The sequence below is a fragment of the Lutra lutra genome, chromosome 12 (genome assembly GCF_902655055.1).
Source record: "Lutra lutra chromosome 12, mLutLut1.2, whole genome shotgun sequence".
In the NCBI taxonomy this organism is placed as follows: Eukaryota; Metazoa; Chordata; class Mammalia; order Carnivora; family Mustelidae; genus Lutra; species Lutra lutra.
The window spans coordinates 84056035-84197400 of NC_062289.1; the positions used below are offsets into that span (position 1 = coordinate 84056035).

The 141366-nt window shown below is 47.0% G+C and overlaps 6 protein-coding genes across 21 annotated transcripts; 2 read left to right on the forward strand and 4 right to left on the reverse strand.

Annotated features, from left to right (window-relative positions):
• Positions 1 to 221: 221 nt before the first annotated feature.
• HIP1R (huntingtin interacting protein 1 related) lies at positions 222 to 26855 on the reverse strand. 3 transcript variants are annotated; one of them, XM_047698081.1, is made up of 32 exons: positions 26656 to 26853; positions 13576 to 13639; positions 12895 to 13037; positions 12609 to 12665; positions 11507 to 11587; positions 11046 to 11122; positions 10744 to 10805; positions 8814 to 8954; positions 8107 to 8164; positions 7935 to 8010; positions 7640 to 7780; positions 7478 to 7539; positions 7331 to 7403; positions 7064 to 7247; positions 6891 to 6979; positions 6686 to 6802; positions 6498 to 6599; positions 6084 to 6278; positions 5070 to 5217; positions 4841 to 4927; positions 4386 to 4493; positions 4135 to 4271; positions 3805 to 3915; positions 3393 to 3451; positions 3141 to 3171; positions 2995 to 3057; positions 2532 to 2632; positions 2306 to 2411; positions 2064 to 2187; positions 1926 to 1987; positions 1628 to 1834; positions 222 to 1369 (listed from the first exon to the last, which is right to left on the reverse strand). In XM_047698081.1, the coding sequence occupies exons 1-32, from the start codon at positions 26746 to 26748 to the stop codon at positions 1322 to 1324; spliced, it is 3207 nt and encodes a 1068-aa protein (XP_047554037.1). In that variant the 5' UTR covers positions 26749 to 26853; the 3' UTR covers positions 222 to 1321. The 3 variants fall into 3 exon arrangements, 2 of the variants coding, with proteins under 2 accessions (XP_047554037.1, XP_047554038.1); XR_007121968.1 differs by lacking the exons at positions 222 to 1369; positions 1628 to 1834 and having other exon boundaries at positions 1970 to 1987; positions 2518 to 2632; positions 26656 to 26854; XM_047698082.1 differs by lacking the exons at positions 222 to 1369; positions 1628 to 1834; positions 1926 to 1987; ... (8 more) ...; positions 4386 to 4493; positions 4841 to 4927 and having other exon boundaries at positions 5076 to 6032; positions 26656 to 26855.
• A 1319-nt stretch (positions 26856 to 28174) lies between these two features.
• Positions 28175 to 29486, reverse strand: PFKFB1 (6-phosphofructo-2-kinase/fructose-2,6-biphosphatase 1). The gene has a single exon (XM_047698099.1). The coding sequence runs from the start codon at positions 29484 to 29486 to the stop codon at positions 28542 to 28544; it is 945 nt and encodes a 314-aa protein (XP_047554055.1). The 3' UTR covers positions 28175 to 28541.
• On the reverse strand, positions 28175 to 74700 carry CCDC62 (coiled-coil domain containing 62). 13 transcript variants are annotated; one of them, XM_047698084.1, is made up of 13 exons: positions 74403 to 74622; positions 71125 to 71383; positions 67966 to 68132; positions 65881 to 65982; positions 63623 to 63794; positions 60300 to 60401; positions 54861 to 54949; positions 54415 to 54530; positions 51882 to 52604; positions 49139 to 49295; positions 45379 to 45504; positions 33941 to 34034; positions 28175 to 31603 (listed from the first exon to the last, which is right to left on the reverse strand). In XM_047698084.1, exons 1-12 carry the CDS (start codon positions 74436 to 74438, stop codon positions 33981 to 33983), a joined length of 2103 nt encoding a protein of 700 aa, XP_047554040.1. In that variant the 5' UTR covers positions 74439 to 74622; the 3' UTR covers positions 28175 to 31603; positions 33941 to 33980. The 13 variants fall into 13 exon arrangements, with proteins under 13 accessions (XP_047554040.1, XP_047554041.1, XP_047554039.1 ...); XM_047698085.1 differs by lacking the exon at positions 28175 to 31603 and adding an exon at positions 32367 to 32736 and having other exon boundaries at positions 54861 to 54946; XM_047698083.1 differs by lacking the exon at positions 28175 to 31603 and adding an exon at positions 32367 to 32736.
• A 3237-nt stretch (positions 74701 to 77937) lies between these two features.
• DENR (density regulated re-initiation and release factor) lies at positions 77938 to 93174 on the reverse strand. Of its 2 annotated transcripts, none has more exons than XM_047697761.1 (8): positions 93046 to 93174; positions 92059 to 92173; positions 86716 to 86735; positions 85723 to 85807; positions 83558 to 83641; positions 81132 to 81248; positions 79640 to 79779; positions 77938 to 79539 (listed from the first exon to the last, which is right to left on the reverse strand). In XM_047697761.1, exons 2-8 carry the CDS (start codon positions 92162 to 92164, stop codon positions 79495 to 79497), a joined length of 597 nt encoding a protein of 198 aa, XP_047553717.1. In that variant the 5' UTR covers positions 92165 to 92173; positions 93046 to 93174; the 3' UTR covers positions 77938 to 79494. The 2 variants fall into 2 exon arrangements, with proteins under 2 accessions (XP_047553717.1, XP_047553716.1); XM_047697760.1 differs by having other exon boundaries at positions 93002 to 93153.
• Positions 93175 to 112311: 19137 nt separating this feature from the next.
• HCAR1 (hydroxycarboxylic acid receptor 1) lies at positions 112312 to 116203 on the forward strand. Its single transcript, XM_047698273.1, has one exon. The coding sequence runs from the start codon at positions 113106 to 113108 to the stop codon at positions 114117 to 114119; it is 1014 nt and encodes a 337-aa protein (XP_047554229.1). The 5' UTR covers positions 112312 to 113105; the 3' UTR covers positions 114120 to 116203.
• Positions 116204 to 116336: 133 nt separating this feature from the next.
• On the forward strand, positions 116337 to 127926 carry HCAR2 (hydroxycarboxylic acid receptor 2). The gene is given in 4 exon segments (XM_047698272.1): positions 116337 to 116674; positions 125815 to 126975; positions 126978 to 127042; positions 127045 to 127926. Coding segments are annotated over 3 exon segments (1314 nt in total). The 5' UTR covers positions 116337 to 116674; positions 125815 to 125957; the 3' UTR covers positions 127276 to 127926.
• Positions 127927 to 141366: the final 13440 nt, after the last annotated feature.

Consider the following 141366-nt stretch of genomic DNA (forward strand, 5'->3'; position numbering starts at 1 on the left):
CAACGACTCACCACACCGGCGTCCGTCCCGGGACCTCAAGTCCCAAACCTCCCAGGACACAGGCCAGGGCACTTCTTGGCAGAACCAGAAGCAGCTCTTCCGTGGTTCCAAGCGCTCTGTCCCCTGCAGAAGCTAAGTGGTCTCCCAACCCGTGTCACACATTCAGGCTCCAGAGAAATGAACAGCCCAGGCGTGGCGGCCCCTCACCGGAGGGTGGTGGCAATGGTCCACGTGCGTTTTATTGCCCATCTGACTCTTCCAACAAGGAAATACTAAAGGCACGCAGAAAAGCTGGACCTTGTGCCCCCCTCCAGAACATGGCTGGGATTGGACCGCTGGGAGGCAGGGGGGACAGGGAAGCTTCTGGGGCCCACGGTGCTGGTCCTTTTCTCTCAAGGCCTCCCTGGAGTCAGGGTGGGGGCTCAAAGAACACACGTTCTTACAAATCCTCCAAGTGGGACTGCCACTAGCCCGGCTGGGAGCAGGGGGTGGAGGGTGGGGAGGCTTCCTAGGGGCACAAGGTGCCTCTGGCTTAGAGAATGGCCTGCAGGCGTCCTAGTTCCCAGACTTTGGTGTCTGAGCTGGGGAGGCCTTCAGGAGGGCGGGCTAGACTGAGGAGGGTAGAGGTGAGGAGGGGGTAGGTGATGGGCAACCCGCAGAACAGGGCCTCTAGGGCAGAAGAAGGGGCATGAAAACCAGGAACAGGATGGTCACCACAAGTGGGAGAAGAGATTCCGGGAGTGACAGCAGCACAGCACCTGTGCCGGGCTGCACTGCCCGGCCTGCCACCCCCGATAAGGGCCATCCTCTGTCTCTGTCCCCGATGCCTCACAGGGAGGCACCCCGAACCAGGGCTGCTTTGTCCGAGACCACCCCGGGCACGTCTGCAAGGACTCCGTGCCCCAGGAAGGCCACAGATAGGGGACATCTTGCCCAGGCCCCGGCAGCCAACAGGGATTTGTTATTCATTAGTAACCTCAGACCTGAAGTTCAAAAGGCAGGGGAGGTCCTGCCCAGACTCATGAAGGAAAGCTCTAACTCCGAAAATTACAAATGTTCCATATATTTCCTGAAGGCCCGTGGCTCAGGCCTGCTCGGTTCCGGCTGGTCCCACGAGTGCCCGCTGCAGGAAGACTCACGTCCCGGAGAACTGCCGTGATCTCTGATCCTGTGGGTTCAGCCAGGGCTGGGGGCCTCGGGGACATTGAACTTGGCCATGGGGCAGGGGGCTGCACCCCTTGGAGGCTCCTGAGCCGATTCGGGGCGGCCACACAAGGCCCAGGTCTGCCCGCTAGCCTCCCCACAGGGATCCTTCCGGAGTCTAGTAGTTTACGAGCTGAGCCGGGTAGACGCCGTCCTTTTTGTCGAGCTGCGGGAGTCAGAGGTGAGGGGCTCAGTGGACGTGGCCAGGCCCCCACACACCCTGCCTCCCCTTTGCCCCCTGCGTCTGTCCCTTGAACCAGCCTCCCAGCCTCCCTCTTCCCCTTGCCACCATCCTCCCCATGTTACTGGCTCCTCCCAGTCAGAGGTTCCCAACTTCCCCAAGGCCCTGTGCCCTGCAGACTGGGGAGCAGAGACAGAGACCACAGCCCAGGACCCTGCCCTGCCCGGGCGCTGACGTCGGCACCTGGTGGTCCTGCCGGGGGGCCACGCTGGGCTTCTGAGCCAGGGGTGGCTTCTTGGAGGCCCCGCTGCGGGGGGCAGCACTGGGTCGGCCGGGATCCTGGTCGCTGGGCGTCCCCACGGCACCAGCCAACACGTAGTGCTGCTTCCGCAGCTCCCCCAGCCGCACACGCTCGGCCTCCAGTGTCTTCTCCAGCTCCAGGACGCGGACCTGCAGCCCCGCAAGCCCGCTCAGGATGGCCTCACGGCCTGTGCCACCCGCGTGCCCAGAGCTCAGCCCCCGAATAGGAGCAGACACTCACCTGGGACTCCATCTCCTGCTTCTTAAGCTTGATGAGGGACAGGCCAGAGAAGTCCATGGTGTCTGTGGTCAGAGCGGGGCAGGGGTGAGTATCTGTGCGCCTGCCCCCACCCCAGCTACTACCAGGGCCCACACGCACCTCTCTCTTCGATCTGCTCCTGGCCGGACTTGCTGGAGGCCACCACGTTGGCGGCCATCTCGTTGACGGCGCGGGAGCACTCCTGGAGGCGGCCCAGGTGGGGGCTGTGCTTGTCTGCCTTCACCTGGGGGAGTGGGGGGCAGGTCATGCTCAGGCCCCCGCACAGAGGCTTTCTGGCACACGGGGACACGTTGGCCACAGCCCAGACCAGAGGCGAGAGGCCGCCACGCACTGCGCCTCACCTTGGAAGCTGCCACGAGCTGGGCCGTGCTGGCCGCGATCTCGTGGGAGCAGACGATGAGCTCTTCGTACTTGCCCGTGTGGAGCACCACCCTGTCCGCCGACTCCCTGTGGACAGAGCCGGGCAGGCCTGGGTCTCCGACCCTGCAGCCACCGGGCCACCGCCACACTCCCTCCCCAGACCCTGAGCACCACACGCCCTGCTGCCCCCCACCTGGGGTGACATACACCAGCTGCGTGGCTCCCCAGCCCACGGCCTTGGAGGCGGAGATGAGGCCTTCCGTCCACCTAGAGTTCTTGGCATAAAACTCCTGCTGCGTGGCTGCCCCCTAGTGGCAACAGGAAGGCAGGGCCGAGGGACCAGTCAGCGATGTCACAGGTGGCCACAGATCCCCACGGCCGCTCTGCCTTCACCTCCACAAGAGGACGTCCAGGGGCCATGGGGGGGGGGGTGTGGGGTTGTGAATCGGGGGCACACTGTGTGCATTCTTGGGGGGGGGGTTCATCACTGCACAGGTCCAGGAGCTCTTGCCCAAAGGAGCCCAGAGATCCCCTGAAGCCAAGAGGGTTGTGGCCTGGGATGAAGAGGGCTCGGAAGTCATGGCCCTTTCAGGAATCTGGCCTGACAGGGAAGGACCCCACCTGGCCCATCCAGGGGTGCACGGGCAGACCAGAGGGGGACCTCACTCACCCGGCCACTCTCCACAATTTCCTTCTGCAGGCTGGTGGATGTCGTCACCAAGAGCCGGATGGCCTGCCAAGACCAGAACACAGCTCATGGCCGGGCTGACTTTCCCAGGCACACGGTCCAGCCTGGGGTCCCGGCCGGCCACTCACCTTCATCAGGTCTGTGCAGGAATTGAGGATCCTGAGAGGAACAAATGCGGGCAGAGAAGAATCTGCAGTGCGGCCCCAGGAGTCGGCCCTCTGCTGAACGACTACCGGGCCCCGACACGGGTGCTCAGCCCTGGGGGGCTCCCCTGGCAGGGGGATGTGCCTGCTTGTTCCCAGGCCTTTCTAGAGAGCTGGGCAGGCTGGACAGCACAGCCGGGAACCTGGGGGGCTGTGGGGGGCATGAGCAGGGCTCACCTTTCATTCACCTCCAGCTTCACCCCAGAGCTGGCGTGGCGGGCCTGGTTCATCATGTCCTACACCAGTGACAGAGCTGTGAGCACGCTGGGAAGAGGGCAGTGCGGGAGGAAGGGGGATGCCGCGCTGGACAAGCCAACCCCCTCATCCCCACCCCCTGCCAAAAAGCCACTGAGCCGGGGAGGCCGCAGGGAGACAGGGCAAGGGGTACAAGGGTGGGGGTGGGGGGCAGGGTACGGATTGAGGCAGAAAAGTGGGGTGACCTCCCCACCCTCCCAGCTGTGAGTGCAGACACCATCTGCCCCTTGCAGAGAGGCGAGGGGCGCGGAGGTGGGCAGAGCCTGCGTTCAGCCCAGCCCAGCCCCCAAGGCTCCTGCAGGACCCAGAGGAGCCCCTGCACCCCAGGCGTCACCTCAATCCTCCGCACAGCATCTTCGATGGCCGTGGATGTGGCCGCCATCTCCTTGTCCACCATGGCCCCAAGCTCCTCCTGACACACATCCAGGCTCTTGGGCTTCAGCTCCTGAGGAAGAGAGCGCGGAGTCGTCAAGGGGGCAGGCCCCGTGGAGGAGTCCGAGAGAGGCTGGGGCAGCAGCGGGCTGGGAGGCGGGGACGCTGTCCGTGCCCGGTGTCCCCCAGCTGCCGGCTCTGCATACGAGCACCCGTTCAGCCCAAACTAAAGGGAAGTGCGGGGAAATCGGGGACCCCAGCCCAGGCCCAGGCCCATGGCTGCAGCCCTCACCTGGCCCAGCTGCAGGATGCCCTGCAGGGGGCGTCGCACCAGGCTCGGCTGGGCCTGGTGCAGAGTCTGCTGCTCCTGCAGCTGCCCCAGGAGCTCCAGAGCGCGGGCCCCACACTCCCTGCACGTGTCCACCAGGCCTGCGGAGAGAGGTCCGTCAGGGCCCGCACTGGGGAGCCCTGGTAGCAGCCCCTGCGCTGGGTCTGATGCCAGGACCCTCGGGAAGGCCCCCACGTCCCGGGGGGCCCACTTACGGTCTGCAGGGTCAGTAGGGGCCAGGTGGGAGGTGGCACTGCCGTTGACAATGGTGTCCGCAGCCAGGTAGGAAAACTGGGTCAGGGCTGCCACCAGCACAGAGGCGTCTGGGGGAGGAGAGACAAAACGCTAATGCCACCGCCGTGGAGCCAAGCTGGGACTGGACCCCATGGCAGGCTGCTTGGGTCTTCGGCCCCAAAGCCCAGCAGGCGCCAGGGCCCCCAGTTTATGGATGTGACAAGGCAGGCTCGGAGGGACCAAAGTCAAACAGCTAGACAGCAGCCACAGCCGAGTGACCCCAGGCCAGCAGAGCGGGCAGGACGGGCTCCTGGTGGGCGTGGTGGGGGCACGGCTCTGGAAAACTCCCCAGTGGCAGGGGGCAGCTGCGGCCAGCAGAATGGGCACCCCGGGCCAGCAGCCTCTGCCCACCTCTGTCCTCTACCACCACGCTTACCTGACCTGGAAACCAGGTACTGGGCATGGCCCTTCTCTAGGGCGCTCACGGCGTCCAGGGCGGCCTGGGCCCTGCTCACCAGGTAGTCTGCAAGCAGAGGAGAAGCGATGAGGGGCAGAGCCTGCCTGGGGCCCCCCACTGCCCTGCTGCTCTGCTTCTCGCCTCTCAGGGTCGCTGAGCATCCTTCCAGGCAAGGAAGGCGGCCCCAAGGGCAGCCCCGCGGCCCCACCTGGCGAGCTGGTGCAGCGCAGGTGCAGAGGGTCGTCCAGCTTGGCCACGGCGTCCTGCAGGATCCGCTCGGCCTCGGCCGCAGTGCCCCGCAGCACCGCGAACTGCTCGTCCAGGAGCCTCCGCTGCAGCTCCTGCTCCTGACTTTCCTGGAGCCAGAGGGGGGGCCGCTCAGAGCCCCTGCTGCAGGGTGTGCGCCGCGCAGCAGGCAGGGTGCAGGCGGACAGCCCTGGGGAGGGAGGCCTGCGGAGAGCCAACGCTCGGCCCAGTGCTGGGGCAGCTCCTGCGGGAGCCGGACGGACAGCTCAGCAGTAGATGGACAGACGCACCAATTAAAAAAGAGGCAAAGGGTCTGAACAAACCATTCTTCCAAGATACACAAAAGGCAACGAACACACCAAAGATATTCAGTTACTGAGCCTTAGGGACAGCGCTAGGGCCACCAAAGTGAAGACCAGAGCAGCGCGTGCTGCGAGGGACGCAGGGAAATGGAAAACCGCACGTTCCCGGCGGGAAGGGAACAGTACAGCCGCTTTCGTGCCTGGTGACGTCACCGACAGCCAAAGAGCAGAAACAAGCCAGATACTCAATGGATGGACAGACAGCATGCGGTCTGTCCCCGGGGTGGATGTTACTGCGCCACGACTCTCGGGGGAACCTGGCAAACAGCCGCGCAGGAGACGGCTCAGCGCAAGGGACCGGCCCCACTGTGGGGGCGCATCTATGCATGAGGTCTGGGATGGGTCATTCTGGAGACAGAGCAGGGCAGCTCGCACCCGGGCAGGGCTGGCGCAGGCGGGTGGGGACTAACTGCTTCCAGCAAGAATTTCCTTGTGGAGCAGTCAGAGCGTTCTGCAAGGACAGGTGGACCCCCGGACCCGCAGACCAGCGCCCTCCCCTGCTGGAGGAGCGGGACAGGAGCCAGCGGAGGGGCCTCAGCCCCACAGTTCAGGGGCGCCGTTACCTTGTCCGCCAGCGGAGGGGCCTCAGCCCCACAGTTCAGGGGCGCCGTTACCTTGTCCGCCAGCTGTCCCTGCAGCTGAGCCTTCTCCTGCGCGCTGCGCTGCTGCTCCCGGCTCAGCGCCGCCTCCTTCTCGCGCGCCAGGCCCTGGGCCGCCTGCAGGTCCGCGTCCCGCTGCCGCACCGCGCTGCTCAGCGCCGCCTTCTCCGCGCTCAGCGCGTCCAGCCTCGAGCTCAGCTCCGACCCGCTCTGCGAGCACCGGCACGTGGGCGGGGCTCGCGGGGCTCCCCTGCCCCGCGTCCCCACGACGGCTCTCCCAGGCGGAGAACTCCTGTGTGCCCCCGGGGCTGGGTCAGAGCTGCACCCCACGACTGCCAAGGGCCCCGTTCATGGGAAGGAGGACCCTAACCCTGCCTTACCGGCTCCCGCCAGTTCCCCCCACCACCACCCCGCCCCCGGCAGCCATACCTGCTCCGTGCGGGTCAGTGCCTCCTGCGCGCGCACCAGCTCTCTGGCCTTGGCCTCCAGCTCCTCCTTGACCTTCTCCAGCAGGTCACTCTGCTCCTCCAGCTGGGACAGGACAGCGGGTCACGGGGGGCAGGGGGCCGCGTGGGGGTGATGGGGGGCGGGGGGCGCCTGCTCACACACACGCACACCTTCATCTCTGACTCCCGTTTCACTTGCTCCATCTGGAAAGCCAGCTGCTCCTTCACCCGTGCCACCTCCTCCTGGCTCTGCTGCGTCACCGTCAGCTGCTTGGCCGTGTCCGCGTTCTGCAGGGGCAGGGGACAGACGCCTGCTCGGGCACCGCTGGAGGCCGCACGTAGTCTTGTGACCCGCCCCGCCCACGCCCCCACCGACCTTCCTGAGCAGCTCGGCGTGCGTGCCGATGAGCTCGCTGTGCTTCTCCTTGAGCTTGTGGTAGCGCGCCTCGATGGTGCTGGCCTTCTCTGCAGGGGACACGAGAGGCTGTGGTCCCCGCCCACGCCCCCGTCCCCCGCCGGCCGCCCCCCAGCCCAGCGCCGCTCACGCACTCTCGGCCTCCTCGCGCAGGCCCTGGTTGCGCTCGCCTTCCCGCTGGGCGGCCCGCAGCTGGGCCAGCTCGTGGCGGAGCTGCTCGTTGTCCACCAGCGCCTTCTGCTTCTGCTTCCGCTGCTCCTCCAGCTCGGCCTCCAGCGCGTTCACCTGGCCCTTCAGCTGCGAGACGTAGCGCTGGGCCTGCACAGCAGAGGGCCGGCCTCGTGGGGGCGCTGCCGGCGGGGGGCAGGGAAGGGGGGGCACACCGCCAGCCGCGCCCTCACCTCCAGCTTGATCTTCTCCAGCTCCCCGCGGAGCATCTCCACCTCCCTCTTCAGGCTCTCAATCTGCACGTCCCTGGGGACAAACGGCCTTCAAGCTCAGCCCTGACCCCGCCAGGCCCCCACCGCAGGCAGCGCCAGGGCCCTCACCGATCGTCCTTCAAGGAGCCATTGGGGGGTCCAAACGTCTGGTCGAAGAGGTCAGCCACCACCTGCCACACAAACACGGTGACGCACTGCCAGCCCCCGAGGCCCGCCAGGCCAGGGGAGGCGAGGGCAGGGGCAGAGGGCTTTAGACAGAGGGGGCCTCACCGCAGGCTCCCCAGCCGGGGGCCCCGTGCTGATCTCGATGAGATTCTCCGGCTCCTCGTCCTCGGGGGCCTCCTCGGGGATCACCACCACCGGCTTGATGTGCTCAGCTAGGGCCGAGGCCCGCAGGAAATTGGGTGGTCCCTGGTGTGTGTGGGGGGTGATGTGCGGGAGCTGCTCAAGGCCCCGCAAGAAGCCCCCTGGTTGTCCCCAGAGCCCACGGGGCCCCACCAGGTATCCGGGGTCCTCCGAGCGCCCAGGGAGGAAGCAAGGCTGCAGCCTGGGGGAGCGCGGGTACCTCGGGCAGCCGCGGGATCTGGATGAGCCGCTTGAAGTAGAGCATGTCCGAGGCTCTGCGGAAGAAGTTTCTGAGGCTGCGAGGCAGAGGAAGGGAGGTCACGGTGGAGCCAGGCCTGGCTGGGCAGCCCCGGCTCCCAAGGCCCCAGAGCCTCCCCCTACTCGGGCTGTACCTGTGAAACTGCTCGTGGAACCGGTCCCTGTGGCCTTGCAGGGTGTCAGCCGGGAGACCTGAGGGCAGTGATGTTTGACGGGACTTCCCCTCGGCCCCCTGCTCCCATGCCCACCCTGTTCCGCCACCTTCTAGAACCCAGCAGAGAGGAACGTGAACTCTGACAGAGGCAAGGGGCGCGTGAGCGTCGGCATCCTGACCGGGCTGGCCGGCGGGCGTGCCGCGGGGTCGCTTCAGGACTCGAGCCTGGGCGGAGACCGCGCTGAGAGCTCACACCCCCGGGGCCAGGGGTGCTGAGTGGGATGTGGGGACTGAGACCGCCTCGGAGGGTCCACCAGGGCCAAGCCCCTGTGAACACGAAGCGGGAGACACGGGCCCCCTTGGGCCTGCCACGCCAGCCCGCAGAGGACGTGCAGCACCACTCGCGGCCGCCCCTGCGGAGACGCGCGCCCCTCTCCGCGCTAAATCCTTGTGCTGGAAAACAGCGATTTCCTGTCACAGCTGTGCTGTTCTGTTCACGGATAATGAATGTATTATTGCTACACTTAATTAGTAAATATGTCTAACACGTCTCGATTTTCATATCTGCTGCAATAAACGCCCGCTGCCTAAGCTGCCTGAGCGCAGCCCTGTGTGCCCCTGGCTGAACCCGGGGGGCGGGGGAGGCTCCCGGTCGGCTGAGGGGGGGGCAGGGCGGGGGGGACTCACAGGCGTGCAGCTTGAACAGGAGCTTCACGGTGTAGTGGTAGAGGTGGCTGCAGTCCTGGATGACCTGGATGAGGGGCGCCAGGCGGCACTGGCCCGAGGACATCTGGGACACAGCAATGGCCGTGTTGAGCTGCCGGAACACTGCCAACAGAGGTGGAGGGAGGAGCGTGCGCGTGGGGAGCCGTGCAGATGCAGGGATGGCCACGGTGAGAACGGCGGCAGAGTGCGGGCCACACGCCATCGTCTCCGGGCATCGTCAGAACCACCCGGGGGGCCGGCAGCCCGGGTCCCTGCCACGCCAGTCCTGGCTGGGCAGGACGGCTCTGCCCGGGGTCCTTGGACACCAAAACGGTCTCCACTGCTAGTATGGGAGCCCCTGGTGCTGTGGCCGCCCCGGAGGGAGCCCCAGAGCCCCCACTGCCTAGGGCGACAGCAGCTTTGAGCAAACAGAACACAGCGTGGCTGGCATGTCCCCGACAGCGCCGACATAGTGTGTCCCTAGCCAAGGGGCTTGGGTGACAGGGGGACTCAGGTGATCGTGTGCCCATGGGCCTCAAGGTCAGGGAAAGGAGGCGGCTGAAGGCTGTACGGCCAAGTGCCTCCTCTTAACGGCAGTCAAGAGAGAGGTCAGTTCCGCAAACCCCAAGTGACCCCAAAACCTCACTTGCACCCAGGGTCAGTCTCCCCTGTCCCGGGACAATCAAGCCTTTCATTGCATCAGCCAAGTGGGAGGGAAAGGGACAAACATGAAGCTGCCCCCACCGCACTCGGTCTCTTCGCCAGAGCCCGGAGAGAAACAACAATGGAGAGACCGCACGCCAGGGAGGCCCACACACGACACAGACACCAGGACTCTTCCAGAATGCTGGGCCCCAAGCTCTGGGGTCCTCTGCCCACCTGGCCTAGAGTGGGACCACTTGCAAACCTCCGCAGTGACACGAGAAAGCCCGGGAGGGAAGGGAGGACAAAGATCCAGCGAAGGACAGACCTTCTCCTTCCTAAACCTTCGTGTGTCAAGTCACATACACGTTCCCGTAAAAACCGAGACACACGTGAAATACCATTTCGGGTTCGTATAAGGACAAAGCCATCCATTTCTCCACTGAGGGGCATTCGGGATGGTTCCGTTAAAACGGCATGGTGGGGAACGCCCTGGCACCCTTTCCTGGGGGAGACGCCGGCCGGTGGACTACTAGGGGTACCCCTTTCCTTGGAGCTTCCTCAAGACGTCAGTGTCCCCCGGGGTGGGGCACCTGCCTGGGGGTTTTCTCTACCTTCCCTCGTGGGGATGGCTGTGAGAGGCATGGCCCATCTCTGCCGCTCACGGGCTGGCAGCCATGCTCCCCGGCAGGACCTGGGCTCCCCTGGGTGCAGCTCTGAGCCCAGACCCATCTCTAAGTCCCGATTTTCCCTTAAAAAGGCATGTGCTCCTCCTTCTCCTACAAAGAGCCCTGAGTCACCCAACAGGCCACCCTGACGCTGCCGCCCAGAACAACTGCGTCTGCGGCCCTGAGAGGGGGAGCCCTCGGAGGTTTCCTGTCCGGCGGCGGCCGTGTCCCTGGGCTGGGAAGTCCGACATGACTCACAGCCCTTTTATAGCAGGAAACAGGCAAGATGACCCAAAGCAGCTCTCTCCTGGGTGGGTTCTGCAGATGCCAGAGGCCGGGGGAAGGGGGAGCCCGGTTCAGGAACTGGAAGCCACACTGTGACGTGACCCAGACACACCCTGGGGCCTCGCACCCTGCAGGGGCACTGACTGCCTCTCCCTGTGTCCTGGGGGCTCCTGGGGGTACCCCGTTACGCACTCCTGGCAGGGGCACGGACAGCCTGGGGCGTGGCTAGTTGGCGGGGCTCAGTTCTCATCCGGCTGTGGGCCCTGAGCAAGCACACTGGACCTGGGCGGGCTGGGCGTGCCCCTCGCCTGGCGTACCTGATTCAGAAAGCCGCAGCTCGCAGTCCATATAGTCAAACATCTCCACAGTGAGCTGGAAGCTACAAAGGGGAAAGTGGGGGCCTGAACGGAGGGGCTGGGGACTCGCCCCATGAAACTCGCCCCCCCAGGTGGGAGGAGGGAGCACAGTTCACCCACACACCTCTGCAGGGACAGCCATCCCTCAGCCCAGGACACCCGATTCCAAGGAAACCCCAGGCCTCTGGTTCAGCCTCAGAGCTCCGAGGCTCGGGACCCCGGCCCCAGCTGCCCACTGCGGAGCACCCACCCATGGGACTCACATGTTGTTAACGTCAGTCCCAGCTGTCTTCTCCAGCACCTCGTCTGTCACCTCCAGGCCTGCAGGAAACTGGGGGTGCTACCAAGAGGACACCCCCACTCAGGTGAGGCCCAGGCAGAGCCCAGCCCAGAGCTGGTTCTGGCTTCCGAGGACAGGAGGCCGGAGAGGTCCCCATCTGCCCTGGGCACTGGCTGAGGGGGGCCGTGGGTGACTGGGGAGACCAGGAAGGGAAGCAGGGGCCGTCCAGCCAGGGCAGGAGACTGTCCAGAGCCCAGGGCAAGGCTGATACCTCCAGCATCGGCGGGAAATGCCCCAAGGTGTGCGGACTCTCGCGGCACCCCGGGCACCCCATGTTTCTCCTCAGGTCAAGACCGGGACGTAAGGGATCCTGCTTCCAGGGACATCTCAGAGATCAAAGCCCAGGGTCCCCCGCTCCAGCCCCACAACTCCCGAGGAAACTACCTTGAGGTGGAAGGAGATTTTGGTCAGCAGGAGTTTGGTGTAAACATTCACCAGCTGCCCGTAGCGGTCATGCAAATGTCCCTACGGAGGGAGGAAGCCAGGGTGAGGCCCTGTTGCCCCCAGAATGTGCCCACAAATCCTACAGGACCTGGACATGCTTTGGGGCAAGCGAGAATGTGGAGGTGGGAGGGGAAAGGGAGCCGGCTTGGTGTCCTTCCTTCACCCACCGCACAGACGGGACATGCCCGCGCGGGTATGGCCCGCCCCGCCGAAGGACCTCCACCGACCCTCCTCTTTGTCTCCAGCTCTTTAATTTTTTAGAAATCTTACTCCTAGTCCTTCTTGCCAAAGAAACTCTCGTTGAGGAGGGCTCTCTGTCCAGGGCAGCAGGCCAGCTCTGAGCTGGGACACTTCATTAAAATGCTGGTGGCGGTCAGGGAGGCCCATTCTGCCGGGGCCATGCACATATCCTCCCGGCTGCCTCCCCGTCACCTCCCACACCGTGTTCCCTGTGTTCACACCGGCTGGGCCCATGTCTGTAAACAGTACCACAGACACTGTTTTCTTTACCTCAAGGGACATCATGGAACATGGCCATTCACACCCTGTCCCGATTCCCTGAGGGTCTGGGAGTGGATCTTAGGGTGTGAGCTCCTGGGCTCTCAGTTACTGTGAGGACTCTCCTGGGGGTTTTTCTGAACCCAGTTCCCAATCCTGAGACTCTAACACAGCCAGTCTTGGTGGGGGACAAGGAGTCTGCACCCCACCCCCCACGCTGGCCGTAACCGCCAGTCAGACACTCAGACTTGGGCGTCGCCACATTTCCCAGCTCCGGGGGGGCCGCAGGGCTGGTGAGTGTGTGCGGCAGGAGGGCCCGGCAGGTAGGCGAGGCTCCCCCTATGACATTTCCCTCTCACACGGTCGCCCCAGGGGCACCGTAACTGCCGCTCAAGGGACAGGAAGGAAGGGACGCCCATCTGCGGGGAGCGTCCATTTGCTTGGCCCCACGTGCAGGGGACGGAACCCCAAGCAGGACGGAGGCCGGACTCTCCGGACGGTGCCCCAGGGAAGGTGCTCAGGCCCCGTTCGCTCCCCCACCTACCCACAGATCGCCGATCTCCCGAACGTTGCTCCGATGGCGCTGGCAGTCTTGTAGCACCTGCGGCACGAGGGAGGAGGAGGCCAGTCCTGCACGGGCGGGGTCCCGACAGAGGCACCCCCCAACCCCATGCTAGCTGGCCCTCCGAGAGCGGGGAAGGACGGGCCTTCAAAGGGACACTGCACTGCCTCCCTGGAGTGCCGGCCTGTTCAGGCAGCAGCAGATGGAGGGCCCAGAAGACCTGACCCCTGCACCCCACCGCCCTGGGACCAGCGGACTGGCTACTCACATTCGGGTGTCCGTCTCGGAGCACCTTGTGGAGGACGTGGCAGAACTTCCAGCTGAGGATGGAGCTACTGGGGAGTGGCAGACCAATGGCGTAGGACCAGAAGGTGAAGGCCCCCTTCTCATGGTGAGTGCCCAGAATGATGCCTACCAGGGTTAAGGTCAAGTGCAGGAGGCAGAGACTCAAGTGTGGGGAAGGCTGGGGGGTGCCCAGCGAGCGCAGCTCGGTGATGCAGGGGGAAGGCTGGGAGGGTGCCCAGCGAGCGCAGCTCAGTGATGCAGGGGGGAGGCTAGCCCCTCACCACAGCCACTCAGCAGCTTCTCCCCACATCTGTCTCTTTGCGTGTCTGCCAGAGTTCACCGAAAGCTATGGTTTTCTGCCAAGGTCAAGAAAATGGGCAAGGTCAAGCCTCAGGAATTTAACCAGGCCCTACAGCCCACGATAAATGGTGTTTCCCAGATGGGATTCAGAATGTGCAGGAAGCAGAGCAAGTCTGGTCCAGGCCTGTCTCCACGAGAGCACACCAGACAAAGCTCTGGGGGCCGGCCACCGGCAGCACCCCCTGCCCCCAACTCACTTCCCACCAAGTCCAGAGACCATGCAGGGTGGGCCCACGTCTGCCTCACACTGTCCGCCCCTCCCCCGGCCAGAGGGACAACGGCCGCTGGAGGCAGGGAAGGATACGCCGGGCATGCTTCTCCTTCACGGGGGCCTCCTGGGTGTTGATGGCTTTGCTGATGCTGATGGCCTGGGAGGGGACAGAGGAGGCAGAGGTCAGAGACCCACCAGGACAACTTCCCCAGAAGGCACATAGGACAGATTCTTCGGCCAGTGGAAGGCAGAGGAAATGGCCATTCTCTCAACCTAAGGTAACCAGAGCTCAGAAGACTTATTTTTGTGAACTTATGTATTTACTGAGAAAGAATGAGTATGAGCAGGGGGAGGGGCAGAGGGAGAGGGAGAAGCAGGCTCCCCGCTGAGCAGGGAGCACACACTCGATCCCAGGACCCCTGGATCATGACCTGAGCTGAAGGTGGACATTTAACCGACTGAGCCACCCAGGCGCCCCGGAAGACTTTTCTTTCACTTGTTATGTGTAGCTCAAAGGGAGCCAAGAGCTGGTGCCAAAAAGCCATTAGGAGCCTCCAGGGGGCTGGGAAGCAAGGACAGAAGCCAGCTGGTAGCCACAGGAGGCTCACTCTGGGAGGGCACCTGCGTGTTTAGCTCCTCCCAGAAGGTGAGCGCCCCCCCCACCCCTTGCGGCCCCAGGGCAGCATCCAGTCAGCCTCCACCCGGTCCCTCCGAGCCCTTAGGACACTCCATGAAGACAGGTGTCAGACTCCCACCCCCCACATTACTGGGGGGCAAGGCCACATAACCACCCCATGGAGAACCAGGCCAAACCCAAGTCCTGGGGCCCGTCTGCCACACAGGCCACCTCCCTCCTGGGTGAGGACTCAGCACGCGCCCTGAAGCAGACAGCGACGGAAGCCCGACTGGGGGTGGCGGGAAGCGGGGGCATCCACTACCATACTTACAGGCCCCACCTGGCCCTGAGCAAGCAGCCAACTCATTCCCAGCAGAGGTCCTCACCCACCTCCACCTGCCGGGTCCCGTCTCCTCCCCCTCAGCTAAATGGCTTCCTGAATGGGGCTGCTCCCTTGCCAAAGGTCCCCGGCGCCCACTGCCCTCTCTGGCTCTACTCACCCAGGAACCAGAGCCGGCCCTGGGCTGACCCGAGGCTGTGTTTTTATTTTTTTATTTTTATTTTATTTCTCCACCTGTGGGCAAGCGGATAAGCCTCTGGGCACCTGCCTGGCATGGGGCGGGGACACGAGCCTGTGTGGATGGAGGGGAGCTGCCCAGGCCACTGGTGGAAGGGAGAGTAGGTTCTTGGCAAAGGCAGACGCAACTCTAGCCCAGCCGGCACTCCCATCCCCCATGGGTCCTATCACTGGGGCCCACCCCAGCCTGCCCCCCTGGCCATGCTAGGACCTGCGACAGGCTGAGCAAGGGTCAGGGGTGCCGTGTGCGCCCACCCTGCAGCCCAGGACCCCAGCCTACAGGTCAGGGCCTGGTCAACAGCACGCATGTGTATGGTGGCCCCACTGGGGCAGGAGTGGGGAGGGGGCAGGGCAGAGGGAGCCCCAAGGAGCAGCCCTGATGCTCTCTTCTTAGCCTGGAAGCCGCCATACAATCTGCCCCCAGCACCTACACAGTGTAACTGCCCATCCTGGTGAGGAGGCAATGTCACTCACGAACAGGTCTACCATGAGCTGACCTTGGGGCTACTTGGCAAGGCTAGGAGACTTCCTCTGTCAGGAAGAAAGCAACCCTACAGGAGTGAAAGCAGTCCTCTCTGAGCAGACATGCGGCTTCGGAACCCCGCACAGCGCCCCCTCCCCTCCGCCCCCACTCGAGCCCACAGTAGCCCCATCGCAGGGATACAGGAGTACAGGGGCTGCAGCAGACCCCACAGCGGGCCCCCTGGGGGCCACTCCTGCCATACCATCCCACAGTCCACAGAGAACCTCAGACAGGCTCTGGCTTCTTTATTCCCGAAGGCTCAGCAAGCCAGACCCCGGAGGCTCCCTTGGCCATGTTTGCCAACCCTCCACCAGCACAGCCTCCCTGAGCAGCCGCGGGAGAGGGGTGGAGCCCAGACCTCACTTGTCCCCGCCCCCTGTAATAACCACGCCCCTCGCGGGCAGAGCTCATCCCCAACAGCAGTGATGACAGCGATGATCCCCAACTGTCATTTCCTGGGTGACTACCCCGTGCCAGGCACAGGCAACACGCCCCCAGCAGCAGCCCTAGGAAGTGGCCACAAGTCCACTCTCCTGATGAGAAAACCGAGGTACAGAGAGGTTAGGTGTCCTGTCCTAGCAGCTCCTAAGGGCTAAGCCAGGTCTGGCAGACTGCTGTCATTAGCAAGTCTGCCGTCAGCGCCCCAGGCAACTCCCTTCCCTGCAGGCACAGAGCTGGGAGGGGCAGGCAGAGGGGGCCAGGCCTCCCCTCAGCCAGCAGCCGGAAAGAACGCTCTCTGGGGGTATGTAACTCCATCCCCCAGCTGCCCTGACACCTGAGCTGGCTCTTCTGATGACTGCCACCTGGTCCAGCCTGATCCGGAAGATTCCGGGCGAGAGAAGGGCCCAAGCTACCCATGCAGAACAGGATGGGGAGGCTCATGCGGTGTCTTCTGCCTGAGTCCTGCAGCGGACCCCAGCAAGGGGGTTCAGTATTTACTGCTCTGCCTCCTGGAGGCCCCCCTTCCTCCCCCGGGGCCTTGCCGCTGGAGAGCAGACGCACAGACACACCCTAAAGGAATGGGCTGGCTAGGGCCCAGCAAGGGAGGGAGGGGAGTGGCGGGGAAGGCGCCTTTTCCTCTGAGCAGGGAGGAGGCCGAGAGGAGAGCGCAGGAAGGAGGCCACAAGCAGCCCTGGCAGCAGGAGCCAAGAGTGTGTGGCCGAGCTGAAGGTGGGGTGCCTGGGTGAGGCCATCCGCCCCCAGCCTTCCCTACAGGTCACTAAACACAGCCTCTACTTCATCGCTGGTCCAAAGGCAGAGAAGCACCGGCCCCCTCCCCGCCACCCCCTCCGGGTCTCTGCTCCTCGGCCCCCTCCCTGCTACCACCCTAGAGCAGTCTCCCCTGATTAAAACTTCTCCGTGGACTTGGCAACTTGGCAACCCCTGTTCTGTCATCCACCCTACCCCCAAGGTCAACGACGTGGGGGAAGGGCCCTGGTGACTCTGGTCGTTGCTGTACCCCGCAGCCCCTAAATGGTGCCTGGCACATGGAGGGCGGGCTCCGGGGCCCCAGTGAGATGTGGGGACTTGGGTCTGTGGCAGGGTCTGAGCAGCAGCTCCTCCCTCCCCGGGCTGCCTGCTCCCCGTGCTGGCTGCAGGAACAGGGTCCCCCCTGGGGCGGGAACACGGCCCCGTTGTGTGCAGGGCAGCAGATGTGTGGGTCGGGAAGCCTCACAAGGAGGCACAGTGTTCACACACAGGGCGTCTGTGCACACTCCACAGGGCCCTGCTCTTCCTACCAGGCTCGGCAGCCAAGCCTCGTCCCAGGAGGGGATGTCAGGCCCCGGGGACGCCCTAGCTTGTCCTGAGGGGGCTGCAGGAGTGGGGAGAGCGTCAGTGTTCTTCTCTTTGGTGCTGGGATGAACCAATGCTGGGCGACTGTGACACAGCTCGGCACGGAGAGTGGACAGTCTTGAGGCGGCTCTGATAGTCAGCAACACGGATTGGGTCCACACAGCATGGTGCCCTTACAACAGGCTGACAGGTGGCTGGCAGGGGCAGGGGCATTACTGAAGGATAAAGGGGAGTCAGAGGGGAGCCCAGTACGACCATCAGGGTGCTTTCCAGCCTGCCGGACTGAAAAAAGGCTTCTTTCTGCCCTGGGACAGCTCCCCAGGCCAGAACTACCCCAGCAGCTCTGACAACAGCCCATTAATCCCTCCCCGCTGGCAGGCTCAGTCGCTAGGGAGAGCGGCAGCTCTCAGTAGAATGGACTGATGACGGGCCTGTGTGTCTGGGTAGAAAACCCAGAGCTGGAGAGAAGGGTCCTGGGTGGGAGGAAGGACAGGTGGCGACCAGTTTGGGACTCCTGGGGAAGAGGGGAGGCAGTTCCCACTGGACCTTCCCATGGTCAGGATGGGGGGGCAACTCCTCCCGCTGCAGGAAAACAGGACAAGAACAACAATGGGGAGTGCCAGGGCAGCTGTGAGACCCCAGAAATGCCCAGGGGGACTTCGGTGTGAGCTGGAGGGTCTGCAGAGACGGGTCTCTTACGTGGCGAGCGTGAGACAGTAAACCGCTTCACGGCCTTTGGGCCACTGCGGCCCCTTCTGCACTGGAGAAAGCCGACAAGGCCATGCCCCAGGCAGCCACCTCCCGACCTCCAAGAGTCTGTACTTTGTTTCACTGGGGGGGGGGGGGGGGGGCGGATGGGGAGCGGCCTGACTTTCTGAAGGACAGAGGTGGGAAAGGCGCTGGGGTTGGCCAGAGGCCAAGGGATTGAAGGCTCCAGCAGGGTCTGGAGACACCATCCGAATTGGAGGCACGGGGAAGCTTCGAGCCACAACCGCGGCAAACGGGGCTCCATAACCTGATCATAAAAGGATTTCTATCAAGTTCAGCCACGGGTCAAGCCGCACGTCAAGCACTCCATCACTACTGCTCATTTAATCTCTGAAGTCTCCCTAGGGGGAGGCAGATGAGGAAATGGAGGCTCAGGGAAGGTAATCACTCGCCCAAGGTCATAATGATGAAACGCTGACCAAGGCCTTGCTCCCTCAGACACCGATCTAAGTGCTTTGCATATTGACTCGACCCTCCCCCAAGCACGAGGACAGGGAAGCTGCCCTGCGCAGGACGCCATCCTCTCTGCCACCCCTGGGGCCCGGAGGAGGGAGGCTGGGTCATCCTCCTTTGCCCTGCCACAGGAACCCATCAGCCCCTTGGCCGCCCCCGCTCCGGGAGGACCTGGCCCGGCTCCAGGTCAGGAAGCACATTGCGGGTCAGGGATTCGTTCCGACCTCAGGTAAGAACAGCACAGGGGCAGCGAGGCAAAGCTCATGGGCCTCAGCATGGCTCCCCACTCCCCCGAACAAGGGCATCCAACTCTGGACTGACCTTCATCTCCACTTACCCTGGCTCTCTCCCAGGGCAGCTTCTGTCCTGCAGCCAGGAAAAGTGAAGCATGAGGAGACCATCCAAGGACCAGGCTGGCCAGAGCCACCAATGGCACCGTCCCCGGAGGAGCAACTGGCAGGGACACACACCTGGAGGCATCCCAGCAGGTGCCGATGTGGGCTAGAGGAGGCCCATAGGGCAGCCGGGCCCAGCTAGATCCACAGAAGGTGGTACCCAAGAGGCTGGGTGCCCCGTGCGGACTGCAGGAGCAGGGCCTCAGGGCGTAGGCCTGGTCAGCGAAGCCGGACGACCAAGTCTGGAAGTTGCCATTGGCAGCTGCTCACTGCAACACAGTGCCTGCCCTGGCGGCCATGGGCCTTCACAGAGAGCAAAGGGGGCCCTGGGAAGTTTGGGAAGAGCCCCATAGTCAGGCAGGGCAGGGGGGAGGAGGACAGAGAGGACAGAGCGAGAGTATGGGCATCTCATGGAGTCACTGGTTCTCAGCCCAATGCTCACCAACACCTGGTATATGGTTCTGGAAACCCACAGCCCTTGGCAAGGAGCTAAGTGAGCTGCTGTCCTCTGGGATACCAGACATTTGAAAAACCCCTCTGTTAGGAGTCCCTGCACCGGGGCACAAGGACAGGTCTTCTCACCCATCCCCCATCAGCGAGGTTATAGCACACACGCCAGCCTGCGGACACCAGGAGCCTCGTCCCGGATCACGGGCGGCCTCTGCTGCAGAAACTTCCCCCTTCCAGACAGAGGCTTCCTCGTGTGGGAAGCAGGAATGAAAAACCCTGGGTCCTCCAGAACGCAAACATGAACGCCGCGTGTCCACAATACCTCGCTGGGTTCCAGCCACATGTTCCTCCCTTTCCTTCCTCACAGGGCAAGTCAGGTCCCACCTCCAGGCACATCTCCCATCACCCAGCTCTGAACTGAAATGTTCCCTCCCGGAGGGTCTTCCCACCGGCCCAGGAGGGCGGAGAGCATCCTCTGTTCACTCCCAGGACGTTTAGGATCCAAAACCATCTGTTTGCCACTTACTCTCGGCTTCTACATTTGACCCCCAAACAGATGTGCACAGTACAAGGGACCCTATGAGTCTTCTGCTCCCCGCTGCGTCTCCAGTCCCCAAACCGTGCCTGGCAGTCAATAAATCTTTATTGGATGAGTCAGAGTGAACACTTGAATGAACAAAAGCTCTTTCACACATACGTTCTGGTTAAATTCAAGGCCGTGAGTGTCTTTTTTTCCAGCTAATAATTTAACCACTAGTTACCTAGTAAAAGCAACTATAAAACATTTTTTTATTCTGAAAATCCTGAAGTGAATCAGACTTAAGCTTCCTTGTGCCGTTATCAGGACACTTAACAGAGGCACCCAACGGGGACAAAAACGTCCTTCAAAGAGCCGAGGCACAGCGACGGGCAGCGTTTCCAAAGCGATGTGTGAAGGACAGAGAGACCTCGCTCAAAAGCGGCTGCCATCTCGCCAGCCCCTGCTGGAAGCAAACACAGGATTTCTGAAGCTGAGGAGGCGCTGGGATGCGGTCACATGCAAAGCGGGGAGGTGCCCTGCAGCTCCCGGATTCCGCAGACGGGAAGTCAGCGGAGCAGGGCTGGTCCTACCCCAATTCCTTCCACAGCCGTCTCTCCCCATACGTGTGCCCCAGTCCACACTCAGCCTGGGCTCCGCCACCATCCTGTTTATGAAACTGGGGGGACTGGTCGACGCCTACACCCCGTCCAGTGGCAGGGCAGGCGGGAGCCAGGGAAGGATCCTGCCTTTCCCCGGGATGCAGCTAACGCGTGGCAGCCGGACCCAAAGCCACTTCTCCCCGGGCCTCTGCAGGTGACACACGGAGACAAAGATGACGCACCCCCGAGTCCCGCCTCCACAGGCTGCTTCTGGACAGACAGGGAGCCAGCCGGGCCCTGTTGATATCACTCCACAAACCTGTCTGTCCCACAAGTCAGGGGCTGAGTCACCCCCGGGGCAGGCGGACCTACTGTGATTATTTCAAAAAGAGAAACAAACCAATCCTGCCTGGCCTGAACTTCTGTTCATGAGCTCAGTCTTCTCTGCAGTGGGTGCTGGGTGGGGGGGGGGTCTCCCAGGCCTCACCAGGTGGCTGTGTCCAAGGAGGGAGAGCCGCGAGCCCTAAGGCATCCACAAAGTGTGTCCCCTGAGCCATGTGCTCCGAGGGGCTAGGGCACCAGAAGGACCAACAAGATCCTGCCTGAGGATCTTGGGGTTCAGGGAGTAGGACTTCGGGACTCAGAGCGAGAAGCAATGCCATCCTTCCCCATGCGCAAGCGCACAGCTGGCCACATCTAATGGGCCAGCTGCCGTGTACGGGGGGGAAGGGGATGATGGCTTCACAAACGAGGTGATACCTGAGTCCACCTGGAAGTCAAGTGGAGGGGAAGGGCATCGCCAACAGTGAGGCCCGGCTGGCAGAGGCATCTCTACTCTTCGGGCCAAGTGTCTCAGGTTAGCAGACTGGGTTTTCCTGAGCCTCGGCCAACAGGCCTAGACTCCAGAGTTTCCACCGCGAGCTGTGGGAAGGAGCAAATGAGCTCCCAGTTGGGTTCCATTCACAACTGGACCCGCCTGGGGCTGGCTGGGACGCTGGGCTGGGGACAAGAAGTGACCTGCTGGCTTCCCCCCAACCTCCCTAGGGTGTCCCTGGAAGCAGGGGCCTGCAGCCCTGGAGAAGGGGGAGTGCTTGGAGAGCATGAGCTCCTGTGGGCTCCTCCTCCCAGGAAGGGGCTGTCCCCCCACTTTCCTGCTTCTCTCCCCGACCGCCCTCACTTCCCCTTTACAGACAGCTAAACTAGGCACACAGGGACAGAATCCAACAGGGACAGGATTTCGATTTCTTTCTGTCCAACCTGCTTTTCCGTACACAAGGCAACAGCTAACGACATCCAGTGTTTCCTCCGCACTAGGCAGTCCCGCAAAACCTCACAGCCCCTCCCCGGGAGTCTGGCTCTGACCTCCTCCGCCACAGCACCCCTGGCCCCCTCACCCCTCTCTCATTTCCTTCACGGAGATGGAAACTCCTGGAGAGGACAAGAGTGGTCTCTACCTTCCTGTGGCACAGCCCAAAGCACCAGACCAGCCATGCAACCAACGACCCTCAGGAACGTGCCGGGGCACAAGCGTACACAAAGGATGGGAAGGGCAGGACTGGCAGCCCCAGCCCCACCCGGGCCGACCGGCCACCTGACACCCAGAGAGCAGAGGAAGATTCTGGGGGATTCTGGTGGCTTGGGGAGTTAGGAAGTCAGCCACCTGCTTAGGCATCACCAAATGAAGGGCGTCTGGTGCCCTGGCAGGAAACGGCGGTGACCACGGTGGAAAGGGCACAGCTCACCACCCAGGATCCACCCCAGGTGACTCGGGCCTTGGGTCACCTCTGTTCTTCAGCCAACCGGTCTGTGCCAGGTACCATGACTGAATGTGGGGACCTCATGCCCTCCCACACAACCATGGGGGGACCCAGTGGGGTTGGGGGGTGGGGAGTGCTCTCTGCCCACCACATGGTTTCAGTCTCTTCCCAAACTCGGAGGCCAGGGGAAATTTTTTTCGGTAAACATTTACAGGAGGCCCAGAAAGGGTCGGTGACTTGGGGAGTGTTAGAACACCACGGCATTTATAGGGAATAATGAAGACACAAAGGTGGGCGTAGGTAAACCTGGTCAGAGGAGACTGTGGACGGGGTGACGGACACCCGCGGGACAGCAAGTCAGGGCAGAAGGGTCAGCACATCACATATGGGAGTCGGAAGGAATACTGCATTTGGGGGAATGGTTCTCAAACCCAAACTCAAGGTCCCAAACACACGTTTGTGTCCTGTGGGGCGCCTTCAAGGAGACTCCCTGGTTAGGGGACTCAAACAACAAAACAAAAAACCACTGCCTGGGGCTTATCTAGGCCCAATCACTCCTAATCTCCAGCACCTTCACTCGGACATGGACACGTTCAAGACACCCCCAGGTGATTCTACCACCAGGCGGGCCACGGGGCTCCGTGCACCTGACGCGTGAGCCCAGACAGATGTACGCTGTTAAACACATGACACATGGAAGACTCAAGAGGAAAAAAAACGTAGAAGATCCCATGCCTAATTTTTGCAGCGATTACATACTGAAAGGGTTAGAATTTGGGAACGCTGGGGTCAGCAAAATACACGGTTAGGATGACCCCCACCTGTGTCTGCGTGTTTGCCCTGTGGCTACAGGGAAATCTCAAATTACACATGAGCCGTGTGTTCCGCTTCTACGGGTCAGTGTCGCTCTAACGTGAGCCAGCGCTGACAAGTCCTGGACGTCAAAAAACATTACTCTTCAGAAGATTTCGATTCCCCGGAGGGTGCTGAAGGGATGTGTCATGGACCGGGAAAATGGGCCCTATGAACTGTTTTCGACCTGCTCTGCCCTCCTCACCCCTGCACAGGGGGGTCCTCCTCAATGGAAAACCCCTAACACCTGGGTAGTCTCGCCTCTCTAATGAGCGCCCGCCCACTGGGCTTGGCTCCCCGAGCATCATCGAGCATCACAGCCCCCTCTCTGTCCTGGCCTGAAAAAAAAAAAAGCTTTCGGGTTCGGTGTCTCTATCTTGCAGAGGAAACCGAGCCAGAGAAGCACAAATACTCCTAGATAAGGAAAAAGCAAGTCTGACATTCAGCATTTCCACGACTCCTATCTGCCGAGTCCTCATCTGTGATATGCCTCAAAGATGCTGTCTGCTCTAGTTGAAGTTCTGGGAAGAGCTCTCAGATGGTAAAGCTTGTGGGGGGTGGGGGAGAAGGGAGAGCGACGGCTGGCTACCGGCAGAGCACAGAGCACCGGACCGTGCGTTTTGTAGTCTGGGTGTATCAGCCACCTGGGACCGCTGCAACAGCTCGCCCCAAACCGAGCACCTCCAGCCAACACACACTGCGATCATCTTACGGTTCGGAGATCAGAAGTCCAAGACCGGTCTTCCGGAGGTGCCAGCAGTACGTCATGTCCTTCTAGAGGCTCCACGGACAACTCCATTCCTTGCCTTCTCCACCATCTACGAGACGTCCACCTTCTTTGCTGAAGGGCCCCTTTTCCCACCTCAAAGCCAGTTCCTCCTTGCAGACCACTCCTCTGATCTCACCACAGGTTAAAGGCCCTAGGAATACACTGGGCCCACCTGACAAACCCAGGAGAATCGGCCTATTTTAAGGTCAGCTGATTGGCATTTTCTTACCGAGTATGATAAAGTATTCACAGGTTCCAGGAATTAGGATGGGGCCATTTTTGAGGGCCCGCCTGTCACCCAGTGTTTCTCTGTACCTCAGAACAGCCATTGGGGGCAGGTGGAATGAATCTGTTTTTACAGGTGAGGAAACAGACTCAGGAGTTAAGCAACTTGCCCAAGGGCACAGGCTAGCAGCACTCAGGTCCACCTGCCTGTAAGCCATTCCCATGACACACCATCTTTTTTTTAACGGTATGGCTAGTTTGGGGTTCAAAATGCAAATATAATGTATTCCACAGCATTCTGTACTCAGAATGTTACAACAATAAAAAGTCAACACTATTGTGTCATCTCCATTTTGAAAAGGGGTTTTATCACCAAAAGGACCAAAGTCGTGGGGAAGAACAGACCAACTTTCCAGAGGCCCCCTCTGGGATTACACAAACACACCATGCAACCATCCCAAGGACCGGTTACACAAAGGAAGCGTGACTGCTCTCCCTTAGCACTCCTGATGGGGTAGGGAACGGACCTTTGCAAAAATGGGGTGTGGCCTGCCGAGAAAACTAATGTGGAAGTATTCCCCCCCCAACTCCCCCAGCTCTGGATCCAGGAGCCCAAGGAGAAAGGTGAGGCTGAATGATGCCAAGGACAAGTTCTAAAGCAAGCCAAAGTGCACCGCCCGCAACACAGGGCACGGTAGTCAACGTGAAGACAGAAGCAGTGTAATCCGAAGGGAAGATGGGTCCGAGAATTGGATGTGCTATTTTCTGTAAGTAGCAGCCTCAGCTCTCTGGGTCCTTTCCACCAATGGGACCTCACTGACAACTCACTAGATATTTCTGGGAGCGAGCTAATTAAATATTAACGATGTACAAAATCTTTATCCTCCATCCCTCAGTAAGTCATTCTGAAGACAAGCAAATCTAGAGGCTGAACCCAAACCCCATCTATCCAGAAAAAAGGCGGCGGGGGCGGTTAGGGATGGTAAATCCTATGAGATTCACCTGTTACAAAGTTATTCATTATCAAGTAACCCTCTGAGCCCTGTAGAAAAACCCAACTAGAAAAACAAAAAGAAAAAAAAAAAAAAAAAAAAACCCACACCCGTTTACCAAACCAACCACTAAAATGTATGGATCTAGATCAGAGATACTTTGTCTTTCATATTAAAGGTCGCCCTTGATTTATAATAGAAGAGTAAGATTAGTGAAACGGGCCCTTTAAATTTCATCTCTATGTATCAATCAGACCTCTTTATACCTCCTCAAAAGCGGGGGGGGGGGGGGGGACACACACACACACACACACACACACACATCTAAAAACAGTGAATAAAGCTCTGACAACACCCAGATTCTCTCTTCCAACTAAATTTTCCTCTCCATCCTTACACAATCTCCTGCCACAATTAATTATGTATTAATGCCTTTAAATTAAATGCCACATTTGTTTTGATGATGGGCTATCCAAGCTGAAAATAGGCCAGATGAGGAGGATCACGAGGACAAATTAATAATTTTCAGGTGGGTCGGTTCCAACCCTTGGCTTTCATAAAGCCCCAGTGTTCCAAAATTTCATTATCGTTTTCACTGCTAATGGTAAGCACAAAGGTTAGGAGGTCCCCTTGAGTTTTCCTTATTTCAAAATGAAAGCTGTTGTAGATAACTCAGTTTGAAAGCAACCGCGGAAGTCCCTGCTATGGGCAGGGACAGGTGGGAAGGAACTTGCTACAGCAAGCCGCCACAAATGTCACCACCATTCGGCTTCAGACAGGAGGGGTCCTTTCGGCTTCCTTTATTTCTAAAGTAAAATTGTTCTGCTATTTCGGTCTTGGGTGACCTACTCTGGCAAACAACCAAGCGCGCTCTCCCCTCCCCCCAGGCAGACGAACACCTTAATAGTTGTAAAATAAAAAGGAACAGAAAACTAGAGGCAGAGCGGCGACTGCGATCTGTGTTCTCGGCAGGAACACATGCACCAACACACACCCGCGCCATTGCTGAATTTTCAAAATAACCTTCCCAGGATAGGCGCGTGGGAAGCGCAGGAAGGGAGCCCGAGGAAGTTTCTGTCTGTCAGGCGCCCGTGCTTAATAAGGGGGTGTGAACCTATTTATACGTGGGCCAGCGCTCAGGCAAACAAGTCTGGCTACATAGGTGAAACTTTTCGCCCGGCGTATAATAAGATATTGTGCGGCCCTGGAAAACAGCTCCGGCGAAGAGGAAACTGGGAGTTTCCTTCAAGGAAACGCTCTGCTTCCCCGAGGTGGGAGCGTCTTTCGCAGGGCCTGGAAGGTGGTGGCAGGAGCCTGGCTGCTGGGGCCGGGGAGGGACGGCGCGGCCGGGACAGAGGAATCCAGGCAGGCCCCGCCGGGAGGCGCACCTAGGCCCGGGCACACCTGACCCCACCTGGCTCATCGCTGCATCCTCCCCCGCCCCGCACCTGGGTCGCCCGCCACCTCGCTCCCGGGCCACCTCTGTCCCCTCCGCCTAGGTCGCCCGCCACCTCGCCCCCTCCCGGCGACCTCAGCCCCCTCCTCCTGGGTCGCCTTCCACCTCGGCCTCCCGGCCACCTTCGCTCCCCCTCCACCTCGCTCCCGGGTCACCTCGGTCCCCTCCACCTGGGTCGCCCATTGCCTCGTTCCCAAGCCACCCGCCTCCCCCCACACCCCGGCACCCCGCCACCTCAGTCCCCCGGCGGCCTCTCGGTCCCGTCACCGCGCGCGCGCTTCCGGTTCACCTGCGCGCGGGGCGGCTCGGGGGGCGGCGGCCCGGGCGCAAGGTGGCCGGTGGCGGCCGGAGCCCGGGAGCTGAGGAGGCGCGCAGCCGGCCAGGCCCCGAGGGGCGCCCCCCACCCGCCCGCGGCCCCGCCGCTCGCCTGGGTCTTGTCGAACTGCTCGCGCTCGGCCTCCAGGCTATGGCCGGGCCTGCGGCTCAGCACCCGCGCCGGCACGCTCTTGATGCTGTTCATCTTGCCGCCGCCGCTCGCGCTCCCGGCCCGGCTCCGCGCGACTGAGCGTCACGGCTGCCCGCCCCAGCCTAGGCACCGCGAGGCCGCCGCACGGCGCCCGGCCGCCCCGCCCCTGCGCGCGGGGGCGGGGGAGAACCTCCCCCTCGCCCGCCCCGCCCCCGCCCCGCCCCCGCCCCTCGCCGGGCGGAGCCCCGGCCGAGGTCCCCAGCCCCTCCACACCTCTGCCTACCTCCCTGGGCCAAGTCTCTTGCCCACCTCCACACCCCGGACGCACGAAGTCCTTTCTACACCAGAGGAGGATCTGGAGAAAACTTGGCCTCAATGAATCTGAACAATAGAATCACAACTAGACTTTTTTTTTTTTCCTTTTTAGTCTTAGTTTATGTGTGAAAATGCATACAAGTAAGCCGTCCCCTTTGCGCATCTCTAACCTAACAGCAGCTCTCTTCCACGCGGGGCCGTGGGATGAATCTTCGCAGGCTGCAGGCTCCGCATGCGGACACCTTGCCAGAGCCGAGGCACTGCGAGGGGAAAGAGGACAGGCAGGGCCCGGACAACCTGCAGACAGAGCTGAACACAACACAGGGCTGGGCCGTCAAAGCGTATCGTTAACAACGCCGCAGGAGGTCGTGGGAGTCTTTAAAAAACATTGTTATTATTGGTTTCTTTTTTAAATTATCCGTCACAAGACTGAAGTAAAAGAAAAGAATACATAATGTTTTATATATTTTTTTTATATTTATAAATATATATTTTAATATAATATATATTTATATACATATCTATATAATCACAGTTCTCCCAAATGTATGCTATCAAATAATTTTTTTTGCTGTCCTCAGTTTTTCTCTCAAAATATAGGTGTGAAATTGCCCAATACATGTACTAAAGACCCCCCTTGAAGAGGAAGTGTGATGCCTGAAGATGGTCTCCCCTTCTGTAACTTCATGGATTAATCTCGTCTTGCCCCCAGATGGACACTGGATACTTGAAAAGCTGTATCTGACCAGGTTCTTTTGACTCTACCAAAAAGAAATTAACCATGCTATATCTAATTCCAATCCCCGAAAGATCTCTCTACCAGAATAACAATGGCTAATGTTTATCGATTGCTTATTATTTGCCAGACACTGAGCTAAGTCCTTCATATATACTGTTTCATTTTTAATCCCCAGCTCCCCGGTCAAGAGCTGTGGCTTGGTGGCTCCAGACCAGCTGTTTCTCAGACTCTTTTTCCATATTGAACAAAACCAAGTTATCCCATGAACTTCATACTTAACACAGCACCTTCTTTCAAACCAGGCAACGACCTCTCTGGGTTGAGAACATCTGCCCCGGTGACTTAACATTAGCAACCAACTACCTCTCTCTCTCTTTTTTTTTTTTTTTTTTTATAGGCAGCAAGAAAAGTCTTTATTGATAAGGGTTTGGTAATTAAGAAAGGAAAAGTTTTATTCAGAACTACACAGCTCCTTGGTTGTAGCTAGAAATCAAGACCTGTAGGCCAAGTCCAGGGTCTTAAGGTAAGAGATGTGCAAGGATAGCAGCTCTTAAAGATGGGAGATAGAGCTAAGGCACTTTGACTTCTTGGAAAAGGCTCAGTAGTGGGCAGGGACAGTGTCCAGAGCTTCCTCAGGTTCTCGGGTGATGTCCACATTCTCAGGTTTCTCCCGATGTGTGTTTACGGCTTCCACGTTCAGGTAGATGGACTCCACTTCGCAGCCATAAGCCACAGGTGTGAGTTTAAGCACTGTGTGCAAAGGACACTTGAGATATGGCAGCTCATCTGAACTCTAATCCAGGAAGTAGGCCAGGAGGCACCGCATGACAGCCTGATGACAGATCACCAGTACATTTTCCTGCCGTTCTAACTCCATTATAACTGGCTCCAGACGCTGAACCAGATCCTCATAGGACTCTCCCTTGGGATAGCGGTAGCGATATTTATCTTGGTCCCGTAGTGCAAATTCTTCAGGGTAGTGTTCCTGGATTTCTTCATAGGTCATCTCCTCACAGACACCCTGCTTGCCCCGAGCTGAGAGGCCAGAGTCACCTCCGATGCGGCCTCTGAGGTTGAGTTCACTCTCTCCGTGACGGCATAGGTAGATGGATCGGGGTGTGACGTGGATGTTCATGAGATAGTAGACTGTGCGGCTCTGGATGTGGTCCTGTACTCGGTTCACCATGTATCTTGTGCCCACATCGAAGATCTTGATGTAGGATAGGTGGCTGTCCAGTTCATCATCCAAGGGTTGGTAGTTGACCTCATAGCATTCAAGTCTCTTTAGAAAGTCTTCCAGAACCTTTTCCCGGTCACAGTCTATGTAATCAGGGCTGCCAAGTTTTACTTGCCTGATGTTTTCTGCAATGATGCCAGGGTCATTACAGATGGACTCAATGAAAAAGACCTTGTAACCATGTTCTTTAGCAAACTGCAGAATTAGTGACCGTCGTTCTCTGGTTGTGTTGGTGGCATCAAAAACTGCAACATGACCTTCCTCATGGCTGAGATAGTCATGGACATCCTTCAGGGCTGCCAGGGCACACTGCTTCCTGATATGTAAGGCCTCCATGTTGTCTGGAAGAAAAAATTCGTAGTTCTTGTAGCTCACTGCCTCTCGTCGGTACTGGCCTAAATTAAACACTTTAGTTGGTGTTCCTATCCAGTTGAGATATCTTGTGAGCTTCGTGGAGATATAGGTCTTTCCTCGAGCTGGTAAACCCACCATGATCACCATTGTGGGGGAATTGGTAAACTGGGGTATTGATGCGGTATTAGAACGGGGAAGCCGGCTACAGAGACAGAGCCGAGGAGTGACTCTCAGCTCGGGGTTGCCTTGAACCGGTCGCAGGCTCGGTCAGCTCGGAGCGCGGCCGGAGGCCAGGGTGGCGGGAGTCATTGGGCGCTGTTCTCTGAGGGCGCACTGAGGAGTGGGGCCCCAGGCTCCCCAACTACCTCTCTTTTTAACAATAGTTGATTATTGGGGTCCGAGAGCACTTGGCTAAAATATCTCTAGTGACTTAGAACGCATCTGCTTGTATGGAAGCTTTTGAGCCCCTGGAGGCAAGGACCACACCATCTTACTCCGTTTTATGATCTCCGTGCCTAGCAGAGTGCCTGGCACATTAGCAATGTTCAATAAATGTGTGAAATGCAAGGTTGAAAAAGTGAGTAAATAACCTGCTGTAATTTAGTACACTTCAACACATGGCCTAGTTTTATAAAACGAGCAGCCGGGACACGAGGATGTAAGCTTCCCCACTCTGAATTTGTCCAGGTTCATTGCTGGTACCACCTCCAGGCAGGAGACCCAGTTCTAGCACTGGCTCGGTCACTGGTGGGCTGAGATTCTCCATATCATCAGAATCAGGGTGCCATTTTGGTCTATCTCCAGGGCTGTTTCATGCTTCCCAAAGGCTATTACAAAGGCAGAGGATTTGGGTTATGAACACCTCATTTAAAGGAAAACCCAAGAAAGATGAACAGTATTTACGTCATTGGGTTAACTAGATGATGGAGCTGCCATGCCCACACTGCCTCGCTGACGTGTATCACTGGCCCCAACCTCTCTGTCCAGCTTCATCTTGCGCCATCCTCATCCATCAGGTCTGAAAATGTATCATGCTGCTTTCCACCTCAGGGCCTTTGCGAATGCTGTTACCATTCTGAGGAATGCTCTTCCTCTTCCTGTTTGCTGGTTAGCATCTACTTATCTTTCAGCTTTTAGTTCAGGGAAGCCTTCCCTGAAGCCTCCGCCTTTGACCTATGCCCCTGATGTATGTTGTCACAGTAGCTCCGAGCTTTATTTCATAGCACTTAACCAGTTTTTCATGACCTATTTGTGATTATTTAATTAAGGTCTGTCTCCTTCACTGTAAACAAGGATTCAGTCTGCTTTGCTCACTGTTGTGTCTCCAGTGGCCAGCAAAGCAGTACTTACTGTGGGCTCAAATTATTTTTGTTAGATGTCCTAAGTGTGCACTTGGCTGAGAACCCAGAAATCATCCTTTATGGGACTGACTGAAGTGCCCTCCTCATCTGATAAACTCCTCTCAAAGACCACTCTGGTTCTTAACCTACCTTGTCTGCTGTGGTCCTGATTAATGTGTCTGGTTTCTTCATCTGAACCAACTTTACCCCACAAAGCTTCTGAATACCAGGCTTTTCTACTACAACTTTTAAGGTAAAACTGTTGTCAGTGTTTACATATGGATTCAGAATTTCTTTCTTTGGGGGTATTTCTGTTTCTCTTTAGAAGATCTGTCTACAGATTCTGAAAGCACCCTTACACCAGTCTCTTCCGATGGCTGAGATAATTTCTGGTGGGGGAGTTACAGTACCATTCTTAAGACAGAAGAATGCCGATGACAAAATATAGCAGCTCAGTTTTATCTCACAACTCTTTCAGACAGACTGAGGGCTGACTCTTCCTAACAGAAACTGCTCACATATTTAAGTAACTTTCGGATGAGACAGATAAGCTGCTAATAATATTAAGATTCCCCAGTTTTTAGTTACATGTGCTATAATTCAAAATAACATGGTGGGGTGAGATGGGTACTTAGATACAATAATCCTATGAGCTCAAATACATTTACCCACAAAATAATTTTTGACCTTTTCATTCTTTGGTTTCCTGAAATTTTCCTACTTATTAGCATCTCATCAGTGTTCTACTTCTCTTTTCCCTGGGCAAGCTGGCATGCAGCCACGAACCCAGCATAAAGAGAAGGAGAAATTTTCATATTTTGTATCTCAGACTGGAAATGAGCCTCTCCGGGGACATTTTAGGTTTCCAACAGCTCAGAATCAACTGCACCTTTCTCAGACTTCCTCTGCCCAAACCGGCCGTGCCTGAGGGAGAAAGCAAGCATTTATAAAGAACACAGCCAAACCTCACCCAATTTCCCTTTTCAGCACCCTAATTAAAAAGGCTAAATGGGGTGGCTCCTCCACTCTCTTGAAAATCATCTCTGAAGTACCACTGAAACCTTTCAACAAAGGGGCATTTATACAGCACAACAGAACCTTGATATCTGCAATGCTTAGGAAAAAAAATACATTTCCATTCCCGAGGAAATTAACTCGCCAGGTTTGGTTTCAGTGACTAACCTTCCTTATTTTGCTCCTGTATAATAAAAAGAAACCCCAGAAAATTCTTCTTTATTATTAAAAATATTTTTTATTGAATGAAGCTGATCAATTCTCTTACAAGGGACAGAAATGCACTCAGTATATTCTTTAAAAAATTAAATTATAAGTTAAAAGGGAAGTGTTTTAGTCTCTAATGATAAAAAAAAAAATGCATATAAAACCTGATCTTCCAACAAGCTTTTGTTTGTGTAAGTAGATGGGATCTACTACAGACCCAGATGAGATGGGGCTCTGTTCAGCTTTGGGACAGAAGGACCTCAATTGTCAGTAACTGAGGAGATACGTTCCAGTTAAAAATATTTTGTATCACATATCATTTTATGTCTATTCTACACAGCAAAATCCAGGGGTAAAGCCACCAGTGAAGAGAATACTACTTCTCATAGATTTGCAGCTGACTCTGATGAGCTGTTGGTTATAATTTAAATGTATGCACAGGTTTTTTTTTAAAAGCAGATAGTTAAAACAGCATTTTACATGCAGGGGTTCTCTATTTGATGTCCACACTTTTAAAGAGCTTCTCTGGTATTTAACGTAGTCTGCATCTTTACAGAGAAGTCCTTTTCTCTCTGAGCAGAATTCCAAGTTTGTATATAGAGAATACACAGTAAGGTCTAATTTCTTACACATTAAAAAAAAAAAATGTCCTCAACATGAAAACAGTCAACTTGAAAGCAAACAAAATATAGATGTTAAAAAATTAGCTTTCAGTTTCTGCTTCCCTTTGGTATTAAATGTTGCTTACAAAGGACTACAATCCCCTTTTTGTTTTCAAGGTTAAGTATTAGGTATTGATGTCTGCTTCCTGCCTTCCAAAGATGAAAAATCGGCTTCTGCAGGAAGGAAACACAGAGTTAATAAAATCAAGTCAAACAGAGCATTGGGTAGTGTGCTCCAAGTTCTGAATCTCTATGAAATGAATTATACATCCAGATTTTTATCTACATAAGGTCATGTAAAATACCATAAATATGAAAACTTCTCAGCAAAGAGAGGAAAAGCCCAGGAGAGGAAGAGGGCTATCTACACTTCATGCTTTCACAGTGTTCTTGAGATGTTCTCTGCTTACAATGAAAGCATCTGAAATGATTACACTTTTTAACTTACCAAACTGGATTTTGAAGAAATTTTACATTTGAAATGCAGGTTTGATAGAAGGAAACACATTATCAAGAAAGTGCTTACTACATCAATGAACCTTTCTTTTTTAAGTTTTTATTTTTAAGTAATGCCTACACCCAACGCGGGGCTCAAACTCACAACCCGGGGACCAAGTGTCCCATGCTCCATGGACTGAGCTAGCCAGGCACCCCAGTCAATGAACCTTTTTATAAAACCTGAAACCCCATGAAAACACTTCTTTTCAGACAGCCAACTGAAATGCTTAAATGTTCATTTTAAGAGAGAAGCAGGAGGGAGTGGCATGGAGAGGGAAAGAGAGAGGTAGGTTCCACACCCAGCGTGGATCTCACCACCCTGAGATCATGACCTGAGCCGAAATCAAGAGTTGGATGCTTAACCAACTGAGCCACCCAAGCACCCCTGAAATGTTAATTTAGATTCTGATTTTGAAAGCTGTCTATAGCTGTGCCTGGGTGGCTCAGGTGGTTAAGCATCTGTCTTTGGCTCAGGTGGTGATCCCAGAGTCCTGGGATGGAGCCGTCAGGCTCCCTGCTCAGTGGGGAGCCTATTTCTCCCTCTCCCTCCGCTGCTCTCCCTGCTTGTGCTCTCTCTGGCCTGCTCTCTGTCAAAGAACTAAATAAAATATTTAAAAAAATTTAAAAAGCTGCCTGTATTTACTTCCTTGTGTCTAAAATTCTGGGCACTGAGATCAAGAACTTTTTGATTTGCATTTCTCATACAAATAACTGACACTTTACTGATTAAATTTAGAAGGTATGTATAAATAGGTCAAACAAGAGAAAGGATTACAGATCAAACAAATGCATGGCCTTGACTCTACATTATCAATGTTCCCAAGTTACTTGTTAAATATTAAGGGAGATAGAAGGGGAGATACACACAAAGGTGACTTACCTACGACCACAATGAACAGTCAAGTTGACTTTTGTGTTCTTCAATTACTAAGAAAGGTATTTTTCTGAGCTGACTCTTCTGCGACTTCTAAGTTCTATAATACAACTTCAAAATTAGTACCCAGGAGAGAAAAACTGGACAGTACTTAAGACAATACACAAATATAGCAGAAATGCCTTTAGAACACCTTAAGGAATTAATGAAATACAAAGAAGTCATTTTATACAGCTACCATCTATCCAGCAAAGAGGTACTGATTTCCTATTCGTGTGTGGGGCCCTTTTGGGTCTAACTGCCTAGTGGTGAGGTTGTGTTTGCTTTTCCATGTATGCTAAGCCTTCAGCTACGGCAATCAGCTAATGCCCAAATATAACTGACTCTTTGTCAGCCTTAATATGGACTATGTCGTGAGCCCTTGAAAGAGACAGTGGTCACCAACAGGAATGAACAACTCTAAGTACCCCTGTTAATTAAAGTACCTACTAAAGGCTTGGTTAGCATTGCTAGTTGTTTCAGGAGAGATGTTTTTAAAAAGCAGCAGCAAAAAAAGGAAAGAGGAGGAAGATACCTGGAAAGACATGGGTAGACGCAGGTGGTAAACTTTCGCACCTGGTAAGCCCCCCTTCTCAGCCCCTTTCTCCTCCCCATGGGGCCTGCATTTGAGCTAGGCTAGGGTTATTCTCTGGGCTTTCACTCATGCCGCTTCCTCTCTGCTCAAACAGCCTTCTTATGTATTTTATAACCTGATGTATTTTATTCATTTAGAAACATTATTCTAATGGGAGAAGATATTTGCAAATGACCTAGTGGATAAAGGGCTAGAATCCAGAATCTTTAAGGAACTCAACAAAATCAATATCCCCAAAATAAGTAATCCAGCTAAGAAATGGGCAGAACACATGAACAGATTTTTCTCCAAAGAAGACATCCAAATGGCCAACAGACACATGGAAAAATGCTCAGCATCACTCATCATCAGGAAAATACAAATCACAACCATGGTATCACCTCACCCCTGTCAGAGTGGCTAAAATTAACCACTCAGGAAACAACAGGTGTTGGTGAGGATGTAGAGAAAGGGGAGCCTTTTGCACTGTTGACTGGAATGCAAACTGGTGCAGCCACTCCGGAGAACAGTATGGCAATTCCTCTAAAGTTAAAAATGGAGCTCCCCTACAACCCAGCAATTGCATTAGTAGGTATTTATCCAAAGGACAGAAAAATGCTGACTCAAAGGGTTCCATGCAACTGATGTTTATGGCAGCACTATCAATGACAGCCCAATTATGGAAAGAGCCCAAATGTCCACTGACTGATGAACGGATAAAGAAGATGTGGTGTATACAGACAACGGAATGTGACTCAGCCATCAGAAAGAATGAAATCTTGCCATTTGCAACAACATAGATGGAACTAGAGTGTATTATGCTGAGCGAACTAAGAGAAAGACAAATACCATATGGTTTCACTCAAATCTGGAATTTAAGAAACAAAATAGATGAACATAGGGGAAGGGGAGGAAAATTAAAATAAGATAAAAACAGAGAGGGAGACAACCATAAGAGACTCTTAACTAGAGAGAACTGAGGGTTGCCAGAGGGGAGGTGGGGGGGGGTAGGCTGAATGGGTGATGGGTGTGGAGGAGGACACGCTGGGATGCGTACTGGGTGTTATGTGTAAGTGAAGAATCACTAAATTCTAGTCCTGAAACCAATACTACACTACATGTTAACTAACTTGGATTAAAAAAAAAATACATATCAAAACAAATAAACATCATTCTAAAGGGGATCTATAGGGTTTATCAGCCTGTGATTAAAAAAAAAAAAAAGGCTAAGAGCCCTAAGAGCCCTGGCAGACAACACCAACAGTTTCAAACCAGCCATGAAGGGTGTCCAGTCCCATGTACTTGTCAAAAGTCCAAATTCAGATTCCAGTGGAATCTCTCCCTCTCCCCACCTCTCAGGTAAGTAGAAAGCCTGCTGTAGGGAAGGTGATGTGGTCAGCTGTGCAATGTTTTATTCCGTCTTTCCTTTTTTCCTCTTTTTAAATTATCGGGGGCTCTTGTTAAATAGCTAATACGCTGACATAAAATAAACAAACATATATTCTTCTCCCCATCCCCTTTGTACATGTGAAGAATACCATAGAGACCCTTCAATATCTCGCTTCTATTCGCTTATGAATAAATCCCAGGAGTATTTCCACGTCCCAGGTCTTCCTCATTCCGGTTAACGGCTCTGTAATGTTCCATTGTGGACGTACCATCATGACTCCCTCAACTCCTTTTTGCTGGACACCTGATTGCTTCCGAACTTTCGCTACTACAAAGCAATCCTGCAACGAAGAACTTGTACCCAGGCCACATTATACACATGTGGGTATACTTGTAGGAGAGAGTCCCAGAGTGATATTGCTGTGTCAAAGGATCAATTTTTAGGAAACAGTGCTAAGTTCCCCACTAGAAGGTCTGGATCACTTTTTGTACCTCCAGCGATGTCTAAGAATGTGCTGCAGAAAAAGGTTTTGAAATAAGACCCTTGTTTTCAGCACCAGATGGCAAAAGAGGGTGAGGCACACAGGCCTCTCAGAACCTTATCCTGCTTCCCTATCGCAAAAATTAAGGATCTTTAACAAATTATTTGCTTTTTCCTGTAACTAGCTACACCCAACTCACAGGACCAGAGGGAGGGAGCTGTAAAATATGTCGCCAAGTAGATTTCTTTGTTTTGTTTTTTTAAAGATTTTATTTATTTGAGAGACAGAGAATGTGTGAGCAGGGGGAGGGGCAGAAGGAGGAGGAGAAGTAAACTCCTCACCAGGCAGGGAGCCTGACGCAGGGTTCTATCCCAGGACCCTGGGATCATGACCTCAGGCAACGGCAGAGAGACACTTAACCAACTGAGCCGCCCAGACACTTTTAAATTTCTGTTAATTGAATTGTTTTTGCAACATTTCCAGAATTACTTAATAATCTTCTGGAAGGGGCGCCTGGGTGGCTCAGTGGGTTAAAGCCTCTGCCTTTGGCTCAGGTCATGATCCCAGGGTCCTGGGATGGAGCACCGCGTCGGGCTCTCTGCTCGGCAGGGAGCCTGCTTCCCCCTCTCTCTGCCTGCCTCTCTGCCTACTTGTGATCTGTCAAATAAATAAATAAAATCTTTAAAAAATAATAATAATCTTCTGGAAAATGTGTTCCATCTGCAGCCAATATTTTTTCCAACTAATTCCACATGATTATCTGATTCCGGTTGCAGGGATGTTAAGTAAGAGATTTCATCACTCTTCCTCACCCCTAAGATGAAAGGTTGAGATTGTGTACCTCTTCTGGGTCTTTCTAGCTCAAAAATTCTCTTAAACCAAGTTTTCATCAACATCAACAGCTTGAGCATGTTTTCAGTCTAGAGCTAAGGTTACTGTTTTGTCTTTTTCCTGTTCTTCCTGTTCACGTCCATCACAGGTGTTTCCTGGGCAATCTCTGGACCAGGTACAGTGTGTGCTACAACTAGGGGGGCCAGGGTGGGGAAGAGGGGCTCCTGAAGGGGCTCACAGAGGAGAGGGAGACAGGCATGTAACCTACCACGCACTGTGACCCGCATGCTCACGGAGACACACATGCAGAAACACACAGCCGTGCCGTGAAGACCAAAGTGAAGAAGATCTCAGATTTTATCTCAGATAGGAATTTAACATAAAATCCCACAGAAGAAGGTAAGAGCCTGAGGCCATGAGAATGAACAGGAGTCTGTCCAGTAGATCATGCTGAAGGACGGTCAGTTCTGCTGGAACACGTGTTTTGAAAATATCAAGTTGTTCTGACACAGCCAATGTATTACGGAACTATTTGGGCATAATTTGAAGTTTACCTTTATTTATGTGCAACTTCGTCCATGAGAAACACTAGGTAACCCATACCCAGCTGGACCGAGCCACGGCACGCAGGAATACGTACATCCACCCGCACCCCTCAAACATCCGCTGGCCCCCTCGGCTTCCCAGGTGTGCTATAAGCCGCCCCCATTCACATCGGCGTCCGGTTACCTTCCCGCCACTTCCCAGTGAATCACGAGTTGCCACTTCCCGGACACCTAAAGTGCCATCTTTACTGCAATATTTATGTATTTCTTAACCACCTAGCAGGTATAAAAACTCCTACCATTTTGATTACATTCCTATCCTTTAAAAAAAAAAAATGTATCACTGGCGAAGTGTTTGAGTGTTACGCTCCTAATCCCATTTTTCCTGTAAGCCTGTGAGGTTTTTATTACAAAATTTTGCATTGTGTGGTCATATTTAGGAATCCGTAAGTTGTATTACAGAGGTAATGTGGTTATCAAAATAAGAAACAAGGCTGTGATATAATAATATGCACTTTTTAAAAAGTTTAAGTAATCTCTATACCCCATGAGGGGCTCAAACTCACAACCCCAAGATCAAGAGTCACACACTCCACAGACTAAGCCAACCAAGTGCCCTTTGCACTCTCCCCCTACCTTTTTAAAAAAAAATATTTTATTTGTTTATTTGAAAGAGAGAGAGAGAGAGAGAGAGAGAGAGAGAACACGAGCAGGGAGGAGAAGGAGAAGCAGGCTCCCCGCTGAGCAGGGACCCAGGCGCCGGACTTGATCTCGAGACCCTGGGATCATGACCCCAGCCAAAGGCAGACAGATGCTTAACTGACTGAGCCACCCAGGCACTCCATACTTTTTTCTTCTTTTTTTAAAAGAGATTTTATTTATTTCTTTGCAAGACAGAGACAGAGAGAGTGAGCATGAGCTGGGGGGGGCGGCAGAAGGAGAAGCAGGCTCCCCCGCCAAGCAGGGAGCCTGACACAGGGCTCGATCCCAGGATCCTGAGATCATGACTTGAGTTGAAGGCAGATGCTTAACCAACTGAGCCACCCAGGCGTCCCTGTACTCTTCTTTATTAAAGCATTAAATAATAAGATCTAGCAACAGGTCTACTATTCTATAATTCTGAGGTCGTGGTAAGTTCTAAAGGGTATTTCAAGATATCTGCAATAACTATAATGTGATATGAAACCATGTGTGATCTCTACTGGGGACAAAGTCATAGGTTTTACATACTCCTGTGGCTTGTTTTCTATATTTATAATTAAAGGAAATGCTAAATTTCAACTAGAGATTAATTTAAATAAGCTTATGTGTGATTTCTATTCCCATCAAAGTTTATGGATCCCCTGAATTCTATTCAATAAACTGATTAAAAATCTCAGCCCAACAAATCCATAGAGAAAAAAAGTAGATTAATAGTCGCCAGGGGCTAGGGGAGAGGGAATGGGGAGTGACTGCTAATAGGTACAGGGTTTCTTCTGGGATGATGAAAATGTTCTAAAATTGGATTAGGGTGACAGTTACACAATTCTGTAAATATACTAAAACCACTGGATTGTATATTTCACATGGAAGAACATTACATTATGTATATTATATCTCAATAAAGCTGTTTAAAAAAAAAACCCTTATGAATACTGAAAAACACTTTCTTTCCCAAAGTAAGTAAATTGCTTCACTAATGCTTTTTGTCAAAAGAAAATCTTTCCAGAAAACACCACAAAGTCCATCAGGGCTTCCACTTTGAAAAGCTCACATGGCATAAGTGGCATATTTACTTCAAAAGTCACTATTTTGGGGGCCCAAATTATTCTTTGAGGTAATCTTTGAAACTACATTGAAGGTCATGGCCATGAGTGTGTTGATTCTAGAATGGTTAATGTTCTTGGGGAGCCTGGCTGCCTCAGTTGGAGTGTGCAACTCTTGATCTCAAGAGTTGTGAGTTCGAGCCCTACATTGGGTGTAGAGATAAAATAAAATAAAATAAAATAAAATAAAATAAAATAAAATAAATTAAAAACAAAATCTTCAAAAAAATAATAAAACGATTAATGTTCTAGTTTCATATCTGTGTCACATGGAAACAGCTCCATGGAACTCTGAATCTAATAAAATACCAGTATGATAGAAAGCTAAGCAAGCAATGCCACCAGAGAGCATTTCATTGAACAAGACAAGGATGTCCACTCTCAGCACTGATATGCAGGTCTTAGCCAGAGCAATAAGGTAAGAAAAAGACATAACCTAAAGATTATAAAAAGAAATTATTTACAAATGACATGACTGTCTATGTAGAAAATGCTAAGAATCTACAGAAAACCTAATAGAATAGGTGAATTTAGTTAAAAACAATTTACAAAAGTCAACTGCAGTCCTCTATACCATCAACAGACAAGGAGAGAGTGAAATTTAAAATATCATGTATAATAGAATCAATAAACAAAATAATAGGAAGAAAAGTAACAAAAGATATACAAGACCCCCATGAACGCTACAAAATATGATTAAGAGAAATGAAGGAAGACCTAAATAAACGGAGATATAAGCTGTCCACAAATGTCAATTCTTGGGCACCTGGGCGGCTCAGTCGTTAAGTGTCTGCCTTTGGCTAAGGTCATGATCTCAGGGTCCTGGGATCGAGTCCCGCATTGGGCTCCCTGCTCACTGGGGAGTCTGCTTCTCCCTCTGCCACTCCCCTGCTTGTGCTCTCTCCCTCTTAAATAAATAAAATCTTTAAAATAATGTCAATTCTTCCCAAAGTTATCTATAAATTCAATGAAATCAGAAAATCAGAGTGTATTTTTGTAAAAAATTGACAAGCTGGCTCTAAAACGGCTACGGAACCGCAAAAGAACTAGGATAGACAAAGCAATTTTGCAAAAAAGAACAAAGTAGATCATGCATACTACTTGATTTCAGGACTTTTTTTTTTTTCAGATTGTTAGCTAATTTTTTAAAAAGATTTTTATTTATTTATTTGAGATAGAATGAGAGAAAGAGCACAAGCATGGGGAGCAGCAGCCAGAGGGAGAAGCAGGCTCCCTGCCAAGCAGGGAGCAGGATGTGGGGCTCGATCCCAGGACTCCAAGATCATGACCTGAGCCAAAGGCAGATGCTCAACTGACTGAGCCACTGAGGCACCCCTGATTTCAGGACTTTCTACAGAGTTTATATAATCAATACACTGTGGTCTAAGGAAAACAACCAGATCAATAGGACTGATCAGAGAGTCCAAAAATAGACCCTTGCACATACAGGCAACTGATTTTCAACAAAGTTGTCAAAAGTAATTCAACAAAAACAGGACAGTCTTTTTTTTTTTTTTTTAAGATTTTATTTATTTATTTGACAGACAGAGATCACAAGTAGGCAGAGAGGCAGACAGATAGAGAGAGAGGTGGAAGCAGGCTCCCTGCAGAGCACAGAGCCCGATGTGGGGCTCGATCCCAGGACACCGGGACCATGACCTGAGCCGAAGGCAGAGGCTTTAACCCACTGAGCCACCCAGGTGCCCCCAGGACAGTCTTTTCAACAAATGGTGCTGGAACTGGATATCGATGGGAAGCAAAATGAGCCTGATCCTTACTTCATATCATCTGCAAAAATTAAACTGATATGAGCCAAAAACCTAACAGAACTTTAAAACTTTCAGGAGGAGAAAATATTTACACCCTTGGGGTAGATTCCTCAGGATACAAAGAGCACCATCTGAAAAAAAATTGATAACTGGACTTCATCAAGATTTTGCCTTTCTGGAGCACCTGGGTGGCTCAGTGGGTTAAAGCCTCTGCCTTCGGCTCAGGTCATGATTCCAGGGTCCTGGGATCGAGCCCCGCATCGGGCTCTCGGCTCAGCGGGGAGCCTGCTTCCCCCTCTCTCTCTGCCTGCCTCTCTGCCTACTTGTGATCTCTGTCTGTCAAATAAATAAATAAAATCTTTAAAAAAAAAGATTTTGCCTTTCTGCTCTTCAAAAGACACTTAAGAAAATAAAAAGGCAAACCACAAACTGGGAGAAAATATTCACAATATATCTGACAAAAGACAAAGGCCTGTGTGCAGACTATGTTAAGAACTCTTATAATTCAGTAACAGAGGAAGCAATTCCAATTTAAAATGGGCAGGAGGCTTGAACAGACGCCTCACAAGAGAAGATATGTGAAGAGCCAATAAGCACGTGAAAAGATGCACATCATCCGATTATCAGGAAAATTCAAGTGAAGGGGCAACCAAATGTCACCTCCCATTTACTAAGACGGCTAAAATCAAGCGGACCAACAAAAGCAAGTGCTGACGAGGACGCAGAGCCCCTGGGACGCGCATACACTGCTGGTAGGGAGGGGAAGCGTCCAAACTACCTCGAAAACCAATGTGGCAGTTCATTAAAAAGTTAAACATACGATTGTCCTGTAACTAGTGATTCTACTTCTAGGTATTTGCCTCAGAGCAATAAAAACTTATGTACGTTAGAAAGGACTCATATAGGGCACCAGGGTGGCTCAATCAGTGAAGCGTCTGCCTTCGGTTCAGGTCATGATCCCAGAGTCCTGGGATTGATCCCCGTCAGGCTCCTTGCTCAGTGGGAATCTGCTCCTCCCTCTCCCTCTGTCCCTCCCTCCCCCCCAAGAGCGCCCCCCCAAGAGCGCGGGTACTCTCTCTCTCTCTCAAATAAATAAAATCTTAAAAAAAAAAAAAAAAAAAAGACTTATATAAAAACATTCATAGCAACTTTATTTGTAATAGTCCCAAACTGGAAACAACCCAAATGTCCCATCAACAGGTGAAGAGACAAACCATGGTCTAGTCATACAACGGAACACTAATCAGCAATAAAAAGGAGTGAAGCACCAACACTTAAGACAAGGACACACTCAATTCTACTAAAGAAGCTAGACAAAGAGCATATATTGTATGAGTGCATTTATATTACGTTCTAGAATAGGCAAAACTATTCTCTCATGATAAAAATCAGATTGTTTGTTTCCTGGGGTAGGTATAAGGAAGGGCTTCATTCCAAAAATCATGGAGGAACTTTCCTGGGGTGACAGAAATGTTCTATGTCTTGACTGGGATATTGGTTATGTGAGCATGTATACATTTGCCTAAACTCACTGAACTAGTGATCTGTATGGTTTTTTCTTTCTTTCCTTCCTTTTTTCTTTCTCTCTCTCCAAGAGGGAAAGAGAGAACTCAAGCTGGGAGGAGGGACTCCCCACTGAGCAGGGAGCCAGATGCGGGGCTCAATCCCAGGACCCTGAGATCATGACCTGAACTGAAGGCAGACGCTTACCTGAGCCACCCAGGCACCCCACAGACTAGTTTCCATTAAAGAATGAGCATATACACATTAAAGTCTACAAACAGTTGATTTTAAAAGAAGCATTCCAGGGGCACCTGGGTGGCTCAGTGGGTTAAAGCCTCTGCCTTCGGCTCAGGTCATGATCCCAGGGTCCTGGGATCGAGCTCCACATCAGGCTCTCTGCTCAGCAGGGAGCCTGCTTCCCCCTCTCTCTCTCTGCCTGCCTCTCTGCCTACGAATGATCTCTGTCAAATAAATGAATGAATGAATGAATGAATGAATGAATGAATGAATGAATAAAGCATTCCAGGTTCTTACAGACCTTTTTTTACTGTAGTTTTTTAGTCAGGGATACAAAAAAGTTCAATTTGATGGCTTTCAAGTTATCTTTATGCACACAGCACACCCAACTAATATACCTGGTCTCTTAAATTTAAAGCATCAATTCCAAGCTCTTTCTTTACAGTTTAGGAAAACGGAGCCCAGGTATCCTGATTTCAAGTTCAACGTTATTTTCCTATTTACGTTAAGGCTATAAAATCCACAAAGCAACTTATACCCCTGCTATTGAAATGTTACTGTGCTTAGAAAAACCAATCAAAATTAACATGTAAAACACTCCCTGAAGGACTGACAGATTTAGAATGACTATTTTGCAATTCCTAGTGAAATAATAGATCTAGAGATACCTGGGTGGCTCAGTTGGTTAAGAATCTGCCTTCAGCTTAGGTGATGATCTCAGGCTCCTGGAACCAAGCCCCGTATCTGGCTCCCTGCTCAACGGGGAGCCTGCTTCTCCCTCTCCCCCTGCCCCTCCTCCCTGCTCTTGCTCTATCTCAAATAAATAAAAATCTTTTAAAAATTAAAAAAATAAATAAATAAAAGAAATAATATATCTAAGTAATAATAATATAAGAATGCTAAAATCATTATGTGAACTTTATGATAATTTTAGTTCAGGCTGACAAATTTTTGATCAAGCTTTACATCCACAAGTCACACAACCAGGTATTAGGCGCCTCCTGACATGAAGGAACCGGCAGCAGGTTCCTGATCCCAAGTCTAATCAAGTCACTAGATCTAAACACCAGCTCCTAGGAGTCATGCAGGATAGAGGAATGTGTTAAATAACAGTGAGGACAGTCACCAAGACCCAGAATGTGGGAAATTCTACAGGACAAATGACCCAATGTTTCTTCCACAAATAAATGGCATTAAAAAATGAAGAAGGAGGGGCGCCTGGTTGGCTCAGTGGGTTAAGCGTCTGCCTTCAGCTCAGGTCATGATCCCACGGTCCTGGGATCGAGCCCCGCATCAGGCTCCCTGCTCAGCGATGAACCTGCTTTTCCCTCTCCCTCTACCTGCTGCTCTAATTGTGCTATCTCTCTGTCAAATAAATAAATAAAATCTTAAAAAAAATTAAAATTAAAAAATTAAAAATAAAATAAAAAATGAAGAAGGAGAAGAAGAGGAAGAAGTAAGAAGAAAGATGGGGAAGGACCTGTCAGTGATTAAAAGAGACTTTATTATTTCTTTCGAGTTTATTTTTTTTTTACTAATCTCTACATCCAATGTGGGGCTCAAACTCATAACCCTGAGATCAAGAGTTATATGCTCTCTGATTGAGCCAGCCAGGTGCTCCTTAAGAGATACTTTATTGGGCACCTGGGTGGCTCAGTGGGTTAAAGCCTCTGCCTTCGGCTCAGGTCATGATCTCAGGGTCCTGGGATCGAGCCCCGAATCAGGCTCTCTGCTCAGCGGGGAGCCTGCTTCCCCTCTCTCTCTGCCTTTCTCTCTGCCTCCTTTTGATCTCTGTCAAATAATTAAATAAAATCTTAAAAAAAAAAAAAGAGAGATACTTTTTTTAAAAAATATTTTATTTATTTATTTGAGAGAGAGACTGAGAGAGCAAAGGCGGGGGTAGGGGTAGGGCAGAGGAGAGGGAGAAGCAGGCTCCCCAGCAGATGCTCAACCAACTGAGCCACTAGGTGCCCCGTAATATTCTACTTCCGTATTTGACATTTTCTATAGTAAAATGTATACTTTTTATAGCCCCAAGAATTCGTATTTATGTGCCCAGGCGATCAGAAAGAGGAAGTCTGAGTGCAGTGACATTTGAGTGTGATTCTGCACTCATCTTTGAAACCAGCGTGCTACCTCTCTGCGTCAGAGACACAAAGGAACTTTTCCTTTATGGGAAGGATGGGATCCTGACCCGTGAGGTACACCGATGAGTACTCAGTGGAATATTGAGATACATAAATGGGGTCAAAAGAAAAATAAGCACATACGTTTCTGGCACTGCTGCTGAGATTCTCGGAGCTGATGGGGAGCAGAGTACTCAGCTCCAGGTCCGTAACCATCTGGCGAGACTCTGCCAGCAAACGCTGAAGCTTGCTTGTGGGCGAAAAGTCATCCTGGGTATACAACACAACATAAGCATTCAAGGAATCAGGAAGCATTTTTATTTATTTATTTATTTTTTTTTAAGATTTTATTTATTTATTTGACAGACAGAGATCACAAGTAGGCAGAGAGAGAGAGGTGGAGGCAGGCTCCCCGCGGAGCAGAGAGCCCGATGTGGGGCTCGATCCCAGGACACTGGGATCATGACCTGAGCTGAAGGCAGAGGCTCAACCCACTGAGCCACCCAGGCGCCCCTCAGGAAGCATTTTTAAATGTTTATGGCTATAAGCACAATGTTATAAACACAAATGTTAACTCCCCATAAATACTTCTCTGATTTTAGGCATTACATGTCAAAGCAGGACATTAAGTACTAGAACAGCCAAATTCCATTTATTTCTTAGAACCTACTTAGCTAGGGGCACGTGGGTGGCTCAGTCGGTTAACCATGTGACTCTTGGTTTTGGCTCAGGTCCTGATCTCAGGGTCATGAGATGGAGCCCCAGGTCTGGCTCTCCACTCAGTGTGGAGTCTGCTTCAGTCTCTCTCTCCCTCTCTCAGTTGAGTGGACTCTCTTTCTAACAAATACATCTTAAAAAAAAAAAAAAAAAGGACCTACTTGGCTAAATAATTTGACTTCAACAGAACTTACAACTAATTAAGTAATATCTATGTGATGAAAAGAATTGCAGGCTAGGGCACCCGGCTGCCTCAGTAGGTAGACCATTTGACTCTTGATCTTGGGGTTGTGAGTTTGAGCTCCACACTGGGTGTAAAGATTAAAGATAAAAATCTTAAAAAAAAAAAAAAAAAAAGAATCCTAGGCATTATTTAGCTCTCTTAAATAAATTTTCTTTTTTTTTAAGATTTTGTTTATTTATTTGACAGACAGAGATCATAAGTAGGCAGAGAGGCAGGCAGAGAGAGAGGAGGAAGCAGGTTCCCCGCTGAGCAGAGAGCCCGATGTGGGGCTCGATCCCAGGACCCAGGACCTGAGCCGAAGGCAGAGGCTTTAACCCACAGAGCCACCCAGGTGCCCCCTTACATCAATTTTCTAAAGCCATAATTAGCTTGCTAATTCGTGTTAGCCAAAATACTGGCAAAATGTAGCTCTGACACTAAAAGCTTGTAAGCTTTTTAAAATAAGTGGGTATGTGCCTTAGTTTGTTCTTGTTTAATTTTCAACTTTGGTATATGAAGTTTTAGCATGACAACCACACTCCAAGATACCTAGACTAATTTTTTCACTAAGGAAAGTTGATTCTGGGCGCCTGGGTGGCTCAGTCGGTTAAACATCTGCCTTCGGCTCGGGTCACGATTTTGGAGTCTGGGATCAAGCCCTGTGTCGGGCTCCCTGCTCAGCGGGGAATCTGCTTCCCCCTCACCCTCTGCTCCTTCTCTTTCTCACTCACTCTCTCTCAAATAAATAAATAAAATCTTAAAAAAAAAAAACTTGAACGTTAACTCTAGGGGTTCCTGGGTAGCTCAGTCAGTTAAGCATCTGACTCTTGATCTTGGCTCAGGTTTTGATTTGGGAGTTGTGAGTTTAAGCCCCACATCAGGCTTCACGCTGGGTGTGGAGCCTACTTAAAAAAAAAAAAAAAAAAAGTTAATTCTAATTTTCCAGGAACAAAGATGATCACTACTGACCTGGCTCTAGACGATACCTGTGGGCGCACACGTGTATACACACACACCTAAACATATATGTATATATGGACAATGTAAGCATGAGATGTCAAATACTGCTTCAGAAAAATAGGTACAAACATTGAAAAAAGGGTCTCATGAGAGCTAAAAAAGATAGTAGCAAATATCTGAACCCATACCCACAATGAAAGGGATTCTATTCACCAAAGCCTATGCTCCTTTGGAATTCTGGCCTCTGAGTCCCTCCTCTCATTCCCAGGCAACACTGATCTGTTTTCTGTCACCAGAGACTAGTTTGCATTTTCTGGAATTTTATATAAACGCATTCATCCTTTCGTCTGTCTGGCATCTTTCACTCAGCATAATTATCTTGAAGTTCACCCATGTTATGCACGCATAAGTAGTTTATTCTTTTTTGTTCCTGAGAAGTACTCCATCGCATGGATACACCACAGTTTGTCTCTTTAACTAATGATGTGTATTTGGGTTGTTTCTGTTTTTGTTTTTTAAGATTTTATTTATTTATTTGACAGAGAAAGATAGAGCACAAGCAGGGAAAGTGGGAGAGGGAGGAGAAGGCTTCCCGCTGAGCAGAGAGCACGATGTGGGGCTCAATCCCAGGACCCTGGGATCATGACCTGAGCTAAAGACAAAAGCTTTAACCCACTGAACCACTCAGGTGCCCCCATTTTATTTTATTTTTAAAGATTTTACTTATTTGACAGAGAGAGCATAAGCAGGGGGAAAAGCAGAGGGAGAGGGAGAGGCGGGCTCCTCAGTGAACAGGGAGGCTGACAATTCGGGACTCGATCCCAGGACCCTGAGATCATGATGTGAGTCTGAGGCAGACGCTTAACCAACTGAGCCACCCAGGCGCCCTTATTTTAATTTATTTATTTGAGAGAGAGCACACACGTGAGTGTTCAAGAGCAGGGGGAGGGCAGAAGGAAGGAATCTCAAGCAGACTCCCCGCTGAGTGTGGGGCTCAGCCCCAGGACACCAAGATCATGATCTGAGCCAAAATCAAGAGCTGGAGGCTTAATCAAACAAGCCACCCAGGTGCCCCCATCTGTGTACATTTTAAACACAAAACAACATTATGTAATGCTTAAATATGTTTTGACATAGGAAAAGTGTAAGAACAAGCATAAATGCAACTTTAGGATGATGATTAACTGGTGGGGGAAGGGGGCAGGGGACTCACACTTTATCTACATTTCTCAAACAAGAAAAATTAAGCAAATATGGCAAAATATAAACATGTTAAATCTGAATGTAGGTGCATATTGCTTGTTATAGCCTTCCTTTTTTGTTATGTTTAAAATATATGTGTGTGGGATGCCTAGGTGGCTCAGTGGGTTAAGCCTCTGCCTTTGGCTCAAGTGATGATCCCAGGGTCCTGGAATTGAGCCCTACATTGGGCTCCCTGCTCAGTGGGAGCCTGCTTCCCCCCTGCCTGCCACTCCCCCTGTTTGTTCTCTTTCTCTCTCTGAAACTAATCTTAAAAATATATATATAACATAAAGTACAATAAAATATATGTGTGTATATATGTATCTACCAATCACCTGGATGGCCTGAGGGACATTTTAACTAGACTTGTAATCTATAGGATAATATTTTAAGGGAACTCTGACTTTGGTTAAATGATATCATTAAAATTCCATAATTAAAAAACAACAACAACAAAACTGAAAAATGACCAAAATTAAGCACACTAAAAAGCAGTACTACAGAAGAATTAAAAGTCTGTTGAGGAGGAGTTTTGCTTAAATAAGCCGGGTAATTTTTTTTTTTTAAGATTTTATTTGACAGAGAGAGATATCAGAAGTAGGCAGAGAGAGAGGGGGAAGCAGGCTCCCCGCCAAGCAGAGAGTCCGATGCAGGGCTTGATCCCAGGACCCTGAGATCATGACCTGAGCCGAAGGCAGAGGCTTAACCCACTGAGCCACCCAGGTGCCCCGTAAGCTGGGTATTTCTAAGCAAAATACAAACCTTGTCACTGGATGATGGTGCCTCTTTGTTGAATAACAAAATCTTAGGTGAGTTCTTTGTGTCTGAAGAGGGCTCTGTCTCTATCAATTTCTCATCCTCTCTAGGGGCAGATTTTGAAGAACCCGAACAGTGGGAATGCTGGATGGCAATTAGCTCACTATGAATAATAAAACCAAACAGAAGCAGACATCTTAATATCAGACATATATCACCAATACTCTTTTACTTAAAAGTATCAAGAGGGTAAAAAAAAAAAAGTTTTTTTTCTTTTTAATGAAGAAGCTCAAGTCTGAGTAGAACATTATAGATTTGAATAGAACACTTAAGTAGAATGGTATACATTAATGCATACGCTGTGCAGTAAGAATTAAATCAGAGTTCTTTTTTAAATTTTTAATTTTTTAATATTTTTTTAAAGATTTTTTAAATCTATTTGACATACAGAGAGAGATCACAAGTAGGTAGAGAGGCAGGCAGAGAGAGAGGGGGAAGCAGGCTCCCCATTGAGCAGAGAGCCCGATGCGGGGCTTGATCCCAGGACCCTGAGATCATGACGTAAGCCGAAGGCAGAGGCTTTAACCTACTAAGCCACCCAGGCGCCCCATAAATCAGAATTCTTAGTTGAAAGGTTAACAACAGAACAGAGAATTTCCCTCCCCCTTCCCAAAACAAGAAAACAAAAAAGAAGGTTCAAGGCACAGGAGGCATCTAAAAGGGAGGAAAAAAAATTAACATAGATTAAACTTTTTTTTCTTTTTTTTTTTTTTTTTAAGATTTTATTTAGTTATTTGATGGACAGAGATCTCAAGTAGGGGGAGAGGCAGGCAGAAAGAGAGAGAAGAGGAAGCAGGCTCCCCGTCGAGCAGAGAGCCCCATACGGGGCTCGATCCCAGGACCCTGGGATCATGACCTGAGCCAAAGGCAGAGGCTTTAACCCACTGAGCCATTCAGGTGCCCCAACATAGGTTAAACTTGTAAAAATTGGGGGTTTTTGGTTTGTGAAGTTGATTTTTATTAATGCTTTGAAAAAGTCCTTTTGTCAAAGTAGAACAGCACTGTCAGCTACTAATTCTCCGTGGGTCCTCAATAGTAGAGAACAGACACACGCAGCCAAGCTTCTAGGTGTGTTCTTCAAAGGTGGGCTCAGAGCGCAGTGACCTGTGAAAGCTGTTCTGGAACAGACCAGGAGCACTGGAGCCGCTTCCTCCCATGTTCCCTGCAACCGAAGGAGAACAGGCTGCCACCGCTTCTCCCTCTACAGCTAAACCCCTATCTGTCCAACAGAATGGTGGTCTGATAATAGAGCAGGTACACAGTAAGTTCTTATAATCTAAGGAAAACTAGGAAAACACAATTATCTTTTCTATTTAATCACGTATTTGTCATGTGAGGTCCTGGCATGTGCCTTTGCCGGCGGCACAGGTGGCTTGGACTATTTCAAGCCAGGGAGGTCCACAGGGTCTTGAAACAAAACTCCAAATTTAAATTTGAATTTGTTTCACATGTTACATTTAATATATGTCCACTAGTCTTTTAAATCTACCATAAACTGTTCCCTTACTATATGTGTGTTCAGTAGTGAACAATGTGCAGGTGTGCCCTATTCCTATTCCAATTGTTTAAAGAAAATCTTTACAAAACAAATATGAACAGATAACATTTAGTGGGACGGAGCGCCTGGGTGGCTCGGTGGGTTAAGCCTCTGCCTTCGGCTCAGGTCATGATCCCAGGGTCCTGGGATCAAGAAGCCCCGCATCAGGCTCTCTGCTCAGCAGGGAGCCTGCTTCCCTCTCTCTCTGCCTGCCTCTCTGCCTACTTGTGATCTCTGTCTGTCAAATAAAAACAAAAAAACATTTAGTGGGACTTTTTTTTTAACTTCACAACTGACAGAATAACTATCTGTATGATTTTTAAATGACTCAGGCTTCTCAAAGGGCCAAAGAAAAATCCAAACGATGAAAATATCAGGAAGAAATTTTCATCATCAAGTCCTAGGACAGTCGGTGTGAGATTAAAATAGGTTCTCGATATAGCAACTTTGTCCTTTCTGTAATTGAAGATCGAAGAGCTAGGTTTTATTTAAAAATAGCAGACATTATTACGGTGCCCTCCACCACAAGATTCAGCAATTCTAACAGTAAGACGAGTTCGAATAACACAGCCTACGCTAATAGCTAATCCATTTTCTTCTCTTAAAAAAAACTACTTTTACCAACTTGTTACATACAAATATTCTTTTTCTTGCATGATTTTAAAAAATAATAAAATTTGGGAAACTTAAAGGGAACAGGAAGGCAAAAGCAGTCGGACATTTAACTGTGCAGTTGGGGGGGTGCTGGGGAGGCTGTGGGCAAAGTTCTTATCTGGGGTCTAGGGACTGTGATCTCTGCACAGAAAGCTTATCAATTCACACTGGATCCAGGGCTGAGGAATGCCCCAGAGCAGCATTCTACTCTGTAAAGTAACCCTGCTGTTAGTTTTTTTTTTAAAACAACATATTTACCCAACTCATAACAACCAGCTTTGTTTTCAAACAAAACCTCTGCCTCAGAAGCTGTTCTAGGTACAAACTCTTCACAGTGGAAAACTCAACAGCCTTGGTGCTGATGAAGACAGTAACGGGTCCCTCCTACACGACTTGTGTCTGCAAACGCTGCTCTCCGTTGAGCAGTGAGCAGGCAGCCCGACTGGAGCCCCTTCTACGGCCCAGCAGTGGCGGTGCCCAGTACAAAACATCACTAACCTCGTGGCGGAGTTGTACTTCCTCCCACCGGCACTTTCCGAACAAGTACACACAGATTTGTGGCGAACGATCCTTTGCACTTTAGAAGGCTTGAAAATGCTCATCCACTCCATGTCAGACATGGGGCCTGGGGCTTCAACGATGAAGTTACTCGGGTGGCAGCACCTGGATTCATACATGTCACTCTCCCCCAGACAAGTCTCATTTTTATGGCAACAGGAGACTCCAGACCTTTCTATGTCATCTTGACTTTCAACATCCGGCTTTTCTGGTTGTCTGGAACCGGAGCAGCTGGCCAGGCCCAGGTACACGTTGACATCATGCCACTGTCTCTCATCAGATGACGTGGATGTGTCGGAGAGTTGTTTCTCTTCATTCTGAATCCCGATCCCATTACCTTTTGGTGACTTGGCGTGGATCTTGAACAATCTACTTTGGTTTTCCGGTTCGATCTGCATTTTTCCTCCCAGAGACCAAGACTTTTGCTTCTCCAGTAAGTCTTTTGTAAACAGAGATGAGATAGCAAATATACTTTTTTCCCCAAACGAAGGATTACCCTGTCGCTTCTTCTCTTTGCACACATCACAGGGGCTCCTGTCTGACCGATTTTGCGGGAACGTGGTCTCAAATTTTGCATCTTTAACCAATGACCTCTGATTTTTCTCCCTCTTGATGTCGACTTTTGGGCGGTGATTCTCAAGGTCTGACAAACACATGTCTCTGCTATGGTGGCGTTAACAAAAAAACGGAAGTTGTAAGACACACTTGATACTGTCACTCCAGATACTTCACCCAAACCTCATTCACTGAGCTAAATCCTATTAAGACCCATTTGTCTGAAATGAAAACAGAAGGGAGAACGTGGATTCTTTCTGCAGAGCCTGATTTCAGCCCAGCTTCCAGAAGTCTCTCCGACCACAAGCCCACACGCTCACTTTGCCCTCCCTGTCCTTAACTCCCACCACGCTTACTGTCCACACCATGGTCCTTGTATTACTGTATCATCTACTTAATCACACAGTGAACTTCCTATCATAACTACATCGTTCACTAACTTTCATGCATATGTCCTGCCTTTTGAACAGACTACTAGGTTTCTTAATATGTAGAGCCATTTTAATCCTCCTGGCACTTTAGGATAGGCTTTCACAAACATTAAGTGTTCTGTAAATACTTGTCGATTGATCTGTTCCCTTCATAATTCTATTAGTTTCACAGAAAAAGAGGTAAAGCCAGGACTGAAAGGGGACAGAGATTCAAGGGACAGAGACACAGTGGAAAGTGCCAATTATGTCTACCATACAGCACTCACGACCATCCCAGTTACCTGCTAGATATTTACATGGCGACATACTGAAAACTGGTTTAAAGTAAGAATGACAGGTGTGCATAAAACAAAAATTAAGAAAAAAAAAATTAAGAATATATACAAACGTGATAAACCTTTTCATAAACTGTCTTCATGTCCCATGTATTCTGTATTCAGGCATTCAAATCTGGAGAGTTCTGAGCCCACGAAAACTCAACCCCCACCTCCTGAAAGGGCATAGGTCATTTTACACTCTTAAAGAACAACCTCGATTGCCTAGCCCAAGGGCCTCTCAGGGGCAACAAAGTATATAGTATGGTAGGGGCTTTTGCCTGTGAGGGCGCTCTGGGTCTGTGTGGTATGTTCCCGCAGCAGCAGCAGCCAAGGCACAAAGCTAGAGTGTCAACACCCCCCACAGCCAAAGGCCTGGAAAGAAAAGGAGGCCCGGCACAGCGGTCACATTGCCTGCCTTCCAACAGCTCTTACAACTACCACCAGGCAAAGGAGCTGCGGGCAGCCGGCCTTCGTGGTTACATGGTCACACCTAGTGGCCGGGAACTTCCCTAATTCCTGCTCCCATTCAGGACTTCTTGTCATACTTCTGCTTGGAAAAGTAGACTAAATTTAACTGTGGGACAGTTATACGCCTATTAAATTAAACCACACCTCATATATTTATATTTTAACTTTACAGAAACCAATTGAGTTCACACACCGCTTATTATAAGCAAGAAAAGGTGTCTCCTATTAATAAGGAAAACAGGAAAATCCAGCTAAAAGCAGAGATCGCCCTCGGCTAGCTGAACTCCTACAGTTATTTACACCATTTGTCGGTGCTCTCTCTTTTAGGCAAGGACCATGGCCTCTGTATCTTTATTTTCCCCACTCCCAGCTCAGTGAGTGCTCAACACTAAACTCGGAGTCCTCACGAAGGAGTAAGTGAGTCACCTCTGGTTTCTGCTTGAGCTAAAGCCTGTACACAACAGACATACAAATAAGGCTAATGCATTTCCTTTATCAAGAGGCTAAAATCAGGATCAGGCCTAAAATTCTAAGATCAGGTCTCATTACAACCCGGAATCATAATGACAATTACTAGCTCACATGTGTGGATTTCCTACCATATAAGGAATGATAGTAGATACCTGCCCATAGTAAGTACTTAATAGATTGAATGATAAAATAAAATACAAGATCATACTAATAGCATCTCGCTAAGATTACCTGGACTCCAGAACCTTTGATTCCTCCATCTTTGAGTCATATATCTGTATTAATTCCTGAGAATTTTCCACATTAAAATTAAGAAACTGCAGATCACTCTGTTGTTTTACATAAATCTGCCGTAGATATTGATAAATCAATAAGACGTGACAACAAAACTATATTGAGCCAACATTCAAATGCTAAAACAGATCAGTGATAGAGAAATATGCTAAATATGTTTGCTTTTATTTTTCCTATGTTAGCATTCAGATTTGTTAGTGTCACTAGTTTCCAAACCTTTCATTTCCAAAAGCAAGACCCTATCAGCTATGCTAAATATGACACACCTTTAACGTAGTTAGGGTCCCAAAAGCATGACAAACAAAAACTGACACGTACTTTTCCTTATTTGTTTGTTTATAAAAGCTTCCCAAATAGTAAGAACAGTGTAATTGGGGACGTACCTGTCTCAGATTATGGAGTTCTGCGTTTGTGCGCTCTTGCTTTGACTTTGCAATATCAAGTAACTCATCTTTCCTTTTTTCTCTCTCTGCTATTTAAGAACAAATATTATTAAAATATTTTTCATCAGCCATATCAACACAAACCTCTTCACTTCCAAAAATTTAATGTTCCAGTAACTTGTTTTCCCCTTGTTCCTCAAGTTAAAATTTGCAAAATGCGTGGCTGGGAAGAGCTTTAATCTGTGATTCTGGCTAGATATTTCACCAAATTTGAAAATTTTCACAATATAATTAATGCTGAGTGACAAAAGGATTCAGAATTGTATCAAATGTATGTTTTGTATACATAAACACACAAGAAAAGTCTGAGAGCAAATACACCTAAGTATTTAAAGAAGCTTTTTTTGGATGGGAGGATTAATGACAATTATTTTCCTCTCTTTTTTTAAGGGGGCCATGATAAAATACATATTATTTTAATTTTTTTCACATTACATGAGTAACTTATGAATGCATTTTGATTGTAAAACCCAAATAACATACTACCTCTAACAACAGAAAAAAATGAACATTACAAGGGACAAAAAACCAAAATCATGATTTCTACCAGTATGCAAGCCAGTTGATATAATCTCATAATCAGGCCCTTCCTATATATGTCACTGACCAAAGACCAAAGACAATTGTGTCTATAAAGTGCCCGCACAGCAGATAAATTTGTCCAGCACTCCTTTAAAGACTTCCTATTTCTTGAAAACGCTTCACCTGATAGGTAAGATTCTGAGTTCTCTTGAATACACAGTTATACACTCAATTTTTCTCAGTGCAAAGAGAATTTAAAAAAAAAAAATCCTCATTATTGGGGCGCTTGAGTGGCTCAGTTGTTAAGCAGAGGCTCAGGTCATGATCCCAGGGATCCAGCCACGCATCGGGCTGCCTGCTTGGTGGGAAGCCTGCTTCTCCCTCTCCCTCTGCCCCTGCTTGTGTTCCCTCTCTTGCTGTGTCTCTCTCGGTAATTTTTTTTTTTTTTAATCTTCATTCTTTTACCAAGACCATCAACACTTTGCTGAAACACGGACACTCCACTAACTACAGCTAGGGCACGAGAAAGCTATATTCTAAAAACAATTTCAGAACTTGGTAAATGAGGGATGCCTGGGTGCCTCAGTCAGTTAAGCGTCTGCCTTCGGCTTAGGTCCTGATCCTGGAGTCCTGGGATCAAGCTTTTTCTCCCTCTCCCTCTGCTGTCCCCCTGCCTGTGCTCTCTTGCTATCTCTTTATCAAATATTTTAAATAAATAAAATCTTAAAAAATAACCCTCTACATGAATAAATTTTAAGTAAATCTGATTCAATTATAAATAAAAATTTATAACTTAAATCTATGGTTCTTTCATAAAACTCTTTACATGTCCTTTTTCTCATGGATGAAAAAGCATAAACATTTTTATTATCACTTCACATCTGGACATCGCATAAAACCTTTAAGGACAAAGGCAAGCACTTTGCAACTCCACTAGACTGCTGTTCTGTTGGCCTGGTCAGGGAACCAGGCAGAGGAAACTGATGGGGTCTGTGCACAGCACCTCCTCTCCCCAGCGTGGTTCATGCTCAGCCCTTCCGATGGGGGTCTGTAGTATCACCCCACTTTCAAAGGTAATCCTTGTGCACAAAATCGAAAATGTGAAGAGAAGCCCGGTGAAAACCCTGTGGCCAGGTTTAAACTACTCCATCTTTTCTATTCAATTCTGAATTTATTTCTTGGCATTACGTGAGTCAATGCCATAATGAAAGCACATAAATGTAACGGATTTGCATTAGTTATGCAGAGCTGCATTTAGTTTACGAATTCAATCATAAGCACAAAGAAAAAAATTTTAAAAAGGAATCACAGCTACTTTAATAGTAGAAGCAATGCCCACAAGGCATCTGTGACTCTCTCCTGGTCTCGGTTCTACTTCCCTCTTGTACTAACAGCACTGTGACACGCTGGGTGTAATTCCTAGTGTTTAGAGATACTTGTTTTGAATATAGTATGGCCCCTAAACAAAAGCCAACTACTTTATTTGGAGCTCAAGGATAATTTTATTTATTTATTAAAGATTTTATTTTTAAGTAATCTCTACACCCAATGTGGGGTTCAAACTCATGACTCTGAGATCAAGGGTTGTATGCTCCAACCACCAAGCCAGTCAGGCACCCCTCAAGGGTAATTTTATTTATTTATTTATTTATTTATTTATTTATTTATTTATTTATTTATTTAAAGATTTCATTTATCCATTTATCAGAGAGAGAGAGAAAGCACAAGCAGGGGTAGTAGCAGGCAAAGGGAGAAGCAGGCTCCCCGCTGAGCAGGAAGCCCGACGTGGGACTCGATCCACGAACCCTCGGACCATGATCTGAGCCGAAGGCAGATGCTTAACCATCTGAGCCACCCAGGCGCAGCTCAATTTTAAACATATCTGAGTTTTGCCTTAATCTGACTTTAGAATAATCTATTACTGCATAAGAGGCAACTCCACTATAAATATAAATGTTTTCCTAGATGAAATACTTTTCTGCATGTCTGGGTTTAGCTGAGAGATCCAAGTGGAGTGGGGCTGCCTATTTTCACAAAGCGGTCACAGAAAACAAAGAGGTATTGTACACCCGGGATGGATGTCTGAGCAAGCAGCCTGAATAAGACAGCGCAGGGGAAAGGGGCCTGTAAGTCTGCAGCTGCCACATTCCGGCCAAGGCTCTACTTTTACTGCCTGGGAGAACGGAGGCAATCACTCGATCCCATGCGGCCTCACTTACAGGACTGTCAGGGCCCCAGAAATGTGAACTGGTTTTCTCGCTTTATTTGCAAACTTCTTATAAGCAGTTATGTACAAACAGATGAAACATGTCTCTAAGCTTATTTACATGAAGAGCTTCATCTTCAATGAGAGGGGGAAAAAGTTTTGAACATAACAGAAAAGTGTATTTTTAAGACATCTTCCAGCTTCAAATAAAATACGCACTATTTTAGCCGGAGCACCTGACAGCATATTATCATGTTAAGCCTTCTAAAATTATTTTTAGGCTTGGGATGCCTGGGTGGCTCGGTCAGTTAAGCATCTGCTTTGGGTTCAGGCCATGATCCCAGGGTCCCAGGACAGGGTCCCACATCAGGCTCCTTGCTCAGCAGGGAGTCTGCTTCTCCCTCTGCCTGCCGTTGTTCTTGCTTGTGCTCTTTCTCTCTTCTCTCTCTCATACACAAATAAATAAGTAAAATCTTAAAAAAAAAAAATTATTTTTTAGGTTTAATTCACTTTTATAATTTAAACATACGAAAATTGTTTTGAGACGGTGGCATGAATAGAAAAAGTATTTAAGAAATCAGCTTGGGGGGGGCGCCTGGGTGGCTCAGTGGGTTAAGTGTTCAAATCTTGGTTTCTTGAAGATTCTCTCCCTCTGCCCCTCCCCTGATTGATGTGCTTGCTTGCTCTAATAAATAATAATAAATCTTTAAACAAAAAAGAAGTCAGGGGCGCCTGGGTGGCTCAGTGGGTTAAAGCCTCTGCCTTCGGCTCGGGTCGTGGTCTCAAGGGTCCTGGGATTGAGCCCCGCATCGGGCTCTCTGCTTGGCGGGGAGCCTGCTTCCCCCTCTCTCTCTGCCTGCCTCTCAGCCTACTTGTGATCTCTCTCTCTGTGTCAAATAAATAAAATCTAAAAAAAAAAAGGAATCAGCTTAGGAAATGATAAAAATCATTATTTCACAAAATGGATTTTTTTTAAAAGATTTTATTTCTTTGAGGGGTACCTGGGTGACTCAGTTCTTAAGTGTCTGCCTTCAGCTCAGGTCATGATCCCTGGATCCTGGAACAGAGCCCCGCATCGGGCGCCCTGCTCAACGGGAAGCCTGCTTCTCCCTCTCCCACTCCCCCTGCTTGTGTTCCCTCTCTTGCTGTGTATCTCTCTCTGTCAAATAAATAAATGAAATCTTTTTTTAAAAAAAGATTTTATTTATTTGACAGGGAGAGGGAGAAGCAGCCTCCCTGCTGAGCAGGGAGCCTGATGAGAAGTTCAATCCCAGAACCCTGGCAGACACTTAACCGACTGAGCCCCACAAAATGGATTTTCTGTGAGCCTACGAGTTTCTTTTTTTTTTTTTTTTAAGATTTTATTTATTTATTTGACAGAAATCACAAGTAGGCAGAGAAGCAGGCAGAGAGAGAGGGGGGGAAGCAGGCTCCCCGCTGAGCAGAGAGCCCGATGTGGGGCTTGATCCCAGGACCCTGGGATCATGACCTGAGCCGAAGGCAGAGGCTTTAACCCACTGAGCCACCCAGGCGCCCCAGCCTACGAGTTTCTTAGCAACTAACAGAGTCCCTGGCACACAAAAGTTGATCCAAAGATTTTTTGTAAATCAACTGTTAAACTATAAATATACATATATATCTTTATATATATTTAAATATGTGTTTTTAGCAATAGAGTAACTTTGAGAGAGCATTCTAGAAATAACAGAAATAGTGACCCCTAATGGTAGAAAACTGCATTTTCCCCCAACCTTATCATATGACATGAAAATTAAGAATTCTATTTTATGTGAAAAAATGTTAATAATGCATTTTGCCCTTTAGCTTATAGAAATGCACTCTCCTCCTAGAAGGAAGGACATTGAGGGTATATATAACTAGACCCCCAAAGTATCAATTTAATTAATTCTGTTTGGAACTTCACCTCCAAATCTACGATTTTCCTCATGCTAAATACAAAGCCTAATAAAATTTGGCTAGCGGGGACAGAGATAAGATCTATAAATCAGTGATTCTCAACTGGGAGCAGACAGGGAGAGGTCTGAACTAGCAGAAACTAGTGGGGTGTGTAAGGGACAGTATGGGAAAATGTGGATGGGGAGAAAGAATGCAATTTTTATGTTTATCTGGAAGGGGCCCAAGGCAAACTATTGATAAATTTGCTATTTTTAATCATGAAAAAATTCATCCTTAACATTACTACTTCAGGTTCATGCTGATATAACAAAACACATCTGCATTTCTCCAACTGTAATCACAGGTGATCTCTTTGCAAAACTGAAAATTGTTGAATTCCCAATTTTTACCTAGTATTTGCAAAAGTACAAACATCCTTCCTTCTTCAAATCAGAAGATCCTTTCTTAATGGATTTTTAAGCACACATACTATGTTTTCAGTGAGAAGTGTAGTCACGCACTCACGCTAGAAGAGAGGGAAGGTAGCTCCTCGTTTTATATAAGAGGAAACAGGGTTAACTGGGAGGCATGATAACAACTTTAATATTCCCTGCCTGGTCCCGCCTGGTCCCTCCAAGTGTATTTAAAAAGTTACTATTTTGAGAGAAGTGTAATTCCTTTATAGTTGTGCCACAGAACGTTTAGGCTACAATCATAGAACTATTCAGTCACTTAAATAAATGATCTAGTTTTACCAGTAAAAACCAATTCATCATGCAGGCAACTTTTCTCTTGCTTGAGGCGAATGATCTCTTCCCGTTGTTCATTATTTTCTGTTGTCTTTTCATTTAGATCCTCTTCACAAATAGAAAAAAACAAAAGTCCTTTAATAAATACTACTTGCTAGAAGAATATAAACTGTGAGGACCTCTCATGCCCTTGGCACCCCAATGTGAAGTCCCTTTGGAGCTGTAGCCGACATATGTCTCGTATCCAAACCTTGCAGCATCCCTGGCAATGACCTTGTCAGGCTTCCCTATCCCTGACTGGTCTCTCTGCTCAAACCATGCCTCTCCTGTTACCGCCTATTGCCCACAGAGCAATCACGGTTTTGTTTTTTTTTTTTTTTTGAAGTAAACTCAACCCCCAATGTGGAGCTCAAACTCACAACCCTAAGATCAAGAGTCACGTGTTCTTCCAACTCAGCCAGCCAGGCGCCCCAGGGCAATCTTTCCAAAAGTAAAAAATCTGTGGGATGTCTGGGAGGCTCAGTCTTAAGTCAAGCGGCTACTTTCAGCTCAGGTCATGATCCCAGGGTACTGGGATCAAACCCTGCATCGGGCTCCTTGCTCAGCAGGGAGCCTGCTTCTCCTGCCTGCTGCTCCCCCTGCTTATCCTGACAAATAAATTAAAAAATCTTAAAAAGGGGCGCCTGGGTGGCTCAGTGGGTTAAGCCGCTGCCTTCGGCTCAGGTCATGATCCCAGGTCCTGGGTTCGAGCCCCACATCGGGCTTTCTGCTCAGCAGGGAGCCTGCTTCCTCCTCTCTCTCTGCCTGCCTCTCTGCTTACTTGTGATTTCTCTCTGTCAAATAAATAAATAAAATCTTAAAAAAAAAAAAATCTTAAAAAAAAAAATGCAAAAGATCTCCTCATGTCACTTCTCTCCTAAAAACCCTTCTAACACTCTTAGGATGAAATCCAAATTACCCCTAAGCCCCCAATGGCCTGGTTTGGCCTGTCACTCTACCCCTTCTTTTGTTTTGTTCCTTGAACATGGCCCAACCTCAAAACCCACCCAGGGCTTTTGCATTTGCTGTTCCTTCTGCCTGGAAGGCTCTGGGCACAGATATTCACATGGCTAGTTCTTCCCGCCCTCCAAGCTTCTGCTCAAATGTTCTCCTCAAAGTCACCTTCCAGTCCACCCAAACTGAGTTGATTGTCCTCACTCTCTAGTTCACTGTCCATTACCTGGTTGTCCTTTAAAGAGATGACAGAGTCTGTCCCTGCTGTCAAGAGGTGTATAGTGTGATTATGGTTTTAGATGAAGCTACAAACATAGACAAAACGTATAATTTGCCACAAGTCAGGGCATCATAAGATTTTATGGTCTTCTAAATTGACCATAATAAACTTTGGCAATTTCAATAGCAACTTGCTGGCTCAGGGTGTAGGAGTGCTGAAAATCCCGACTGCATCCTGGTCATGTCTGTGCAACGACCTCCCTCACGCCCACGTGGCCTGAACAGAATTGGGGAAGGCTTATTCTGATCTTCCCCGCAGTGCACAGATGGCACCACTTTAGATAACCACCCTCTGACCTCACCACAAAGCCCCCCCCCCCAGTTCTATAAAAGCTGTGGATTAAGGTCTGGACTTGGCGGAGAGTAGCACCAGGATCATGGTCTGTCCAGTCCCCCCATCAGTAAGTTACCCTGAATAAAACTCCATGTAAACAGCACAGAGTGGCCTCCTTTGCTTTTCAGTCTCAAAGTGCCTTCTCGGTCTGCAGGGTCCTTAACTGTTCCCCACCCCAACCTTCTAACAATGAGGCGCCCCACTGTGGTCAGAGGTGAGAGCAACTTCCACCAAAACATGACTTTGTCGTTCTAAGGTTGCTTGTCGCACAGTAGGAATCTGTCTCTGCGTCTCACACGATGACCACTGACTCTGCCCTGGGTGGGGAAAGGCCAGAGAAAAGTCGACCTACCTCCATGCCCTCCGCAGGCAAGTGTAAGCTCTTACTGCACCCCCTATATCCACGTTCACATCAACAGAACTAACCTATGTGGTAAACCCAGCCTCCCCTTCTTTATAAAATTTCAAATAACATTACGTAGAAGGAAATGAATCATGGAGTTACTCTGAGAACAAAAATAGAAAAGGAAAATGCAAAAGGAATTTTCAAAAATAGAACATGTGCCAAAAACCTCCCTGGCAGGCTGTGTTAGTGGCGGTCCCTCATCCGTCCCTGCATTCCTCCCAGAGGGACAGGTATTTCTCCACTGCCTGACTTGGGGTTTAGCCACATGATGCTTTAGCCAACAGAGGGAGGGTATGTTGGGTCCTTGCATGTTTCTGCTTCTCTTTTTTTTTTAATCTATTTATCCATCCATCCATCCATCCATCTAATTTTAAGTAAGCCCCACATTCAAGGTTGGGCTCCAACTCAACGATCCCGAGATCCAGAGCTGCCCTGCTCTCCCACCTGAGCCAGCAGGTGCCCCTGCTTCTCCTTGTAAGTTTCTGCCTTTTGGGGGGCGCCTGGGTGGCTCAGGCAGTAAAGCGTCTGCCTTCGGCTCAGGTCACGATCCCAGGGTCTGGGATCAAGCCGGGCGTTGGGCTCCCTGCTCAGTGAAGAGTCGGCTTCTCCCTCTCCCTGTAGGTCCCCCTGCTGGGCTCAATCTCTCTCTCAAATGAATAAAATCTTTTTTAAAAAGATTAAAAAAAGGGGTGCCTGGGTGACTCAGTGGGTTAAGCCTCTGCCTTCGGCTCGGGTCGTGATCCCAGGGTCCTTGGATGGAGCCCTGCACCTGGCTCTCTGCTCAGCGAAGCCTGCTTCCCTTCTTCTCTCTCTGCCTGCCTCTCTGCCTCCTTGTGATCTCTGTCTGTGAGGCAAATAAATAAAATCTTAAAAAAAAATTTTCTGCCTTCACCACAGGGGAAAAGTTCCCAGACCAGCCAAATGGCGAGAAGTGAGACTCGGGATGTGGAATTGCCCCAGAGCAGCAGCTCGGCTGAGCCCAAGCGGGATAAGCCAATCCCTCCTGGGCTGATACCTACGCTTATCAGATGCTTCTGGCTGACATGGCACCAAGATGTTGTTGCTGATTGTTATGAAGCATAAATTAACAACATCTAACTGGTACAGCAAAGGCAGCTTATTTTAAAAATATAACTCATTGTACACTTGCCCCCAGTCTGTTATTTACCTCTCATGACATGAAAACTGCAGCATAATTCTGTACAAATGAAATGAACATTTCACGGTAGGATCTAAGGCCGGCAACAGACCTCTCAATCACAAGATGAAGAGATATGTGCCCAAGACGAAATGCTTGCATTGATATCTCTTCCTTACCTTTCAGTTTATTGACTTCAACTTTAAGTGTCTTCAATTTCTGCTTGTAATCTTGCTTTTCTTTCACGATACACGTCTCCACCATCTTCGCGTCACGCAAGGCATGCTCTAACAGTTTAAATTTTCCCGAGCAGTCTGCAATGTGGTTGACGGCCTCGATAATATCTTTGTCCTAAGAACCAAATTTGAAGACTGTTCTGTAAGGCTTTTAAGTTTCAACTAATCAGTGTAAGAAGATCTCAATTGTTAAGTCCCCACCATGTGCCAGGCTTTGTTCTAGACACCTTATTGTCAGTAACTAACGGGACCTCATGGGAACTCTCTGAGATGGTATTACCATTATCCCCACGTGACGGACGAGTCAAGAGTAAAAGGTCCACGGTTCCACAAGTAGGTAGGGACGGAGCTCCGATTCGCTCCGATTCGCCCCGAGCGAGATGGTCCCTCTCACCATGCGTAAACCACCAAAGCTTAGTGTTTCAGAAAGTTTACAACCACAGTGTGGTTGCTTAAGAGACTGTAATTGCAGTACGAGAGCTGGTGGCCCTTGGAGGGGGGGCCTACTCTCTGCACTACAGGTAAACCCACGGGCCTCTTTTCTACCCCTTTATTCCAGCTTGTTAAAATGGCAGACTCCAAGAGCGGATTCCCAAACTACCCAAATCAGAACCTCTTATTGTTGAGGTGATTGTTTTAATTACAAAAAAAGTATCTGCTTGTAGAAAATTCAAACAACACCTAGAAGTATAAACATACTAAATAAAGGTTCCCTCCCTCCCCCACTCACATGGAATGACTACTATTACAGTAACTGTAATACAGAACAATTCTCAGAAGCAGGTGTCACCCCTGCTTAAGGACAGCCACTTCTCCTACAGCACCATATACGCATTCCTAGAGATGCTCACGGTCTGCGCATCCCACACCATTTCAATTTACAGGAAAAACAGGGTTGGGAGACCAATGGAACTTCGTGATTAGACTGGTAGCAAAAAACAACAGGTCCATTAAGTATGCAAACCTGATGAGTCTTTTCCAGCATTTTCATTAGCACTCACAGCCTCACCAGGAGTTTGCCACAATGGAAACCAGGGTAGTTGTCAAAGCCACTAAATCGGTCACTATTTGACTAAAGACAATTCTGTAGATTTTAATATTTTCTCTTCAATTTTAAGAAAGCTTGCCCATGACCACATTAAAACATTAAAATGCAGGGGGAAAATCACATAGGAACTGGCATGAGGGTCCCATTATGCCTAAACCATTCCCTAGTCACCAGCTGCCAAACACATGTTACAGCAGAAGAGACAGTCAGTCACTCGTCATGGCATGTTAGTGGCTCTATCGACTGCCAGATTGCTAAAAGTTCCTCTCTCCATTAAAAAACAAAGAAACACTAACAAACGGTCTGATTGTCAATGACTTTATGAGAACTAACACTGGATACCTTGGAAGAAAACAAGTTAATTCAGACATGCTAAACCATGGAGTAAGCCTTGGAGGTGAGACTAAAAGTGGAGTCCTGTCTCCTCCTTCGGTGTCTTGGGGACATCATTTTAAACTTGTTTCCCTCATTTCTAAAATGTGTCTTACTTTAAAGATTCATTTACTTATTTGAGAAAAAAAGTGCATGTGTGTGCATGTGGGGGGGAAGGGCAGAGGGAGAGACCCTTCGAGCAGTCTCCCCACTGAGCCTGGAGCCCAACATGGGGCTCGATCCCACAACCCATCCCACAACCCATGACCTGAGCCAAAATCAAGTATCAGACGCTCATCTGACTGAGCCACCCAGACGCCCCTAATTTTTTTTTTTAAGTTTTTAAGTAATCTCCACATTCAGTGTAGGGCTCAAACCCACAACCCTAAGATCAAGAGTCACATGCTCTACTACTCTAGCCAGTTACCCCTAAAATGAGAATTTTATTTTGCTTTATTTTATTTTTAAAGATTCTGTTTGAGAGTGAGTGAAAGTGAGAGAGATCACAGAGGGAGAAGTGGACTTGCCGCTGAGCAGGGAGCCCGATGTGGGACCCAATCCCAAGACCCTGGGATCATGAGCTGAGCTGAAGGCAGACGCCCAACTGACTGAGCCACCTAAGCGCCCCCAACCAAAATAAGAATTTTAAAAAAGACAGTAACGTTGGTAGCTCTTCCATCTGATTTGCAAAGGGACTTGAGGAAGATAATATAATGTATGTGACTACACTTATAAAGTACAAAGTGCCCTGGCAAATGAAGGTATCAGTATTTTGAATTACCTTTAGCTTTATCATTGTAGTGAGAGCCTGTTCTCGAGCTTGTAATTGTCCTACCTGGGCAGAAAGTTCCACTAATGTGTTGCTGAGATTTTCGTTTCTAGCCTACAAGGGAACAACACATAAAATACTAATTGAGTCATTTAAAAGTTTTCATTAGCATCATTAGCCACAGTCTGTGCTCATTCTGTTTTGTTTTAACATTCATTTAGTAACAAAGTGGGCCAAGTAAGCAGTCATCAAAAAGAAATACAAATATCTCTCTCCATTACCTCTAGCATCCTCTCCATGCTTATGTTTGCCCTACTGAATCATATTGGTTATGCTTACAAATGTCTATTTCCCAATATGTTTAATTCTAGGCTGGCAAGAAAGAAATGAACAAAAATTGGATTAGTAAGAAATTTACTGAAATAAAGTAGCATTAGTGAACATCTATGTGCACGTGTGTGTGTGTGTGTATACATATATAAAATGTTTACTCTATGTTGAAAGACCTTCACTTCATACTGGGGTATTCCCACGTATCAGGTTTTTTGCAGGTTTTTCTGTTTTGTTTTGTTTTAACCACAGAACTACATAAGATATTTACTGGTTGGAAAAAAAAAGAATAATGAGGGTTTTAAGACAGTATCTTCATGAAGAAATTTAAATACATGTTACTAAGTAAAAGAAGCCAATCTGAAAAATCTGTATTCCATATGACTCCAACTATATGACATTCTGGAAAAGACATTAACTAAAAAGGTCAGTGGTTCCAGGGGTTGGGAGAGACAGGGATGGAACACAAGATTCTTAGGGCAGGGAAATTACTCTGTACAATACTACAATGGTGGATACATGTCATTATGCATTTGTCAAAACCCACAGAATATACAAACCAAGAGTGAACCCTAATGTAAACTATGACTCTGGGTGACAATGATGTGTTAACAGATTCACTATAACAAATCTACTCCCATGGTGCAGAATGTGCATAGTTGGAGAGACTGTGTTTGGTGGTGGAGGCGGGGGTAGAGAAGAAATGTACGCATTCCACTCTGTTTTGCTGTGAATATAAAGCTGCTCTAAGAAATAGTTTATTAATAAAAAAACAAAAAATAAAAATAATTTAAAAATAATTTTAAAATCTTCTTGCTATGAACTGAATTGCATCCCCCGAAAACGCTTATGTTGAAATCCTAACCTTCAATATGGTGTTATTTGGAGATGCTCCTTTGAGAGATAGTTAGGTGCGAAAGAGGGATTAGTATCCTTATAAGAAAAGACACCAGAGATCTTTCTCATTCTCTCTCTCTCATACATTTCCTTTTATTTTTTTATTTTTTTTATTTTATATTTTATTTTTATTTTATTTTATATTTTATATTTTATTTTTTTAAGGTAAGCTCTACGTCCAATGTGGGGCTTGAACTCACCACCCCGAGAACAAAAGTCACATGCTCCACCCACCGAGTCAGGCAAGTGCCCCCTACATTTCCATTTTTTAATACAACATACCAATAGTTTACTTATTTTATAGCTAGAAACTGTCTAGAATAATAGCCTGAAAAAATAAAAAAGGCATTTTACGAAACCAGAATATGAAGGCTAGAACAACAAAAATTTGGCTCTCTGTGCTGCTCATAAAACATGAGTTCAAAAAACACCTGATGACCAGTTAGAATTGAAAAGTGAAAAAAATCAGTCTTACAGATTTTATTCCCAATACGCCACTCAAATGATGTAGATACTGTTTATCGTATCAGAGAAGGCACGTTTAGAAAGCATCACGTGAAGCTACCAAAACCTGATGCTATTCGTCTCAGACTTTGAGAAAGGCTTTCTAAAATAACCCGTTGTTCATAAAGTGACGGATGCTCCTAGACCAGATGGGCTGACAGTCACAAAAGGTGGTAATGAAGTTCATCTCCCAGACAACACAGCCCGGCACAGCCAAAGCCGTACAGTGTTCAGATGGATGGATCGACTTTTACACACACACACACACACACGTACGTACATTTTAATGGAAACATTTAAATCTAATTTCTTGATAACCTGAAACAGAATTTGGGCTAGCGAAGCTCATCACAAAATAAAACCAACCTCGAGGTCTTCAGAGAGGAGAGAGGAATGGGTTGCCTTTTGAGCCATTTCCTGAAGCTGTAGCTGAGTCTTCTGAAGAACCGCCTGGCATTCAATTTGATTTGATTCAAGAGTTTTTACCTTCTTTGTGAGTGACCTGATTATTTCAGTTCTTTTATGTAGTTCACCTGAGGGAAATGTCATCGATGACTACCTTTTGATCAGACTGGAAGCTAAAATGCATTTTCAAACACACGATTAAAAGGTTAAGTGGGCTAAATAATTTTTTAAAGGATAATTTTCTTAAGATTGTATTATGGAACCCACGATACTGGACCCTAGTCAAGAAACAAAAGAGTCAGCAACCCTGCCCCCTGGATGTCACTTCCTAAGCACGATGTCTCCAATTCCCACCTTCCCAACCACCGTCCTGCTAATTGTTTGCCTGCTTTTTAATTATAGTGTTGACACCTATGACCACATCCCTAAAAAGTTTGATTTTAGCCATATATAATTGGGACCATACTCTATGAGTTCTTCCCTTGATTCACCCACAGTGTTGTACGTGACTGGTATTTGCGCACTGTTGTCACTACATGATATCCCATTATAGGACTACGCCAAAATGTATTTACTACCACTGATGGTCACTTGGATTGTTTCCACTTTGCAGCTGTTATGAACAACACTGCTCTGAATATTTTTATACATGTATCTTGGTGCATGTTTGCAAGTTTCTCTAGAGCCTTGCTACTCCAATGGGGTCCTTGACCCAGCAGCGTTGACATCACCTGGTTAATCTGTCAGAAAAGCTCAGGCCACAGACCTGTTGTATCAGAATCTACATAATAAGATCCTTAGGTCAATCACATGTACTCTGAACTGTGTATATATTCCTAAAAGTGGAAATGCTGGGCCATGAGCTAGGTGTAACTTTAACTTTACTAGATACTGTCAAATGATTTTCCAAAGTAGTGGTACCAACTGACACTCCCACCAGCAGGGAATGAGTCTTCCCTTGGCTCCACAACACCCGCTACCTTTACACATACCTGGTAATTTTTGCCAGTCTGGTAAGCGTAAATCATATCTCATTGTGGTTTTAATTTGCATTTCCCCAATTACTAATGAGAATGAGAATCTTTTTTTCTAAGTAGGCTCCATGCTGGGCTTGGAGCTCCAACACAGGACTTGAACTCATGACCCTAGCATCAAGACCTGTGGTGAAATCAAGAGTCAGATGTTTAACCAACTCAGCCACCCAGGCGCCCCTCAAGTTTCTTATTTTAAAACCAGATACTGTTGGCTATGTGCAATGTCATCTTCGTTCTCTTTAACACATTTGTATAAGGTATTATATCACATCTAATGTGAGACCAAATCAAATACGATGTGTGTGGCTGGGTATGGTGAGAGGAAAATCAAATGATCATCAAAGAAATGGAAAACTATGCATATTTAGATGGTCAAGTTTACCTAGATATCCAACAACAGATGAATGGATAAAGAAGATATGGCAGACTGTCAGGTTTATAGAATCCTTTGGGTAACAGAAGATAAAAAAGGAGGTGCAATGTAGTTATCTATTAAACAGATCTAAAGTTTTCCCTTCTGATACTGATGTCTGGTATTGATGTAGTATCACTAGAACATTCAGACCTTAGGGCAGCACTGATGGGATGACAGAATTAAAATATGGTACAAAGAAAATTTTTGTAAGCCATTTTTGAGACTGCTATATTTTTAAAAGAGGACTATTTTAGATACTTAAGATCAAGTTCAATACCAAAAATTTAAAATCTTTCTATCAGTTCAACAGAAATGGCTAGTCCCATGGCATCTTTATTCATATTCTAGCTCAAAACTAATTTATTTTTCCTTTTTTTTAAAGATTATTTATTTATTTTTTTTTTTTTTAAGATTTTATTTATTTATTTGATAGAGAGAGATCACAAGTAGGCGAAGAGGCAGGGAGAGAGAGTGAGAGGGAAGCAGGCTCCCTGCCGAGCAGAGAGCCCGATGCGGGGCTCGATCCCAGGACCCTGGGATCATGACCTGAGCCGAAGGCAGCGGCTTAACCCACTGAGCCACCCAGGCACCCCATAAAGATTATTTATTTTTTTAAAAAGATTATTTAGGGGCGCCTGGGTGGCTCAGTGGGTTAAAGCCTCTGCCTTCAGCTCGGGTCATGATCCCAGAGTTCTGGGATCGAGCCCCGAATCGGGCTCTCTGCTCAGCGGGGAGCCTGTTTCCTCCTCTCTCTCTCTCTCTCTCTGCCTGCCTCTCTGCCTACTTGTGATCTCTCTCTGTCAAATAAATAAATAAAATCTTAAAAAAAAACTTTTTTTTAAGATTATTTTATTTGAGAGAGAGAGAGAGAATGAAAGAGAGAGAGAGAGCATGAGAGGGGAGAAGTCAGGGAGAAACAGACTCCCCGCTGAGCAGGGAGCCCGATGTGGGACTCAATCCTGCAACTCCAGGATTATGACCTGAGCTGAAGGCAGCTGCTTATCAACTGAGCCACCCAGGCGCCCTCAAAACTAATTTCGTTCAGATTCATTATTTATTTATTTTACAGAGAGAGAGAGATCACAAGCAGTCTCCCTGCTGAGCAGAGAGCTCCATGTGGGGCTCAATCCCAGGACCCTGGGATCATGACCTAAGCTGAAGGCAGATGTTTAACCCACTGAGCCACCCAGGCGCACCTCAGATTCACTCTTGACACTTCAGGTTAACTGGAGCTCACTCCACACCCTTTCTACATTTAAGCTGTCTGCCCAACTTTAATTCACATTGTGTTTGTTCAACTCTGAGTGTTCATAAAGGCCTCCTACCTTCAGTTAAACTAAGCTCTAGGGCAGCAGGAACGGTGTTGAGATATTCTTTCTTTCTCTTATCTTTCCTGTGAGCCCCCTTTTTTCCCCTAACATATTTAATATTTAAATACATTTGTGTCTCGGATGCCAGGGTGGTGGTTGGTTGAGCATCTGACTCTTGATTTCGGCTCAGGTCATAATCCTGGGGTCCAGAGACTGAGCCCCATGTCGGGCTCCATGCTCAGTAAGGAGTCTGCCTAAGGATTCTCTCCCTCTCCCTCTGCCCCCTCCCTGTTCGTACGTGTGCTCATTCACTTTCCCAAATAAAAATATTTATTTTAAAATAAATACATTTGTGTCTAACCCATGAGTCCTTTGAATAGGCTGGCATATAGAGGTGCGTAACAGATACTGCTTATGTATTTCTGACCTTCTAATTTGCTGCAACGTTCTTCCAAAGTCAACACTTTCTGCCGATCCTCTTCCCATGAAAGAAGTTGTCTCTGATGTACTGCAACCATATCATTGAGCTCTTTATCACGATCTTTTAATTCTCCAATAAGCAGCTGCAGCTCTTTCCGTTGTTTCTCGATAGTGGAAATCTCAACTTCTGACCCGATGTTCTAAGCAAAGAAAGTGGTTTTACATCAAAGGAAAACTAATCAATAACATAAGTCAGCTGAGGCATTTTTTCCAAATAATTGTATCTTCTTTTGCGGCCAATTCAAGGCAGTTAAATTATTTTTTATTCACTGGTTATAACATGGCATCAAAATTGTGTAGATTTGGGCGCCTGGGTGGCTCACTGGGTTAAAGCCTCTGCCTTCGGCTCAGGTCATGATCCCAGGGTCCTAGGATTGAGCTCCGCTTACGGCTCTCTGCTCGGTGGGGAGCCTGCTTCCACCTCTCTCTCTGCCTGCCTCTCCGCCTACTTGTGATCTCTATCAAATAAATAAATAAAATCTTAAAAAAAAAATTGTGTAGATTTAAAACGAGTTCATGCCGACTGTGCACTTTGCCTCTATAATTTCCTGTGATACCACACATGCCATTCTTAAAAAGTGGGACCGTCTGTAAAACCTTCATTAGCCTATCACAAATAAACTCATTTTGGCATTTTGGTCTTTGCTGTCAACCCATTCCTTGTATCAATCAACAATATTACCCCACACTTTGCCCCAACAATTCCAGATCAATCAAGTAAAGGAAAACATGAAATAATTACTGTTTGAACGTAAATAAGTCTCATAATATCTAGCACGTAATCAATCTACCAAGAACAATGTAATACTGTGATTGGTCCAAACTCAACACACCTATTTATAAAGGAAAATTTTCAAACCTACACAGAAGACAAGAGAACTATACAATAAATTCTCTTATGTTCAGTACCTAAGTTCTACCATTATCAAGATTCTGTCACATTTCAATTTTCCTCTTTTTGTTGTTAAAAAGAAAACTCTCACATATTTTGGCATACCTCTCTAAAAATGAACACTTTTTATATCACCATGATGCCATTTCATACTAATAAAATTATCTACAGTGACTCCCTTTATGCATATGTCATTTTATTTTTAGTCTTTATTTTTAAAGATTTTATTTACTTATTTGAGACAGAGATCACAAGTAGGCAGAGAGGCAGGCAGAGAGACAGAGAGGAGGAAGCAGGCTCCCTACTAAGCAGAGAGCCCGATGCGGCGCTCGATCCCAGGACCCTGAGATCATGACCTGAGCTGAAGGCAGAGGTTTAACCCACTGAGCCACCCAGGCACCCCGCATATGTCATTTTAAACTAGATCGTGAAGTTGGTCTGACCTAAGTGTGAATCCAGATTTAATCACTTTAGTGGATCTATAATATTGCACAAGTTACTTAAGCTCTCTAAGCCTTGGTTTCCTCACCTGTAAAACAGTAATAACAACACTTCAACTTCTTAGTTGTGTGGATTAAGCAAGATAAACTGTGTAAAGCACTCCACATTACCTGGCACAGCGTAAGCACTCAACAAACATGAGCTATCTTTTTTTTTTTTTTTTTTTACGGAAATGTAAGGAAATATAAGGAAAATAAGGAAAAATACCGTTACATTTTTTAAGGAAAAATTTTAGATAACAACTTAAACATGTGAAGGGATACATAGTTTTTCCAAACAGCTATTATTCATATTTCAATATGGTACAGCTATTAGTACCATATTGAAATATGGTACTGCTCCTTAGCCAAGAAACAAAGAACTGAAAGTGTTACTTCAAGAATTCTATCTTAAAAATAGTAGTTAAGGGGCGCCTGGGTGGCTCAGTGGGTTAAGCCGCTGCCTTCGGCTCAGGTCATGATCTCAGGGTCCTAGGATCGAGTCCCGCATCGGGCTCTCTGCTCAGCAGGGAGCCTGCTTCCCTCTCTCTCTATCTCTCTCTGCCTGCCTCTCCGTCTACTTGTGATCTCTCTCTGTCAAATAAAAAAAAAAAAAAAATAGTTAAAAGGAGCGCCTGGGTGGCTCAGTGGGTTAAGCCTCTGCCTTCAACTTGGGTTATGATCTCAGGTTCCTGGGACTGGCTGGAATGGGCTCAAAGCTCGGTGGGGAGCCTGCTTCTCCCTCTCTCTGCCTGCCTCTCTACCTACTTCTGATTTCTGTGTAATAAGTACATAAAATCTTTAAAAAAAAATAAATAAAATAGTAGTTAAAAGTTCACCAGAGGCCCATGTATATCAATACTGCTTTCTGGAAAATAGGGATTTTTTTTTTAAACATTTTATTTATTTGAGAGAGAGAGACAGTGAGAGAGAGCATGAGCGAGGAGAAGGTCAGAGGGAGAAGCAGACTCCCCGTGGAGCTGGGAGCCTGATGCGGGACTCGATCCCAGGACTCCAGGATCATGACCTGAGCCGAAGGCAGTCGCTTAACCAACTGAGCCACCCAGGCGCCCGAAAATAGGGATTTGTAAATAAATAATGATAAATGAATCACAGTTACTCACTAATAAGCACAAAAAACGGAATTTGGGTCAAGTGATATCAAATCACAAGATTTAAATTCTAGTCTTTGATAAACCATTCATTAATTCACTGGACAAATCCTTGCTGAGCGCCAGGTGCTTGGGGATGCAGTAATGAGCGCGCCGGCAAAGAGCACAAATTCTGGCATAGGAAAACCGGCAACACGTCAAACGTGTAAAAAAAAGAGAGAGAAAAGGGAAAAAAGCGCATTTCACCGTACTGATGAATGCCAAGCTCACTTTTCATCTACACTCATAAATGCAAAGCTCGTTTTCAACCCTTTTTGGGACAACGGAGTCACGAGCGTGCTCCGCCCCTCGCAGGTCACTATGAAGGAAATTCAGGTCAGGATCGAGGCGGCGCCGAGAAAAGCCCTCTCCAAACGCCCGGGAGTCGTTACAAAGTGAGCACCTCGTTACTCGCCGCTCAGTCTCGGCGCCTGGGCCGAATGTCGTTCCTACTAAGGGAAGGGTGCAGACGCTCTGTTTCTCCTCTTCGTACAGTGTATCGTCTTCCATTTTAAGGAGAAACCGTTCCTTAAAAACCACCCGGGTTCGGCCAGAGTGCTCCCCGTCCCGCGAGGCTCGCTGTCCGCTCGCTCCCGGACGCGCCGGCGGGGACGCTGAGCCCGCGGCGGCCGCTCACCTGGCGCCCGGCGAGGAAGGTCGCCGAAGGGTTCATGGGTGCTTCCTCCGCCCCCGGAGAAAGTCGGTGAGCGCAGGGTCACCTTACAAACGCCATAGGCGCTCCTGCCCGGAGCGGGGGGCGAGCCCCGAACCCCGGAGCCCCGCGCCCTCGGCCAGTCCGAGCAAGCACCCAAACCGCCCGCCCAGAGGAACGCGCCCGCCGACCCCGCTACGGCGTCGCCGAGGGGCCAACCCTGGCTCTCGCGAGACCTCAGGTGCGCCGTCCTGGCTCTCGCGCGGGCCGGTCCGGGGGCTGCAGGCTCTTGGAAGGTTTATCTGCGGTAGTGAGGTCCACCAGCCACGGTCAGCAAAGAAACGGTTCTTCACCGCTACCCAGAGAACCAGGGCTTAAATTAAAGGCCGTTCCTGCCCGTCACCCCAGTTTATGACGGTTGACCTGCTCACTTCTCTCCCGGTCTTGTTGGCGGGCACTGAGAACGGTGCCTGGCCATTCACACGAATGCCTGGACTGACGCAGACGCCAGTCCCGGGAGTCAGATGCTGGGCAGCCAGCAGAAACGAATAATTAACAGATGGCGGGGAGAGGGCGATTTTTTGTTGTTGTTGTTGTTTTGGCTCTTGATGAATCTTTTGAATAGCAATGAGGACTTAGACACTTGGTCATGGCAAATTCTACCACATTCTGGGGTGAATCTAAGCTTTTTCTCGTGTTATCTCATAGTCCCCCTTCTTCCTTTCACTTGTTATACAGGAACTCGACTAAAAAAATGAAATTTAACTACATTCAACCCCTGATCGCCCACCCCCTACCGTTTAACCCATAACCTGGCATTAGTGGCAAGACAGATTACCAAATATGGTGTGATAGTATTTCACCTTTGACTATGAATGAACAAAGCATGCCCTTGTGTTCATAAAGGACAATCTCAAAAAAGGAAAAATTAACATGTTTTGAGGCTTTACTGATTTGAGTGGCATTTGCCTCCTTAGGATAGGACTGTTGAGGAGAACCAACAAGACAATGTCTAAGATCTAAAATCAGGAAAGCCAATCCTGACTAGTTAAAGACATCCTATCAGTAGGATGTACAGTATCAGTAGGATGTACATCCTACAGTATGTAGGATGACTGTACAGTTAAGTCTTGGTGGAATGAGAAAGATAAAAAGGAATGTGGTTGAATGTCAACTTTCCAGTTAAGGAGCATTTCAATTCAGGTTTCCCAAATGCCACCATTCCAAATTCCATTGTTAAAATGTGGCATTTTTCTACCAGGCAACCACATGCCTAAAACTCTCTAAAAATATGTATACAGGGGTGCCTGGCAAACTGGGTGACACTTTTTTTTAAAAAAAGATTTTATTTATTTGACAGAGATCACAAGTAGGCAGAGAGACAAGCAGAGAGAGAGGAGGAAGCAGGCCCCTGGGTGGCACTTCTATTCTTGATCTCAGGGTCCTGAGTTCAAGCCCCACATCAGGTGTAGAGATTACTTAAAGATACAATCTAAGGGGTGCCTGGGTGGCTTAGTTAAGAGCCTGACTTTGGGCCATGATCTCAGGTTCCTGGGATAGAGCTCCCTGTTGGGCTCCCTGCTCATCCAGGAGTCCGCTTGTTCCTCTGCCTCTCCCTCACACTCTCAAATAAATAAAATCTTTCAAATACATAATTTTTAAAAGTATGTGTACAGGGGCACCTGGGTGGCTCAGTGGGTTAAAGCCTCTGCCTTCTGCTCAGGTCATGATCCCAGGGTCCTGGGATCGAGCCCCACATTGGGCTCTCTGCTCTGCAGGGAGCCTGCTTCCTCCCCTCCCTCTCTCTGCCTGCCTCTCTGCCTACTTGCGATTTCTCTGTCAAATAAATAAAATCTTTAAAAAAAAAAAAAGCATGTGTACAGACAGAAAGTAGTAAGAAATGAGGCTCACTTTATGGGATTATAGTTGGTGAGTAAATAGAATGTGAGAATACAATGACTAGTTGCATATCAAAAACCTCAGTATTTTAAGTTCACTCACTCCCATAGGTTTTCTTTAAAACAGAAAAGAGGGACTCCTGGGTGGCTCAGTCAGCTGAGCGTCCCACTCCTCATTTTGGCTCAGGTCATTTTCTCAGGGTCATGAGATCCAGACCCACCTAGGGCTGTGCACTGGCAATGGAACCTGCTTAGGATTCTCTCTTCCTCTGCCACTCCCCTCCTCAAAAAGTAAATAAATAAAACAGAAATGACCTTTGAAGTTATCTTTTAAAAATACAGAAAATGTTTTACAAAATCTCCAAGCAGGGATACCTGGGTGGCTCAGTTAGGAGTCTGCCTTTGGCTAAGGTCATGATTCCAGGGTCCTGGATTCGTGCCCCACGTTGGGCTCAACGGAGGGCCTGCTTCTCCCTCTCCCTCTGCCCCCTCCGCTGTTATGCACTCACACTGTCAAATGAATCAATCTTAAAAAAAAAAAAAACTCCAAGCATTATACTGCTTCTGAATTTACTCAGTCTGATGAACTAAACAGACTTATTCCTATCTCCCTATTTCCTAAGTAATTTAAAAAATAACAAAAACAGGATCTAAATGATAGACTTCATCTTTAAAATTGTAATTTATCAATTTTTAACTAAGAGCAAAAAAGCTATCAAGGTTTTTTTGGGGTTTTTTTTTAGGATTTATTTATGGGGTGCCTCAGTGGCACAGTGAGGTAACCATCTGACTCTTGGTTTTGGCTCAGGTAAAATCTCAGGTCAGATCTGACCCTAGCTCAGGGTCCTGAGATGAGCCCTTTAACAGGATATGCACTCAGCACAGAGTCTGCTTGGTACTCTCTAAAATGAACAGATTTAGACAGAGAACAGGAGTAGGAGGGACAGAAGGGCAGAGGGCAGGGAAAGAAATCAAGCCAACTCGACGCTGAACGCAGAGACTGATGGGGGGCTGGATCTAAGGACCCTGAGATCATGACTTGAGCCAAAACCAAGCACGTTTACCATGTATTTTATCTTTTTTTTTTAAGAGATTTTATTGATTTGACAGACAGAGATCACAAGTAGGCAGAGGCAGGCAGAGAGAAAGGGGTGGGGAGCAGGCTCCCTGCTGAGCAGAGAGCCCCATGCGGGGTTCAATCCCAGGACCCTGATATCATGACCAGAGGCAGAGGCTTAACCCACTGAGCCACCCAGGCGCCCCTCATGTATTTTATCTTAAGCAACAGCTGATTTACTCAGGCTTCTATGTAGTAACTAAAATGGAATGTAAAATCACTTGTCTGTATCTATTTTTTTTAAGAGAAAATACTGCATATCAAAGCTGGGTTTGCATTTAAGTTGCCAGCTTAACTGTGGCAAATCGCTTACAACTATGACATAAGGCTGTTTTAAAGGTTTATACTCTTTTTGCTAAAAATACTAGACTGCAAAAACATTTACGTAATACATACATAAAGGGAATGTATGAATTAAAGTCAATCCTTGAATTTAGCACATTTTCATCAGGGATTAAACTAATGCTCCATTTTAAATTTCAGGTCGAAGAAAAAGATTCACACGTTATACACAAGGACAATTTTAATCCTCCATTATCCTGCAGTAACATCCACTGCTGGCTTTATATGGATTAAAACTGCATTTGCCAAGAACTGTGAACATTGAGAATCTTTACATGAAGTCACATGGTTGATACAGGCACAGACATCTTCCAGCACCAACAGAATACATACACAACACATACCAAATGGTCTTGATGGATAAATTTGCTTCATCAGATACTCCTACTATTTAGTAAAATTCACAGTTAATGCAGAATTTCGTTTTCTTAATTTGCATCTTTATTACACATTTTTTCCTAAGATTTTAATTATTTAAAAAAAACATTCATTCGAGGTTGTAATTTGCATGGCAATAAACAATGGGTTCTGAATTTCTTAAAGGTGTCTATAGCGATTTAAAATACCAGGGGTTTTCTTTTAAATTTGCAGAGCCTAACTTAAGACCTTTATAAAAACAAAGTTTAAATTCATTCAGTGCATTCATTAAAACTCACTGTCACTGTTTCTCTTCTGAGGAAGACTCATTTCAATTGCTATTTCCCAGATTTCATATATATATTGAGTATTGGTGTATATTCTTTTCAACTGGCTACAGGATTTCACTCCCAGAATTGATAGCCAGAACAAGAACTCGGCGGCATCTCTGAATGACCTTCCACTCAAAACAACAGTAATAGTAACATATAAAATGAATTTGGGGTCTGCCCACCCCCCCACTTAAAATCACCAAACAGGTTTCCCAAGTATTTCTGGAAAATATTAAAAATATATGCATAATATTTTACCATATGGTGCACCATCATTCTTTAACCATTTCCCAATTGTTCATTTGTATCAGTTGCAATTTTTTTGTATTTATGAGGAACACTGCGATGACCACCCTCACCCACAGTTTTAAGCAAGAATGATTCTATCTTTAGGATAATGTCAACTAAGTGGCTTACTGGGTCAGACTGCAGATGGTTTTAAGGCTTTAATATACTTTACCAAATAATCTCCAGAAGAGTGTGAACAAGTCCTACCAACATTAAGTTAATGTGACCACAAAGTGGACTTGGTTGCTAACAATGAAGCAAATTCAACCACAAATCTATCAGATGCCCAAGCATCTCAAAACTATCACACCAAAGAAGCAAGGAGACAATTATTAATGGTGATGAAGCCAAAATTCAAATTCTTCAAAATATTACTCAGCTTTAAATCATGATTTCACTAAATCATGATTAAGATAATAAACAGAAAAGTTTTGCACAAAAAAATCTAGTGTTTTTCCAAAAATAAAAAGTTAATAACAGAAAGAGAAAAGTCAGTACCAAATGACCAAAAATTTTTATTTGACTAAATTCTATTTCATGCATAAGCATGACAGTCTCCCCTGTTTATTAGACTTTGGCAATAAAAAAAAGAAGCAGCCTTATACAGAACAGTGAAAATGCCAAGGGTGAGGGTAATCTACAGTTTTACTGTAGGATAAATATATATATTTTTAAAAGGCCTCTCTCCCTTTGGCCATATCAACTCTCAGTTCAGATCATTAAATAGAGACAAATTTTCAAAATCACTTCTTTACTTCTCCAAGATCTTCAATGCTATCATCATCCACCTATAAAACACAAATAATTACATCTCATGAACTGTGGTATCAGATAAGCAACTTGCTTTAAAAACTTATATCCACAGGTGCACATGTTCTACCTACTCACCTCTGGCCATTTTTCCTGAATGACATCAATTATGTCATCTGTAAAGTCTCCCTGAATGATGATTTCATCCTCTCCTGTTACTGAGGCACCACAGGAGAATTTTTGAGCAAAAAATCTTTGTGCTTCTTTAAGATCAATTTCTGTTATTTTAAAAAAATAAACAAGTTTATAATTAGAATTATATATCAAAAGTATTTTTCAAGTTTGAAATTTTAAAGATTTTATTTATTTATTTGATAGAGAGATAGAAGAGCACAAGTAAGCAGAGCAGCAGGCAGAGGGAGAGGGGGAAGCAGGCTCTCCATGAAACAGGGAGCCCGATGTGAGGCTCCATCCCAGGACCCTCGGATCATGACCTGAGCCGAAGGCAGACACACTTAACCAACTGAGCCACCCAGGCGCCCTCCATTTTAAAATTTAATCTGTATCTTAATTTCATAAAACAGAATGCCTTAACAGGTTTTATATTCCTCTCATTGTAATTACAAACTACCACAGGCAGTGGTCTTAACCATTCAACTTGTATTTTCAAGGTCAAATAAAGCTTTGGTACATAAAAATAGCATTATTTGGGGGGGATGGAGTAACCGGGTATGATGGGCATTAAGGAGGGGAAGTGACCTAATGAGCACTGGCTGTTATATGCAACTGATGAATCATTGAACTCTACCTCTGAAACTAATAATACACTATATGTTAATTAATTGAAGTAAAAATTAAAATAAAAGATTCTCTCTCTCTCTCTCTCTCTCTCACACACACACACACACACACACACACACACACACACACACACACACGTTATTCATACCATTCTTAACTCATATAGTAAGACCAAAATAAATCAAGGAACACATTAATTCCAGGCATTAACATATACATTTCCAAGTACAATGTAGTTCTTCTGTTTATCCCTTTTTACAAGAGCAATAGTTAGAGCAGGGAAACAAATCTATTACCTAATGACTGTTTTTCAACTGTGTTGTCACAGGAAGGGACCTTGGTTTACAATTTCACTGTTCATTCAAGGCCTCCAGAAGGAGCTCTGAAGCAGGACATTCTGCTGATATCCACATTCCCTCACCCTCTGCTACTGTTCTCAGAGGGCACAAGCCATTCTGCAGCCTTTTGCCATCTAGGCTACAGGGACAGAGGAGCAGGACTGATAGGCTTCAAAAGGAATCCTACCTAACACTCCTCATTCCACATAAAATATGCTCAAGCAGGTCTTCTGTAAAGGAAAAAGTTTAACTAGTTCCCTTTGCTAAACATTTTTAAATTTCTTCAAAATCTGATTTTGAAGCTATACTTAGACATGCAAAATCTCATTTTGTGTCTTCTTAGCAAAAAATAGACCTGTAAAATTTTCATGATGCCAGATTAAAAAAGAGACAGAAAGACCAAGACAGAGACAGAGGGAGGGAGGGAGGAAGGCAGAGAGCAACAGAGACTATAGTTCACACATTTTACACATACTTAAACTTGAACTCACCGAAAGTTGCAAGGCCACATACTCTTGTTACATATTTCTTCTTTGCTCTAGGAATTTTGGCTATCGTAACTTTTTGTGGCACAGTCTTCTTTTTTTGCTTTATTTGACCCCTTCCACCTTTATTTATTAAAAAAAGAGTTCCGCATCAATTGTTTTGGTCATAAAGAATACCGTCTTAAGCTTACTAATTTTCCAAAAATACCAAATATTAATTTCTAAAGTTTCTTCTTCTAACACAAAACTAATAAACATATGCGTGAGTATTCGTTCAATAAATATTTATTAAGTAATATGTACCAAGCACTGCACCAAGGGCTGAGGACACAAAGATGAACAGAAGAAAACATAGTCCCTGCCCTCCAGGGACTCTCAGTCTAGTGAAAGAGACAAAAAAAGTTTAATAATTACTACAACTGATATATAATTTAACAGGAACCATGAATACTGCACACCACCATGGCTTTGCAGAAGAATGGCTTATTCAGCTTCTGGAGAACAGAAAAGCTTTCCCAGAAGAAATGGCATCTAAGTTCTTATAGAAGGACTGGAGAGATACAGTAAGAAAGGCTATCCCAGGAGAAGAAAATAATACAGAAATAAGAGAAGGCATTATATTTGAGAACTACAATTGTCTCGATGAAGGATGCTTATGGATATGTTAGGAGATAAAGCCAGAAAAGTAAATAATTACCTACCAGTCAAAGAACCAGCAAGACAAGCTTTGTTGTTTGATTTTATATTGAGGCAGAAGAAAAGCCACTGAATGAATGAAGGAGTTGGAAAAAAAAAAAAAGAAAGAAAGAAAAGATTTAGGTTTTAGAAGATCACTCTATAGCATGGAGGGTGAGCCTTTAAGGATTAAGGCCAGCAGAGAGCTACTGCAGGCTCCTACATTAGTTTAGGTGGAAATTAATCAAAATCTAACAAAGCAATGGTAAAGGTAATATCGACTAGGCACAGGACAGATTAAGGAGAAGAATAACAGAATTTAGAACTCACTGAAAGGAATTAATACTCAATAAATTAAGGAAGATGACTATTAAAAAAAAAACTGATTAAGAGGACCAAAGAAGGGAGGTCTGGGTGGTTCAGTCAGTTAAGCAGCTGCCTTCCGTTCAGGTCATGATCCCAGGGTCTGAGGATTTAGTCCCGAATCACGCTCCTTGCTCAGCAGGGAGCCTGCTTCTCCCTCTGCCTGACACTCCCCCTGCTTGTAATTTCTCTCTCTCTGACAAACAAAATCTTTAAAAAAGAAAAAAAAAAAAAGGAGCAAAGAAAGAGAACTCTAGGCAAGTGTCAGGTTCTGGCTCAGATGAATGGATAAAGTATGCTGTCAATAACCAAAAAACATAGATTTGGGACTTAGTAAGTTTGGTTTTCTTGGAAATACTGCGTTTGAGGTGCCTGTGGGACCACACACACTGGCAGAGTCTAGAGATAAGGCCAGGACTAGAAGTACAGATCTAAGAATTTCAAGCGTGTAGAGTGGTGTCAGAAGTTAGGGATGTGTAAGAATCATTCAGGGAAAAAACTCCAGAACGAGGAGGTTCAGAGGGCTGAGCACAAGATCCTGGAAAATACAACTTCTTAGGGACAGAAGGGAGAAGAGAAGCCTGCACGGAAGACCAAAGAGGAGTGAGCGACAGGGAGGATGAAGAAAGTCTGTTGCAAAAACTAAGGAAGTATATGGCATTTCAAAGGGCGTGCTCAGATGCTCTTATTGCTTGGCAATTACTGAGCCACTGATGACCCCCACGAGAGGAATTTCAGTGGTGTGACAGTCAGCTTAGGGTGGAATGAGGCAGAACAATGAAGGACAGAAGAGCAAGGACAGTGAGTCTCTAGTCTTACTACAAAAGTCTGGCTAAGAAGGGCAGGGCAAGGGATAAGGTAAAGAATGGGCTCTTGGGGGAATTTTTCTTGAAAAATGCACAGTCCTTATTTATAAGCTAATTTTTGTCATAGGGGAGAATAATTAAGGCAGAAGGAACAGGCAGGGACAGGATCCAGAGTATAGGAATTCATTTTAGCAGCAGGTAGAGAGGTATTAAAAAAAAAAAAAATTAACCGAGCTGACAACTTGAGAGAAGAATATCTTTTATCCATGTCTTCAACTCTAACTAAATAGAATACACAGGTATTTAATAAGGTAACAAAGTTTTCATGTCATCAACAAGATGGCTGGTTGCTTTTTGCATATGAACACAGCAAATAAAGTGTGTTTTCTTAGATCCAATCTACTGTAAAAGCCCAAATCATATGACAGCCAGTCATCCTGAGAATATGACTCTGTGTGGCTCTGCCAGGTACACATATGGAACTACAGCAGCAGGGAGACATTACTGGCTCTGGGACTGTCATTATGTATTTCCTCTGACAGAGAGAAGGTGTGTTTATATAAATGAAGTCACGGATTTAGGCCTTACCTCTCTTCTGCTTTTTCTTCTCTTCCTCTTCCCCTGCTGTGCCTTGACCCTCTGTAATTCCAGCTTCTTGTTTCGGTGAATTTTCTAGATGTTAACAATGAAATCCAAAAGCATTAACATTACTTCAAAATAACCTTAAAAAAAATCACCTTTGAGCAACTTCATACACAAATAAGGCATCTTGCCAACAACTGAGCATGCGGTTTCTAAAGCAAATGATTACAGTGCTAAATTCCTATCTAGTCTAATTCTGGTCATTATGATTAAGTGCATGATGATATATGAAGATTAGATCCTTTCAGCACAAAAAAGGAGCACAAAACACTCAGACTCTGCAGGCATGTTTACATCTAAACGTACTAACCTAACCTAGGTAACAGAAGTCTGGGCCTAAGGAGTCTTTCCTTCCTCGGGTCTTATCATATCCTAGGCAGGTCACAGGCAGGTCACAGGCAGGTCACGCCTGGGCTGACCATGACCTCACATACTATAACACCCAACTTTAGGGTTCTTATCCAACCGCAGAAATGACTGTAGCTACTATCCAAAAAGACCTTCTATGAAGTTTCAGGGATTGTGCCTCTTAGAAACAATCTGACAAAGCAGCAAAATAGCGGAATAACATCAGGGTCATCTGATAGGCCTGTTTCCAGCCCAGGCTCTCCCTTCTTCCTGCTTCTGCCTTCATTTCCACCCATCTTGTAAGAGAAGCCAACAGTTTTAACAAAATGAAGAAATCTGTTCTCTGCAGTCTTCCTTTCCTCTGGCAACAGCAACTCCATTCTTCTAGTTGCCAAAACCCTAGATGCCTCCTTTTCTCACATCCCACATGCAGTACATCAGAAAGTCCTGTCAGCTCTACCTTCAAAACACATCGAGAATCTGCCTACATTCCCCGCCTCCACTGCTACCACTCTAGCAGGTCACCAGGTCTCCTGATGTGATTATGGCCGCAGCCTCTCATCTGCTCTACCTTCAAAACACATCAAGATGGGCGCCTGGGTGGCTCAGTGGGTTAAAGCCTCTGCCTTTAGCTCAATCATGATCCCAGACTCCTGGGATCAAGCCCCGAATCGGGCTTTCTGCTCAGCAGGGAGTCTGCTTCTCCCTCTCTCTCTGCCTACTTGTGATCTCTATCAAATAAATAAATAAAATCTTTGAGAAAAAAAAAAAAAAAAAAACACATGGAGAATCTGCCTACATTCCCCGCCTCCACTGCTACCATTCTAGCAGGTCACTGTGGTGTCCTGATGTGATTATGGCCGCAGCCTCTAATCTGCTCTCCCTATATTGCCTGTGCCCTCTTCAGTCTATTCTTTAGCACAGTAGCCAAAAGAGATGCTGTTGAAACAAAAGTCGGACCTTATTGCTCTTCTGTTCAAATCTCTCTGATAGTTCCACATCTCATTCTGAGTAAAAGCCAAGACTAGGCCTTTAAGGTGTGGTCCTCCATTAGCTCTCTGACTTCATCTCTGACCCTTCCCCACCCCTTTGATAAGCTCCAGACACAAAGGCTTCCTTGGTGTTTCCCGAATGACAGGTAAGCTTTTACCTAGGGCCTCTGCACTTGCCCCACACCTGGAATATTCGTCCAGATATCCAAATGACTCACTCCCTCACTTCCTTTAGGTCTTTGTTCAAATGCAGTCTTTTCAGCAAAATCTTTCCTGCCACTACCTAAAATTTCAAATTCTTTCCCTAGTAAGTCTTATCTCCCCATTCCCTGATCATCACTATTTAACATACTTATTTATTTTACTTAGTCTCCCCTTTCTGATATAATTTCCAAAGAGCAGATCTTTTGTTTACTGCTTTATCCCCAGCATCTAAAACAAAGTATACATATAGTATGCTCACAAGGAGTAATTTGTTAAATGAATGAGTGAAAACACATTTGCTCCTAAACCTTCTTCTAAACTTCTCCTAAGAAGTTATTCTAAACTGTGTCAGAGAGGTTAAGACACATGAAGCAGTGTATGACTCATTATAAGGAATTTTAACCCGAGAACGAAAAATGGTTTTGAAGCTAATTGGTATAAATACAATTCTGTAATATACTATTTACTGCTACTAAAAAAGCACTTTCATATCTTTAAAATAATGCCTTATGTGCATTTGTTTCATATATACAAACATTCAGATGAAAGAAAAAAAAATGTTCATACCTACAGTAAGTTTTGCAAACTCATTTGGAAAATTCTTCTCTAACCACTGTCGACATTTAGCAACATCGGGCATATATTCACAGTACTGGGGGAGTGGGGGCGGGGAGAACAAATTGAGTCACAACAGAACATTTTCAATCAACCAGTACATCTTAATTCATTCCCTATTATTTGCTATATTAAGAATGATAAAACCAACTACTCCCACCCTACACTTTATCCACAGGAATTCTGTATTCCACCAGGAAATGCCCCATAACAAATTAGGATTTTAAAAAGGATTAAGCAGGGACGCCTGGGTGGCTCAGTTGGTTAAGCGGCTGCCTTCAGCTCAGGTCATGATCCCAGCGTCCTGGGATTGAGTCCCACATCGGGTTCCTTGCTTGGCGGGGAGCCTGCTTCTCCCTCTGCCTCTGCCTGCCATTCTGTCTGCCTGTGCTCGCTCGCTCTCCTCTCTCTCTGACAAATAAATAAAATCTTAAAAAAAAAAAAAAAAAAGGATTAAGCAGCTCCTCACTGTAGTAATCAAAACAGAAGGGCCATTAGAAAAAGGAGCAAACAGAAAAAAACGAGCATGTTCACTTCTTGCTTTGGGCACTCAGGTGTCTCACTATTTTTGTGACTTGCCCACAGATCCTGACTCAGAAGCTATTTACAGAAAATCTTATACATAATTTTAACTTATACTTTCCTCTGCTTAGACATTAGATTTTGGCTTTAAGGCTAATCGTTTTCTTAAGTAACTATTCCTAAGTTCCAAGGAAAAGTCCAAACTGTACAGCCAAGTACAAAAGATGTACACATATGATACAAAGACTAAAGAAAACAATGTGTAAGACCATAAAATTATTCTAACCCAAAGTTCTCTATAAAAAGTTGAAACTCAACTATCAAATGACAGAACATGAAAAATAAAGTTCTCAGGCTAGCTCTAAAAAGCAACGACCTCAAATGCAGAAGGTAAAAAAAGAAAAGAACTTTAAAAGAACTTACCTCTGTTGGTAATGAACAGACTGGGGAAATGGAGAGAAAAAAGATTAGAAAATTTTAATATATAAACACACATGGTTCATCCCAACTTTTATTTTAAATTTGACAAAATGCTTCATTTCTATTTTTTCCTATAATTCTGTATCACTTTTCAAACACCACCCATCTTTTTTTTTTTTTTGGAGATAAAAGCCACATGGTTCATAGAGATATTCTATTTTTTGTTTGTTTGTTTTTAATCTAAAGAAGACCATAACCCTCAGTTGGGGGGACACCAAACTATACTATCCTGCATATCTTAAGGTTTTACCATAACCACTTCAATGGGTCTGAAGTTAAGCTGAGAATAATTCCCAACACAACAAAGCTTGAAAGGAAATGGTCATTTCCTTCGATAGTTTTACCAAAACAGCCACCAGTTTTTATTCATACTAACACATTCATAGACTTCAGTAGCACTTTTGCTACCATTTCTTTGCAATATACGTTTCCTTTTCTTTTTCATATTGTGCTACATAAGATAAGGCAACTGTAAAGCTAGAGGGAACGTGGGTCCAATCCTGTCCTTGTATAGGCTACGTGGGCTAAGAACTAGAAGAACTCAAAAGGTTTCCCAATTCTAAACAGAATTGTTACTGGGTCAACCATTTTGTTTTTATTTTTAAGGTGAAGAACTGAATAGCTCAGTGTGCCCAATATCCTGAGATTTGTGATGGAGAAGAGGGCTGGTACACCATTACTCATCACAGCAATTATCGTTACATGCATTATTATGTGTCACCACCACGACCCTGTAAGTAAGAATCACATCTGCATTACCAATAGATAAGTAACCTGCTGCATTTGGTTAGCAGAACAGGATTTGAACCCTGGTCAGTTTCTGAAGCCCTTACCCACGAAGTCAGATTACATGACACACACAGACAGTGTAGCTGTGTGCCAGCCACGTGACTGTGGTATGCCTCCTCCTCATCCCACCATCACGTTTTTTACAGTTGAAGCTCTAAAAAAGGTTCAATAGCTCAGCCAAGGACTAAGGTAGTAGGTACGTGGCAGAAGAAATTTAGCACCTTTTTATTTCTTGTTGTTGTTGTTTTCTATTTATTTATTTAACTTTTTACTATTAATATATGACGTATTATTTGCCCCAAGGGTACAGGTCTGTGAATCATCAGTCTTACACATTTCACAGCACTCACCATAGCACATACCCTCCCTGCTATCCATAACCCCGCCACCCTATCCCTCCTCCCACCCCCCAGCAACCCTCAGTTTGTTTTGAGAGATAAGAGTCTCATGGTTTCTCTCCCTCCCAATCCCATCTTGTTTCATTCCCCCCCCCACCATGGCCCCCAGCCCTGCCTCTCAAATTCCTCTATCAGAGAGATCATATGGTAATTGTCCTTCTCTGATTGACTTATTTTGCTTAGCATAACACCCTCTAGTTCCACCCATGTCGTTGCAAAAGGCAAGATTTCCTTTCTTTTGATAGCTGCATAGTATTGAATTGTCTGTGTGTGTGCGCCCACGGAGCCGGGCACTCGGGCGCACACACACACACATACACACCACATCTTCTATCCATTCATCTGTTGATGGACATCTAGGTTCCTTCCGTACTTTGGCTATTGTGGACATTGCTGCTATAAAGATTCAGGTAGCACCTTTATATTTCAAGCGTAGAGATCTTTCCACCAAAGCTCTCCCTGTAACCACAGCTCTATAATCCTCACAGTTCAAGTTCAAATACCAGTAGGTACAGATATTCAGCCACACTTTCAGGATAAAATTATAGGTTAAATACCATTATAGCAAATACTAAAGCGATAAAACTTTGTACGCCACTTTAAAGAATATTCAGTTCAACAAAATTCTAATACAATGAAAACATTTGGACAGTTCACTGTTACTTGGTTTTGTTTTGTTTTTTTTTTAAAGGTTTTATTTATTTATTTGACAGAGACATAGTAAGAGAGGGAACACAGGCAGGGGGAGTAGGAGAGGGAGAAGCAGGCTTCCTGCCGAGCAGGAAGCCCGATGCAGGGCTCCATCCCAAGACCCTGGGATCATGACTGGAGCCGAAGGAAGACGCTTGAGGACTGAGCTACACAGGCACCCCTGTTACTTGCTTTTAAAGTCAAATTCCTGGGACACCTAGGTGGCTCAATCGGTTAAGCGTGTGCCTTTGGCTCCGGTCATGATCTCAGGGTCTTGGGATCAAGTCCCTTATCAGGCTTGCTGCTTGGCGAGAAGCCTACTTCTCCTTTCCCTCTGCTGCTGTTCCCCCTGCTTGTGTGCTCTATCTCTATCTCTCTAATAAATACAATCTTTAGTAAGTAAATAATAAAGTAAAGTTAATTTCCTTTCCTGTAAACCACTCCTTTTCGACATGCCGATCAAGCAGTTACCATCAAGCTTGGCATCACTCATAGTGCAATTCCCTGACATTATGTACTTGCTGATGTGATGCAACATGAAGAACAAGTCATCATCGGCCATGAAACTTTCTGCTACGGTCTGAATGTTTGTGTCCCCTCAAAATTACTATGTTGAAATCCTATAATCCAATGTGATGGCGTTAGAAGGTGGAGCCTTTGGGTGTATTATTCATTCTTCCCTACAGCCTTATGAAGTAGGCTCTTTTTTCTTTTATTTTTTTTTAAAGGTTTTATTTATTTATTTGACAGAGAGAGAGATCACAAGTAGGCAGAGAGGCAGGCAGAGAGAGAAGGGGAAGCAGGCTCCCCGCTGAGCAGAGCCGGATGCGGGGCTAGATCCCAGGACCCTGAGATCATGACCTGAGCTGAAGGCAAAGGCTTAACCCACTGAGCCACCCAGGCGCCCCTGAAGTAGGCTCTTTAACAGATGAGGGAACTGGCCGAGGTCACACAAGTAAGTAAATGGCTGGGGCAGGATTCAAATTCAGAATGAGTCTGAAGTCACAATCCTGAAGACAAAATGTCTCCCCAGAAAGCACACCATCCTACCTACCTTTTCTCACTCTACTCCAACCAGCACTGTTACAATCAGCCCTTTCTTTTCCCTCTCTCCTGAAGACACTATATTAAATCTTACCACCATACTGTTCTTGTGAATTCCTTCACCTTTCCTTGCAAATTCCACCCTGTATTTAAGGCTTCTCATTTCCTTGGAAATTTCCCTACTTCCCTCTGAACAAAGATCCCTGCTCTTCCTCAACTCCTAATTCATAGCTACACTCAGTACTGTTTAATTTAGCATTTAATACTGAGTGCTTCTCCTACAACTAGACCATAAATTCCTTAAGGAAGTACCCTGTCCCCAGCTTAGTGCCTGGGACATCAATATAAACTAGAAGGGAAATGAAAATAAACCCTTCTTGAAAAGGTTAGGGACCTCTGGTGAACACAAATTATCACAGGGGTGCTTGCGTGTTTTGTGGAGTTGTTCAAAAGCCACCTTAGCAGTCACATACGCAATTTAACAAGAAGGTTTTCATATACCATATTTCATCAAAGCTTAATTTTTTTTTAAGATTTTATTTATTTATTTGACAGAGAGAGAGAGAGATCACAAGTAGGCAGAGAGGCAGGCAGAGAGAGAGGGAAGCAGGCTCCCCGCTGAGCAGAGAGCCCGATGTGGGGCTCAATCCCAGGACCCTGAGATCATGACCTGAGCCAGAGGCAGAGGTTTAGCCCACTGAGCCACCCAGGCGCCCCATCAATGCTAAATTTTTTATAGGGATTATTTTATAATTATGGCATGTCAATTTGACAATTTTCTTTCTTAGTACAACATAAAATAATGGTGAATCTTATAAAACATGGAATCTTAAATAGAGTACAAAAATCAATAGCTCTTAACTACCATCTGACGAAGATAAATACACCATACTAAACTAGTATAGTTCTCTAATAATAAAACTTATTGTACTATGTTCTTGTGTTAGTTGCTCTATCAGAAGCTTTACCCAAATCACCTTAGGACACAATCATCATTTCACTGTACAGACCTTAAGAAACACACCTTTAATCCTTAACTGAATTAGGAAACTTGCCCAAGGTCACATAGCTGGTAACGCTGGAGTCAGGAGGCAGACACTAGTCTGTGACTCCAAAGGCAAACAAGATGATCAAGTAAGACTAGTATCGTAACAAAACTCAATCAACCCTATAAAAAGTTTCCCTGCCTTATTCTCACTGAGGTATTTTATAATTTTTACTCTCGAAGATATCCGACAAATATCAAGTTGACATTTTTTAACTCAGCGATATCCCCTCTCCTTCTGTAGTAAACTAAACTTCAGATGATGTCTCTATTATACTTACAAAATGGAAAGCCTCCAAACACAAGGACCTTTCCTGACTTATCCAATCACTACTCAGTCCCTGGCACCTGAAATGCTGTGAGGCACCAAGTAAGTGGTCAAAAATATTTCCTGAGAAAAATTAGTATTTCCTTGCCCCCTTTGCTATCTTGTACCTTCAGATTTTTCTGAAACTTTGCAAAATGCTAATAAAATTAGGGCCATTTCCAATTCACAAATATTTCTGCATTGAAAATGAGGGAAATTGGGCGCCTGGGTGGCTCAGTGGGTTGAGCCTCTGCCTTCAGCTCGGGTCGTGATCTCAGGGTCCTGGGATCCAGCCCGCATCAGGCTTTCTGCTTGGCGGGAGGCCTGCTTCTCCCTCTCCCTCTCCCCGTGCTTGTGTTCCCTCTCTCCCTGTGTCTCTGTCAGGTAAATAAATAAAATCTTTTAAAAAAGAAAAGAAAATGAGGGAAAACACTCTAAGAAAAAAAGAATCTGGATTCAATCTAATAGATATATTAGTAATGAAACCAAGACGACTTTCCCAAGACTGTCCTATGACCCACTGTTCCAACCTCATCAACTTCCATTTCTCACTGACACCCTCCCTATCCTAACCCAAAGCTGCTCACTTCTCTGCAGATGTGAATCAAGCCCTTTCTTGCCATAGCTGCTCACTTCTTGTGGGATGCCCTTCCCCACATCCTCACCCAGTCCTTGTCATCCCTTCAGACTCAGTATCTTCCAAGAACTCCTCCTCTAACAGCCAGGCTAGCAAGTAACATTAGATTGAAATCATCTATTCCCAAATCTCTATTCCAACTGGACTGTAAGCGTCTCCAGGCCAAGTCGCAAGACACAAGTCATACACGTCAGGGGAAAAACAAGTTAACCCATGCCTCCCCTTCACCAACACCCCTCCAGCCCCCAACTGAGGATTTCCCCGATAGCAAAGACAGATGAGAAGAGGATTAACAGGATCAAATGCGATACTACTATCACAATGCATAAAAACAAAGTGAGCAAAAAAGAGCCATTTTCTGCTTTGTAACACTTGCCTCCACAGTAAAGGACTCGAAGTGGGTAGTCTGCATCTAACTTGGTATTGCCCCTCGGGTCTCCTTTGCAATCATGCCCACCGGATTCAGAAATATCAGCAGCCATCTCCCAAACCTGTAAGCAAGGAAAATAACACATTTTCACTCTTTTGGACCAAGATCCCAAACAGGCAGTGTTCAGATGTAGCCTCACCCCCTCGCACTAGCAATACCTCACCCCTAAATCTGTTTCGATTCTGTTAAGTGAAGGACACAAGCTGCATTAAGATTCATAAAATATAAGCAATTCTGGGCACACCACTCCCAGCTCCACAGGTCTACAGGGAAGCAAGTGACAGCAGCAAAAAGACCGTGAAGACCTGGGGTGGGAGTGGGAGTAGGGTGGGAGGGGGGAGTTGGGGTGGGAGTGGGAGTAGGGCACTATTGGAAAGAGGAAGCAACGGGATAATAGGATGGGGAGGATGATCCGTAGTGACGGGACAAAAGGTCTGGGGGTGATCTGGGAGGGATGCAAACTGCAGCAAAAAAAAAGGCCACAAAGCAGCTGGAGGAAAAGAGGCTTGAAAAGCCTACGAAGAAGGGGTGGGTGACTAGAGGGACCCTGGGTACAGGGTGTGGGGGCAGCTCAACGCCAAGGGAGGGACACAGGAATCAGGGAAGGGGATGGGAGTAGGAGGGGGCGGGGAGACCAGAATCTGAAGAGAGAAAATGGGGGCAGAAGAATCAGCAAGGGGCAGAATGTAAGAGCACTGGGGCGACAAGGGCGACCAGGACTTGGGGGAAGATCTGAGGCAAAGGGGCAATCCCGGGGAAACCAGAGGGGCCCATGTGGGCGGGGGTGTGGAGACGCCCGGCCCGGCCCCCTTCCGCCGGGCAGCACCTAGGCTTCCCCCACGCTCTCTACGAGCTTCTCGGAAGAGGGAAAGGCACAAGGGGTCTTTACCCGGGCGGTCGCACAACCCCCGCCGCCTCCGCTCCCGCCACTACCGCCAGCTGAAGCGACACATGCAACTCCTCTTCCCCGGCCAGGGCCGCCTGAAAGCCCGTCTGCCAGCCGCGGTCCCGCGAGACAATAAGTCTTTATCGCGAGATTCAGGCCGCCGCTGGGCGGCTGTCGCGAGAAGCCTGGAGGCGGAGGGGACTTGAGGAGCATGCGCGTTTCGTTCGAGGGCGGGGCCAAGCCTCCGAACGGCTGACAGCCAGTAGGCGGTGCTCGTTACCCGCGGGAGAGAATCGGAGGTAGGCGTGCGGCGCGTGGAAGCGGGCGCGGATGCAGTGGGGACGTGCGCCGTAGTCATCAGTGACTCCCTATTAATGAGCTGGGGAATGTTGCCCCGCGTCTGGGGTGCATCCTGGAGTCCTGACTAACCTCCAGCCTGTTGGATAAGTCACTCCTCCGCGGGGAGATGGCAGCTGGAAAAGGCGTTTGGTTTCAACACCTCTCCCTGCACTGGCTGAATTATTCTGGAGAGGATCCTGTCAGCGTTCCTTAGATTGTTCTCATCGCCCATAATCTCACTACCCTAACAGCGGTTTTCATCGCCTTCCTCGTATTTACCTATCCTTACATGGGTTGCAAATTGGAATTAATCTCTCGGGTCTCCGGCTTTCAGCAGCCAGAAGCCGGGTAGACAGAAACACACGCCGGGGAGGGCGGGGGGCGTCTCAGCTCTGCTTCCATCTGGTTGTTTTCCTTCGGGAAAATCCCTTCCTCACCGTGCTCCGCCTGAGTCCCATTTGTGAAATGGGAACAACATGACAGTGCTTGCAGATCTCTGAGGGTTGGGAAAATGATGACCAAAACGTGCTTCGTAGCTGGTGGAGGTCGTTCTTTTGTATTCTGTTTTGTCCTCCACTTCTTTGCTTCCTTCCCTGCCAATTTCCTTATTAATTAATAAGTGAAATAAAATATTTGACACTTGTTTATTTTATGAGATAAGAGTCATGCTTTTATTCTTTTAGAAATTCATCATTTGATACTTCTCCAATAAAAAGACAAGGCTTCATGTTAAAAAAAAAACAAAAAAAAAAACCTTGACCTTTCTTCTTTCTGACTGGAACCTGAACATAAACCGTCTTCAACCGTGAGGGTCTAGCCAGACCATGAGGGTACTTATGCCAAGGATTTGGGATTGGAAATGTATAAAAAAAGCCTGTGTTCCTGATAGCATTATTGAGTTAGCTTGTCTGTTCTTGACTGCCTCCCTTCCAAGGCTTTCTATTGTGAAAATTCCCTGCTCTTCCCCAGCCCCCATCAGTTTAAACCAGTGCAGTGGGCTTTTCTATTATACTACAGAATGCATTCCTAAATTATCCTATCAAAGAGCCAGAGAAAGCAAGCAAGCAAGCAAGCTAGACATTTCCTTTTTTTTTTTTTTTAATAGGCTCCACATGGAGCCTAATGTGGGAGTTTGAACTCAAAACCCTGAGATCAAGACCTGAGCTGAGATCAAGAGTCAGACCCTTAGTCGACTAAACTACCCAGGCACCCCTAGATGTTTCCTTTAGCACAAAATGGAAACCTGTGGTCAAGCAAAACATGGCTGAAAAAAAAGGAACAAAGGTGAGCCCCCGCTAAAGGATGATGGGGAAATAATGTTGCAAGACCCGTCATTCAGATGAAGCATGGACGAAGGGGCATTCCGACCCTCGCTTTCTGAGAAGTCTTCTAGCAAAGAGAATGAAAGAGCTTGCCCTGGGGCGCCTGGGTGGCTCAGTGGGTTAAAGCCTCTGCTTTCCGCTCAGGTCATGATCCCAGGGTCCTGGGATCGAGCCCCGAATCGGGCTCTCTGCTCAGCGGGGAGCCTGCTTCCTCCTCTCTCTCTGCCTGATTCTCTGCCTACTTGTGATCTCTGTCTGTCAAATAAATAAATAAAAATCTTAAAAATATATATATTTAAAAAAAAAAAGAAAGAAAGAGCTTGCCCTGGGCTTCTTGGATTAGGAGCGACTTCTTACCACAGGTGACACCTTGTCATAAGATCATCTATTTTTTGAGGAAGTCATGGGTTTTATTTTTCCACTGTAGGGGCTAGACTGGCCCTTAGCCAGACATTTTCTACGACCTGGTTCCTTCTGGGCATTTTCAAGATGGTCACTTGGGGTGGACTGGATATTTGTTGATTGCCTTTCTAGCATCCACTCTCTGTAACAGGCCCATTTTAGTTTGAAAGGGTTTTCTCTCTCCTCCATACTAGACCTGTGTGGTCCCAATTGGACCTTCACAAGCCCCCATCCAGAGGCAGAGCATGTGACCCAGGTCCAAGGCAATCAGCACGTGGTATCCTGGTAGTAACCGTGATTAAGTGATTCAAGGGTAGACCAATCACAGCGAATTCCAGCACGTCTTCGAGGGAGCATCTAGAAAAGAAGTTCTCTCCTCCTTACTGGACTGAGTCTCAGAAGATAAGCGATAGAGTTGTTGGCAGCCATCTTGCCACCATGTGGCCTGCGAACAAAGTCAATATTAGGGGGGCAGAAGTGAGACATGGAGAACGCTGACCTCTGATTCCAGCCACACTCAAAGTCAGCTCTAACCCGTGGCCCTTTGATTGTAAAAGTCAACAGATTCCCATTTTTGCTTAAGCCAGTTTGCATAGGAATGTCACTTTCAAATTAGTTCCCTCTTTTTTTTTTTTTAAAGGTTGTATTTATTTTTTTGAGAGAGAGAGAGAGAGCATGAGAGGGGAGAGAGTATGAGGGAGAAGCAAACTCCCCACTGAGCAGGGAGCCTGATGCGGGACTCTATCCTGGGACTCCAGGATCATGACCTGAGCCGAAGGTGGTTGCTTGACCAACTGAGCCATCCAAGTGTCCCTCAGATTTGTTCTGATGAACACATAGGTTTAGGGCTAGGAAAGCCTTTATAAGGGTTTATGAAGATCTGTTCCAGGCTAATGTTTCCCAATATTTTTCCCCCACTGTAACACATACAATGGATATTATGCCCTTGCAGAGCACAATCTCATTTTAAAAAGTCTACCTTTTGATGAACCACCAAAATGACTGCTAAGATGACAAGTACTAATACAATTTATAACTTTCAAGATGCCTAGATGGCTCAGTTGGAAGAACAACTTTTTTTTTAAGATTTTACTCATTCATTTGATGGAGAGAGAGCACAAGAAGGGGGCGCAGCAGAGGGAGAGGGAGAAGCAGGCTTTCTGCTGAGCAGAGGACCCGATGTGGGCCTTGATCCCAAGACCCTGAGATCATGACCTGAGACAAAGGCAGACGCTTAACTGACTGAGCCACCCAGGTGCCCTGAGCGTGCAACTCTTGATCTTGGGGTCATACATTCCAGCCCCATATTGGGTGTAAAGATTACTTAAATAAATAAAACTTTTTAAAAAAGTAATAATTTATAACTTTCACAATTACTTACAACTCGTGTCAGATCGGTCGTTACGAACAATGGCAGATTCAATGGACTGTCACTTGTTTTTTTCTTCTCTCCTACTCAAGAGGCTGTTTTAGAGTTGTTAGAACAGGGGTTTGCCTGGGGTCACCGGATGGCTCAGTCAGCTAAGTGTCTGCCATCAGCTAAGGTCATGATCTCAGGTCCTTGGACTCCCTGCTCAGCAGGGAGTCTGCTTCTCTCTCTCTCCCTCTGCCCCCCACCTTGCTTGTGCTCTCTCTCTCTTGCTCTCTAATACATAAATAAAATCTGAAAAGAAAAAGAAAAAGCACAAGGGCTGGTCCAATGAGAAACATCATGGGCTTAACCTTCAATCTGTCTCATTTGGTTAAGTAAATAAGATGTCAAACTCTAATACTTCCATACCTATTAGCAATAAATTACCAGACATGTACAACACACACAACTGAATTCAATATACCAATGGATCGAGAAGCCCATGGGAGAGAACAGCTTAGTGAATCCGGCTCAGTTTATTCCCAAGCCACAGGAGCTACCTTTACTTATTTGTTTATTTGACAGACAGAGATCACAAGTAGGCAGAGAGGCAGGCAGAGAGAGAGGAGGAAGCAGGCTCCCCGCTGAGCAGAGAGCCTGGTGTGGGGCTCGATCCCAGGACCTTGAGACCATGACCTGAGCCGAAGGCAGAGGCTTTAACCCACTGAGCCACCCAGTCGCCCTGAGCTACCTTTAAAACTAACAAATTCTTCATCTGTTAGCCCGGGTCTGAACTGAAAAAGAATTCTTTTTTTTTTTTTTCCCCTAAAAAGAGAGTTTCTATCTGTCAGGTTTCACTCTTGAAGGATGGGTATCCTTCAAGAATTATTCTCTTGGGGCACCTGGGTGGCTCAGTAGGTTAAAGCCTCTGCCTTGGGCTCAGGTCATGACCTCAGGGTCCTGGGATCGAGCCCCACATCGGGCTCTCTGCTCAGCAGGGAGCCTGCTTCCTCCTCTCTCTCTGCCTGCCTCTCTGCCTACTTGTAACCTCTGTCTGTCAAATAAATAAAAAAATCTTAAAAAAAAAAAAAAAAGAATTGTTCTATCAAGAGCAATTGGGTCTTTTTTTTTTTTAAGATTTTATTTATTTGACAGAGACACAGTGAGAGAGGGAACACAAGCAGGGGGAGTGGGAGAGGGAGAAGCAAGCTTCCCACTGAGCAAGGAGCCCAAAGGGGCGCTCCATCCCAGCATACTGGAATCATGGCCCCACCTGAAGGCAGATGCTTAATGACTGAGCCACCCAGGTGCCCCCGGGGTCTTTGATATGCAAACTGGTTTAAAATCGAGAAGCAGATTCCAGTTTCAAGCATGGCTGGATCCTAGAGATGAAACAGCATACTCAAGACTCTATCTTACGGTGCCTGGGTGGCTCAGTCTGTTAAGCCTCTGACTTTGTTTCAGCCTAGGTCGTGATCTCAGGGTCTTGAGATCATGCCCCACGTGAGGCCCCCTGCTCAGCGAGGAGATTAACCCTCTTTTTCCCTCTCCCTCTGCCCTTCTCTCTCTAAAATAAATAAATAAATCTTTAAAAAAATAATCTCTGTCTCAGAGAACAATAAAGCAAATGTGAAAATGTTTATGCTCGGTAGTTCTGGGTAAATGTATAGAAGTTACTTTGTACTGGACTTGCAGCTTTTATGCAAGCTTAAAATTATTTCAAATTTAAATGTTTATTTTTTAAGATTTTATATGTTTATTTGACAGAGAGAGAGCATAAGCAAGGGGAGCAGCAGGGAGAGGGGGAAGCAGTGTCCCTGCTGAGCAGGGAGCCTGAGTCAGGGCCTCCTCCCAGGACCCTGAGATCACGACCTGAGTGAAGGGAGACGCTTAACTGACTGAGCCATCCAGGTGCCCCTTAAATGTTTTTTTAAAAAGGAAACCATTTCTTTTCATCTCTTGGCTCATTCCCTTATGCTTTCTTCACATTCCCTAAATACTTAGGTTAGTTTCTACTAGTTTAGCGATCCCCCCAAAAAAGAGAGATTATCTTTTCCAATAGTTCTAGCAAACAACTCAAGTTAGTATCTGCCATACACTGAATGTTCGTGTCCTCCAAAAATTCGTCTGTTGAAATCCTAACAGCTGATGGTAGTAGGAGGCAGGCCTTTTGGGAGGTGATTAGGTCAAGTGGATGGAGCCCTTATGATGGGATTAGTGCTCTTAGAAAGGAGACCCCAGGGGTGCCTGCGTGGCTCAGTAGGTTATAAGCCTCTGCCTTCAGCTCAGGTCATGGTCTTAGGGTCCTGGGATCGAGCCCCCATCGGGCTCTCTGCTCAGGAGGGAACCTGCTTCCTCCTCTCTCTCTGCCTGCCTCTCTGCCTACTTGTGATCTCTGTCAAATAAATAAATAAAAATCTTTAAAAAAAAAGAAAAGAGACCCCAGGGCGTTCCTTTCCTCGTTCTGCCACGTGAGGATGCAGAGGGATGCTGTCGCTCTGGGAAGTAGACCCTCACCAATGAACTTGCTAGCACCTGGACCTTGGACTTCCCAGCCTCCAGAACTGTGAGAAATAAATTTCTATCATTCATAAGCCATTCAGTTGATGGTATTTTGCTACAGCAGCCCAAAGGGACTAAGATGGTGAATCATTAGCCTTTCAAGTCCAGTGCCCAACCCTGAGCCAATCACCTGTGGGTTGGGAATGAAATGATCTGATTTGCCAGGCCAGGTGGATGGAACCAAATCCTCCCAAACCTCAGAGATGGTCAAAGTTCAGGGATGGATGGATCACCAAAGGAAGTCAGGGTGTTAATGCCAAAGGAGGGCACATGGATGCTGGGAAGGCAAAAACAGCATCTAAGAACCCCATCCTATGAGCTTGGTCCCAAGCTCTTGGGAGAGAGAGCAGGGGACTGAAGTAATAGGTGGGGGTCAGTCGTGACAGAGGCTAATGGAGACCAACCTGTTCTGCTTCTCCAAAAAGCAGATGTTTAATAAGGTCATTTGCTCTTCTTGCAATGCAGGACTGACGAGGGACACAACCAGTTCTGCCACAAGAGGCCCATAAATATTCAACATAGAGGAAGACTCATTTGCAAAGACAATACAATTTTATCATGATGGGCATTGCTCTAAGTTTGCAGTGAAACCAGTCTTTGCTTCGTCTAGCCGAAGACCTCCCCACTCCCTCCTGTAAGGGGCCCAAAGCTTCTTGACATTCGTGTTACAATATGTTTAGAGTCATGTTACAATACATTTACATATATATATATTTTTGTTTTAATTTAAAAATATTACTGGTGCACCTGGGTGACTTAGGGGTCATTTCAGTTCGGGTCATGATCTCAGGGTAGTGAGATCAAGCCCCATGGTGGGCTAAAAAAATCTTAAACAATATAGAAATCTGTATAGTAAAAAAATGAAAGTTTCCCCCTCTCCAAAGTGCTGTTAACAGTTTGGTACAGGGGGCACCTGGCTGGCTTAGTGGGTAGAGCATGACTCTTGATCTCAGAGTTGTAAGTTTGAGTCCTACATTGGGTATAGAGATTATTTAAAAATAAAATCTTAGGGGCGCCTGGGTGGCTCAGTGGGTTAAGCCTCTGCCTCTGGATCAGGTCATGATCTCAGGGTCCTGGGATCAAGTCCCACATCAGGCTCTCTGCTCGGCAGAGAGCCTGCTTCCTCCTCTCTCTCTCTCCACCTGCCTCTCTGCCTACTTGTGATCTTTCTTTCTGTGTCAAATAAATAAATAAAATCTTTTAAAAAATCTTTAAAAAATAGCTTTGTGGGGCGCCTGGGGGGCTCAGTGGGTTAAAGCCTCTGCCTTCGGCTCAGGTCATGATCTCAGGTCCTGAGATAGAGCCCCACATCGGGCTCTCTGCTCAGCATGGAGCCTGCTTCCTTCTCTCTCTCCCTCTCTGCCTGCCTCTCTGCCTACTTGTGATCTCTGTCTGTCAAATAAATAAATAATAAAATCTTTTAAAAAAATAGCTTTGTGCATATAATAATAATAATAGAGATATTAGTTAGACCATATATAGCGTCCACACTGTGTTATGCACTGTTCCAAGCACTTAACCTAGATTAACTCATTTCGCCTTCATAGTAGAATGATGTGGGTAACCTTGTTTCCATTCCACACAAGGAAATTGAGCCTTAGAGAAATGAAGTAGCTTGTAAAATCTCACAGCCTAAAAGTGGGAGAATTAACTTTAAACCCAAGCAGTCTAACTCCAGAGTATGTACTATTCCAAATTTTTCAATTGTGTATGCATATTTTTTGAGTTGCAATTCACATAAAATTAACCATTTAAAGTGTACAGTTCAGTGGCATTTCATACATTGTTGTGCAAACATCACCTCTATCTAGTCCAAAACATTTTCATCACCGCCCCCCTCAAAAAAACCCTCTGTACCGGGGCGCCTGGGTGGCTCAGTGGGTTAAGCCTCTGCCTCTTTTTTTTTTTTTTAACAACATGAAGATCTTGTTATAAATTTCAAAACAAAATGGAGGAATTTCCACATAATATATATAACCTTCAAAGTACAATATTAATACATGTCTGTCAGTTAGAAATAACAGCAGTTTGTTAGGCTACAGGGTTTAACATAAAACCAATTTACAATTGTGAAAAGCAGTAGTGGTCTAATATTCACCATTACACATGAATCTGTTTCTTCCAGAAAATTTTTTTAAAAATTAAAATTTCTGTATCATGAAATATTAAAATAACACCCAAACTTGCCACAATCACTATTCACAAATAAAGTTAAAATGAAATATACAAAAGTTCACTTAATACTGTTAAATAGCAATAAACTACAAGATTTCCTGAACAGAAATGGTAGGACCCCTGAATGTTTTACAGTGAATATCAGGAAAAAAAAAATTAAGTTATGATTATTTTCATGATATATAAGCCAAAAATTTACATGACCATTTCAAAATATACCAATTAAGATTTGTAGTTTGTAAGATGCACTAAATAAACAAATGTCCTTAAAAGTTAACACAAATGCTTAAAACACTTACCAACACCAAGGTGTGTCTATGATGTTCAAAGAGATGCATAATTGAAACTGTAATATTTATTATCTCTGATAAACACATTAATACCCACAATGCTTTAAAACAATCCTATAAGTTCTTGTTTCTCTCATTTGTATTTATCATGGCTCATTTCAAAGACATGAAATGTCTTTGGTGAAATGCCTTCGGCTCAGGTCATGATCCCAGGTCCTGGGTTCAAGCCCCACATCGGGCTTTCTGCTCAGCAGGGAGCCTGCTTCCTCCTCTCTCTCTGCCTGCCTCTCTGCTTACTTGTGATTTCTCTGTCAAATACATAAATAAAATCTTAAAAAAAAAAACAAAAAAAACACCCCTCTGTACCCATTAGTCAGTCAATCCGCATTTTACCCCATATTCAGTCCCTGATCACCACTAATCTACTTTTTGTCTCTATGATTTGTCTAATCTGGATGTTTCCCATGAGTGGAATCATACAATATGTTACTTTTTGTGTCTTTAGGGTGGAATGATGTTCATTTGTATGCATCCACCACAATTTGTCTATCCACCCATCCGTTGATGAACATCTGGGTTGTTTCCACTTGCATTAGTCATGGTTCTTCGGAGAAACAGAACAAAGAGGATGTGTATGAATTTGGAGAGAGATTTATTTTAAGGAATTGGCTTATGCAACTGTGAAGACTGGCAAGTTCAGAATCGTCAGGAGAAGCTGGCAGGTTGGAGACCCCAGGAAGAGCTGATGTTGCGGTCAAGTCTGAGGGCCATCTGCTGGAAGAATTCCTTCTTGCTCCTTCTTGCTCCTACTAGACTCTGTTCTAGTAAAGCTTTCAACTGATTGGGCGAGGCCCACCCTTGTCACAGAAGGCAGTCTGCTTTTTTAAAAAAAGTTTAGGGGTGCCTGGATGACTCTGTTGGTTGAGCATCTGACTCTTGGTTTGGGCTCAGGTCATGATCTTGGAATTGTGAGATGGAGAGATCCAGCGCCATACCGGGCTCCACACGCAACAGGAAGCCTGCTTGAGATTCTCTCCCTCTCCCTCTGCCCCTCCTCCTGCTCATGTGCACAAACGGGCTCTCTCTCCCTCTCTAAATAGATAAATAAAAAATATATTTTTTATTTATTTATTTATTTATTTATTTTTTTAAAGATTTTATTTATTTATTTGACAGAGAGAAATCACAAGTAGGCAGAGAGGCAGGCAGAGAGAGAGGAGGAAGCAGGCTCCCTGCTGAGCAGAAAGCCTGATGTGGGGCTTGAACCCAGGACCTGGGATCATGACCTGAGCCGAAGGCAGCGGCTTAACCCACTGAGCCACCCAGGCGCCCCTATTTTTATTTATTTATTTGACAGAGAGAGATCATAAGCAGGCAGAGAGGCAGGCAGTGGGGGGTGGGGGAAAGCAGGCTCCCTGCCGAACAGAGAGCCTGATGCAGGACTCGATCCCAGGACCCTGAGACCATGACCTGAGCTGAAGGCAGAGGCCTAACCCACTGAGCCACCCAGGCTCCCTAAAATATATATTTTTTAAAGTTCACCAATTTAAACATTAATCTCATCCAAAAGACACCCTTACAGGAACGTCTTAAATATTTGACCAAATATGAGGGTAGAGCCAAGTTGACACGTGACAGAAACCATCACACACCTTTTGGCCACTGTGGTTAGTGCTGCTGTGAGCATTCACGAACGAGCATTTGTCTGAGTCCTGTTTCCAGTTCTCTGGAGTATACAGCCAAGAGTGGAATTGTGGGGTCATGCGGTAGGCCCACGTTTAACTTTTTTTTTCTCCATGTTTAACTTTTTGAGGAAATTCTGAACTATTTTTCACAGCAGCTGAACTACTGTACGTTCCTTTCAGCCATGTACAAGGGCCTATCTATGATTTTTTAACTTCCAAAAATGGTATTATGCTACACAAATTCAGGGGCATTTTTGGTGTTTTGTTTTTGTTTTACACTTAACAATCTGTCTTGTACATCTTTCTGGGTCAATTCTTATAACTCAATCTCATTCTCTATGGATAGCAGAGGTGCTTAGAACAGGGCCCGGCCCAAGGGATTGTTATACAAATGAATTCTGTGGTTTTTTGGTTTTGTTTTTTTAAGTAAATACACAAGTTCAGGGCACCTGGATGGCTCAGTCGTTTAAGCATCTGCCTTTGGCTCCGGTCATGATCCCAGGGTCCTGGGATCAAGCCCTGCATTGGGCTCTCTGCTCAGCGAGGAGCCTGCTTCTCTGTCTGCCCCTCCCTCCACAGCTTGTGCTCTCTTTCTCACTCACTCACTCTCAAATAAATAAAATCTTTTTTTTTTTTTAAAGTAAGTACACCCAAAGAAGAAATAATCCAATCAAGAAATGGGCAGAGGACATGAACAGACATTTCTGCAAAGAAGACATTCAGATGGCCAACAAACACATGAAAAAGTGCTCCACATCACTCGGCATCAGGGAAATACAAATCAAAACCACAATGAGATACCACCTCACACCAGTCAGAATGGCTAAAATTAACAAGTCAGGAAACGACAGATGTTGGCGAGGATGTGGAAAAAGGGGAACCCTCCTGCACTGTTGGTGGGAATGCAAGCTGGTGCAGCCACTCTGGAGAACAGCATGGAGGTTTCTCAGAAAGTTGAAAATAGAGCTACCCTACAACCCAGCAATCGCACTACTGGGTATTTACCCCAAAGATACAAATGTAGTGATCCGAAGGGGCACGTGCACCCGAATGTTTATAGCAGCAATGTCGACAATAGCCAAATTATGGAAAGAGCCCAGATGTCCATTGACAGGTGAATGGATAAAGAAGATGTGGTATATATATATATATAATGCAACCATCAAAAATGAAATCTTGGGGGCGCCTGGGTGGCTCAGTGGGTTAAGCCGCTGCCTTCGGCTCAGGTCATGATCTCAGAGTCCTGGGATCGAGCCCCGCATCGGGCTCTCTGCTCAGCAGGGAGCCTGCTTCCTCCTCTCTCTCTGCCTGCCTCTCTGCCTGCTTGTGACCTCTCTGTCAAATAAATAAATAAAATCTTAAAAAAAAAAAAAATGAAATCTTGCCATTTGCAATGACATGGATGGAACTACAAGGTATTTTACTAAGTGAAATAAGTCAATCAGAGAAAGACAATTATCATGGGATCTCTCTTATTTGAGGAATTTGAGAAGCAAGACAGAGGATCATAGGGGAAGGGAGGGAAAAATGAAACAAGACAAAACCAGGGAGGGAGACAAACCATAAGAGACTTTAAATGGCTGGAAACAAACTGAGGGTTGCTGGAGTGGAGGGGGGTGGGAGGGGTGGGGTGGCTGGGTGATGGGCATTGGGGAGGGTACGTGCTATGGTGAACACTGTTAATTGCATAAGACTGATGATTCACAGAGCTGTACCCCTGAAACAAATAATACATTATATGTTAATTTTTAAAAAAGTAAGTTCACTGTACTTTATTGAATGAAGTCACCATAATTTATCTTACTCCCCACTAATAAAGTTGCTTCCAATTTTTTTTTACCTTTTATTATGGAAAATGCCTACAAACAGGGAGAACAGGCAATGAATGTCCATGTCCCCACAATCCAGCTATGACAATCAAAAACGCATAACCTCTCCTTTCTTATCTCTGCTCCCCTCCTATTGGACTCCTTCGAACCACATCCCAAATATCGTATCATTTTTCCCTCACATATTTCAGTATTTCTAAAAGATAAGGAGCTATTTGTTTAAACATAACCAAAATACTATTATCCTATTGACAATAATTTAGCGATCGTCCCTTAATGAGCCAATCAGTGTTCAGATTTCCCCAAGTGTCTCACACTTAATGGTTAGAATTGATCCAGGTTACAAACAGTTGGTTAATATGTCTCTTGAAGCTCTTGAATCTGTAGTTTCTCCCTCTCTCTTTAATTTCCTTTACACTTGGGGCTCCTGGCTGGCTCAGTCATTGGGCGTCTGCCTTCAGCTCAGGTCATGATCCCGGGGTTCTGGGATAGAGCCCTGCATTGGGCCTCCCCGCTCTGCTTCTCCCTCTCCCACTCCCCCTGCTTGTGTTCCCTCTCTCACTATCTCTCTCTCTGTCAAATGAATAAAATCTTTAAAAAAAAAAAAAAGAAAAGAAAAAATTTCTCTTACACTGTATACGTGGACAAAACCCGCTTTTTTTTTTTTAAAGATTTTATTTATTTATTTGACAGACAGAGATCACAGGTAGGCAGAGAGGCAGCCAGAGAGAGGAAGGGAAGCAGGCTCCCCGCTAAGCAGAGAGCCCGATACGGGGCTCGATCCCAGGACCCTGGGATCATGACCTGAGCTGAAGGCAGAGGTTTTAACCCACTGAGCCACCCAGCGCCCCTAAAACCCGCAATTTTTAAGACACAGCCTTCTCTGGGGCTATAGCCCAGCAGAGCAGCACACACGAAACATACGGTAATTCATTCAGTTCCTAAATTCGTTCAGTGATTCCTCCTCCCTTCCAGAGAGGACGTTTTGAAATAGTTGGGTAGAGAAAGGAATTCAAGGATGCAGACGTTGGCACTGGAAGGGTCAGTGGGTTGCCGTGGGTTGGGCAGTGGTGGGCTGTGGTTGTGGGTCATAAGGTCACCACAAAAGATAGGTCTATGTCCTTGCCCCTGAAAACCGTGAATATGGCTTGATTTGGAAAAAGGGTTTTGCAGGTGTAATTAAGTTAATGATCCTAAGATGAGATCATTTTGGATTACCTGGGCCCTAAATCCAGTGACAAGTGTCCTTCTAAGAGGCGCTCAGAGAAGGCCATGTGACCCTGGAGGCCGAGACAGGGGTGATGTGGTCACAGGCGTACGGACAGCCACCGGAAGCTGGAAGAAGCAAGATGCAAGGGCTTTTCCAGAAACTTGGTGGGAATATTGCCTAGCTGACACCTTCATTTCAGACTTCTAGTCTTCCCAAACGGGAGAGAATACATCTCTTGCTGTTTTAAGCTCCCCCAGCTGATGATCATTTGTTAGAGCAGCCGCAGGAAGCTAATTCAGTCACATCCTAAGGGCCCTAGCTGGGAAAGGCATTTTGGGAAAGCGGGACCCTTAGATTTCTGTGAAATAATGAGAAATATGTATATTGCTCTCTGCCCTTGGTTCCTGACCCAAAGCTCCTAAATCTCTTGGAATTTCCTGGAGCGTCTTTTGTTCTAATGAGGTGATTGGTGGTGAGCTCCTAGATGGAGGCTGGTCCCCACAAAGACCAAGCTATGATTAAAAGCTTGGAATTTTCTTTTTCTTTTTTTTTTTTAAGATTTTATTTATTTATTCGACAGAGAGAGAGATCACAAGTAGGCAGAGAGGCAGGCAGAGAGAGGGGGAAGCAGGCTCCCTGCTGAGCAGAGAGCCCGATGTGGGGCTCCATCCCAGGACACTGGGATCATGACCCGAGCCGAAGGCAGAGGCTTTAACCCTCTGAGCCACCCAGGCACCCCAAAAGCTTGGAATTTTCAACCCCATCCCCTTCACCCACCCATCCCCTGGAGAGGGGAAAAGGGCTGGAAATGGAGTTAATCTATCCTGTCTATACAATGAAGCCTCCATAAAAATCCCAGGGGAATGGGGTTTGAGGGCTTCTGGGCTGATGAACCTCCATGAACCGGGAGGGTGACACACCCCAACTCCATGAAGACAGATGCCCCTGCCCTTGGGACACTCCCAGACCTCACCCCATGTGCTTCTTTATGTGGCTGTTCTTCTTTTTCCTTTATCACATCCTTTATTATATCATAAACTGGTAAACAAGTGTTTCCCTGACTTCTCTTAGCTGCTTTAGCCTATGATCGAATCCAAAGAGAGGGGTCATGGGAACCTCAAGTCATAGCCAGGTCGGACAGAAATTGTGGGTAATCCAGGAACCTACAACTTGCGGTTGGCATCCGAAGTGGGGACAGTCCCATGAAGGGGAGTCTGTAACCTGCAGGGTCTATACTAACTCCAGTTAGTGTCCCAATGGAGCTGAACCGTGAGACACCCAGTTGAGGGCACAGAGCCCTGCTTGACGTGGGAGCAAAACCGCACACATCCCACATCAGAGGTGTGCAGAGCATGGCAGTAGCGGGGAGGGGGTAAGGGAGAGACATGCAGTGGGGAGGAGGTCTTCCCAACACCCCACTCCATGGATGGTTCCTCCTCCTGACACCTGCCAGGCGGCCCCCACTGGATTATCCACTTCCGGCCTCTGTCACATATAATGTGAGATGTTGTCTCAGAAAACACCGGGGGTGGGGTGTCTGGGTGGCTCAGTGGGTTAAGCCTCTGCCTTCGGTTTAGGTCATGATCCCAGGGTCCTGGGATCGAGCCCCACATCGGGCTCTCTGCTCCACAGGGAGTCTACTTCCTCCTCTCTCTCTGTCTGCCCCTCTGCCTACTACTTGTGATCTCTGTCAAATAAATAAATAAAATCTTAAAATAATAATAATAATAATGTGTGGTTAAGTGTATGGGTGCCGAAAAGAGGGCCTAACCCAGACTGGAGAGGGAGCTTCACAGAAGGCGTGGCCGTTGTAGGAAACGGGCTAGCCACAAACCACATATGGCTTTTAAACTTTAATTAAATATTGAAAATTCAGGTTCCACTAGCCCCCTTTCAAGGACTCAGTAGCTACATGTGTATTACAGAGCATTTCCATCATCGTAGAAAGTTCTATTGGCAGATGCTGGTCTAGGTTGAGGGTGACAAAAGGGGAGTTGTCCAGGATTGGGGGGGGACAAAGAATGTCCCCAGAAGTCCCTGTATATACAGAACAGCCTTCAGATACTGAACACAGTACAGCTGCTGTGGGAAAGGTCCAGGCCAGTTCGTGCTGTGCCTTGTCGGTCATCATGAGTGCCCTGCTAATGACAATGGGGTGGGGGGTGGGGGAAGCTGCTGGAGCTTTCAGCCAGGTGAGAAGAGTCATCAGGTGTGAGTTTGAGACAATGGGTCGGAGGAGGACCCATCAGGAGACAGTCCCATTCCTCTAGAATCCTGGACCAGCCAAAGTGGTAGCGACGTGGGTGAAGAGAGATTTAGGGCTTATGGGTGACAGACTGGGGATGTTGTTCATGAGGAAGAAGGGAGCCAAGCTTAGGGCTTGTGTTCTGTGGTTGGTGCTAACAGTTCCCTTCGTCTGGTGTAGAATCTGAGGAAGAGGATGAGAAACTGTTTTTTTTTTAGTGTTGGTACTTAAGTGAGTGGGCTTCAGTGATCCGGAGGCCCTCGTTCCTCAATAGTACCCACTCTGTGGCTCACCACAGACCACACTAGAGAGAACACGAGGGCTTTGAGCCTGGGGGATTCCTGGAGGCAACTGTGGGCAGCTCTGTGGCTCCAGAGTGGGCAGGAGAAGATGGGGTGACAAAAGCCTGTTGGTCCCCTTTCTCTCTTTTTCAACCATTCCTCTGATCCTTCACGCTGTCCCTCACTCCGGAATGGCTCCCCGCTCCCACTGAGGTCAAAGTGCCCCATAAAACAGCTCCACTCGGGGCGCCTGGGTGGCTCAGTGGGTTAAGCCGCTGCCTTCGGCTCAGGTCATGATCTCGGGGTCCTGGGATCGAGTCCCGCATCGGGCTCTCTGCTCAGCGGGGAGCCTGCTTCCCTCTCTCTCTCTCTCTGCCTGCCTCTCTGTCTACTTGTGATCTCTCTCTGTCATATAAATAAATAATAAAATCTTTAAAAAAATAAAAAAAATAAAATAAAAAAAAAACAGCTCCACTCAACATGGCCTGTTTGTTTGGGATGTCTGTTCCTTCTGTTTCTGCTCCCACAACTTTTTTTTAAAGATTTTATTTATTTATTTGACAGACATCACAAGCAGGCAGAGAGGCAGGCAGAGAGTGAGAGGGAAGCAGGCTCCCCGCTGAGCAGAGAGCCCAATGAGGGGCTCGATCCCAGGACCCTGAGATCATGACCTGAGCTGAATGAAGGCAGAGGCTTTAACCCACTGAGCCACCCAGGCGCCCCTGCTCCCACAAATTTTAACAGCTCTCCCCTCATTCACAAAGCTCGGGTGGACCAGTTCTATTTTTTTTTTCAAAACACATTTTATAGTAAAGTTGTAGCTACAAAGTCAAAATATATGTGTATATTACACTGGCTTATCCACAGTAATCTCACATACCATTTGTGTTGTGTCTACTACGTTTTGAAAAATACTACCTCAACCTGCTTATTCAATGTGCTTTTTAAAATTGTTATTTATGTAGCTGTCTTATTTTCCCTAGTAAACACCAAGCTCCAGACAGCGAATAATATCGTCCTCACTTGGAGGATCCTAAAACATCTAGCAAAAACATCTTCCAGATTTGCTGAATATGCATTCTTGAATCAGTAAAGCCTCAATCTGCATCAGGCACAGTGATCAGGAGCTGGGAGTAAAAATAAGATCAGTAATAAAATTTGGGTTTGAATTTTTTAAGACTATTTTATTTTTTAAAGATTTTATTTATTTATTTGACACAGAGAGAGAGAGAGAGTACAAACAGGGGGAACAGCAGAGAGAGAAGCAGGCTCCCTGCTGAGCAGAGAGCCCGATGCAGGACTCGATCCTGGGACCCTGAGATCATAACCTGAACCAAATGCAGATGCTTAACCCACTGAGCCACCCAGGCACCCCAGACTACTACTTCTTCTTCTTCTTCTCCTTCTTCCTTTTTTTTTTTTTAAATAGAGGTTTTAGGTTCACAGCACAATTGAGGGGAAGGTACAGAGAGTTCCCATATACTCCTTGCGCCATACACGCACAGCCTCCCCTATTACCAATAGCAGATTTTCAGGGAAATGGAAACCTTTCTTCCTTAAGCCTCTGCCTTCCAGGGAATTCTGCAGTCAAAGAGAAAGAGAAGGTGACTTGGCAAGAAGGTGGAAAAAGAAAGCACGTGTTAGTCATTTGAGAAGAGGGAAGCACTCGTGTTTACACGAATCTTGACAGTGTCTGCTCACACAGAATGAGGAATATGTTCCATTGGTTGAAAAATCCAGCCTGACCATATTAAGGAATTCACCAAGAACATAGTCTTTGTCTCCCAAGGGCTTCTTGGATTAATGGGGGAGCTAAATGGACATGTTCAATGGACACATTTATTTATATTAGAAGTTATAAGGCTGAAGGGTGAGGAGAAAAGGTAGCAGGATGACATTGGAAAGGCAGTGGGGGAACCATCTGTGAAGGACCTTGCCTATCAGTCTGAGGAATGTGACCTTCAGCCTAGAGCAGAGGTGGCAAACTTAAAATCCCACAGAGATCAGGTACAAAAATGAGTGAAGCCCAGCAGGTAACAGGGAGTGGTGGGGACTGGGGCAAAATGGAGAACGCTTACCCTGTCTCAGGGGAACAGCTACTCTCAGCTCCAGCTGATTGTTATTACGTGGGATTGTTGGCCCAGAACAGCTAGATCTTCCAGTTAAAAAAAAAAAAAAGAAAGTCTGGGAACCCAGGTTTTTATAGGTCAGTCCTAAGTTTTTAAAACATGTGGCCCAGGGGCACCTGGTTGGCTCAGTGCGTTAAAGCCTCTGCCTTCTGCTCAGGTCATGATCCCGGGGTCATGGGATCGAGCCCCGCGTCAGGCTCTCTGCTCGGCGGGGAGCCTGCTCCCCCCCCACCCCCCGCCCCGCTCTCTCTTCCTGCCTCTCTGCCTGCTTGTCATCTCTGTCTGTCAAATAAATAAATAAAATCTTTAAAAAAAAAAAAAAAACATGTGGCCCAAATCCAACCGGCATTAGAACGCAGAATGGCTTATAGGCCATATAGCAATCACTGCGATAGCTTACAAGGAGCGAATGGAGGGGTTTTGTTTTTTGTTTTTTGTTTTTTAAAGGATATGATCCCATCTGTGCTTTAACAAAATCACATGGTGATGTGGGAGAGGAATTAAAGGGAATAGATTAGAGGAAAGGAAACCAGCCGGGAAACTTTCTCAATAGTTTCCACAGGTGAGAGGTGGCAGCAGTCATGGTGGGGTGGGGGGAATGTCATTGGGCTGATCTGGAGTCCAGGATTCAGTGGGAAGACCTTTGCTATAATCAGCATCTGAAAAGGGGCTCCTGGGTACCTCAGTCCCTTAAGAATCTGCCTTCAGTTCAGGTCATCATCTCGAGGTCCTGGGATCCAGCCCTGCATTGGGCTCCTTTCTCAGTAGGGAGCCTGCTTCACCCTCTCCCTCTGCCACTCCCCCTGCTTGTGCTCTCTCTCTGTCAAATAAATAAATAAAATCTTAAAAAAAAAAAAAAATCGTGGGGCGCCTGGGTGGCTCAGCGGGTTGGGCCGCTGCCTTCGGCTCGGGTCATGATCTCAGGGTCCTGGGATCGAGCCCCGCATCGGCCTCTCTGCTCAGCAGAGAGCCTGCTTCCTCCTCTCTCTCTGCCTGCCTCTCTGCCTGCTTGTGATCTCTCTCTGTCAAATAAATAAATAAAATTTAAAAAAAAAAAAATTGTCATCAGGAAGAAGGAGTATATGCATTTTCTCAATGCATTTCCTGCCCCCGCACCCCTTTCCTAAGCTGGGATCTGAAAGGCCCAGGGCAGACAGATCACCTCTAAAGCCAGAGGAGAGGAAGTTTTAGCAAAGGCTCTGCTCTTGGGTGCAGTCTAATTTTACCCATGATTATTTTAGAGATAGACTCCTTGACTAACTGCCCAACCCTCACTCACACCACCAATGGGCTCTGCACGTAGTTAAAATTAAAAGCGTATCTATCATTTGGTATTTGGCTTTTTTGAACAGCCAGGGGGAAACTCAGAGCCAAATCCTCTTTTGCAAACAGCAGAGGAACTGGGTCCCTAAGAGGCAGTTGCTTGGAGGTAGACACGGGAGAGGTGGCTTCGGATCCATTGCATGGTCTTGCTGGTTGACCCAGGGAAGGACGCAAAAGACAGGAGGCATGAATGGAGGGCAGGAAAGCAGATGCATTTCACAGAATTTTTCTAACACCCAGTAAGTGCTATTTTCAGAGCTTTTTTTTTTTTTTCCCCCTCCACAGACCCTTCTGAGTTTTGAGTGCCGTATTTTTGGGTGTGGGCAGAGGAAATGGCCCTGAGGAGCTGTGGACGGAGCAGAGCCTCCCCCCTCGGGCACCGCCCAGGGGAGAGCCCCATGGGATGGGGAGAGGACGGGGCAGTCAGGCAAAAGGTTAGGGGAGGAAAGCAAAGGCAGAGGCCCAGAACGGCTCCAGGAAATGTTTGTATTTCTCCACCGGGAGGGAGGACAAACAAGCTTTTCTCGTGCCTTCTGGGCAGCTTTGCACGCTCCCCAGCACAGGAGTCTGCACAGCCGGAGTGGGGCTGGAAAGAAAAACCGTCCTGGGGCTGGACCCAGCGCCCGCTCTAGGGCATGCATCTCCCCAGACCCGCCGGCCGCTCCCCAGAAATGACCACTTGCCTGTCAAAGCCCGGCCGTGCTCCATGCTTCACCTGCAGGGGAGACAGGTAGCGTGGGACAGCCTGCCCAGAAGGGGCCTCCGGGAGTCTCTCATCTCCTGGCTGAAGTCCAAGGTCGCCTAGCGGTGGCTGCGTCCACCCACACGTGCAGTCGGGACCCGCGGAGGCCAGGGGTGAAGGAGTCAGAAAACCAGCGGCCAGGTGAGTGGGTGGCATTCAGGGAGCATCTGTGTCTTTGCGGGGGGAGGCTCCCGGGGCCACCCGGCCCGTCCTCTGTCCACCATGGACAACGGCTCGTGCTGCCTCATCGAGGGGAACCCCATCTCTCAGGTGATGCCGCCGCTGCTGATCCTGGCCTTCGTGCTTGGCGCGCTGGGCAACGGTGTCGCCCTGTGTGGTTTCTGCTTTTACATGAAGACCTGGAAGCCGAGCACCATTTACCTTTTCAACTTGGCCGTGGCCGACTTCCTTCTCATGATCTGCCTGCCCTTCAGGACGGACTACTACTGGAGACACAGGCAGTGGGCCTTCGAGGACATCCCGTGTCGGGTGGCCCTCTTCATGCTGGCCATGAACAGGGCGGGGAGCATCCTCTTCCTCACGGTGGTGGCCGTGGACAGGTACTTCAAAGTGGTCCACCCCCACCACGCGGTGAACGCCATCTCCAACCGGACCGCAGCTGGCATCGTCTGTGCCCTTTGGGCCATGGTCATCCTGGGGACTGTCTATCTTTTGATGGAGAACCATCTGTGCGTGGATGAGAAGACCATATCCTGTGAGAGCTTCATCATGGAGTCGGCCAACGGCTGGCACGACATCATGTTCCAGCTGGAGTTTTTCCTGCCCCTCGCCATCATCCTCTTCTGCTCCTTCAAGATCGTTTGGAGCCTGAGGCAGAGGCGGCGGCTGGCCAGGCAGACCCGGATGAAGAAGGCCACCCGGTTCATCATGGTGGTGGCCGTGGTGTTCGTCACGTGTTACCTGCCCAGCGTGTCGGCCAGACTCTACTTCCTCTGGACGGTGCCCTCGAGCGCCTGCGACCCCTCTGTCCACGTAGCCCTCCACGTCACCCTCAGCTTCACCTACATGAACAGCATGCTGGACCCCTTGGTGTATTATTTTTCGAGTCCCTCGTTCCCCAAGTTCTACACCAAGCTCAAAATCCGCAGCTTGAGACCCAAGAGGCCAGGACGCTCCGAGACCCAGAGCCCGGAAGAGATGCCAATTTCAAGCCTCTGTCGCAAGAGTTGTGTCAGCGTGGCCAACAGCGTCCAGAGCCAATCCAACGGGCAGTAAGATCTCCAAATGTGCGGGATGACCCTGAAACAGGCAGACAGACAAAACCAGGGAGGACAGACCGATGACCTAGAAAGAGTTTGTGCTAAGGGGCTGAGAGGCTTTTGAAAATACCGCCCGCCCTTAGCTGTATCCTCTCGCTCTGTCTGGAAACGGAATGCAGGTTACTATGCCTTTTTGGAAGGTTCCAACTGAGGAGTGAGTCAGTTGCCTTTCTATGACCCGACTGCAATGACGGGACAAGATGGGCATGAAATGGGGCATGTGTGTATCGGGTGGGGCGATGGGAAAAGCTCGGCTCCTGTGTGGTTTGAAACGGCTGAGTAAAAGGCGTCAGCATGGAAACAGTCATGTTCTCTCTCTAGGGGAGTCGGGGAACTTAATGACTTAGCGGTATTTCCTAACCTCTGACCTTACGTCGTTACTCGTTTTAGAAAGCAGACACCAGAGTAAGTCAGTATTTCAGGCTGAGTGAGGCTCATTAGAGGGGATGTCTTGACCCTGGTGACTGTCATCCTCACAGGGCCCCTGGGTAGAGTTCTGATTTCTGGGTAGCCCGGGAAGATCTGCTCTGACCTTCTCAGAGCTCCACATTTTTCTGCAAGTCTTTGGATTTCAAAGAAGGTCCTGGGGGCTGTGTTTACCTGCCCTCATTTTTCCGGTGGGGGGGGATGGGTAGCTGAGTGCTTGGAAAAAGTCCCGCTGGCCTTTGGGAAGTGCTGAGTTCGGTGTGATTGTTTTGGCCACTTGTTACAGGACTGTGAGTTGAGATTACTTATTCATTCATTCTCCAAGTGTCTGCTGAACGCATATTCTGTGCTGAGCACCTGCTAGTATCCCTTTTACCTGGGGGGGGTCCTTAGTCAATTCCTGTGTGACCGTGACCGCTAAGTTTTCGGGGGGAGGGCAGACAGTTTAACCCTCTCACCCTCTCACCCTCTCGGTGAATATAGTTTCTAGACCATGTTCGTGGCAAACATCAGTGTATTCCTCTTGATGATTCTATGGACTGAAAAGCTGCCTCTACCCTGTATTATGGGGAGGGCGTCCAAACCAATCCTTGCTTTGTTCTCAAGCCACAAGAGTGCTGAAAATCGCTCTTGGCTCTTTGGTTTACATTTCTCCGATTTCCAGAGTACTCTCTGCAGCAGATGACCTTCCCAGCTTTTAGTTCTCTGGGCCTCGAAACACTCCTTTCGGCTGTCTTTTTAATTGTTTTGCAGAGGAACCTCACAGCCCAGCGAGGAAAAGTATGGGCTCTGGAAAGTCCGACAAAGCTAACTTTGAATCCCAGCTCGACCGCTGACTAGGTGTGTGATCTGGGGGAAGGTTTTATTTCAACACTCAGCTTCCATTTCCTCATATGTGAAACAGAAGGAACAAGAGTGCGGATTTCAAGAGATTGGTGGGCAGATTCCAGGAACGTGAGCTCCCGAAGTGTAGGGGTTCTGTTCACTGTTCCGTCCTCCCCAGGGCCTAGAAGTATGCCCGCGCATAGTAGGTGCTCCATAAATATCTGAATGAATAATCATGAGTAGGTAGAGCATGAAGCTTTGTGCCTGGCAGGAGAGAATGTGATGACTTCTGACATCCACGCAGTTTGGATACAAAGTTGCTGAGGCATAAAGCCCGTTTCCCTTGGGGTTCAGAGTCCCCGATTAGTTGCTCTGTCATCATTACCTGAATTGCCCCGCTCCCCAGCTGCCTGGGGAGGAGGGAAAGCAGGATTCTTACACGCTCATATTCTTATATGCTTATATTCATATATGCTCCTGAAAGAAATCTGTGGAAGCCCACGCTTCTGCTTTGGCTCCTATCCCTGCTCATGATTCTTTCCCGGACGGCTCCTCCTTTTTCGCTTCATGTGAATAAAACCAGTTTCCAAAACAAGGCCTTGTTCTTGCTGTCTGTGATTCCTAAGACTTTACCCTTCCAGGAAAAAAGTATAAAAAAATCCAGAAGCTCAGGGCAGGCAGAGGTTCTCATGAAAAAAAACAGCAAGAACAAACAAAAAAGGGGGAAAAAAAAAGAAAAACCCAAACACAGCTTAGGCTCTGCTTTCGCCTCCCTTTTTAAATTCACAGAATGTGATGAAAGAAAATCTTGTCAAGGGTTCTTCAGAAACTGTAAGGACGAGGATTACAGTTTCGTTTGAGTCCTTACAGTTTCGTCCTTACAGTTTCGTTTGAGTCAACACAGGACTCTTTTGGGCTCATCCATGAAGCTGGGGCCCTAAATTTTATCTATGCATTTACACACACACACACACAAACACATATGGGTTGAGATGGAGTAGAACAGATGGGCTCCCATAGGGACCTAAATATTCACCTTCCAGTGATGACACGGTAGGAGCGGGAAGAGGTTAATATTTTATCCCTTGAAAAAGATTCATTCATGTATTCATTCTGTCTTTCAAGGAACATATAATGGGCACCTGCTCTGTGCCAGGCATAGTAGAAACACAAATGGAAAACACGGCCCCTGATTGTGGTTTCTATTGTAGAAATCAAGGGAAAAATCCAATCACCCTTCAGAGTAGCCAAATGAAAGTAGTAAGCCTAGATGCTGGCTTCACCCTGACCTTGGGGGGTTGGGGAGGGCTTCTCAGAGGAAGTGACTCCTGAACTTACCCCTGAAAACCTTCAGGCAATCAGATGACTCAGTGGGGAAGGGTATCCCAGCGAGAGAGGGTGTGGTGAGAAAGGTCACTTGGGAGCTGCTGGAAGGTTAATAGGAAAAGAATGAAAAGTCCTGTTCACAAATCTTTTTTTTTTTTTTTTTTAAGAGAGGGATTGAGGGAGGGGCCGTGGGAGAGGGAGAGAGAAATTCAAGGAGACTTCCTGCTGAGTGTGAAGCCCCACGTGGGGCTCCATCTCACAACCTGAGATCACAACCTGAGCTGAAACCAACCCAGCCACCCAGGTGCCCCTCACACCTTTTCTTGCTGGAAGATTCATGACTAGCCTTTCAGATTCGTTGCTTTTCAAAAAAGAGTGAAATTTCTTTAATTATCAAAGGCAGATTATGTTTTTGACCAGAATTAAAAGAATATACAGGGGCACCTGGGTGGCTCAGTGGGTTAAAGCTTCTGCCTTCGGCTCAGGTCATGATCCCAGGCTCCTAGGATGGAGCCCCACATTGGGATCTCTGCTCAGCAGGGAGCCTGCTTCCCTCCACCTCAGCCTGTCTCTCTGCCTACTTGTGATCTCTCCCTCTCTGTCAAATAAATAAATAAAATCTTTTTTTTTTTTTAAGATTTTATTTATTTATTTGACAGAGAGAGATCACAAGTAGAGAGAGAGGCAGGCGGAGAGAGAGGAGGGAGCAGGCTCCCTGCTGAGCAGAGAGCCCGATGCGGGACTCGATCCCAGGACCCTGAGATCATGACCTGAGCCGAAGGCAGCGGCTTAACCCACTGAGCCACCCAGGTGCCCAAATAAAATCTTTTTTATAAAAAAAGAATGTGCAGGGGCACCTGGGTGGCTCAGTGGGTTAAGCCGCTGCCTTCGGCTCAGGTCATGATCTCAGGGTCCTGGGATCGAGCCCCGCATCGGGCTCTCTGCTCAGCGGTGAGCCTGCTTCCCTCTCTCTCTGCCTGCCTCTCTGCCTACTTGTGATCTCTCTCTCTCTCTCTCTGTCAAATGAATAAAAACTTTAAAAAAAATGTGCAAATACATAAAGAAGTTAAGTCTTCCTTCCATTCCCCTTAATCTCATTGGCTAGAGCTGAAGACACTTGGAACAAATGATAGATCTCTTTGGGGGTATACCCACGCTTGCACAGAGATGACGAATCTCATTTTGTTCTGCTGAAGCTGGATACATAGAGAGACAGTTTTGCAAAGTATTTTCATCATGAATAGCTTCCTACAGCAGAACAGAGATCAAACTCATGGTTTTTAACTTTATTTCATTGTAATAAACAAACCACATATGGTTTACTTAACCAATGGCTATTTATTTATTCATTCATTCATTTATTTAAAGGTTTATTTATTTATTTGAGAGAGGGAGAGAGAGAGAGTGCAGGGGGAGGGCAGAAGGAGAGGAAGAGAGAGAAGCCTAAGTTGGCTTCCTGCTGAGCATGGAGCCTGACTCAGGGCTGGATCCAGGACCCTGAGATCACCACCTGGGCAGAAACCAAGAGTCAGAAGCACAACTGACAGAGCTGGGCTGAGAGCATAGACCCTGGAGACTGAACATCTGGGTTCAAATCCTATCTCCTTTACTTACTAGCTGTGTGGCCTCAGGCAAGTTACTCAACCTCTCAATGCTTTACTTTCCTTGTCTATAAAATGGGGACAAGAATAGTACCTGCCCATAGGGTTGTCAGTACTAAATGAATTCAGATAAATAAAGCACCTAGAATAGTCTGGACTGAGCCCAGAGTCCCCTCCCTGGTCAACTGGGAGCCTGTTTCTCCCTCTCCCTGCTACCCCCTGCCCACTCTCACTCTCTATCTCTCTCAAATAAATAAATACATAAATAAATAATTTTTAAAAGATTTTATTGATTTATTTGACAGACAGAGATCACAAGTAGGCAGAGAGGCAGGCAGAGAGAGAGAGAGGGAAGCAGGTTCCCTGCTGAGCAGAGAGCCCCATGTGGGGCTCGATCCCAAGATCCTGGGATCATGACCTGAGCCGAAGGCAGAGGCTTTAACCCACTGAGCCACCCAGGCACCCCAATAAATAAAAAAAATTTTTAAAGATTTTATTTATTTATTTGAGAGAAAGAGAGTGCTCAAGCATGCACAGGACTTGCGGGGGAGGGGCTATGGGAGAGGGAGAAGCAGGCTCCCTGCTGAGCAGGGGCTAGCAGGAGGAGACTCTGGGCTCTATGACTCTTTTTAACGCACAGAATGTACTGAAAGTGAGGTTTCCCAGCCCAGGCAGTAAGAAGTTTTGCCTGTCTGGGAAACCTCGTGAGAAGTCCAGTGCACCCTGTAGAAAGAACACTCCAGGAGGCCACATCGGCAGATACAAGACTACAGGGAATGGAGGGAAGGCCAGGTGTCCCAGTGTCCAGCTGCCCCCAGACAAGAGCTGGCCAGCTGAGCCCAGTCAACTCATAGGATCAGGAAAGATAATAAAACCGTGGTTGTTTTAAGCCACTGAATTTTGTGGTGGTTTGTCACACGGCAATGGATAACGAAAACAGAAATCCCAGCTAAGTCCAAACATGAAGAGTCGATTACTTAACCTCAACCTTGGTTTTCTAATCTGTAAAATGGAGAGAATGGTGAGGATAATCACAGAATATCACTCACAGGGTTTTCGTGAGGATTAAACGAGATCATGTATGCAAATCTCTTAGCACAATACCTGGCACAAAGCAGACAGTTGATAAATGATAGCATTTTTTTGTTAAGATTTTATTTTTAAGTCATCTCTACACCCAGCGTGGGGCTCAAACTCACAACCTGGAGATCAAGAGTCTCAGGTTCCACCAACTGAGCCAGCCAGGGGCACCTCACTATTATCATTTTTTTAAAAAGATTTTATTTATTTATTTGACAGAGATCACAAGTAGGCAGAGAGGCAGGCAGAGACAGAGGGGGAAGCAGGCTCCCCGCTGAGCAGAGAGCCCAACCCCAGGACCCCGGGATCATGACCTGAGCCGAAGGCAGAGGCTTATCCCACTGAGCCACCCAGGCACCCACTATTATCATTTTTAATTTTAAAAATTTTTTGTTCAGTCCAGTTCAGTGGCACACATCCAAGCTGTGATAAGACAATGAGGCATGAAGATTCAAGTTAATGGTCAAAGTCATAAATTCTAAGTGGACTTTCCACAAAACCCAGTGGGATCACTCACCGTCTTAGCTGTTGAAGTGATTCATTATAAGTTTCTGTACAACTCATGCGCCAGTAAGAAAAAAATATAAATACATACAAGAAGGACACAAACAAGACCAAACCTGCCCACGGCACAGCAGGAAGACCGGAAATTCCACAATAGGCACCAGAATTCGGGGAGGATGGAATTTATATTCAGTCTGAGTGGTGGTGAACTTTTGGATAGAATCATAGAATGAGCTGGAAGGTTATCTTATCCCTCAATTTATTTATTTATCTTTTCACAGATTCTGTTTTCTTTATTTGAGAGAGAGACAGAACACGAGCAGGGGGGAAGGGGCAGAGGGAGAGGGAGAAGCAGGCTCCCCACTGAGCAGGGAACAGGATGTGGGGCTCGACCCCAGGACCTTGAGATCGTCACCTGAGCCGAAGGCAAGTGCTTAACCGACTAAGCCACCCAGCCACGATCCGTAATTCCTCAATTTATACATGAAGAAGGTCAGGGGCTAAGAGGGTTCACAGTAGTTGATGACAGCCCGAGACCAAGCGTCCAGGCCTCCAGTTTTTCTCTTAACAATATTTGTGTTCTCTCCTAATTTTACCCATGACTGTTGTTCCTATTTTAATTTTTATTTTTTTTTTAAGTAGGCTCCATGCCCAATGTGGGGCTTGAACTCATGTCCCTGAGATCAAAGAAACAGAAGCTCTACCAACTGAGCTAGCCAGGTGTCCCAACAACTTGTTTCAAACGCATACACACCAATATCCTAAAACTGTAAAACTTAGAAAGGAAGGGTACCTTGCACATTCCAGCTCCCAGAAATAAATATTGTTAATAGTCGGTTTTTCTGACTCTTAGTTAATAAAGTTAATAAAGGTCCTTAGGTATGCATATCACTGACAAATCTACATTTGTCCAAGAGGGAAACAGGACATTCACAGGCAGCAAGGACGGGAAACAAATACCAGCCATTTCACCAGAGCCTTAATACGCCCACATAAAATGACCTCAATCCAGTGCAGCCTTACGAACGAGACAATCATATATTAAGAGTCTATGCAGTTTCATGGTTAGGGACCCGGGCTTTGAAGCCTGGGTCAGATTCAAACCCAAAGCTCGCTCTTATTGGCTAGGGTGGCCCTAAATCTCACCAACCTTTCTGAGCTTCGCTTCCCGAATCTTTTTTTTTTTTTTTAAGATTTTATTTATTTATTTGACAGACAGGAGATCACAAGTAGGCAGAGAGGCAGGCAGAGAGAGAGGAGGAAGCAGGCTCCCTGCCGAGCAGAGAGCCCGACGTGGGGCTCGATCCCAGGACTCTGGGATCATGACCCGAGCCCAAGGCAGAGGATTTAACCCACTGAGCCACCCAGGCACCCCTCGCTTCCCGAATCTTAAAATCAGAATCAGTAATGAGCCCTACTTTGTGGGTTGCAGTCAGGGTAAAACACGATCGTGTATTTAAAGCATTTGCACACAGAATGCCTGGGTGGCTCTGTTGGTTCTGAACCATCTGCCTTTGGCTCAGATCATGATCTCAGGGTCCTGGGATCGAGCCCCGTGTTGGGCTCCCTGCTCTTCTCCCCCTGCCTGCCACTCCCCCTGCTTGTGCTCTCTCTCTGGCAAATAAATAAAGTCTTTAAAATAAAGTAAAGCATTTATGCATGGGGTCTGTAATCCTGGAAGCTCTCTATAACTATGCGTCAATATCACCTTAACCTTTTTTTTTAATTGAGGAATAATTGACATACAACATTATATTGGTATCTGGTACAACATAAAGTTTTGATATTTGTGTGTAATGCAAAATGATCACTGTAATGAATCTAGTTCGCTCTGTCATTGTACATAGTTACAGAATTCTTTTTCTTGTGCTGAGACGTTTAAGATTTACTCTCTTTGCAACTTTGAAATGTGCAATACAGTATTATTAGCTATAGTCACCATGGTGTACATTACGTGCCCAGGACTTATTTATTTTATAACTGGAGGTTTGTACCTTTGGACTCCCTTTGCCCATTTTGCCCACCCCCCACCCTCTGCCTCTAGCAACCACCAATCTAGCAACCACCAAGTATCTATGAGTTTTTTCTTATGATTCCATATATAAGAGAGATCATCAGGCATTTACCCTTTTCTGTCTGACTTATTTCCCTTAGCATAATACTCTCATAGTCCATCTATGTTGTCACTAATGATGAGATTGCATTCTTTTTTATGGTTCAATAATTTCATTCTTTTTTATAATTCAATAATATTCCATATATATGTATATATATACCTTTTTTTATACGTTCATCTGCCTATGGACGCATAGGTTTTTTCCATATCTTAGCTATTGTGAATAATGCTGCAAGGATGGGGTGCCTGAGTGGTTCAGTGTGTTAAGCCTCTGCCTTCAGCTCAGGTCATGATCTCAGAGTCCTGGGATCGAGCCCCACATCAGGCTCTCTGCTCAGCAGGGAGCCTGCTACCCACCCCGCTTCTGCCTGCCTCTCTCCCTGCTTGTGATCTCTCTGTCAAATAAATAAAATCTTAAAGAAAAATAATGTTGCAAGGAACATGGGCATGCAGATATCTTTCCAAGTTAGTGTTTTCGTTTTCTTCAGATAAACACCCAAAAGTGGGATTGCTGGATGGTATGGTATTTCTTTTTTTAATTTTTTGAGAAACCTCCATATTGTTTCACATAGCAGCTGCACAAATTTCCATTCCCACCAACAGTGCAAGAGTGTTCTCTTTTCTCCACATCCTTGCCACCACCTTTTATCTCTTGTCTTCTGGATAATAGCCATTCTAACAGATGTGAGGTGGTATTTCATCCTGGTATGGATTTACAGTTCCCTGATGATTAGTGAGGTTGAGCATTTTTCATGTACCTGTTTGTCACCCATACGTTTTATTTAGAAAAATGTCTATTCAGATTCTCTGTCCATTTTTAATCAAACTATTTTGCTATTAACTTCTATGATTTCTTTATATATTTTGGAAATTAACCCCTTGTTAGGTATATAATGTGCAAATATTTTCTCCCATTCAGTGCGTTGCTTTTTCTTTTTACTAATGGTTTCCATTGCTGTGCAAAAGCTTTTCAGTTTGACATAGTCGCACTTGTTCTTTTTTGTCTTTGCCTTTGGTGTCAAATCCAAAAAATCATTACCAAGGTCAAGGTCAAGGAGCTTAATGCCTATGTATTCTTCTAGGAGTTTCATGGTTTCAGGTCACACGTTCAAGTCTTTAATCTATTTTAAGTTAAATTTTTAAAAAGATTTATTTTATTTTTTTTTTAAAGATTTATTTATTTTAAAGAGAGAGAGTGCTTGCCTGCAGGTACATGTACACATGAGTGAGGGGAGGAGCACAAGAAGAGAATTCAAGCAGACTCCCCTCTGAGTAGGGACACTGACGCAGGGCTGAATCCCACAACCCATAAGATCATGGCCTGCGCAGAAACCAAGAGTCGAACACCTAACCAACTGAACCACCCAGGTGCCCCTTTTTAAAGTTAATTTTTGTGTACAGAAGGAAGGAGGGAGGGAAAAAAGTTAATTTTCGTGTATAATGTAAGACAGTGGCCCAGCTTCATTCTTTTGCATGTGGCTGCCCAGTTTTCCCAACATCATCTATTTGAAGAGGTTGTCCCTTCCCCAGTATATATCTTGGTTCTCTTGTCATAAATTAATTGACCGTATTTGCATGGGCTTATTTCTGGGCTCTCTGTTCTATTCCATTGATCTATGTGTCTGTTTTTATGCCAGCACCATACTGTTTTGATTACTATATCTTTGGGATACAGTTTGAAATCAGGAGCGCGACAACTTCAGCTTTGTTCTTCTTTTCCAAGATTGCTTTGGCTACTCGGGGTCTTTTGTGGTCCTGTACACAGAATTATTTTATTTCTGGTGAATTATTTGTCCTATTCTACAAAAAATGTTACTGGAATTTTTGTTTGTTCTATTTCTACAAAACATAAATTATTGCTCTATTTCTATAGAAAATGCTATTGCAATTTTGATAGACATCACATTGAATCTGTAGGTTTCTTTGGGTAGTATAGACATTTTAATAATATTTGTTCTTCCAAGCCATTAGCATGGAATGTATCTTTCCATTTCTTTTGGTCTTCTTCAATGTCTTTCATCAATATCTTATGGTTTTCAGTGTACAGGTGTCTCACCTCCTTGGTTAAATTAATTCCTGTATATCATACTCTTTTTTTTAAGATTTTATTTACCTATTTGGCAGAGAGAGAGAGAGAGAGTGAGCAAGAGTGCACAAGCAGGTGGAGCAGTAGCAGAGGGAGAGGGAGAAGCAGGCTCCCCACTGAGCAGGGAGCCCGACGCGGGGCTCAATCCTAGGACCCCGGGATTACAACGTGAGCCCAAGGCAGACGCTTAACCGGCTAAGCCAGGCAGGTGCCCTACATTTCCTATTTTTAACTCAAAGTGGAAGCAACACATTTTAGAACCTCTTGCTCAGCAAGGATCATAGCCAAAATACTAAAAGGTAGAAATGTTCTATAGGGTTACACCCAATCATACTAAAAAGCAAAGAAATGATGTGTGAAATGGTGATCGGCTGTGAGGCAGAGTTCAAAGTCCCCAAAGCTCTTATCCCTCTAAGTTTAATTTTCTGAAAACAGAGGATTTTAAAATATTGTGTATATACACTTAGTGGGGTGAGGCAGGGGGCTGGGAACAGACGGCTACAGAAACTCTCTGTACTTTCTGCTCAATTTTGCCGTGAATCTAAAGCTCTAGAAAAATAATGCATATTGATTTTTAAAAATATTTTATTTATTTATTTGATAGACAGAGATTACAAGTTGTCAGAGAGGCAGGCAGGGAAAGAGGAAGAAGCAGGCTCCTCGGGGAGCAGAGGGCCTGATGCGGGGCTCGATCCCAGGACCCTGAGATCATGACCTGAGCCCAAGGCAGAGGCTTTAACCCACTGAGCCACCCAGGTGCCCCAATGCATATTGATTTTTTAAAAATCACATACTTCAGGGGTACCTGGGAGGTGCAGTCAGTGGGGGTCTGACTCTTGGTTTCAGCTTGGGCTGAGACCTCAGGGTCATGAGATCGGGCCCCACTTTGGGCTCTGTGCTTAGTACAGAGTTTGCTTGAGATTCTCTCTCTCTCTGCCTCTGCCCCTTCCACTTGTGCGCTCTCTCTCTCTCTCTCTCTGAAATAAATAAATAAATATTAAAAAAAAAAAAAGATTGCATACTTCAAAATAAATTGCTTACTTGAGCACAGAAGCCTATCAAATTCTGACACCAACAAACGAAAACCCCAGTTTATTGTAACATACCGCTGGCAATCCAAACTGGGTTCAAGTTTTCAAACATCTTATGAAATTGTATGCTATTCTCTTCTCCTTTCTCCTAACTACAGCTTAGCTGCAAAATTCTGGTGTAGAAAAGCAATCCGGGTCTCTACAGAGACTATGGCAGGGAAGCCTCAAATGCGACCCGTCTGTCCTCATAAAATGTCTTCTTGGTGTTTCGGAAGAAATCATGTACCTCCTACTGTTTCTTAAGTTATATGCATGTAATACTTCACAGTTGTTCTTAACGTTTCTAGAAAACCACGCTGTTTAGCAGGGGATGTTATTATTGCTTCTGTTGTTTTGTTCATGTTATAAGCCAGCCACCCAACAGTGAGTTAATTCTTACATGCTAAGTGCTCGGGATGCCAGCACCCAGCCTTCCAGAGGGAAGCCGTCTGCATTGCCGTAATTCACACATGACAGTCGGCTTGCCGAAACTTATCCTTTACATTTAGGAACCTTTGTGGGTTCCTGTCTTCCCCAGGGGATTTTTATTAGTTGTTTATGCAAACAGCAGATTGCATAAGAGCCTTGCTGGCTTCTTTTTTTTTTTTTTTTCTAAGGGATTTCGTAGTTTCCTTGTAAGCAGTCAGTCACCAATTTCATCACCCCGACGTGACATAAAGGCGGGAGCTGAACCTCGGCTTCGCCACTCAGACACATACCTCTTTCCTGGAGCACTCGCTAGGACCGACTCGTTCCACTCATGAACCTGCCCCAGCAGCAGGATCATTTTCTGGAAATAAACAAGAAGAACTGCTGCGTGTTCCGGGATGACTTCATCGCCAACGTGCTGCCACCGGTGCTGGGGCTGGAGTTTGTGTTCGGACTCCTGGGCAATGGCCTTGCGCTGTGGATTTTCTGCTTTCACCTCAAGTCCTGGAAATCCAGCCGGATTTTTCTGTTCAACTTGGCCGTGGCTGACTTTCTCTTGATCATCTGTCTGCCATTCCTGACGGACAACTACGTGCGGAAATGGGACTGGAGGTTCGGGGACGTCCCTTGCCGGCTGATGCTGTTCATGCTGGCCATGAACCGCCAAGGCAGCATCATCTTCCTCACGGTGGTGGCCGTGGACAGGTACTTCCGGGTGGTTCACCCTCACCACGCTCTCAACAAGATCTCGAATCGGACGGCGGCCATCATCTCCTGCCTCTTGTGGGGTGTCACCATCGGGCTGACGGGTCACCTCCTGTACAAGAAGATGCTGATCAGGAACCGAGATGCCAATCTGTGCAGCAGCTTCAGCATCTGCCATACCTTCCGGTGGCACGATGCCATGTTCCTCCTGGAGTTCGTCCTGCCCCTGGCCATCATCCTGTTCTGCTCGGCCAGAATCATCTGGAGTCTGCGCCAGCGGCAGATGGACAGACACGCCAAGATCAAGAGGGCCATCAACTTCATCATGGTGGTGGCCATCGTCTTCATCATCTGTTTTCTGCCCAGCGTGGCCGTGCGCATCCGCATCTTCTGGCTCTTGCACACCATGGGCACGAGGAACTGTGACATCTATCGCTCGGTGGACCTGGCATTTTTCCTCACCCTGAGCTTCACCTACATGAACAGCATGCTGGACCCTTTGGTGTACTACTTCTCCAGCCCGTCTTTCCCCAACTTCTTCTCCACCCTGATCAACCGCTACCTGCGGAAAAAGGCGCCCCAAGAAGCAGATAATATCCAGAGCACAAGCATGGAGCTCACTGCAGATCTGAGCACCGCCAGGAGCATGCAGACAATTTAGTGGCCCACATCGGTGAGCCATGGAACCCGTCTTATCTGCCCCCAGCTTCTCGCTAAATCACCGAGCCAAGAAGGGAGATTGTCACCAAGAACCAAGGTCTCTGGGGATAGAGTCTGGCTGGGTGCACAAAGACCATTGTGAGATGGGGCCTGTGGTTTCCTGGGACTTCCAGATTCAGAGAATCGGATTTAGAGAAGAGGTGTGGCAGAGTGGGCTGCCTGGTCGCGGAGCGTCCCCAGAGGACTCTTGGGGGTGGGGGGAACAGAGAGTAAAGCTCCTGTAACTTCTTCCCAACCTCTCTGACACTCACACAGCAGAACTGTCCACACTTGTGCCGAGCAGAGCTGGAGGCAGAGAGACGCCCACGAGCACCTGTGATTCACTGGCCTTTCCCCCACCTGCCTGAGGTGGTTCTCAGCTCCCGGGGCGGATTCCCAGTCTGTTGGTGGGCTCTAGCTGGGATAAGGAAAGCTTAAGTGGTTGGAAGGGCGTTATGGCCCCTCGGGGGAGGCCAGGAATCATTCAACAAGCCAGTAGGTCACCTACATTCCATGGGACCAACACATCTTTCGGCCAAGCTTTAGCAGAAAAGCAGTGGGTAGGGAGAGGCGCAAGCTTTGGTTAATATTGGAGTTTCCGGTAGCGTAAGAGAGGGATTAGTCAGGGTGCACTGAGCGGAACAGTCTCACTTAGAGAAAGGAACGACATCTGGGCAGCAACTTGCGGCTAATCCGTTCCTCTCCTGTTGACACTAATTGGAAGTCTGAGCGGTTAGAGGCTTCAGAGAAGACCGCTGCTCCCCGCTTCCGTTTGGTTTTATCATTAAAAGGGAAATGCTGCCCAGTGGCTAGAGGGAGACGGTTCCTCCTGGTTTGTTTGCTTGTGTTTCTGTCCTTATAAGAAATCTACCACTTCAATAAATTTTGATATAAGACACACAGTCTGGTGTTGCATGTGTCTGGGTGATGGGTCAGAGAAAGGGACTTCTTACTTAAGTGGAGACCTTTATGGGCTGTTAACTGTGTCCTGATAGAAAATACCAAACACTGTCGAGGAAGGAAAAGAGGCAGACTGAGCTGCATCAACAGACAGTTAAGTAAAAATTATACATGCGTTAGGACGAGGATGAGGAAGGGCTGGGAATAAGCATGAATAATTTAATTTGGAAGGGGGGCGCAAATGGGGCTTCAGGGGTCTGGTACGTTCTATTTAGAGTCTGGTGAATATTGCTATGACTATTAGTGTATTAAAAAAGGAATCAGGACAGACCGGGGTGTTTGCATAGGACGGAGGGAGAAGAAAAAATTTCCTATGGAAGAGTTTCAGTTCCCAGTTCTGGGATGGAAAGGAGATGTACTGGTTTGAGCCTGCGATCAGTCCAAGTTTCTGTTACGCTTTCATCCCTAGCCTGTCACTCCTTGATTCCTTAGCAAGACGAGACTTGCTTTGCCATCCTGACTCAGACACAGATAAGAAAGGTAAATACTCCAAGACTCCAAGCCATAGCTCGAATGGTAGTAACTGAGGAACCACAGACAGACCTTCTCATGTTGAAGGGTTTTCAGAGCACTTCGCTTGTCTGGTTCTCCCGTTGATTCCTAGAAGTAGGAAGTTAAAGCAGAGATCACCTTCCTAAAGAGGAAGACACGGCAGAGGGGAGCTCTGAGGAAAGGAGTAGTTCCCCCAGCCTCAAATGCATGAGTCAGCAGGGAGCCCGGCTCTCAAGCTCTGTTGGGAATTAACTCACCTTGTTCGTTTGCTCAGGAGGTCCATCAGCTTTTATTTATTTGTTTGTTTGTTTTTAAAGCAGGCTCTACGTCCAATGTGGGGCTTGCATCCTGACACTGAGATCAAGAGTTGCATGTTCTACTGACTGAACCAGGCAGGTGTCCTTCCATCAGCTTTTAGGTATTAAGCACCAAAGATGTACCAGATAGAATAAGGCACAAGGGACCCGAGGCCCTCTTCTTATATAATTCATATTCAGGGGCGCCTGGGGGTGCTCAGTCAGTGAAGTCAAATCATGCCTTTGGCCTAGGTCATGATCTCAGGGTCCTGGGATGGAGCCCTGCCTAGGGCTCCCTGCTCATTGGAGAGTCTAATTCTCCCTCTCCCCCTCTGTGCTCATTCTCTCTCTCTCTCAAAAATAAGTAAAATCTTAAAACAAAACAAAACAAAAAACCTTGTTTTTAAAAAATTAATTAATTAATTAATTAACTTTAATGGGAGCAAGTAATGTTGTTCTGGACTAAACCAATGGTGTGGTACAAACATGTATGTGTCTGTCTATATATTGGAAGGGGCAGTTACTTATTTACTTACTTTTAAATATTTTTATTTATTTATTTGACAGAGAGAGAGATCACAAGTAGACAGAGAGAGAGGGGGAAGCAGGCTCCCTGCTGAGCGGATAGCCCGAAGTGGGGCTCGACCCCAGGACCCTGAGATCATGATCTGAGCCAAAGGCAGAGGCTTAACCCACTGAGCCACCCAGGTGCCCCACAGTTATTTATTTTTAAGATTTTAATTTTTAAAGTAACCTCAATGCCTAATATGGGGCTCGAACTTACAACCTTGAGATCAAGAGTCACATGCTCTACCCACTGAACCAGCCAGGCACCCCTGGAAGGGGCAGTTATAATCACATATGCATTGTTTTTCCATTATTTTCTTTTTATTTTGGAGGGTACCAGTTTGGAAGCTATGAGTTCTGTGAGTTTATTACATAAAAAGTAGGGCCTCATTTTAACTGTCCCCAAACAATCTCTTCCAAACTTGAAGAGATTACCCCTAAGTCTAGAGCCATAAAATTGGGGCTTTAAACTCATGTTTGTTTCTGATTTGGTGAACTCCCTTACCTTTCCAAATTTATTAGTCCATCTGACCCACAGTGCCTTGCCTGAAGAGAGGGCTCTAACTCACACCTAGGATTCTGGTCCTTAATCACATTGTGGTTTCATTTTCAACATATTTCCTGATTATGATCTGTCGCTCTGTTGGCCGTCCTTACAACAAGTGGCTATCTTCCCAGATGGTCCTGACCTCTTTCTTCCCCCACTTTGCTTCGATAATCAGAATTCTGCTGAGAAACTGGTTATCCGTGGTACCTTGGCCTGTGGTGGCATTTGGTGGGCTCACTAAGTACCAGAAATCGATCATTTACCATCCAAACTGGGCCATGGCTGATCTCCTACTCCCCTCATTTTTTGGTTTGAGTTGGGAACTTCTTCAAAGCAGAACTGGAGTTTTGATGAACTTCTTTGATGATTGAGGCTGGGCTATTGGTGTTACCAGCCAAGTTCCTGAGAAGGAAATTCCTTTCCTTTCCTCATTGTGGTAAGAAGATGCCTTCTTATAATTGTTTAACTCGGAGGTCTCATACATCTCATAAATGCAAGAATCTGAAACACACTTTCAATGAGCTTAAGCAAAAAATGGAAAATCAGAAGAGAGGAAACATTCTGGCGTATCTCCCAGAAACTAAGAGAGAATTACAGCAGGGTCAGGCGATGCCAGGGGACCAGCTCACAGCCCTTCGGTCCAGCTCTTTGCCGTGAACCCGACTTAACCGCTCCACACCTGTGTCTTTCCAGACTGTCACATGAGAGAATCCAGTCCCAAACCACTCGCTACGGAAGAGTGATGAAGTCATGAAGAGACACACAACAGGGGTGCAAAGGGTATTTAAAAATTACTGTTTGGGTAAAGACATGCTCTCCTGCCAGGTGTTCCTCAGGGAACATTCCAGATCACTTTCCATGCCACTCATACACAGCATGTTTGGACTTCCAGTGGATCTCAATTCTCTTGCTGCCATCATGTTACAAGATGGCGGTCCCAAGAATGGAAAAGTAATCCGTTGACCTTTGGAAGCCACACAGTTCATGTGGCCCAAACCCATTTGGATGTGGACCTCCAGATATGAATTCTAGAGCCCTACAGAAGAGCTTCCTGGAAAATTAAAGTCTTTGTGATTTTATACATTGGTTTACAAACTGGGGACAAAGAAATACTCATTGGCAGGCCTAGTTGCAGGAAATAGCTGGCCATGAAGTTCTGTTCACTAAGTTTTGTGTTTTTTACAACAAATGAAACATAACTATTTTGCAACTGGTGTTGTTGCTATTCTCTTGGAGCTCAAATTTAAGATTTGGCCACCTTGTCTCTTTAGGGAGAAGGGGTTTGCCTGTGGCATTACAAACATCAACCTTGACCTATAGTCCACAATCCCACGGCCCTGGCAAATGACAGGCAAGCACTTCTATGCTCTTAACAAATATTGATATACTCAGTGTTCCGGCCACACCCACAGAGGGATTTACAACCATCAACAGGTATTGGGAACAGGGCGTGATGTTCCCTATACAATGGAAAAGAAGAAAAAGTGAATTGACCTACTGATGTCATCAGGTTGAAAAACTGGGTTTCTTTTTGACCTGTTTACAAAATATCCCTCCTCTTGATTATGATACTCTAGTAGGAAAATAGTACTGATGATCTGCTTTTTTTTTTAATTAAAAAAAATTTTAAGTAATCTCTTACACCCATCATGTGGCTCAAACTCATAACCCTGAGATCAAGAGTCGCAAGCTCTCGTGACGGAGCCCTCCAGGCTCCCCTGCTTTTGGTTTTCATAAAGCAACATGAGGCAAAGACAGACCCACAATAAGAGAGACACTGCTTTTGTCAGTATCATTATTTGTCACCAAGTGTATCTAAGATTTACTCACCTGTCAGACACTGAGCTACGAATTTCATGTAGGTGATCTCACTTCATTCTCCCAATAACTTCACAGGGGAGGTGCTATTTCCATTTTGCAGATAAAGGAACCGAGGCTCAGAGAGTTTGAATAGTTTGCCTGATGTCAACAGTCCATGAGTGAGGGACCAAGAGAACAGAGGCCAGAGGTCTGACTCCAGAGTCTTTGCCTTTAAAGTTCTGAAAAAAAAAAAAAAAAAATTGCAAAACACGAGATGAACAATGTGAACTGGAAAAGGTGGGGTGAACACCTTGACACATTTGGGGTCGATATTCCCAGAACTTTCCAGGATGTCCAACAACTTAGGCACCCAGGCACCTCCCAGGTCCAGGCTGGTGTCATGTACTTAAGCTGCCTGGCATAGTGCCTCGCACATGGCAGGTGCTCTAGACATTAGTCTCCCTTCTCCAAAGTTAACTGGCGATTGGCCCCTTCCTTCCTTTTTTGAAGGTCCTTCTTGTCTTTCTAAAGAAGCTAACATTTCATAAGAAGCAGATCAGGGATAGTCACTGTAACATCATTTGTAATAGGGAAAAAGAGAAAACAACCTAGGTGTCCATCAGTAAGGAAAGAGATACATAGGGATACAGGCTCTCATTGGACTACTAAATGGTAGGGGGAAAAAAAAAAGAACCAGAAGTACTTGTATCAGTAGGACTGAATCTTGAGCATAATACCTCCAGCCAAAACCAAGTTGTCAAAAGATACATTCAGGGGTGCCTGGGTGTATCAGCTCAGGTCATGATCTCAAGGGTCCTGGGATCAAGCCCAGTGTCGGGCTCCCTGCTCAGCAAGGAGCCTGCTTTTCTCTCTCCCTCTGCCCCTCCCCCTGCACCTGCTCTCTCTCTCTCAAATAAATAAAATCTTTAAAAAAGAGAGAGAGATGTTCAATATGATAACATGTATATAAATGTTTAAAACATGCTAAACCAAATAACATGGTTTTCAGAAGCATCAATATATGAGAAAACAAAAATCTCAGATGGGAAATATACACAGTAACGAGAGGATATAGATTACCTCGTGGATGGAGGGAGGGACGTGGATGGAAGGAGGTCTCAACTCTATCTGCAATGCTTTTACTTCATTTTAAAGATTTCATTTATTTGAGAGAAGAAGAGAGAGTGCATGCGTGAGCGGGGTAGGGGTAGAGGGAGAGAGAGAGAGAATCTTAAGCAGACTCTGCATTGAGGGTCAAGACCAGTATCGGGGCTTGATCTCACAACCCTGAGATCATGACCTGAGTCGAAATCAATAGCTAGACGCTTAACTGACTGAGCCACCCAGGCACCCCGCTTTTACTTCATTTTAAAAGAAGGATTTGAGGGGTACCTGGGTGGCTCAGTCCGTTAAGTGTCTGCCTACAGCCTGCAAAGGTCATGATCCTGGAGTCCTGGGTTCGAGTCCCACTCACATCAGTCTCCCTCTCTCCCCACCCCTCACCACTCCCCCTGCTTATATGCGCACGCTCTCTCTCTCTCTGTTTGTGCCCTCTGTCTCTCTCAAATAAATAAATGTTTTGTTTTGTTTTTAAATCTGGGTGGTAGGAACATGAGTGTTTCATGAATTTTTCTTTTTTTTTTTTAAGATTTTATTTATCTGAGAGAGAGAGAGCACAAGCAGGGGGAGAAGCAGAGGGAGAGGGAGAAGCAGGCTCCCTGCTGAGCGGGGATCCTGACATGAGGCTTGATCCCAGGACCCTGAGATCATGACCTGAGCTGAAGGCAGAAGATCAACCGACTATGCCACCCAGGCGCCCCTGAATTTTCATTTTTAATTTTTACGAGCATTAAGGTATATGTACACACGCGTGTACATGCTTAGGCCAGCTGACAGGACTGTAGGGGACACTATCACCCATTTACTTGATGAGAACCCCATCTGACCAGATTAAGCTTATCCTCCGCCTTCTTTAGTACCCCTGACCCCAGACGCCCTTTATGTTTTAAAGATTTTATGGCTAGCCACTTGGGAAAAGATAAAAGGTAACCAAAAATAAGCTTGTTTGTAAAAAACTAACAAGAGTAAAAATTCCTGCAAAATCACCATGGGAAACTTAACGCTGACTGGAAAAAGCTGGACACAAAAGGCTCACATAGTGTATGATTCCATTTATATGAAATGTCCAGAACAGGTAAATCCATCCAGACAGAAGGTAGATTGGTGGTGGCTGCCGGGGCTGAGGGAGGGGAGAATGGGGAGTGACTGCTAACAGGGGCACAGTCTCCTTTTGTGGTGATGAAAATGTTTGGGAACCAGACAGAGGTATCGTGGATGTCCTAAATGCCACTGCACGGTTCACGTCAAAGTGGTTAATGTTATGTTATGTGAATTTCACCTGATTGAAACAAACAAAAAATGCTTGGGAGCAGAATCTGGAGAGTAACAGTCCCTCCCTCTAGTTCATCCCCCACTCCCATCCCCCACTTTTCCATCTGTCCCTGGCTCTCTCCTGTGTCCAGCAAGACCTTTGCCCCAGAGACGCTGAAGGGGGCGTTAGGGCAGGATATTAGGTGTGAGCCAGCGTCTATTGTAATTGCTGGTAATTTCTAGATTAGGTGATTCTCATATAAACGTTTCCCTTACTCTTAAAACCCCTCGGAGCACATCACAGAACCAGAGCATCTGACTGAATTGCTTTGTTGAAATCCTAACCCCCAGGGCCTTCCAATGGGACAGTGTTTGGAGACTGGTCCTCTGGGGTGCCTGGGTGGCTCATTTGGTTAAGCAACTGCCTTTGGCTCAGGTCATGATTCCGGGGGTCCTGGGATCAGGCCCTGCATTGGGCTCCCTGCTCCTTGGGGAGCCTGCTTCTCCCTCTCCCTCTGCCTGCTGCTCCCTCTGCTTGTGCTCTCTCTCTCTCTCTGTGTCAAATAAATAAACAGATTCATAAAAATCTTTTTAAGAATGGAGATAGGTTCTTTAAAGAGGTAATAAAGTTAAAATGAGGTCATTAGGATGGTCTGCATCCTACAGGGCTGGTGTCTGTATAAGAAAAGGAGATTAGGAAACAGACACACACAGAGGGAAGTCCATGTGAGGACACAGAGAGAAGACAGCCAACTACAAACCAAGGAGAGAGGTCTCCGAGGAAGCAATACCCCCAGTGTGTTGACCTTGGACTTGTGGCCTCCAGGACTGTGAGAACTAAATTCTTGTTTAAGCTCCCAGTCTGGGGGGCGTTTGTCGCAGTGGCCCTCGCGGACTCACGGGGTCTGATCATCCTTCTTATACGGCTCAGTCAGCCAGTGGTTCCATAGCTCAGCTGGAACGCCCTATGTGTTTATCTGAAACCCCTTATCATCTATAAATCTGAAGAGAATTTGACATAAGGCCAGCTGTGCTACACAGCAGAGAAATTCAACTTCGGAAAAAGGAGACCAACACTAAGGACAGTTGACTTTTCATAGGCAAACATTGCCCAACTGCTTCCCTCTCTTCCTCCACCTTTTGTTTGATGATGGAAACCAATCTCAGGATTTATTGAGGTACATATTTCAAAAAATGGAATGAGAGAAAAGAGTCACACAGCTCTCTAGAGATCCTGTGGAGGCTGAGAGTTCAATCATGATTTTAAAAATACCTATCTTGGGGGTACCTGGTGGCTCAGTGGGTTAAAGCCTCTGCCTTCGGCTCAGGTCATGATCCCAGGATCTTGGAATAGAGCCCCACATCGGGCTCTCTGCTCAGCAGGGAGCCACTTCCCCCTCTCTCTCTATTTGCCACTCTGTCTACTTGTGATCTCTCTCTGTCAAATGAATAAATAAAATCTTTAAAAAATATACATATCTTGGAGGGTGCCTGGGTGGCTCAGTTGGTAGAGCATGGGACTCCATCTTGGGGTCATGAGTTCAAGTGCCATGTTAGGTGTAGACATGGGATTTGATCTTGGGGTCATGAGTTGGGTGCCATGTTGGGTGCAGAGCTTACATTTGTCTATACATATAAAAATGTATAAATATATGTATTTATTAAATATATAAAAAATATAAATTAACAAAAGTACTAAAATTATTACTATTATAGCCAATCCAAAAAAAAAAGCCTTCCTCAATTTTCTTTTATTTTAAAATTTTAAAAAAGATTTTTATTTATTTATTTGACAGACAGGGATCACAAGTACGCAGAGCAGCAGGCAGGGAGAGGAAGGGAAGCAGGCTCCCTGCTGAGCAGAGAGCCTGATGTGGGGCTTGATCCCAGGACCCTGAGATCATGACTTGCGCTGAAGGCAAAGGCTTTAACCCACTGAGCCACCCAGGCGCCCCAACCTTCCTCAATATTCTTATCCACTCTTATATCTAACAAAGAATATTCACATAAAACTCCTAATGATTATTTTCCTAAAACAAAAATTGAACTGTATTTCTTCCTACTTCAGAAACATTCAATTATCAATAGAATAAAATTCAGACTCAGCACGGCCTTCCCCTGCCCGGCTGCATGGTACCAGGACAGTGTGGCGGTATAGCAGAAGTAGAGGAGAGTGGCCTTCGGAATCAGACTGTCCCGGGATGAATTTCCAGCTTTACCACCCACTGGTCAGGTGCCCGGGACGAAGAGAGTGAAAGAGGTCTAGGACCTTTCCAGCTTTTGCAGCTCCTGATTTATTTTCTTACTGAGATAGAGTTCACCTACTATAAAATTCACTTTTTTTTTTTTAAGATTTTTTTTTTAAATTTATTTGACAGACAGATTACAAGTAGGCAGAGAGGCAGGCAGAGAGAGACAGGAGGAGGAGGCAGACTCCCTGCTGAGCAGAGAGCCCGATGCGGGACTCGATCCCAGGACCCTGAGATCATGACCTGAGCCAAAGGCAGAGGCTTTAACCACTGAGCCACCTAGGCGCCCTCACTTTTTTTTTTTTAAGGCTACTTTATTTGATTGAGTATCTTGTGCTGGACACTTTCTGACATTCAGACACATGCCCAGAAGTGCTGCGAGGGCCCAGACAGGCGGGGCACACGAATCAGAGTGGACATCAGTGCCCTTTGTGTCTTTCCCACTGAGAGCTCAGCCAGCACCCTTCTGTGCTTCTCGACTGCCCAGTGGTCGGTCCTTCATTACTGATACAGTGAAATGAAGACTGGATTGAGGAGAACCAACCAACTCACAGAGGGAAGCAGAGAAACCTCTGAGAGAGACGGTCCTGTGGCTCTGGCCGCCACAGGCAAGTCCCCCATGGGGGGCCAGGTGTCCTTGGTCAGGGCTGGCTTCCAGATGCACCACCTGGGTTCCTAGGCACCTGAGCCATTTTTCAAGAAACCAGCATGCCGTGCAACTCCCAATGACCCCAGCATCAAGCTCTCAACCTTGACCCAGCCCAGGACACCTACCCAAACTGTACTTACACTTGATCTTAGCCAAAAGGCCGGGAAATGATAAATCCACCTTTGTGAAGTGGTTTATAGTATATGCACCGTGCTGGGCAGCCATCTCCTCTATCTGATTCCAGAACTTCATCCCCCCAAAAGAAACCCTATATCCATTAGCGGTCTGCTAGAGTTTCTGAAGCCCTTAACAAACACTAATCTACCATGTCTTTATGGTCAGGATAGATGTCTAAAAAATGAAGGAGCACCTGGGTGGCTCAGTTGGTTAAGTGTCTGTCTTCAGCTCAGGGTATGATCCCAGGGCCCTGACATCGAGTCCCGTGTCCAGCTCCCTGCTCTGCGGGGGCCTGCTTCTCCCTCTCCCTGCTACACCCCTGCTTCTGTGTGCCCCCTCTCTCTTTCTGTGTCAAATTAATTAATTAATTAATTGATAATTAATTAATTAAATCTTTTAAAAAATAAATAAAAATAAATGAAGAAATGTGGGGCACCTGCTGGGTGGTTCAGTCAGGTGGGCATCTGATCCTTGATTTTGGTTCAGGTCATGGTCTTGGCTTCCTAGGTTCCACACTCGTTGTGGAGTCTGCCTGGAATTTTCTCCTTCATCCTCTGCCACTCTCCCCTCTCTCTTGCTCTCTCTTAAATAAATAGATAGATAGATAGATAAATAAAATCTTTTTTTAAAAAATGAAGAAATGCTGGGGCACCTGGTTGGCTCAGTGTGGGGAGCATGCAACTCTTTGATCTTGGGGTTGTTTGAGCCCCCCATTGAGTGTAGAGCTTACTTAAAAATAATGGAAAAGTGCCATAACAGGGTAAGAAAAATTGGGGGAGGAGGATTGATTGATTGATTGATTGATTTTAAGATTTTATTTATTTATTTGATAGGCAGAGAGGAAAGCAGAGAGAGAGGGGCCAGGAAGCAGGCTCCCCGCTGAGCAGAGAGCCTCATCTCATGTCGGGCTCTATCCCAGGACCCTGAGACCATGACCTGAGCCGAAGGCAGAGGCTTAACCCACTGAGCCACCCAGGCGCCCTGAGGAGGAAAATGTCTTAATCAAGTCTTCCACCCCAAAATCAAATCTTGGTTTACATGCTTGTTCTGGGATTGGGTCCAACAGGCGTAAATGAGGTCTTGCTTGGGCTCTGTTGGGGTATCCGTGGGGGAACTCAAGAGGTGCTTTCTCTCCTATCCATGTGCTGGCCAGGAGACCAGAAAATGGCACTTAGCCTAGATATGAAGACTGGCGTTGTGGTTAAAATATGTCCACAAATGTTTTGACACTGGTCCCTTCAAAAGATGGAGTCTAACTTTCCTCTGCTTCAATGTTAGTCAGACTTAGTGACTTTCTTTTAATAAATTGAATGTGGTAGAAGTGTTGCTATGTGACTTCCAAAGCTAGGTATTAAAAGCTTCTGTCTCCCTCTTTTCCTCTCTCTCTCTGTGCAGCATACTGTATTGAGAGGAAGCAGAAGCCCCATGGAGAGGCCATGTGGGACTGCTATGGCTGATACTTCCCACTAGACCCTGAACTGACAGCCAGCATCACAGCCAGCCAGGCCACCTTCATGAGAATGTGACCTGGGCTCAGGGCTTCATGGTAAGAAAGGCCCAGGATTTGTTCTAAAGCTCCGCCATCAGCACCTTGAAATTCCTTTAAGTAATCTCACACCCAACGTGGGGCTCGAACTCATGACCCTGAAATCAAGAATTGCATGCTCTAATGATTGTGCCAGCCAGGCACCTGAGTACCTTACAATGCTTAATACTTTAAAACAGTTTATTGAGATGTAATTCATATAATAGGAAATTCACCCGCTGGAAGTGTACAGTCCAGGGGCAACTGTCTGAATTCCTGGCTCATGGAAACCAGCAGAGATAATAAATTATTATTGTTGCTTTAAGCTGCTACGTTTTGGGGTTATTTGTTACATAGTAACAGATAGGTAAAGCAGGCAGAAGATAGTGGATTCTGGTAGGAGCCTCCAGGTCTATGGGTTCTCCAGGAGGAAGTTTCCGTTGTCTCCAAATAAGCATTCTGGGTCTTCTCGACTTACCAGCGCTGAAGTGGAATGAGCTAATCGCTCTCAGGGCACGTGAGAATGGTACCAGTATTCGATGGCAGAGCAGACAGCACCATTGCCATTTTTCTTTCTCAGGGTGACCTAGTGGAGAGTCCAAACCCACTGGGGCTTCAACTAGTGGGTGTATCATCTCATACTTCCCCAGTGTTTGCATCATTTTTCCCATAGGCTTCATTATCTAGGTGTTTCAGTGTAAACAAACTCTTTCAATGACACTGGAGAGCGATCTGGTGGTCTGTGAGTCTGAGAAAGTATTACCTTGAAGGAACAATTTCTCCTGAAGTGGCCTGGGTATAATATATGTATAAATACATCTGTATGATACATTATTTTTTGAAAATTCAATTGGGCGCCTGGGTGGCTCAGTTGTTAAGCATCTGCTTTCAGCTCAGGTCATGATCCTGGGGTCCTGGGATGGAGCCCCGCATTGGGTTCCTGTTCAGTGGGGAGTCTGCTTCTCCCTCTCCCACTCCCTCTGCTGTGCTCTCTCACTCTCTCTGTCAAATAAATAAGTAAAATCTTTGGGAAAAAGAAAAAGAAAGAAAGAAAGAAAGAAAGAAAGAAAGAAAGAAAGAAAGAAAGAAAGAAAGTCAGTCAGTCTCTGGAGAAAGATAGAGTTGGAGGAGAGCTCTTGAAGAGTGAATACACAGTAGGAGTTTCCAAATGGGAGTTTCCAAAATGAGAAGACTGGCCAGATAAACCCAGTAGGAGTTTCAAGATGTAGGAGTAGGAGTTTCCAAAATGAGAAGATGTGCCAGATAAACAATTACTAGAAGAAAAATTCTCTTAAAGTAATAAAGACCAAAGATTACAGATTGAAGAGGTCCCTGAGTTCCGGGCGGGGTTCCGATGAGAGATTCATATGAAAGCCTGAAGCATATTCTGTAACAATCTTACAAGTGTCAAGTGAAAAGCAGAAAATATTCACAAAGAAAAAGAATATCAGACTGGAATCAGATTTTTTTTTATTGACGGTAGTGAACAACGACAGGGAACCGTATCTACAAGGAAGAGAGAAAGGAGTGCAACCCAAGACTCTGTCCAGTTGTCAAAATATTTGCATCTATTGAGGTGAAAGGAAGACAGTCGAGGAGACCCAAGAATTCAGAAAACATAATCCCCAGGACTCCGTCTGAGGAAACAACCCGAGAAAAACCTAGCCAAACCACAAGCAAACCTGCAAAGAAAACTGAAGACGGAGGAAGAAGAAAGAGAAAGAAAACAGTGTTAAGAATGTACACATGCAGGGTGCCTGGGTGGTTCGGTGGGTTGGGTGTCTGCCTTTGGCGCAGGTCATGATTTCAGGGTCCTGGGATGGAGCCCCGAATTGGGCTCCTTGTTTGGCAGGGAGCCTGCTTCTTCTCCCTCTGCCTGCTGCTCCCCCTGCTTGTGCTCTCTGTCCAGTTAATAAGTAAAGTGTTTTTTAAAAATGTACACATATTGCATTTTAAATCTAAATGGAGCAGGATAGACTAGGATTTGTGGAACAGGGAAGGACTCTTGAAACCAAGCGAAGATCCTCCAAGGGAATTCTAACAAACAGTAGATTATCTCGGCCAAACCTCAGAGAGCAAGTGGGGCGTAGAAAGCGCCATGGGTCTCAGCAGGAAACACAAGGAAGGAAAGACGAGGAAGTGAATGAAAGTGCTCTAAAGGTCTCATCCTACTGGGTGCGGGAGAAGGGGAGGAAACAGATGAAGGAAATGGTTAGTTATGTGCCTCTGATCATGGGAGCAGGGAAGTTCATCATGGAAGAGATACGGGGATCTTAACCAAGCCAGGGAACTCAGAAGCCGGGCAAGAAAAGATGGATATATTTGACTATATAAACATTAAAATGTTTTGTGTGACAAAGGATACCATAAATACAGCAAGTTCAAGTGATGGAGCTGGAAAAATATCTGTAATAGAATTAACTGTCAGCAATTGGAATTGACTTATTACATGCCTGGCACCATTCTGTTGACTCTACGTGTATTAACTCATCTGTGTCTAGAGCCATGCTATGAGGCAGGAATGATGATGACGGTGATGATCACTGCCTTTTTTTTTTCCCCCTTTGGGGAGGGGCGGGGACAGAGGGAGAGGGAGAGAGGGACTCCCAAGCAGGCTCCACGCCCAGCATAGAGCCAACGTGCAGGGCTTGATCTCAGGACCCTGAGATCATGACTTAAGCAGAAATCAAGAGTCTGATGCTTA

Excerpts from the sequence above, each read along its gene's own strand:
- HIP1R (XM_047698081.1), bottom strand. The coding sequence starts at position 26,748 with ATGAACAGCATCAAGAGCGTGCCGGCGCGGGTGCTGAGCCGCAGGCCC. Across the intron at positions 3,172-3,392 it reads AAGCTGGAGGTGAATGAAAG|GATCCTCAATTCCTGCACAG; the intron begins GTGAGCCCTGCT and ends TGTTCCTCTCAG. Across the intron at positions 2,188-2,305 it reads AGCTCGTGGCAGCTTCCAAG|GTGAAGGCAGACAAGCACAG; the intron begins GTGAGGCGCAGT and ends CCACTCCCCCAG.
- PFKFB1 (XM_047698099.1), bottom strand. The coding sequence starts at position 29,486 with ATGGTGATCATGGTGGGTTTACCAGCTCGAGGAAAGACCTATATCTCC.
- CCDC62 (XM_047698084.1), bottom strand. The coding sequence starts at position 74,438 with ATGAACCCTTCGGCGACCTTCCTCGCCGGGCGCCAG. Across the intron at positions 65,983-67,965 it reads TCCTCTCTGAAGACCTCGAG|GCTAGAAACGAAAATCTCAG; the intron begins GTTGGTTTTATT and ends GTTCCCTTGTAG. Across the intron at positions 49,296-51,881 it reads AAGTACAACTCCGCCACGAG|TGAGCTAATTGCCATCCAGC; the intron begins GTTAGTGATGTT and ends TATTATTCATAG.
- DENR (XM_047697761.1), bottom strand. The coding sequence starts at position 92,164 with ATGGCTGCTGATATTTCTGAATCCGGTGGGCATGATTGCAAAGGAGAC. Across the intron at positions 85,808-86,715 it reads TCTGTTCATTACCAACAGAG|TACTGTGAATATATGCCCGA; the intron begins GTAAGTTCTTTT and ends CCACTCCCCCAG. Across the intron at positions 79,540-79,639 it reads TTCAGGAAAAATGGCCAGAG|GTGGATGATGATAGCATTGA; the intron begins GTGAGTAGGTAG and ends TGTGTTTTATAG.
- HCAR1 (XM_047698273.1), top strand. The coding sequence starts at position 113,106 with ATGGACAACGGCTCGTGCTGCCTCATCGAGGGGAACCCCATCTCTCAG.